The sequence below is a fragment of the Nipponia nippon genome, unplaced genomic scaffold (genome assembly GCF_047370975.1).
Source record: "Nipponia nippon isolate SJK-2023a ecotype South Korea unplaced genomic scaffold, ASM4737097v1 scaffold_4, whole genome shotgun sequence".
NCBI classification, from domain to species: domain Eukaryota; kingdom Metazoa; phylum Chordata; class Aves; order Pelecaniformes; family Threskiornithidae; genus Nipponia; species Nipponia nippon.
Genome location: NW_028262358.1, coordinates 45,612,842 through 45,734,737, shown reverse-complemented (window position 1 = coordinate 45,734,737; position 121,896 = coordinate 45,612,842). Strand labels below are relative to the sequence as shown.

The window sequence follows — 121,896 nt, the reverse complement described above, 5'->3', positions numbered from 1 at the left end:
GCTGTCCCGCCTCAAGCCGCTGCCGGGGCTCCAGCACCCCCACTGCGGGGCCCCGCGCCCCGGCCTCGCGGCCGCCCTCGCCCCGTTTCGTTTCCATTGCGTCGCACGGCATGGCGCTTTAATGTCGCTTCACTTCACCTCGCCCCCCCGCGGCATCCCCGCGTGACGGGCCCGCGCGCGCCGTGACGCCAGCGCGGCGGTGGCGGTTTGGGGGGGGGGGAGGAGGGCGGGGGCGGGGGCGCGCCGCGATTGGCGCGGGGCGGGCGGGGGCGGGGCCGGGCGCCGCTGTTTGGATTTAAACGTTGCAGCGGGAGGGGGCGGGCCCGGCCGGCGGCGGGTCCCGGCGGCGGCGGAGGAGGCGGAGGACGCGGAGGACCGCGGCTCCCGGCCCCGCCATGGTGGTGCCGGCGCGACGCGTGAAGACGGAGTACATGAAGCGGTTCAAGGAGCCCAAGTGGGAGTCGTGCGGCGCCTGCTACCTGGAGCTGCTGCGCTACCGCCTCAGCCGCCGCCTGCTGGAGCAGGCGCACCGGCCCTGGCTGTGGGACGGCTGGGAGCAGGACAGCGGCGGCAGCGGCGGCGGCGGCAGCACCGCCGGGTCGCCCTCGCCACCGGGCGCCGGCAGCCCCGCGGCCGCGCAGGAGGAGGAGGAGGCGGCGGCGCCGAGCGAGGCGGGACGGGCCAGCCCCGGTACGGAGCGGGGGTGATGGCGGCGGGGGGGGGGGGGGGGGGTCCGGTGAGCTCGGGGGCGCAGGCCTGCGGTCTGAGCCCCGGCTCCCCTCCGGCGGGGCCGTGCTGCCGCCTCTGCGGGGGGCGTCAAAGATGGCTCCGTCCGGGCGGCCCCGGAGAGGTGCGGGCTGCCGCTGCGGGCTCCTCGGCGGCGCCCGGACCCCCTTCGCTCGTCGGGGCGGGGGTGCCCGCAGGGGCCCGGCCCGGGCGGTGGCGGAGGGGGGACGGTGGTGGTGCAGGGCCGGCGCCGAGGAAAGCGGGAGTCGGGGTTCGCCTGGGGCGGACGGGAGGCGTGCGAGGCTTCCCGCTGGCCCCCGGCCCAGGGGCGTGGGCAAAGCAGAGCAGCGAGGGCTCGGGGTGAAACCTCTCCTCTCGACACCGAGGCCCGGTGCCTTTCCCAGGCGCTCGCCCTTGCCGAGCGAAGGCAACGAAGTGCCGTTAACCCGGTCCTGGCTAGGCCTGCGGAGAAGCCGCAGCTGCGGCATCGGAGGCGTCTCTTTAAAGAGCCAAGCGTTGGGAACGCTCCCCCTGAGTCACAGCCGCTTATGTAAACTGTTGCCATGGGAGCGGAGCATCTCTGCCGTGATACAAGCAGCGTCTCTGGCAAAAAGCGGTGGCAGTAAGTTGGACTGTGTGCCAGCGACCGGCACTTAACGCGAGTGCTTTCCAGGATCTGCACGCGTAACCTGTCTCAGCCCGACGCTTGGTTTTTAACGCTACCTGAGGTTTGGTCTTGGGTTTGTAGCTGAGTGCAGGTAACTCCATAGCCTTGAGCAGGTGCAGAGCTAATGGTACTTTGCTCTCTTCTAGTGTATCTCACCTTTTGATGTCTCAAGAATTAACTGTGCAGAGTGTGTAGACAGGTAACAACACCATCAAGCTTCCAAAGTTGGTATTTTTTTTTTTACGCTATAGGATATCATCTCTTATAATGAAAGAAAACTTTTATCTGGCAGCCATTCATTGGTGTTTTGCAATGTCTTTTGAATTGGCTGCATATCTGTTGCACAGCAGCAGGGAAGATCCTGGAGAACTGTTCAGTTAAGCCTCGTGCTGCCTGGGGGTTGTTCTGGGGCTAGACCTGCTTGTTTGGAGTGGGGAGACTAATTAATCTGTTTCAATGTCCCTTGGGGCCTGAGCTTACCAGAATTATCTGTATTCTGATATTCAAGGCTAAACCACATTCATTGTCCTTAAGAATACCGTGTTCCACAAAAGCTTTAGCCATGCTGTCCTCTGTTCAAGAGGCCTGCTGCTTCAGAGCATGCTAGTGACCTGGGGTTTTGCAGTGAGCGGTAGTCCTCGTGGCTGGGTGGGCCCGTGGTACCCAGCCCCCCATGGGGGTGCGCACAGCCGCTGGCTGCCAGGGTAACACACGCCACATCTCCAAAGCTGCGCAGTGATGGAAGCGCCCCAGTTACCCAGTACGTAACAAAGTATTAGTGGGTCTAATCTTGCTTTCCTCAAGCAGGCCTTGAGGAAGTTAGACTGGGGAGTACGTGCAGAAGAAGTAAGTATGCAGCATCTTGGTGAGAAGCACTCAGGGACTGCAAAAGAGGAGGGACTGGTTGCATGGGAAAAGGCGATGTGTTCTGATGGGCAGTCTAAAGGCTTGGCTTCCAGCGAGAGGAGGGTGGAAGCTGTTGAAGCTGCACTCAGAACTTGGCACTTCCACCTTTTCTGATGGAGTCTGAACACGTGCCAGTCTTGGGCAGTTGTGGTAGGGACCAGAATTTCATTCTTCTGCTCATTGAGCCAGTGGGGTGGAGCAGGTAGCCTGCTACATTCTCGATGGGACTGGCAGTTGCCAAGGCTTAGAGGCTGCTGGCCAGGGCACTCTGCATGGTCCTTGGCCTGCTCCCTGCTGCTCTCCCTGACTCCTTTCTGTGAAGAGATCTGGCTGGAGTTACTTGGTAGCCTGATTCTGGTAGGGTCAGTTTTGGCAGTAGATAAAACCTTGATAGCTGTGGATATGCTGCTCATGCGGCCACTTTCTGTGGTCAGTGATGGCGTGTGTGACTACCCAGCGCATGCAGAGTTGTGTCCTTGCTTACTGTATCCCAGTGGCAAAGGGACTGTGGGGCAACAGTGGCCTGTCAATCTATGGGGTCTGGGGCAATCGTGCCTCTGTAACTGAGGCAACTTTGCCATGGCTGCTGTAAGGGAATACCTAATGTTCTATTAGGTCCTTGCTATTTTACACTTAAGGGGAGAAAAATCTCTACCTAACATGCATTTCTTTGCCAAGTGGCTTAGGATAAATGTTTTTCTAAGTTCTGCCAGTATTTAAGAGCTTTGCAAGTCCTTAGCAAAAGGGCTGAAAACTCTGCTTAGGCAGCTGGATTAAGTGGAAATTTACTGTGTAGTAGTGTGTGCACTAATATGTAAGCAAGCAACTCATTTGGTATTGGACAATTACAAGGATGTATTTTTCTTTTGCTTAGTTGCTGGCTAATTAAAGCATGCAGAGGAGATAACATAGAAACTACCACTCTGTGAATCTTCCATTATTCAACTGCTTTTTTCTGGAAGAACTTAATTACACTGAAGTGCTGTGGGGGTAGCTGAGTGTGCTCGTGCTGATGACATCTTTTGTCTTCTGACTCTGACATCCACCCACACGCTGCGGCATCCTGGTTGTTACCTGGCTACTGCTGCTTCCCTCTGTTCTGTGGGGACCCTGATCTCTGGCTGAGTGGTACTGACAGTGCTTGTGGCCAAGTATGTTTGGCCAGCACTGATACTGCCTAGTATCTGAGGTAAAGCTGGTTTGTAATGGTGTTTGTGGCCACTGTTGCTTCTTTCCCTCATTAAGATGAGCCTGTAGGCATTTGTAAAGCCATTTGTAAATGCTTCTGGAGTGTGTAGAGAAAGCCGATGTATGCAGCTTGACTTTAAGGTTTAGTGGTGTTGGTCTAAAGTACTACCAAGGTGAACACCTGAGATACAGTGACAAAATGAGATTGTCCTACCTGCTATCTCATGTTTAAGCTGCATCTGAGTGATACGAAGGCGTGCTTGGTGGCAACTTCAGGTTAATTCCTTCTGGCCCTGCACTTGCAGGAACTGTTTGTGGGACTGTTCTGTAGAATGTGCCCAGGCACAGAGGTGTGTTAAACATAATCCAACAAAATCTTGACCTAATCAACTAGTCTAGTTGACACATCCTCAAAACTGTCAACAGAACCCAGTGGGCTGGTAAGTGAAAGACGGGAGGTCTTGGCAGCAGCACTGCTGTCAGACCTGTTGCTTGTGAAATGATACTGCTGCACACACATGCAGGATGAAGGCATCTTTCAATCCTGATTGCAATTTTGCCTTCAGCATTTTTATGCAAGGGTCTTAAATGACAGCAGTGACAAGCTGGTATCAAAGCAGTTGCCACACAGTAGATGGAAAGTGACTGATCTGGATTAGTGCAACTCAGAAGATCAAGTTTCAAACTTGTTCCCTGATTTTGTCTGCCGTGATGTTGCAGGTGTATTTGCTGGCCCAAAACATGGGAAGGAGTAGCTTGTGGTGGGGGAAGAAGGCAACAGTGTCGGTTTAGGGGTTTATAGTACTGTGATTCAAAGTTGCTCCCATTTTTTTTTTGGTTTGAAACAAGCTTTGCTATCAAGCCAAGCCAGTCACTGCTTTCTGAACTCTGCTGCAGATGATGCTTATGTGAATATAATCAACTCTGAACTGCTGTGTTGGTGGTTGCTCCAATACTGCCTCATACAAGATCTGTCTTGAAGCAATGATGTTGCAATGTTTCAGCTGTAGTAACCACTTTCTACACAGCCGTAGTTGGTTCATACCCACAACTGAGTATATGCCCCCTTGGAGACCTGCCCTGTTTGGAGAGGTGTTTGTACTAAAGCAGGAAACTCGGGATTCTGCCCATGGCATTTAAGCACAAAGTGCTTCTCCTGAACCTGAGGAAGCAGCAAACATCTTTATGTAGACATAATACTGTTGATCCCTAGGGCCTGTGGGTCTAATCAGAAGGTTGTTGATACTTCTAATAAGTCAGCAGAGCCTTTGAAACGGGATTCCGGTCTGCCCCGTAGGGCATGCAGTACTGTGGGAAGGAGAGAAGCTCCACTTGAGCTTCTCCTGCTTGAGCCCGGGAGGGGAGCTGTTATGCAGGCTGGGCAATGCAGCAAGGTTAAGTGACCTCTTCTGGGCAGGAGCTTTCAACAGCCATATTGGGTGGGCCTGGCAGCCTTGTTCTGCCTGCTAAGCACTTAATCCCCTCCTGTCCAGTGTGCTCTGCTTAGCATCCGTGATGCAGTTTTAAATGTTCCTAGCTTTTTCCCCTCTCCTGTTTAATCCCTGTAATGCTGCAGCCAGTCAGTTCAGTTTCCTGTGTCTGCTGGAGCTGGCATGCTGCATGGGAAGGAGATGGGTAGGTGTTGCTGGTGGTCGGGCTCCCTGAGCAGCTGGGTCTAACTCCTTCCCTGCTATCAACTGCTGCTTTTCTACCTTCCTGTGAAAAGGGGTGCCTAACGAAATGCCTTGGATACAAACTATAGTTTTAAATAAAAGGCTTAAATAACTGTTAGAGATCTGCCTTGTGCCTTTACCGACCGAGTTCTGTATAAATGCACTGTAGGAGTGAATTCACTGAAATACCTGCTCCAATAGCAGGTGCTCATAAGGTGCTCTAGTACGCTCTGGCATACAGCATTTACTGTAAGACTGTGTGCAGGACTCTGCGTGCCATTTACCCATATGCTTTTATTGCTATTTTGGGACAAGCTGGCTCAATCACTTCTGCACCAGCTGGAACTATGTCCTAGTGAGCAGCATCCCCAGGCATGGCTGTTGCCTTGAAGTAGTATCTTAAAGCTAGAGTATCCATGTAATTGCAGAGTCCTTGCTTTCCTGGTTTTTTTTAAGTCTCTAAATGCCACCTCTGCTGCTCAAGAACTCCGTGTTGCTCCATCCTCCTTTGTAGAGAAGGAAGATGCCATTTTCCTTTGAACAGAGGATGGAACAGCCTCCCAAAATAAAAGCACTCCTGTTTCAGAATTGACAGCAGTATGTCCCCTGTCAGTGTTTTATGTTCTCAAAACAGTGCTTCCTTCTGATAATGGCCTCTCTTACACAGAAGGGGACCTAGCCAGTCCTTTCTTAGGAGTGGGCTGTGTAGAGATGCATGGGTAATATTTTGCAAGGGGATAGCTCTGTGCTGCCTGTTGTGGCTGTGATAAATGAGCTGCCTTGTTAGAGGTGAAGCTGTATGTCCCAGAGCCCAGGACACAATGCAAAGCAGGTCTTACCACATTGAGGTCACTGCTGCTTGCTCTATCCAGCCTTGGCGCTAATGACTGAAACTTTGTGCACCCAATATTTAGATATGTGAAATTCATCTGGCCTTTTTTTTTTTTTTGTTCTCACTCTGTTCTCACTTCTTGCTCCTTTGGCCTTGACTGCTCTTCTTGGTTGTTTTGTGGGGACACTCAACTGAATTCTTAACAAATATTGCGCCAAATACTTTAACACCGCTGGCTACTCTTAACCAAATACTCAGCTGTACTGCAGTACTATCTGTAGCTGAATGCTGCACCTGCACACCTTGGAAGGCGTGTGTGTGTATAGGCTAGCCTGAACAGGGCCCAGCACCAGGGCCTCTCTGCTGGCTGGCAGCAAGTAGAAAATGTGCTGGCAAGACTAACAGCTAGCAAGAGAGAGAGCATGAGGCTCGCCTTATGGGAACGCTGGGGCGTGTGGCAAGTCTTCATGTCTTTACCCTACAAGTGCAAAGTGAGTGCAAGAGTAAATGGATACTTAACTGGATGCTTAACCAGTGTGCCAGGCAGGTAACTTCCATTTCATCAGAGCTGGATGGATGCAGAAATGAAATTAAAGCAGTGTCAGATGAGGCATGTACTTGCTTGACTAGCTAAATCACAGCAATTAGCAAGAATGATTGCTGTTGTGTCATAGGGTTGGCAAACCCTTCTACTTTTAATGAAGACACTTAGGTAAAATTTGTTCTAGTTTTTTGTGGTCAACCTCTCAATCTGTAAGCAAGCTTTACTACTTCTACACCAGCGGAGGAATTCCCTCTGTACACACCAGCATGTACTGGTGGGGGCTGAAAGCGCTGAGACTTGGAACAGAGGTATTTTGCAGCTGGCTCCTAGCACAACCAGAAATAGATGGTGTGACAGCAAACTTGCAAGTTCAGCATGTGTACATCATAGACTTTGAATGTATCACTGTGTGTGTCTACCAGAAGGCAGCACCTAATGCTCAAAGGTAGTAAGTGATTCTCTTCAAGTGTCTAATGGCCTGCTGTGCTGTTAGGTTAATAAAAGGCTTTAGTTGCCTTTTGTATAAAAGGCGTGGTTGGCCTAAAAGTCACAAGAGAATCACAGAATTCTTTAGGTTGGAAAAGACCCTTAAGATCATTGAGTCCAACCATTAACCTAGCACTGCCAGGTCTGCCACTAAGCCATGTCCCTAAGCACCATGTCTACATGTCTTTTCAATACCTCCAGGGATGGGGACTCAACCACTTCCCTGGGCAGCCTGTTCCAGTGCCTGACTGCCCTTTTGGTGAAGAAGTTTTTCCTAATATCCAACCTAAACTTTCCCTGGTGCAACTTGAGGCTGTTTCCTCTTGTCCTGTTGCTTCTTACTTGGGAGAAGAGACCAACCCCCACCTCACTACAGCCCCCTTTCAGGTAGTTGTGGAGAGCAATAAGGTCTCCCCTCAGCCTCCTCTTCTCCAGACCAAACAATCCCAGCTCCCTCAGCTTCTCATAAGTCTCGTGCTCCAGACCCTTCACCAACTTCGTTGCCCTTCTTTGGACACACTCCAGTGCCTCGATGTCCTTCTTGTAGTGAGGGGCCCAAAACTGAACCCAGTACTCGAGGTGTGGCCTCACCAGTGCCGAGTACAGGGGAACCATCACTTCCCTGGTCCTGCTGGCCACACTGTTTCTGATACAAGCCAGGATGCCATTGGCCCTCTTGGCCACCTGGGCACACTGCTGGCTCATATTCAGCTGGCTGTTGACCAACACCCCCAGGTCCCTTTCCTCTGAGCAGCTCTCCAGCCACTCCTCCCCAAGCCTGTAGTGTTGTGTGGGGTGGTTGTGACCCAAGTGCAGGACCCGGCACTGAGCCTTGTTGAACCTCATACAGGTGGCCTTGGCCCATTGATCCAGCCTGTCCAGGTCCCTCTGCAGGGCCTTCCTGCCCTCCAGCAGGTCAACACTCCTGCCCAGCTTGGTGTCGTCTGCAAACTTACTGAGGGTGCACTTGATCCCCTCATCCAGATCACTGATAAAGATATTAGGTTAGTATTAACAGAATAGTTCAAGACCTCTCATCACCAGTCTGTAACACCTCACAGATCTCAAAGGTGAGAAAATTTTTTGGCCATTCTTTTCCAGTCAGTAATTATTATCCGTGGTCATTCACTTGACTATATTTAATGATGTGTTAAAACAGACTTGTTCAAAACAACTTATGACCTTATTGTAAGGCTTACTTACAGCCTTTCTTACTTTACCAGCCTTTCTCTTAGATTTACGAAGTATTACAGTGTTATACCAGATATGGCTTCCTTCATCTGATGTCTAAGACCCAAACTTTTGTATGTGAGAAGTAGTATGCAGGAAACATCAAGAATTGCTAGCTGTGAGGCACCACAAAGAAAGGAAAACTAGTTCCTCCATAGCTCTATAATGCAAGAAGATTGGATCTTAGGGAACAGTTTTTTCCCCTGTGTTTTTATTATTTAATGTCTTAATGCTGATTCAGCCTTCAGTGTTGGTCTACATCTGCAAACTAACAATGATACAGACTTTAAATTCTCCCTCACAAACCCTACTCTACATACTCAATGCCTGGAGGACAAATGCTGGACCCTTCTTACAGAAGGTTTAAAAAGCCTGTGTGGGGGAAATGAGCCTTGGAGAGTATTGCCTATAGAGTGTGGTGCTTTAAATGTAAAACATGCTTCACAGAACGGATAGCAAGGGTGATGTCTATCACTTTGTAAGTCTTTGCTTCATACTCCCCTCTCCTCCATAAACAGAAAACCATAATAAAGATGTATGTATAATCAGGGAGCTTGAAAATGAATCACTTTTTTTCTTTCAGTGGAAGCTTATAATATTAGGTATTTAATATTGCACATACTCTTATCAGACTTCATCTCTGACTGGCTGGCAGCATCTACATGGCGTTCAGCAGCCCATATGTTTGCTGTCTGAAAGATGGAAGCATGAAATAGTGAAGACAGATGATCACTGGAAACAGTCTTTAAAATACTGCCTGGAGCTATCTGTTATCTGTAGCCTCACTAGCGAAAGGCATGTTTAAGTATGTGAAAGCTGATGTACAGAGGGATGGGCTTGGAAATACTGTAGTCACTAAAGAAAGAATGAAGGCATTTAAGCAAGGTATACATCTGTCGCTAAGGAAGTAATGACTTCTTCCGTTTCTAAAAAAAGCACAGCTTCAATGATGTATTAAGAGAGGCTGTGCAAATCAGACATTACTATGTTGTCATTGGGAGCTTAAAGCATAACTTTTTTTTTCTTTAGAGAAAGAAAGAGAAGATCAAGAAAAGCAGCAGAGGGAAGAGCAAGAAAAAACTGTAGAAAACACTTCTGTAAAGGAAGCAGACAAAACCAGCCGTACAGGACGACGTCCAAGTCGAAGTGCCTTGTCCAGTCGTAATGATCGAAGATCAGCCAAAAGCCCTCAAAAGACAGATGCACCAAAGGAGAACAAACATCCATTTGCTCTGTATGGGTGGGGAGAAAGACAGACAGATACTGGAAGCCAGAAAACTCACAATGTCTGCGCTTCTGCTTCCGCGAATGAAGTAAGTAAAAGCTTCTGTTTTGTTAAAGGGCAGTGACTACTTAGTGCCTGGATAAGACATATATCTAATATCTAGGTAAAACTTCTCAGGGATGCCTCTCTTGGAGTGCATGGAGATTCTAGCAATAAATTCTAAAAAAAAAAAAAATTCTAGCAATAAACCTGAAGAGGTTTGACATGTCAAAATCAAATAGCTCTTAACTGTTACTCTGTTTTGAAACTTCTCATGTTTGAGTAATACTTGCAAGTTCTGATTAAAACTTGGCTATCTTGTTTCTGGCTGTTACAGTGCTACCAGCAAAACTGACTGTTTAAATTTATTTCTCCATTCTGAGCTTCATGAAAACAAGAGAAAAGCAGCAGGCAGTTAGCACCAGGCATCCCACAGCAGGCAGGTACATAAACACTGGGGTAGCGCTTGTGCTGTGAAAGAGTGACTTTTCCTGGGGCGCTCCCTAGGAATACGAGCCTCACCGAGAAGGTATGAATGCTTTGCTGCTAAAATGTCTGTCAAGCAGCTTGTTTCAGTGGGTTGCCAGAAGGGAACTTCTTAGAATCATAGAATCGCTGGGGTTGGAAAAGACCCTTAAGATCATCAAGTCCGACCATTAACCTGGCACTGCCAATCCACCACTAAACCATGTCCCTAAGCACCACATCTACCCGTCTTTTAAATACCTCCGGGGTGGGGACTCAACCACTTCTCTGGGCAGCCTGTTCCAATGCTTGACAAAGCATTTTTGCGGACAGCAGAATGGTTTATCAGATGGCTGATGGACTGCAAGTTTGGTGTAAAAATTAGCAAAATAGCACAAACAAAATTAATGGGCAGCACCAGGATTCTGCGGTAGTGGGGTCTGTTTCCTGGCTTAGCAAACACTAAGGTTGGAGTGTTACAACCAACCCATTTCTTTATTTTCTATAACTCTCCTAGGCTGGTAAAACATAATCATTAACGTATCCCTACCAGTGTCTTGTCTTTATCTTAAGACTAATGTAGAGTCTGAATCTATGACCCAAGATATCTGAGGATTAAGGTGGGTGGTGTTCTTGATGTATAAGACAGAGCTGACTTCTGATGGGCTGTTTTGGAAGGCGTTTGAAGCATGGTCCTGTCCTTCCTGGACAGTGCAACCCTTTGAGGGAAATGAGGAACTTGGGCCTTGCAGCTCTTGAAAGAAGCTGCCCTTCCTGATAACGGATACTGTTACTGGATTGGTAAGCTTTGGTCAGTGGTGGAAACAGTTGACCGGTGCTTTATGTTGAAGTCTAATAGAGGTTGATGCCTGACTTGAGCCAAGATATTCATACTTTCTAAGACTTCTAACATTTCTTATGCTAGAAACTCAGTCACAGAACCCCTAAGATCAGGTCTTGAGTTTGGAGTGAATGGGCAGGACACTTGTGAAACACTTCCAGTTATGTAGTGCTTTGTCACTAAGGATGTTTCTTGAAGTGGAAACTGACTACTTACTGCCTGGCTAGGTCACTTTTCTCAAATGTTTGAAAGGTGTTACTTTCCCCTAATTGAGATGGGAGACAGGGTTTTAAATCTGGAGATAGAAGCCAGTAAACACAGAAGCTGGCTCTTAAGATTAGATGTGGGGAAAACAAGATAATTTATTAATATGAAAATGTACGTAGGTGTGCCTGCAGCATGTTCTCGAAGTTAAGTTTTTCAGTCTCTAGTCAGGAGTCTCTAGAGATTTGTCTTACTATTGTGGCTTAGGTTTTAAGGGATGCTTGGGCATATTGAGGGATGTTTAAGAATTTAAATGGTAGAAATAGGAGAATTGAAGTCTTTGTCACAGTAAGACTGAGAAACGCTCAAGATTTTTGGAATCTTTTAATAGTGTGAATTTGAGGCATTAAAAAAATCACAAAAATTTCTGTGCTTCTCTTCTGTTAGTAGTACAAATTAAAGAAGGAAATATAATCTTGCTAGCAAGTCCTGTTTCTTTGGGATGGGTACTGGGACAAATATAAAGGGATCCTCAGCTTTCTTGGGGGGGCGTTCCTAGGCTGTTTTCCTGCTGTAATACTAACTCTGGTCTTTTAGATTCACGAATCTGCTCTACGAGCAAAGAACAGGAGACAAGTGGAGAAAAGGAAGCTTTCTCAGAGGCGAGTGCGATCAGCAGAAGCAGAGAAAGCGTGGCGAATAAAGCCCTCCCCACCAGACAACCCTTGGATGACAGAGTATATGAGATGCTACTCAGCAAGAGCTCGGTGAATTTGGATTCCTTTAGGCATCTTCAAAAGAAGTTACGCATATCAGGACACTGGTGCAAGGAACCAAACTACTTATGCAAGGTTTTTATAGGGAGTTTCCAGCTGTTAAAATATTTGTTACAATATTTTTATCTTGGCTACCTACCTCACAGTGGGGTGTATTGTTGGAGCCATAACATTTGAAGAGGCTTTTAGATATAGCTACCCAGACTTTTAAACAATTCCCCTTTTGGGAATCTTTCTAATGCTTCATTTGACTTGTTTTGGGGTGGGAGGGGGAACCTTAGCATACAGGGAGTCAAAGCAAACACTTTTTTGATCTTGGTTACAAAAAAAATCTGTTGTCCCTTATTTTAAAAGTCCAAGTCATGGGGAGGTGATGTTGGGGAAAGACTTTAAAGGTGTGATGGAGGTGCCTTTGCATTTATAGTACTATTTATTACTTCTACCAAAATAAGTATATTAAGACAGGCAACAGGAAAGCCAGTGGATCTGGTAAACAGCACTAATAAATGTAGATGCTTTAGGCAGGCAAATACCAAGTATTGTCTGTATATAGAAACTTTCAAAAAAACCTTGTTTGATTAGTGAATCTGCTGATGCTAACTTTTATTGCCGATTCTAAGGTCATTAGGATAAACTACTAATTTTCAGGGCAAGAAACAGCTACAGGATTGTTTTGCTGTGTTGCTGTGCCTGTTGTACCAAATAACTGATGTAGACAATCATTATCCGATAGCTGCTGCTCAATAAGCAGTTGCTTGTTCTACCAGTATCAAGTTGTACCACTGTATTAAGCTTGTGGTCACACTTGCTCTATGCTTAATCATGTAAATGCCAGTTTATTGAAGGAGAGGGCTGGCTCCTGTCTAGTGAAGTCTATTTTTAATGCTTAAGAATATCTATGATGCTCAGTGGGGGTCAGAGTGCAATATGCATTCCATTTGGTGGTATTGTACAAGTATACTGTTAAAGGTTTTGAACTTGAAAAAAGTTGTAGATGAAGTCCTGAGAAGCTTTCTGCCTCTCAAAATTGGTGCAGAACTCCCCACTGGGGCAGGGGGGTGAGGGCTAGGGAAAGAAGGAGAGGTAACCTTTAGTAAACAAGAATACATAATGGAGTTTGAACATTCACTTTGTAGGTCCTACTTCTACATAGTAAGATAGTCACTGTTTGTGAGATCCTCAGTGTTCTTTTTTTTCCCTCAAGCTGCTGTAAACTAATTTTTTTTGTTTGATAACTAAGCTTTAGGCAGATTATTGCTGTAGTTGTGAGCTTCAAAGTTTTGTTGAGATGTGTTGTGTGTTAGTTACATATGTTGGTTATCTCAGTTTAACTGTTTTGAAGCTTGTGTTTTACAGACTGGACACCTTCTCACAGGAGGCACACTTGCACTTCTGCAGCAGAAACCTGCACTAGTCTTAGCTTCATTCCACAACCTCAGTGAGTAAGCAGGACTCTAGAATTACTACTGCAACCACAGAGTTACATGCTTAGTGAAAAGTTTGATTGGAAGTGTTACTGAAAGAAAGTAATCATGCAAAGGGACCAAGCACTGCTGCCTCCTAGTGTTAATCATATTACATCAGTAAAGGTTTCATGACTCTCAATTTTAATTTTACTAAGATGTCCTAGAATCCATGAAATTATAATCTGATTTTTACCTGCCTGTTAAGTATAAAGCTATAAAAATACAGACAACTCTCGTTCAGGCTACCTACTAGAGATCTTGCAGCTTTTAAGTCTAGGAATGCGAAGTATGATTAAGTGTGTTTTAAACACAGCAAAGTTACTGTATTCCAACTTTTAAGTAAACGACAGGCTAGAACTTCCTAAAACTTTAAACAGTGCCCAAAACTGAGGCAAACTATTCCAGAGGATGCCTTTATTCCAGATGAGATTCTCTTCCTTTTATGCTCTTTTCCTCTTTAAATAGCTGCTGTAAATATGCTTAAGTTGCTTCTGATGCTGTTTCAATTCAGAAATCCACCCTAGCTTTGAACAACAGTATCAAAGCACTAACTCAGTAGTGTTTAACAGCCTTATTCAGTTAAAAGCTCCGCCTGTTCCTGTTGCCCACAGGCTCTGTAGGCTTTACGTAACTACAGCAGATGGACTGTGCCCTCGGTGCGTTTTGTCGCATGAAACAGTTTCCTTGATTATCTAGGGCAGGACTCATCTTGCCATGCTTTCAAAGACAGCTTCTACAGTTCTCTCTTCCCACTGAGAGTGGAGGCGCCAAGATGACGATGTGCCTGCCTTAAGTACCCATTTTGGGATAAGGTGGATCTCCCATTAGATGTTGGTCTTTCCAATCATTATAGAAGGCTTAAATGTCTTCTGCCTTGGATACTGGGTACCAAACTTAAAACATCTCAAACAGGCTTGTTCAGGTGTTCTACAGAGCATGAGAATCTTCAACAGCATCAAGGCTGCTGTGTACTGAGGAAAAGATCTAGTTCTTATCCTTGTCTGGTCAAGAGCTGTTCCCCACGAAAACAATTTGCTAGAAGATGGCAGTGATGCTAATCGGGTCATGTGAGCCACTGTCATGCTTTTTCAAATGGTCTGTAGCTAAAAATAATCCTGGGTGCTATGTTGGTACTATCTTGGCTTAAGTAATATAATGCCTGAAGTGAGGGGTAAATTATTCTGTAAATCAGGTAGCCTTCCTGCATTTGGGCATTATGTGACTAAAAAAAGGCTAGTAGGCTTTCTTAGACTATGTGAAATAGTATAGTTCTGATCACTGCAAGCTGTGTATGCAAAATATTTGGCATGTGCCAGGCTGAAGTCTGGAAAACTGTTATTTTAGTGTTTTGATGTTAACAAATGGAAAGTCAATTGACTTGGAAAGCGGAACTTTTCAAGTGTAAAAGCTTTAATTGTATTCCATAGATTCCTACAGGAGGTGGCTGTTTTGCATCAAATTGGACTCACTAAAAAATGGAAAACCTAGTGAATGTCACCCTATCCATTAAGGAAGTTCTAAACTTTTTGTCTTGCATGGACTCTTGAATTCAGTTAAGGGATGAACACTTCTCGCTCCTGTTTTAGAAGCAGAACTTTGTAAGAACACAGTAAATACTCAGTTGTCCAAAGTCTTCATTAAAATAACTGTTTATTCCTTTTTGTTTCTGAAAGTACTTAAGCTAAGTGAAACAAGACTTTTACAATGTGTAATGCTGCAATTTAACTATAGTGTTGTGAAGACTAGTGTTTACAATGTAAAACTACATAAGTATGTCCCTGTAAAATACAGTAGCATGCCTGTTCAGTCACTGCTGTCACATCTTTGCAACTATGAATTACAGACTTTTTCACTGGAAGCTAAGATAGTCAAGGTGATAGCTAAACTTTAAGAGCCAAACTTAACAAAACTGAGGGACAGACCTGAATTTTTGGTAAGAATTTTATCCAGGTAGCAAATGCACATTTTAATCAATTTTTTAACATGTAGGGAAGTGTATCTGTTCTCATTTTTTTTTTAATGGTATAATGCAGTGCCACTGAATTATAAAGGCCTCTCTGACTTTTTTTTCTCCTTTACTGCGATAGGGACCAAAAGCTAGCAATCTGAGGGCCTCGTGTGGTAACCTGAATGTTCCAGTTTATTTTCCAGCTCAGTTAGTGCACTCAGCAGCAAAGCCATATATGGAGCCTGACTCAACACCTTGATGGTATCCCCTATAAAATTAGGGGTACAATTGAATGGGAAGCTGCCTCAGCTATTGTTAGCACTGAATTCACTTTAAAAAACTATAGGGAAATACCATCTAAGCTTGAAGCAATATGTGTTTTTTAAAGTTTTTAAACAGTATTTGTTGTTAATGCTTCTGTATTGTCTATATTTAATAGTGTAGTGTCAACTTGTATATGGGAATAAAATGAGTGACACACAGTGCCTTGACTGCTTGTACTTTTTTTTTGGGATCTCAGGTTTTCCATTACAGGGTGCTTCAGTCTCTGCATGCAAACTGTGGCTTCTGCTTGTCCCATATATTCTCTTCTGGAAAGTCAGTGACAGGCTTCTGTAAGGACTAGTGTTGGGTAAAGGGACAGATAAAAGTCCAGCTGAGAGCTGAGCTTGTCTCCTATGTTCTTCCTGTAACTCTCCCACAGATTCTTAATACCCTTTCCCACTGACTGGCCTTTTCTACCGCTAGCAAGGAAAAAATAGAGCCCAAAATATAACAGCTATCTGAAGTGCTATGCATGCTGAAGCTTTAGGGAATCTTAATGTAGAACTTTGGAAAAAGAAGGTAACACGGGGAAAAACCAGGAAGCTCTATCACTAAGAACAAGTATACTCTTCCAAATAGGAAAAGTTAAGCTATTTAAGGATGGCTATGCTGAAGTTCTGTATGCTGCTGGTTTCACGGTAAATGAAGGAAACAAAACTATGTATCTTTACTCTCAGTGGACTTACAGTGTATTTCTTGAGATTTCAATACTAATTCTTTCAGCATATAGAATATAATGCAAATGAGTTACACAGATGAGTAATTGGGGTTTTTTTAATAGCGTTTTTTTTTTTAAGGACTTACGGAAGCTGTGTACTTTTGAGCCACAAGGTACCTAGTTAAATACAAAGAATGGACAAGAGATGGGTCAACTGTGAATTGCCTGATGATAGTCTGGAGAAGTTGTAAGTGCAAATACATTCTGTATTGTCCCCTTGCTTTAGGTTTCTTAAAGCCTTAACTTCTGAAGGCACATTCTCTGAGAGATGTAGGCATATCCATGGCAGGAAAGTTGGTGCACCTTTGCAGCCATAACCTCTTAAGGGCACACAGGAGGGAAGCGATGTGTTGTTCCTCTCTAACAGGGAGTGGTGGCAGCAGCAGCAGCGTTGCAGGTTTGGGGCCCTCACATGCCACAGGCAAAGCTGCTACCAGAGAGTGCAATGAGGGCCCTGCTTCTGGGAAATACATGGAAGCACTCCAGCTTCTTTAGCAGCTGCTGCTGCTTTCCTAGCCCCATGCTGACTATGCAGTGAATTTAGCAGAAGTGTTTTTTCAAGACCATCTAAGGTTTGTCATGTTATGGGCTTCACTTAGCAGGCAAAACTTGCACAAGTAAACAGAATTTGCTGTAAGACACCTAGAAAATCAAGAAAGATTCTTTATTTGGTGCTAGATACAAGCATTAATTAAATAGTGTAGGCCAACAGACTCATTAAAAGGCAAGACATTGGCTTTAATAAGACATTTAAATCTTTTAAAGGTCTGAACAGCTAAAGCTCCACATCTAATAAATCCTAGGTTATAGGTACCCAGTATTATTTCATGTAAAACTCCGAGCCATCTTGCTTTGGTAAAGTACAAATTTTACACTAAAAACATAATCATTTAACCTATTTATCACTTACTGTTTAGGTGAGCTGGGTTTGGTTTGCTGTGTGAACTATAATGCTAAAGCTTAAAATCTGCTCTATAGATACAGGGCTGTTATTGGCATGATGTTTATTTTCAGAAATAAAATGCCCCAGAAGAGAACCAGTGAACAATATAGCTTGCACTGGTGAAAGCTATTGCTTCCAACAGTATTTCCCTCAGGAGTTGCCATTTCAGAAAGTTTCCTTTTAAAAGGTCAGTGAGATGCAGCATAGAAAAGGTGGTGGTACTACAAAACATGCACATTAACCTGGTTGATGTGTATACAGTAAGAGTATATGTTAAAAAAAAGAAGGTAAAATATGTCAAAACTCATTATAATGACACTATTGTTTCCTTCCAGGTAGGAAGGGGACAGCTTAAGACAGTTTGTTACAGAAAGAATAAAACTGTGCTTACTGCTTCTTAACCACAGACACTTGACAAAAATGATCATAAGAACTGAGTGTACAAAAGAGGCCAGTCTTGCATGTAAAGGGAAAAGGAGCAGAAGAAGTATAAGAAATCCCTGCCAAACCCCTAAAATTTCTATTTAAAAGCAACAAAAGTGGTAACAGTCCCCCACTCCTTTCAACTGCTAGTGTAATAATGGAAAGGAGTTTTGATCGACAGCCAGTGCCACTTCAACCATTGTAACAGTGACAGGAGAGACCTTTAGCTTTACTTGTGCTATGTCCCAGCTGATCAATAAGTCCTCAGCTTTCACTTTTGTCAGTGCACCCAGAAACCTGTTTAGATTGTAGTAAGGGGGGGGGGGGGGAACAGACTCCCCAAAATCTCATCTTTTCCCAGCATTCCAGTACTGGTTTGGGGTTTCAGAACCAAGACCTTTCCCTCCCCAACTCTGGCAGAAACACAAGGTGTCTCAGTTAATAACATGCCATTTGGACTGGTGGAGGAGACAACTCCATCCAACAGCTACCTCCCAGGACTTGCTTTTGGTAATTCCTTCCAGTTCTAAGTAGTGGAAGCCAAAACAAATTGAGTGAGGATTAAGACAGGTAAGTTTCTTTGGAGTTCTTTGATGCTGTGGTAAATGCACAAGTTAAGCTGCTTCAAAAATACTTTACACTCTTAGCAGTACTTGGGAATAATCATTATCAGTTATGTAACAAATCCAGTCCTACATATAACAAGATACACAGGAGAGAGAGATAACACAGAAGTCTTTGGACCCAACAGCCTTTTTAAAACTAAACCTAGGCTTTTCAAGTACAAAGCATATTTAATTCCTTGTAATTCAGAGATGACCCAAGGTGTATAGTTTTCAGATAAGCATTCATTTGAACCAAATGTCAGGATGAAGGGAATAGTTTTAAACATAATTCCAATTCCATGAAAGATGGTATGCCTCTGCGTAGCATTCTTGCTTTGTTCTTGTGCTTTAACTGCCCTCTAAATTACAGCATCGGTTTAGTTTTTAAACATGCATTTGCCAAGTGACCCTTAAAAAGATTCATATAGAGAAAATAATAAAGCATGTATGACCTTGGAATTTCAATACTGGGTTATGATCAAATTAATTATTTTGTTTTAATTTGCACTTCCAAGGAGACATCCCATTTCTAGTTATACAAGTGACTAAGTAAAAACGTCACTAGTGATTTCCACCAGTGCAAGTGAAACTGCCCGCCTCAATTGGTTGAACGCAGCTACCTCCAGAAACACGAGCTCGGTTCTGCAGCTCCTTATCTGGCAAAACAAAAGCCTACTGTGATAATTCTCCATAAGCTCATGCCCCTGCCCTAGAATTACAACACACAGAGAAGATGCACAGTTCTGTTCACACATACATTCCACCTTCATGATACCAGTGCTTTACAAAACATCAGGACTAAGAAAAAAATCCAAGTCAGTCAACAGCCATTTGAGAGACTTTAAAGTATTTGTTCTAAACTTTTAAAGTTTGATAAAAGACCTTCAGAAGTTACTTAAGTAACTGTGATAAAATAGGATATGTGAACATCAATAAAAATTCCTTTTCCAACTTGACATATTAGTAAACATAAGTATGGGTCCTAACCATATGTTGAGAACCAGTCATGTCAACAGCTGCTTAGAAGGTGGCAAACTAAGTAGGAAGAAATAAAACAACCTCTCACTGACAGTGCCAGTGGTTATAAACTATTGTGCAACAAACAAACATGACAAAGCCTACCTCAGTTAAATTTGTTTATATGATAAAAAAATAAAATATTAAACCGCTTGTAGTGCAACACTCTATCAGCATACGTAAGTATACCATGCTTTGTAAGTTTACTGTTACATTATTTACAGTATATAGCAATGCTTTAAACTAGAGGTGAAAGAACAAAAATAGGTAATGGAAAATGTTTACATACAGGTATGAGTCTTAATATCGTCCACCGAATTATCAAGTTTGCTTTGCAGACTTTTGTGTCACGTGAACATTCCTGCCCCACAGCACACAGTACACCTTTCTGTCAGCAGTGGTCTGCTCTGTCTGTAGATACTGGAAAGATGTTTCTAAAAACTGCATAGCCTTCAAGCTTTTCTGTTTCTTCAAACACCATTTGCAAAGACAGCTGTAAAATACACAAGAACTCCATCAATTATCTACATCTGATCAATCTGAAAACTCAGCTCCTGAAATAAGATCGATAACTATTCACTCCTGTAGAGCTGTACCAAAGCTGAACTAAATTAATGTCCTTTTCCAGCAGCCTCTTAGTTGAAGGATGACATTTTATAGAAGGAAAACAAGGGAGAAAAGTAGTTCAAGGATTCCTATCCGTTATTTAAAATTCTGAGCTCTAATTGGGAGCTAAGCGTCTGGAATATAGACCAAATATGAGAATGTAGAATTACATGCTGCCTTATTTAACATTCTGTAAAGCTTCTGCTGGTGTGCACTGCTCAAACTGATGAAAAATGAATACAGTAAAAATGATGCAGTAACTATGCCTGCAGTACTTGTTAATTTGATATCGCTGTCCTTGTATTAGAGAAATAAGGATTAATGGTATCAGAATAATTAACTACACAGCAATTCCTTAATTACCCTCACTGAGTGAAGGAGAAAGGACTGTCCTAACAGACAGACACTTACATACTGCAAGGAGTTAAGTAAAATCAGCGAATACTGAGAGGTGTCTTAAGGACAACTGTTTATAAGAAAGACCAACCGCCAGACTGTTCTTCCGAGTAGGTTATGTGACTTTTAGCTCTCTTCCCCTACTACTGCTAAAGGGAAAAATCTGTTCCTCACTTCCTCTGAAGGATGTCTTTGGAAGACAAAAGACTGCATACCCATTCCATAGGCTGCAACAGCCCTAGAAGAGCTACTTTAGATGACAACACTGCTTAAGCAGCAAATACTACTATTCTCTTGTTGACGTTTCTGCTCATAGCAGACAGGAATCAGAACCACTTTGGGCTGGTTTTAGGCGGGGAGGGGGAAGTGGAAGTTTGAAATCCAGTATTATCTTTAATTTTCAAGTCTCAGTCTTTAAATGTCGTATTTTCAGAAAAGACTATATAATACCTTTGGACAAGATACTGCACCATACATTTTGTGAATTCTCATTTCTAGTAATATTTCTCCATGATACAACACAAATGATTTGCCTTCTCTACAGTGCATTAGGTAAGTATTAGGGCAATAATGCATTTCAGGAATACAGAATTTTTCAATGTTTTCCACAGCGTTACTCAGAGTAAGCAAAGATCTATAAATACTTCAGTAAGAGCACTAGCCTTGCTTTTAGTGGGCAGATGGTAGAAGAAAAATCAAAGTATATATATAAAAAAAAAAAAAGCCATTCTACTGTGCATTATTTCACTATATTCTATGTTAATTTACAGGCTAACTGTGAAAAAGCCAAGCGCTCGATACAGCACATTTATGAAATATGGTAATTTACCCAACACCCTGAGATTTTTGTAACCTTACCTTTTGTATGTAAAGTGAGTATTCGGGATTTTGTGTTTTGTTTCTTTAACACCCACATTCTTGAGCACTTTGTGCTTGTGCTCTACGTGGTGATCTCAGCTGTCTCAAGGCAGCATCTCCATACTGAATACCTGAGCCCATTCTTTCAGGATCCAATTCTCCTGATGAGAAACAAAATGGTCACAAGAAGATAGATCACTTGCAAATAATACATTCTAACTTAACTGACAACATTAGATAAAAATGCATAATGATATTCTACTCTAGTTATGGAAAGATCTATTGCAATTCTGTTTACTTTTAAGCAATTCCAAACCCGTATCATTTTCTCCTGTAATTTCAACCATCTGCCCTTAATCATAATGAAAAAGCAGTCTGTCTATGAGTTAAGCTGGTACAAGACATGTATTTGCACTAGCTACTTCTAACAAAGGAAATGTCCAAAATGTTTTCTGTGAACACTGTTAAAAAACACCTGCTTTCAGAGACTAATATGCAAAGAAAGAAGTACTGTAGATACTAAGCCAAACAAAAATGGATCAATCTGACAGCAGGATTCCATAAAGCACTGCCCCCAGAGGAAATTATCTCAGCCTTCCCCACTTCTGGTATCCATTTCTGCCTACTCCATACCCTGTGCCTTCAGAAATGTTCTTATGGCTGTATGGCGGACTGGCCAAGATTAGAAACATTTAGTTTCTTAAAAAAAAAAAAAAAAGAAAGAAAGAATCCCTCTGAATAATTCAGACCACTTATTCAGGTTCATTGCACACATACGCACCCTCTGTAAGTTAACAGATGGCAGCATGTTGAGGGGACCAGTTGATAGCTCGGGGGTAGGGCTGTCATTCAGAAAAGAGCCTGGCTGAACTAGAGGAACAGGCCAGCAGGAACCTCATGAAATTCAGCAGCTACACATGCAGAGCTCTGCACCTGTGATGGAAGGAACAGGCCCAAGCACTGGTACAGGCTGGGGACTGACTAGGTAGATAGCAGCAATTGGTTAGCACTGGGACACGTTGCCTAGAGGGGCTGTGGAACCTCCATTCCTGGAGCATCTCAAAATGTGCCTCGACAAGCCCTGGGCAACTTGCTCTCACTTTGAACCTGAACACGCTTTAAACAGAAGGCTGGACTAGAGACCTCCATAGCTTCTTTCCAGTCTCAATTTCTCTGTGATTCGATGCATGTGTGCTGGCACAAAGAAAACAGTAGCAGCTCACAGAAAACAGGACTTACTTCTGTTGTGGTAATGCCTCTTTGAATCAGTCATGGAACTACAGTATCATAAGAAACTAGCTATACTTTGCTCTTTGGTTTTTTGTTTGTTTGCTTGTTTAAAATGAAAGGTGATATTTGGCATTGATTTGATGCAGTAATCAGGAAATTCCCATGAAAATACCATATTCTTTTCATCTAAAAATTTGTGTTTGGCATTCAAAATGTGTAATTAGAGTCTGAGACAGACTTTTCAATATGGCCAATATTTCAATATGGCCAAACTTTGAAGATATCAAACAACTAGAAGATAAGAGAGGAAAACTGGAATACAAATTAGCTGTAATGACACCTAACACTTAGGAGCCTGTCTCTGATGGAAACCTGCCCACTTGTGCTGAGAAGCTTCTGGTTTATTTCTAGATCTGCAAAAGTAAAACTGGTTTCAACTGAGAGGCAGGAAGGTCACTGCAGAGAAACACAGTTGCTAGGAAACATCCCTGAAATTTTCAGTATTATTGTTCAAATTCTCCTGACTGTATTTCCTGCTACATATGAGAAGCAGCATTAAAAGTTATGTCTGCCCTGATCCTAGGTTTTTATTCGGCATTGCTAAAACTGTCTAATGTCAGGCTTGATGTTTGTAGGGACATAGCAACCCACAGAATGCACAGCCTACACTCAGTTGACTGTTAAGGTAAACACTGTGTAAAAACATCCATAATTCACACCACCTTGCCTTTTAGATATACAGATCTGACTTAAGACATCCATTCCTATTAAAACATATGGGAAGCAGCTATAAACCAAATGGGTTATTTTACCACAATGAAATTTTGGTTCTTTGGGTTAATTCTATTACAGAACTTTGAATGGCGATATTTCCATGTGTACTTTTAGTTTTCAGAAAAAAACCAAAACCAAAAACATTAAAAGAATAAAAATCTCAATTTACCTGATTCAATTTTATTGAGTATTTTTCTTGCACACTGTACAAAGGCCTCTTCAACATTTTCGCCCGTTAGTGCACTTGTTTCCAAGAACATCAGCTCTGCATTTGACATCAGAAAAACAATCTCAAAACAAGTCTGGAATATCTGATATTATAATTCAAAGCATGAAAGCTAGGAACAATAAAAGTTTTCTTAAGGAGAACTACTGTCAAATAGTATGGTCCAGAAAAATTAGTTTTTGATGGCAAAACCACAAAAAACTTCCTCTGAAATGTATACATTAACCCTAGAAACTTGGAATCCAAAGACAATAACCTGGGCTGTGCATGCAAAATAGCGCATGAAACCAAAGAACTTCATACAGTTTCCCATTAATAGAAAGTTATATGCAAAAGGACAGCCAGCCACAGTTGGTAGAAAAGACTATTTAGAATTGATTTATAAAAGCAAAACCAGATTTTATTGATGGGAGGACAGAAGCACGGAAGCTCAGACTGAGACTGGCTTTAGCTGCCACAGAAATGTGTCCTCAGACTGGAAATTCTGAATACTACAGACCAGGTAATAGTCCTATGGATCCATGCCATCCACTGAGCTCAGTTTCCTATGAGTAAAACTCATTGCTTCCAATTGCAGCACACCCCCATCCAACCTTGTCCATAATCTATAGAATCTGTAAGATGCTGAAACCTAGGAAATCGTGCTCTTCATTTCCTCCTCAGCCCTTTGGAGGCAAGGCAATACCTGAAGTTGTATTACATTCCCTAGGGAATATATCTTCGCATAGAAGGTGTTCGTTAAGCAGCAGCTGTGACTGGAAGAGTCATTGTTAATAAGACTTAAATAGTACGTGTAGGTCTCACTGCAGGCGTTGTCCTCTCTCTGTGCCTCATGCACTGACAGAATTCTCTTTTCTGTAGGTATCTGACAAGGTACAGTGGGCAAGGTACTCCCTAACTGCACAAAACCCCCCATTATTTTAAGTATTGAGATCTTTGAATGCTACATGAAGATATCGTACTACTTACCATTTTCTTGTGCAAACCGGGATGCTTCTAAAAAAGTAACTTCACGATCTGCATCAAGATCCTTTTTGTTTCCACACAGAATTATCACAATATTTTGACTTGCTAACATTCTTGCATCCGTCAACCAATTAGTAAGTGCATTGTAGGTTTCCCGGCTATGTAGAAAACAACATCCTTTATTAGAACACACTTATTTCTAGTGAACAGATCACTGAACTAAAGCTCAGAAGGCAAATCTGTATTTGTGGCAAACCACAAATTTTTGCTATTCAGGCAAGTCACCTACATATCTCAATATGCCAGCTATGAACTGGGAAGAGTATCAAGTTCCTTCATGAAACTATTTAAGAGCTTAAAGTTTTTAGAAAGCAAAATTAAATCATCCACAACATATAAATAACAATACACAATTATAAAATACCCTGTTAATGCAAAAAGCTAAAATTTTAAGCACTAATCTAGTTTCAGCCTTTTGTGCATGAAATTTTGGGATAAAAGAATGAGTTCTTGTTTAACATGGAATTCAACTGATACTTAAGTTTCAGGTGGGACTGTAAGAATTTACTACAGTTGTGGAGAATTACCTGCCTGAACTTTCACAGTTGTGTCCAGACAAATAACATCTCAGGCAGTTACCCTGCACACACCATTAGCCATTGTAGTGGTGGTCAAAGATAAAGCCTTCAAGTAGGAAGACTGACAAATGAGTCCAACTCACCTTAAGCACAAAACACAGATTTCAAAGACTGCTCAGAGGAGAAGAGTCCACTCACAGGACAAAAAGCAACAGATCTAGCAAATTATGATTAGCCAACACGAAACTTATCTGCCAAGTACCAGTCAATGGTGGCCAGGAAAAAATGTGGAAATGTGTAATGGTAATTCTATTGGCTGCCTATAATATTAAAATATTAAAAAATGCAGCGATGAACTGAATTTTGGGCTTGTTGTTGAGGAATGTGTAGGTAGAGCGAGCTTCTCCAGAGGCTGACCTGTTATACCAGCATACTATTAAGCAGATTCCACAAATAGGTGTGTACCACCTTGGTTAAAAGTGGCTGAAGTCTGCTCTGTTTCCTTTGCAAGGCTTGCTGAGCCGGTGGTTGCATGTAGTCCATTAGAACAGCTACTGGTGCACCAGTTTCCATGTATTTGTCTAACCCTTTGAGACTGTTTACATTTATGACATTCACAATATCTCATGTAAGCAAGTTCCAAAACTTAAATACACACTAAAACAGAAGTATTTTTTACACTTATTTTCCTTTCTTCCTGCCCATTCTCCATTAGAGGAGAATCATTATGCATTAATTGAGAATCCTGCCCATTATCCATCGGGGGAATCATTCTGCATTAAGTGTATCTCGTAGTCTACAAGCAAAAGAGTTGTAGGTAAGAGCTTTCTTACCTGGTTATATCATAGACAAGCAAAGCACCTGCAGCTCCTCTATAGTAACTCCTTGTTACAGACCTGAAATAGAATTACATATGTACATTTCTGTAATATCTTCATTGTTTCAAATCTGGGTTAATATAACACAATCTGTATTATGAAACAGAATTCTCATTTACATATTTAAAATAAAATGTGTGTTTTAGACAATGTTATCAGCTGTGCACCAGCAGACTATTTACAACTAGACTTTTGACGAAGCAGTTTCACTAAGTATAGCTGTACAGGGATTCTCAAAGTCCATTATGACCTGTGTGCTGCTGACGCTACAATACCATCATACTATATGGCCTGATACAGAACCGGGAGCTGATGGTGGTATCTGTGGCATGAAAACAGCATAATTAACTTATGTTTGAACTCTCAGCAGTGAGGAGAGAATGAGCAATGTAGCTGTAATTGAACAATTTAAGATTCCTTAGGCTGAAGAGGAGGAGGCAAGGAAATCAAAGCAAAGCATCCTTCAAAAGGTAGAGGAAGGAGAAGAAGAAACCTGCTAAGTATGCAGGGGTGTGATCAGCCTTAAAAAGAAAAGAATTACATAGGTTATAAAAAGCAACAGGAAAAAAAGGACCTGCAAGGCTGTGAATACTTTGAACCTGAAAGAGCAGAATTTGCACAAGCCTCTGAAAGTACAGAGCCTCCAAGCTCCTCCGAATCCCAGGGTATCTGGCCAACACACTGAAGAGATCTCATTAATGGAGACTACATAGCACTGCCCAGCTTTACCTAGTCACGGATATATGCAAAGAACTTGTCTAATAGAGGACATTTACCTCGATTGCTGCCCATTACTCAGACTTCTACCACCATACTCATCTTTGTCAACCACTGCCCCCCCTCCCAAAACCAAAGAAACCTCACACACACACACACCCCCTAAAATATAAAAAAACCTGATGTCCTATTTGATGGTGAATGTACTCAGGAATACATTGGATCTTTACTGAGTTTGATCTATGCCTCAGATGTAGGACACAGTTAAAATACAGCATTAAAAGTACATTAGTGGTTCTAAGCTGACAAATACATTGCTTTTTCTTGAAGAGCCTTTCTCCACTTCTGAGAAGTGGAGAAAGGCATGGGCCAAGTGAAGAGATCTCCGTCTTTCTAGAAGTGTATGTAGCCAAGTGAACTTGACAACTAATTTGTTTCCCTCTAATAAAATAATATTATACTATGAAATTGTTCTCACGCAGATTTTGAACAGCTTACAACTTCCTGGCATTTACTTATTCCAACCAATAGAAGGTCTTCTAAACACAGAGTTAAGCACACACAGTTAGTTAAAAAACCTTAACTATCACAGAAAATACCCAAGGAAAGAAGGGCAGAACCTCAGATCCTGCAAGGCAGCATTGCTTTACTGAAATCAATGGATCTATGTTGCCATATCCAAATTGGAAGATCTGGCCTAGTTAATACTATGAACGTAGGCAAACAGTTCCACTGACCAAGAAACTATGCCTACTTATAAGCAGGGATAAATAATACCCAACACCCATAGCAACAACTTCATAACAAACACTTAATAAAATGATTGAAAAGGGTACCTGAATCTCTCTTGTCCTGCTGTATCCCATATCTGCAATTTTACATATTTACCACCAACATTTACGATCTTTGAACCAAATTCCACTCCTATAGTATGATTTGAGTCATCTTTGACTACAAAAAAAAGAAATAAAAACAGGCTTATTTGGAGAATATTTAAAGTGAATAATTATTTTTTACATAATCCAATTTAGGTATAATCAAAACTCCTCAGTGTTCAAATTACGAACTACTTCCTGAACTTCAGATTCAGTGCCACTCTTAAGTCTACTGCCACCATGCAGAAGTAAACAGTCTTACAATTTTTGAACAGCTTATATGATTCAAAATTACTGCTAGAAAGGCCTGCCTCAATCAAATCATTCCCTGTTCACACTAATAAATGTACACTTTTGTACACTTTCTTCCCCCAGTTTGTTTTCTAATACGTTGATGCAATTTAAAATTAAAATTTATGGAAAAGCAGAACACAAAAAGACACAGTCTTGCCCATGAATAAGCAAGAGCTACTTCTTCTTTAAAGTACAAAGTTAAGATACTTGCTTTATGTACACTGCTGATATCACAGATTCTCAGCAATATACAACTGCCCATACTAGAAGCAAGGTCACGGTTCAAGTTCGATCACAGAATCATGCCATCTTCCTTAGTGATTACACATTATTGTCCTAGAGCTATTCCTAGATAAGGTGAATTACTATTCAGCTGAGAAAGCTAACAGTCACCTTAGATTTACAAAGGTTTCCAAATGCATATTATTTTTGTTTAATCATGATGTTAAATGCACTACCCAACAGGAAATTTTCTTTATATCATCTATTCATCTCTAAATAACATTTACAATGGGGTCTCTACTACTATTTATCACAGAACACAGTCCTTGACAAAGAACACAGAGTGTCTATTTACTTAGAAAGAGACTAGATGCTGGGAGATCCGAGTTCTGTCCAACAGGCTTTCTAAATCTACTCAAGCAATTCAACTTTTCTTTCATCTGCTCAGTATTTTTTCTGAAAGACCCAAGTCTCTACTATATATCTAGGGAAGCTTATAGCTGCAAGACATAATTCTCATAAAAAGTAAGTGTATTTTCATCAACATCCTGTTGTATTTATTTGAGAGTAATACAGAATAATGCTTAATATCAGGTTTTTTATTAGAGGCAAACAGTGAGCAGTAAAGATAGACAGCATGGCTCTGACCATAATTCTCAGTCAAAATCCTCATCTATACAAATAAGAGAATTATGGGAACTTCCATACAAAGAATAGATACTCATGTAGGCAGAGCCTTCATCTGGTACAAAGCAATGGAGAACTCTTACTATGCTGACATATACTTACATTTCTTTTCAATAAATTGATGTAGTAAACAGGATTTTCCAGTTCCAGCATTTCCTATGACCAAGAACTTAAACAGGAAATCTGAAGATTGAAAGAAAAAAACAATTGATAAATTTTAGTACGCACTCATGTTTTTGCCACCAGACCAAGTACGCGAGCCAGCTATTCTCTAGTAGCTGTTATTTCAAAGAGAATGGAATACGTGACAAAATTAGCGAAGTAACAATAAATCTGAAGAACAACCTAGTGTATTTAATAGCGATGTTACAAAGTACGAGCTAAGAAAGCTATTTGTTTATGGAGATACAATAATGACAGGAAGAGATGAAAATGGCTGAATTTTAATTCAGTTAAAATAGGCTGAATTACAGGTATATGGTTGCTTTGTATTCCAGCAACCTGTTTTAAGGGTATGTAAGCTATTAACTATAGTCAGTACAAATGCCCTATATGATGATGTCATTTCTTAAAATCTATGGGTTTGTACCTTTAATAATTTTTGGGTTTTTTTATTTTTTATTCACATTAATTTGAACTTCTCTACATTAACTGCTTAATACTCATACTTTGTTTTAATACTTGTAAAGCTGGAACAACTACAATATTTTTCTACAAAGTTTACAGGCAAGAAGTAAATTTTACTTTTTCTGGGATGCCTGCTTTCACATTTCCTCCACATGGTGAATTAAGATACAGGTACTTCTGGCACTTTACCTATTTATGAGCCATTTACGTCAGTGTGCATTAGTAATATATGTATTCAAGACTTATGGTCCATTTGTATTGTTTTAACAGTTACATATAATGCTTTAGTACTACCTCCCCAGATCTGCTTTCAGTTTGGCTAAAGACTGAAGAAAGCTTCTTTGTCTTGCCACTCTCAAATATATACACTCTGATAAACCCTGATTAGAAAGTTTACAATTGTTTCCCCTAATATACAGCCATCAAGGCAACCCTTACAGTTTGTGCAAGAGTCACTATTTATTTTTCTACCAGCAGCAGCTTTTTTCACAGTCATAGAATCATAGAATGGTTTGGGTTTCTCATATGGTAAAAAAAATTCCCACTGCTGAAAAGTCAACAGCAGAACAGAGGGCTATGAATCCTGGGAATGTCCACCATCCTTTGCCTTCACCTGTCTTCCAAATTTTATTCATAATTAGGCAGTGTTTTACTACGGATTTTTGCTTTTTTACATTTTACCTTTGCATGATTTTTCTTCTTTCAAATGTTGTAACAGGCTTGGTATAGATTCTGTATTCTACCCTCCTCAGAAAGAGATTGCTGTTTCTTGCTCACAAATACGACCATTTACACGCTCAAGACATTCTGTTCCAAACTCCTCTCATTCTTCACGCCCCCACCCAGCTGCTCACGCTTTCTGGATGAAAAAAAAATAGTTACAAAAAGGATTCTGCTTCAGGTTGTGAAAATTTTGTGTGTTATCTCCTGTAAAGAAGGGCCCTTCATGTCATCTCAACTGCAAAACACGACGAAGCTGAGAATGCTTCATTCTATCAAATCTTCACTATTAGTATGAAATGTAGATATCATAAATAGCCCCAAAAGTGTTAGGTTAAGAAAAAATTAATCTCTGAAAGAAAGCCAAATTTCTCTTTTTATGGACCACATATCACTAGTTAGCTGCCTCGTGTACCTTTTTGTATATTTAAACTACTGTGGGTGTGTGTAATCTCACTGGTTTTACCACTTTCAGAAAGTTCCTCAAAATGCGACATGTTCTGAGACACAGTCACAATTAAAACAATCTGTTTCTGGTCTCTGCAGTTTTTCCAAAAATAAATCTGAAATCCAGTTAAAGCTGGTTCTCCTATGTATCTGGTGAATGCTGTTTGTCAGATTTTCTTGTTAAAAACGACTACAAAATCCAAGTCTACCTTCCTTTTTTCCATGGAAGACTCATATTATTGATAGCAGTATAACAGCTACTGCCAAACTAAACCAGGAAAAGAATAAACCCAAATCTTTATTCCTACACTAATTTGCTCTGTGATTGTAAGTACTGGTTGTTAAATGTGGTTCATGAAGCCATACTTGTGCAACCCACGAAACCACGCTAAACAGCAAATTTAACACCCTGCTCCGTTCTGTGCAGAGAGGCTGTAGGCCGGGGAGAAACTGAACCAACAGTGTCGCTGTCAGGGACTGATCTGGAAGAGCTTCAGAACAGCACTGTATTTTTCCTGAGGTGCTTTAAGTTGAGGTACTTTATATTTTGCTCTGAAAGCAAGAGTGATATTTGGGGATTTTCTGTTCATGGCTTTAAATTGATAATGTATTCTAGCAGCACTTTATAATAGACTCCCAATTCCTATCAAGAATCTATTGTGCCAGACAACTTTAAAAGGGAATATTTCCTATAAATAAATCACTTATATGCCAATTCAATACCTGCTTACTTAGTAGACAAAAAATATATTCCCCGCTGGCAAAACACCAAACAGGTTTTCTAAGGTGAACCTTGAAACTGCAGTTACAATTCACTTGTTTATAGTATGAAAGTAAGAAAAATGTGTTTTATTCCACTATAGAATGGAAATATCAAAATCTTACAATAAAAAAAATCAAAACCTTTCTGCACCAAAGGAGGCAGCAATGTTTCCAAACACATGTAGATTTGTAGAGTAAATGGCACTTTCAAGTTACATTCACAAACGTAACTGTGCTTCTACCAGGTTAAACTCCAATTTTATGTAAATTGTTCAAAATAGCAAAAGGCTTTTAAGACTTATGTTAACAGTTTATCCACAAGCACTGGATAACACGCTTCAGGAAATACAGAATACTTTGCATATTTAATCAACTGCAAGGAAGGACAAGAAAAGGGATTTGCCAATACCAAAAGTCACAAATATCCATATTTAAGAAGTTTTTAAGTTCACAGCCTAGCATATTAATAAGTAAGATAATACGAGGTAAGAACAGGGAGAACATTTTTCATTTTCTTATTCTGGAACTTCTTTCTTATAACGTCATTCTGTATGATAACAGGAACCACATCAATTACATATTTATAACTTTTTTTATTGCTTGATTTAGGAAATGAAATATCTTCTAATATGTATGTTGAACTGTACAGATGTATCTAAAAATTTAGCACACTTCAGAAACACAGAAACTGAATGAGACTGGACAGATTGCTTCTTTTAGCCCAATTGTAACATTACTGTGTACTCACACTCGGGGAAAAATTTTTCCATCTTCATTCTTTGCAATTTCACCAAATGCAACTCATATTCTACTGTCTGCACTACCACTTAATTGCTCTAGTTTTCCTTTTTGGTGTCCTCTTCCCAGGGGAGTTAAGTCACTTCATTGCATGGCTTTTTTTTTTTTTTTTTTTCTTTCAATTGACAAAGCAGCTCTGAGCTCCAACATTCCAGTTAGCTGCCAAGGCTGTCACCCTAGAGAAGTTTTTCTTTTGAATTCCGTTGTTCCTCCTTCATGGAAGAGCTGAAAAGCAAGATCTTTCAGATGTTACAAACGCTTTCTACCATGCTGGCTACTGAAAAGGTCTAGAAAAGTTGAAGTACTTTGCCTGTAAATAAGATCATCATTATACAGAAAGGATTTAGGAAGAAAACTGAACTCTGCCAAAAGGAAAAAAGAGTTACAAGACATGCAAAGCATAAAGACATGAAAGATAGCATAGCATGGCTGTTTAGGGAAATAAGGCAATATAAAGAATCAGCTTACTCCCCTCTGTGAGCTACATGCATCACCTGATCCCAAACTGGGTAGCGGGTACAGGGAACAAAACTCATTTTCTAGCACAGGTGACAAGGAATAAAACTGTGGCTCCACCCCAAAGATGCACCGGCAGCTAAACTACATGTTTGGGGGGGTGGGGAGGGAGGGGCAGCTGAGGGGAAAGGAGAAGGGAGACAATTGTGGGCTTTGACTCAAGTACCAGCAAAACCAGATGGCTGATGTGGAAACCACCCCCAGACACCCAACCTCCTCCTTTGACTGAAGTTTACTTCAGCAGAAGGAAAAATTGAACAGCTTCCGAGCTACTGCACCTTAGTCTTTAAAATGTAATGAGAATTAAATTGTTTCTTATATGCTTGCTAATACAGAAGAGGGGGGAGGGGGGGGAAGACCAAATTACATCCCCAGTCTCAGTTTGGTCTTCTTCCAACTCCTTGATAAAGAATAGAACTTATATTCACTAATGCTGACCCTTTGGAAACTCTCTCCTTCACGCCATGAAAAAGTCTCTTCTAGTAGTCAGACATCTTCTATTTTGCAGCAGTCTGCATAAGGAAAGAGTGCTCTGAAGCACTGCTACTTGCATATGCTGCCTCTAAATGAGAGAAAAGAGGACCTCCTCTCCCTGCTTACTCCTTTCTCTAGCAATAAGAGTTAACAAGATAAACAGGTCAAACAGATAAACCTGGTTCTATTCCAATTTGCATAATGAATGCTTGAAAGGGGGAAGATCTGCTTCCTTACAAGCAAGAGAGCTATGCCCTCTAAGCAATAAAATCAGATTTGAAATAAACTGAAGGCCAGGGTGACAGAGACGATCAGATAAGTGTGGGGAGGGGGGGAATGGGATGGGGAGAAAAGAATGAATCAAATTGTCCAGGTCAAAAAGGAATATTTTTAAATGGACAGAAAGACTATACATTCTTTGACACTGACAGAGATGGATAAACTCATGTGATCAGACTGGCCGTAGTAGCTACTGGTAGAGAAAACACAGGGAAGTAGGGACTGAAGAGATTTGACTGGAATCTTACATGTCACATTTACTCAAAGGTAGTACAACCTTTCTTCTATCCTTCAACCACTTAAAACCCAAAGGTTGCTTTGCATTTACCTATTACAAGGGTAAGCGATTTTTAAGTCGGTCTGTATTTACCATAACACAAAACTGTGTACATTTTGCACTGGGAAGCAGGAGATGGCATGCATGTGTTGTTACACGGTAACTATCGACAGAGAGGCCACTGCGCCTCAGAAAACTTGAGTTAAATAATTTTCCTGTGAATAAGAGATTTGTTTCCAATGTTACAAGATAAACTTTTTAAAGAATGACCCTCCTCTCCCAACAGCAATAGTAAAATGTTCTTGCTAAACTTAAGTCTCAAAATTCATGGAGTTTTCTTCTATTCATGATTGTTTTGGGTTTGGCACTTTGTAAGGGAAATAAACTGATCACATAGGAAAATGATAAAGAGATTAGAAAGCTAAGAACAGAAGATACACACCCCATGAAACAGATCTACAGGAGAGAAAATATGGATTGCAAACCATGAATTTAGTGCCAAGCCTATGAGAGGCTACAGACCTCGGTTTGGCAAGAGCTAAGAATCACAGCAAGGGACAGAAACAGTTGTTAAGTCTGAGTGAACAGAAAAGGTTCAAAGCAGACAGAATTTGAGACAGAGAAAAGAACTCAGGGAAGAAAAAAAACAGGAAGAGACACGTAAATTAACTGAGGTGGATAATGAAGTATGATAGGCAGAAAGGACACACCAGAGGAAAGGCTCTTTATTTCTCATAGATTGAGAAAAATATTGAAAAAAATACCCCCCCCTTTCAAGGGGAAGAGAAGTTGAAACCTCACAGCAAAATTAAAGTCATACAAAAGTCAGACAGCCAAATGACATTAAAAAAAACCAACCAAACAAACAAAACCTCAACCACTTTCCTGAGCCTATCTGTATGGGATGAAAAAAGCTTGAGGTTACATAAGTAGAATGGGTCATAATTCAGGTGATAAGAAGAAAAATCCAATTTATCAATAAGCATCAACAAGGGCAGTAGCTACAGGGATTCCAGCACTGAGGCGATACAGTGACCACCGATCTCAGTCACCAGGGGGAAACTGCCCTAATACTTCTGTCATCCTTGATCATGATGACACGTAACAGCTGGTCAGAAACAAACCACTCCGTGTTAGGACAGCAGGCACATTAAATCCCACAGAGTTCATCAAGCACAGAAGATCCATGATTTTTTCACATCATACTGTTTACTTTGAACTGTCAATTGGGCTGCTACATATGTGGACAGGACACTGCAAAATTAGATAGTGGTTACTGTTATGGTCAGAGATGGTACAGCCATTGTTAAATTTTATGTTATAACTTAGTTTTTATTCTTCTATCTACTCTAAACCTTGACACTCTTAAGTATTCTAGCTCAGAATTTTTGCAGCTTGTGTATGAATAGAACAAACAATGAAACTCAAAAGAGAAATATACCAAGCAAGAATTAAACAAATAAAAGGAACAGACCACAACAACTGCAAACCTTCAACTTTAAGGGCTCCTTTTCTGGGACATCAAAACAATTGGAAAGTATCAACCGCTACAGTGGGCTTACAATTGCTATTTTGCATCACTGGAACAATGCAAAAAGTGTTGAAAGGTACTTGTTACTGTCATCTATTTAGCTTGCTTACTATTGCAGCATCAGAAGAGGAGAACTGCTGAAATCCTCTCCATCATCTCTGATTGTCTACCCACTCACTTGCTTAGAGACCACCAGTCCCACTGTAAGCATAGCCAAAGTTATCCCAGATCTTGATCACAAGAGTGCAGAGCATGAAGAATTAGTTCCAAGTCACATCTAAATCAACAGAGCACCCCTCTCTGGTTTCTACGTATAAGTTTTACATGTTTCAAGAAAGTATGGAAAAAATAAGCAGGGTCTTGATATGCTGACGTTCGCACTTCAAGGGCTGCCCCACACGCTTGCCTCATTTTGCCCTTTAATTCCGTGCATTTGCTGTACACTGAAGCACTGACCAGCGGTACAAAACGTCTTAAGCACTGATGACCACAGTATTGAAAAGAAACCGACTTACACAGCAGCAACAATCAGGTAAGTTAGCCTACTAGTAAGAACTCCTGATGGGTGTCGCAGTTAGCAGAGTTGTTGTGTCCGATTTTGCTGTAATTATGCAAACTATTCCTTATTTTCAAAACTCCGCTCTAAAAGTAAGAGAATGCAAGTCCAGCTCTGAAGTCTGAACAGCTACTGAAGATAAGTTGTTGCAACAAAACTAGAAAATGACAATTGAAAGGGTTTATCTCAGTATTCCATTCTGCTCTTACTCTCCAACAACCCATCATATGGACTTTGAAAACGTTTACATGTATGACAGCATTTTTATACTGCAAAATATTACAGAAAGGGGAGAAAAAGCAAATTGATTCAAGCAAACAGAATTGTTTCAAGCAAAGTTACAAAGAAGAGAAATGAATACTATTCAGTCGCTTCCCATCTCCCCCACCTAGCCAGCAACACCAGCTCTGCCCGCCTTTTCGGCTCCTCACTTCTCTCTGACGCTGACACACCCCGCCAGTGCCAGCACTCCGGCTTACTCCTTCGGATGTTTCTCCACTAGTAGTAGTTAGACATCCATGCCAACACAGGGACGTAGGAAGATATTCACTGATCTTTTTCCCCTCGCTCGCTCGCTCTCACCATCAGTTCTTTTCGATGCTCGCACACCTAAGACCAGAGGACCGGACCCGCAAACCAACGCCGTCTCCAGTTAAGAGAGGCGTGCGGCTTCTCCCAGGGGACGTGCACCGCAGCTTTCCTTCCGAATTCACTTAGCCGTAACCAGTAGCGCCTAAGCTCCCTCGCCTACATTTCACGCACATTTCGAGCCAACACCTCCGCACCACGGAGGACAACTGCGAACGCTCGCTGCCCTGCCGGCCCGGGCAACGCAGGCGGGGCAGCGCGCTGCGGCGCCCACAGGGACAGGCAACGACAGGCCGTCACGGCAACGGCGGGGAGCCCGCCTGAGCCCGGGGAGCCGCCACGGCCCGCCGCTCCGCGCCTCACGCCGCGCCGCCTCAGCCCCTGCTCCGCCGCCGCCTCCCCACTCAGGAGGTGCCTGCCCGGGCCCGGGCCCGCTCCCCCGGAGGGGAGGAGGAAGAGGAGGGTCCTCCCGCCCCGCCCCGCCCCGCCCCCGGCTCCTACCGTAGGTCTCGGACATGGCAGTCTGCGACATTTCGGGAGCGGCGAGCTCGCCGCCCCCTCCTCCTCCTCCTCCTCCTCCTCCTCCTCCTCCTCCTCCTCCTCCTCCTCCTCCTCCTCCTCCTCCTCCTCCCCCCTTGCCCGGGGACGGCGCTGAGCGGCGGGGACTCGCGGCCCGGCAGAGGCGGGCGGGCGGGCGGCCCGGGAGGGAAGCGAACGAAGCACCGGCGCCGGGCCCGCCTCCGCCCCGGCAGCAACGGCCGCAGCTGCGCACGCGCGCCCAGCCCGCCGCGCCCTCCGCCGGCGGCGGGGAGGGGGGAGCGCGAGCCCCGCCCCGCGGCGCAGCGCGGCGGGAAGGGGCCGTGAGGTGCGGCGGCCGCCGGGCCGGGTCCGCGCCTGCGCGCAGCCTCCGCCAGACGTCCCGGGTGCCGCGCCCCGGCGGCCGCGGTCCGGGCTGGACGGTGGTCGTGCGATGAAGAAGTTGCCCGCCGCTCTCGCAGCTGGGGGCGCTGCCGTCCCGTCCGGCCGCTCGCAGGCCGCCCTCGGGAGGGGTGGTCCCTCGCTTCTGGCACGTGTTAACTGTCCCGAATCTGAGCCGCTTGCTGTTGGCTTTCCTGCCAGTGAGCACGCAAAGCTGGTTTTCCCTGGTGCAGAGCCTCCCTGTGACAGTTCCTCCTGAAAACTCTGTCCCACTGCCCAGCCGCAGTCCTAAAATGTCTGCCTCAGGTTCTTCGAAATCCCCCCTCCGCCCCACACTTGCCAGCGTTTCAGCCAAAGGCTGCAAGCGTTTCAGCCTTTTGCTGCAAATCTTTTTGAGGGACGTGGTATATATAAGCTAACAGGGATTTGGGTGTTTTGTTTTGTTTTGTTTTGTTGTTTTTTTTCAGAACTCCTGACTTCACCATTGCTTTTCTTACTTCCAAGATAAACCCCAAGGAAAGTCAGATTGTTGAATAAACTTTCTGAGTGCAACAGCACTTGATTTATATTATTCTTCCTTTGATGTCTTATTAACTCCGAAGACCCCACCACAACAGCCTGTCCGTCTTTTCCCTCCCCAGGCAACGCTTCCCCTGTGTCCTCCGCATTTGTCTTTCTGCCAGTCCTTTTAAAAATTCCTCTTCTGTTACTTCTGGCTTTTAAATCCCGTTGCTCACAACTTCCCATTCTTTCCACTTCTCCATCGTCTCCCAAGCTGAAGGGAAAACTGCCTCCGCCTGCCCCAGCCGCTTCCTCACCCAGCCTGTTGCTGGTCGAAGGTCGGCTTTTAAGCTCCTACCTCGAATCGGTGAAACAACACAGCACCAAGAACCCCTCAGAGAATCTGCTGATTATTCCTGATGTCGTGGATACATAGAGACTTGCTACACTTTTCAAAGAACCAACTGCTTAATGAGTTCATACTATTAACAGGAATTAGAGGTAACATACACAAGTTCCCAAAGTTATCAGGGCCCTGATGCACAGAGGATATTGAGGTCTAAAATGCCACATGGGAGCATTTCTCTGGGGTATCTGCTCTCCGGGGCACTGGAGGAAGCTGAGGGGTCTTCACCTGAGCTGCATGGATCCCAGTGCATTGCAGACCAGAGCTTTGTGGCTGAAAGCTGTCCTCCAAAATGATATGTCTTGGTGGTAAGGTTGGGCCTTAAAGAAGTTTGGTCTAACATCACCAAATCCCTGATACATGTTGGTTATTTTTGCTAAAAAAAAAAACCCAAACAAACAAACAAAACCAAACCAAAACTGTTAACAAAAAAATCCCCCAAGATTGGTTAACACAGAGGTAGACAGATTTTGCTAGATTACTAAAAATACGTCGTTATGTCAATAACAGAACATGGACATTTAGACGTCTTGCACTGTATAAACAGTACTTTAGGCTAAGAGACAAATTAGTCTTTTCAGATCTTGTTTTTATGTGCATCTTGCAAGATGAGCTTGCCTATGTGGAGGTTATATTTGATAAATATGTCATTGTGCTAACGCCACACTCCTCTGCCTCTAACCACTCTGAATCAGTTTACATGCACATGGCACTAAAATATATTAAAACTGTAAAAGCTATCAGTAATACTGAAGAGGAAGATGGAGGCTGGAAGAACGGTAAAGCAAAGACAGAGGAACATGAGAGATTAATAGGATTGGGTGTTTCTGTATTTCTGCTTTACAGAGGAAATTAGAACAAAGGATAAAATTCTGAAATAATGAAGAAAGATTGCACTAGACTAGCAAGTATATAGCTGATACCTCAGTGATTTGAGAATATAGGGTACTGTATGTTAGTAAGATCATTCTTTCTGATTAGTCAAAAAATAAATAGCTAGAACTGACCTCATCTCTGTCCGTCTTGAGTATGAGGGTGAAGAAAACCAAAAGCCAAATGTTTAATTCATTTTCTGATTTATGGTTTCATCTGCTAGAAACTTCTGAGTCATGTAAAAACAGATATATCATGTCAAATTGTATCTGCAGATCAGACATTGAAATACTATAATTTGTTTTCCACATTAGCTTCACCACAATTATTGTGCCTATAATTGGTTGTGGTTGTGATATTGCTGCCCAGAAGGTCACATTGAGGTTTCTCTAAAAATGCTAATCTAATCTTTTACTAACCAGTGTACCATAACATTAGTGTCTGACACCGTAGGAACGGAAGAGGACCCACGAGATCTCCTCAGAGCCAGGCTCAGGATGGGGTATTCTGTGAAAGCTTTCTTCCAAAATAAAATAACCTGACTTCTAGGACCTTGCGGATTTGGACATGGCTTTTACTGACCTAGCATTGCAAGTGGCCAGATCCTTCCGTTTTCCTTTGCCGTATTGTAGGGGAAAAAAGTTCAGTCTGGAGCTGAAGTTGGGCCGTGTTTTGGATCCACCTTCCCTGTGGGCTGAGGGCTGCTGGTTGGGGCTGGAGTGCAGCTAAGGTGGGGTGGGCTATTACTTGAGAGAGTGGTGGGGCATGTCTTGGTTTGGTCTGAAGGTGGCACTACAAGGCCATACGTGGAAGGCACTACAGTAGCCTGACACTAGACGTGTATTTCCTCTGTTAGTTATGGCTGTGTGGCCTACAGCCCAATCTGAGAGTCTGAGGCAGAACGGGGAACAACGTATTCTGCTGCGCTTTCCTGTTTCTGGTGTGCTGAATATGGAAAGCAAACCACTGCATGTGGAAGCTGCAGGCTTCAGCTGGATTTGAAGCAGCAATGAATTTGGCTCCAGCAACCCAAATGAAATATGAAGACAGGTGGCCCACTGGCTTTATCTGGCCCACTGGCTTTATCTGAAAACAACTGACACCATCTGAACACTGTCATCTTCGGCTTCCGCAGAAGCTGCCCTCAACCTATGAACATGGTTGTCAATGAATGTAATTGCCGTTATGCATGGAAATTTATGGGTTGAATACTTCTAAAATCATGGCCTCATCCCTCAGCTGTTAGCTCAGAGTGATGGGAGGTGGTGAAGAAGGTGACTGCAAAGGTACATCGGTGTTGTAATTGAACTCCTTTATCTTGCCCCGTGGTGAACCTTTTCAAGAATAAGTATGAAGCCCACAAGCTACACTACTCTACTGGCAGCTGGTAATGGCTAGAGTCCGGCATGCTGGATGCTAGCTATCTTCTTTTTCCTTTTATCGTGCTCTCTTCACCAGTAGTAGGGAGAAGGCAGCCACACTGTGCAACCTAGTATTCGTGAAGAATCACCAGAAACTGGGATAAGCTCATTTTAGGATAGCTTTATGCTATACTGCAGAAGTACAAATTTGCCCTAATGTGGGATTGGGTACCATCTCTTTTTGTCTTGCAGAACCCTATATAGCATTTTTAGGTGTTTTGTCCAGGGAAACATATTGATGCACTTTTACTAGCATAGAGGTATCTAGAAGCCCTATATTTAAAAAAGAAATGCATATAATAGAAAAAAAAATTAAAGGAAATCAGACTATAGGCCATAGCTTTCAAAAACAGTTAGTGATTTTATTTTGCAAGAATCATGTAAATAGAGTGAAGGGGCCTAAATACTTATTTCAGCATGTCAAGAGAAGCACAGGAAAATGAAGACAACAGAAATTTGGGACATGTTATAAAAGTACATTACTCACTGACAGTGTCTAGAACACAGACAGGTTTGTGTGACGCTCCCTTGTGTTTTATAAACTTAGCCTCATGGTGTCACCAATTAACTGCTCTGTTGGTGAAATAGTGATAATGGGATGTAATTGACTGCATTTGTTCACTTTTAACAGTAGGGGATGGCTGAGGGTTTGGTATTTTTAATACAGCATACTTGAACTAGAAGATTTGTTAGTAGATTACTCAGTGACGCTCAAGGCCACATGAGTGTTCCCCCTTTCAAGCTCGAAGCGGTTCTCCCTGCTCAGGAGAGCTCACATGTAATGAAAAGGTTGTTCATTTGGGTCCTGTTTCTCAAGCGAATATCCTCCAAGATGCAATATAGCAGTTTTGATTCAATTCCACAGCTTCAGTTGCTTTGAAGGCAGCACCAGGGAGCAATCAAGGCTGGCTTTGGACATGGGTGTGAACCTGCACGGGTCACCCAGATGGCTCAGCAAGCGCTGCCTCTGGCTGGGTCAGTGTGTGAGCTGCATGCTCGAGGAGGAATTTGTCTTGCACATCCCGTGTTACAGATAACCAAGTGGTGGATGCACGATCTCACGCTCGCTATGTGCTTGTCTCCCAGCCAGATGAATTGGGAACTTGTCCAAAATGTACCACGATGCCGGCGCCTTGCTGTGGTGGGGCTGCAAGTAGCAGTGCAGCTGGACCCCGGCCCGTGGAAGTACTCCCATGTCCCTTGTTCAGGTGTAGCCTAAACACACACTGGTCATCTGGGCACCGTCTGTATCAGTGCAGAATGAGAGGCACCTCCGGAGAGGGCTTCAGCCCAGGGATCATCATCATCTGCCTTAGGACAGAATGGATCACCTGCTCTCCATTGGCTCTGTTATAGAGCGAGCCCTATGTAGACTTCAAAAAAGTAACTTTTAGATACCTAAAATTAGGAACTGTCAAACCCCACCCCAGGGGTGCATCTTCCTTTTCTCCAGGCCTTGCTTGCACTGATGGAGGAGGGACAGGGATGAGGTACCAGGCTGGTGGGGAAAACCACTGCATCCCCTGGGCTTGTGCCCTTCGGCTGTCCCCTGCCTTCCTGCCTCCCCAGTGACCCAGTGCTGCCAGCATACTCACAGCAGGCTCTGCCTGCAGCTGCTTTTGGAAGTGGCCAGGAGGTGAGTGCAGTCGGCTGATGGTATATTGTCTTGCAGCTTCTAGGCCTGGTACTGGCAGTTCATCATGACATTGGAATTATAATGGGCAACCTTTTGTTCAGGTTTGGTGACTAAACCCAAATTTTAATATGCTTATCTTCCTCTCTGAGCTGTTACATACTTTTCAACATGCAGTCTGTAGTGACATCCTTGTCTCTGAAAGCCGCTTTCATTAAATAACCTAACCAGACTGTGAAGCTCCTGGGATATATTTGTTTTGTTGCATGCACAGATGCGATGAGAGGGAGACCTGGTGGGACACAGGCTGGCAGTGCTAAGCTGTGCTCAGTGGAGAGAGCTCCCTGACGGCCAAAAGAGTCCTCTGGTCATGAGGTGCTGCGGTTTTCAGCCTGAGTGTTGTTAAAAGGAGCTGCAACTGCATTTAATGCTTTCCTCATATTGCTGTCCCTCCTGAGCGTGGTGATATTATGCCAAATAAGAGGCCAGAGAAGGGCACACTGCACGCCTGTTGTGGCTGTAAGGAGAGCTCAGCAGCTGGAAGAGGCCTGGGAGAAGAGAAGGCAGACATGTGTGAGGGGATGTCTCTAGGGCTGAAATCTTGATGTGGCTTTGCATGAGCCTGGAGATGTGATCTGTGCCAAGATGGTTTGAGAAGACCAGTCTGCAGTGAGTGTTAAGCCTTTCACTGCTAAATATGTGCTAAGTTTCTCTGAAGCCACAGAATATTTCTGTCTTAAAAGCTGCAAGATTAGCATTTTTCAACTTGCTATCATATACTCGTGAAGCATCCCACAAAAGAAAATCTCTTAGTAACTGATCAACTATTAAGGAATCAGACTTTGGATTTTTTTTTTTTTTAGACACACATAAAATTCAGAATATCTGAGGTCTAAAATCGCCTTTTATGCACAATATTTTTGGTGCAAAAGACAAGGAATTCACCTTGCCATTTGCTGGGACAGAGGTGACTGAGCTGCCCCATATGGGTGAGGTGTGCAAGCTTCCTTGTGCTTACAAGGAGGAGCGCTAGACATGTTCAAGAGCACCTGAAGGAAGAATCTGTGCCTAAATATAACAATATCTGTGTAGCAAGTGAATCTCAGTTCCCAAAATGCAATTCTGTCTCTGGCCGTGCACATCATTTTTCATGGCTGTGTTTCTGCCTGGTTCACCTTCACTTGGAGATAACCTTGCAGCTAGTTTTGCCTTGTAGCTATTATTTTCCATAGTATTTTGTGGAAAAGAAAAAGTTTGAAAATACTTGTGGTCTATGAAGAAGCTTCCTTCCTTTTTCTTTTAAATTACATCATCAAACTGACATGTTGATTGAAGTGAATGGGCATGGATTTCCATCCAGCCTAGTGTGCTAGTGACTGAATATTGTTATTAATGGCTTATATAAAATGTGTTTGATGATCTTATCTAGTTTGTGTTGCTGTCACACAAAACCCACACAGATCTGTTATCACCATTTAGAGGAGAGGTTGAAGACAAATGAGGCAGATACGTTTTTCAGCAGAGGTTACAGAATTTTTAAGTCTGTCAGAAGACTCTTTCACAGCCAGCTGAATGTTTTGTTCCTTTTAGTCTTTCAGGTGCATTGTACCTACACCAATGCCTACAACTGGGTACATCAGAGGCACCAGCTCTTCACAATGCCTCTTGCTGCCTGTTACAAATTCCCTTTCTCAGCTGCAAGGGCAGGTACACTCAGCAGCACCTCCTTCTGGTTAAAAGCACGTGTTTAACCCTGATTCTCACATATTAGGGTCCCTTTGGACCACTCTGGCATTGCAAATGTCCCTGAAGCAGGTACCTGGAGTGCAGAATTCAGCTCATAGCTTTTCTGCAGCTGCATACTGACTGGGATCGGGGACGGTGCCTCCCTTCAGCCACGGGCACAGAAATTCAGAACAGATGCTCATTAAGGCATCCCAAAACAGGTACCCTGCCTACATCTACTTGGATGCTTGCACATGTGCCCACCTGTCAGGATGGCACTGGGCCCGTGCTGGTCGGGTCCTCCTTATAGGCGCTGGTGCTGTGCCAGGCAGAGTGTTTGGTACCTGACCTCCGTAACCTGGCAAGTGACCTCCTAACGGCATGGTGGCCTCCTCAGACTGCTAGTACATATGTATCCAAACAACGATTTTTCACTCTTGACCACACTTGTTGACCTCCGCTTCAGCAGAGGAGGAACGAGTGCTCAGGGGCCGTTTGCCAGATACATGGGTTGTCCTGCAGGAGGCAGCTTGGAAGCTCTCGCACCGCTTCACCTTTTAAGGGACAGGGAGCATATGCCAGCAAAGCTCTTGGGCTGTTCCATGGAAGGTCATGCCAATGTCAGTCCATGGCAATAGGAAGAAAATGAGGTTAAAAAAAGTAGGAGAAAATCCTGCTGAGCTCAAAGCATCAATTGAGCACTTCCCTTGCTGAGTGGATGAAGTGTTGCCTGAGAATATAGGATGCTCTTCTGCATAAACAAAAGAACAGAAGAGGTTTTCTGTGCTGGAAGGTAAAGTGAAAAAGAAATGGAACTGAGCAAAATCCTGGCCACAGCTGAAAATATCAGATGCAATTGATTCTCTACAGGAACAACTCATCATCCTTTAAAGCTATATAAATACATATTTGCAGGCTTTTGTCAATTAAGCCATGAAAGCTCTGCTTGTGTGTTGATTTCAATATTGTCTAGATAGACAAAGTCAATTAAAGCAATTTGATGTAACGGAAGCAGTGTAGGTCAGCTTCTTCTGCGAGACCAGAGAGGATAATTTTCTGACACCACTTAGCTAATGGGGTGATGCCCATACTCCGCAGATCACTGACTGTGCTCAAAGTTTTGGCTCAGGATTAAATTTTGCTGCAGCTGAGACACACAATCCCTCTCTAAGTTCCAGAAATCAGATTTAGGTCTGCATAAGGTCCTTAAATATAAAGCCAATGTAAACAGCACAGGACTTAATGGAAATCCTATAAAAGTATAAATCCAGTGGATTTACTTCCTGAAGCAGCAGCGAGAGCTCGTTGTGCAGAAGCTACGATTGATCCAGCATGCCTAACTCTATATTTTGTAATGCATCTTTTTCAGCAGTGTTTAAGCACCTTGTACGTCAAGGAGATTCACACTGATTAAGACAGAAAAGGACTGTTTTCGCTCCCTCCTTTGGGGTCTCGTGCAAGGTTGTTTTGGCTGAGGTTCTAGGCAGCTTCTGCTACATACATTCAAAAAGATAATCTGCATCATGTTCTGAGGGTACATAGTGCAAGCCCGCTCTTGTTTCTCATGGGAGAAGACTCCACAGCCCAGGATGCTTTACACTGTGCTCTTCTTTCAGGGTCTGCACCTTGTGCATGTTTGGGTACGTTTCCTCTGCACAAGGGCTCAGGGTATTTTTGTTAGTAGTAGCAAAAATGGCACTGCTTCTCAGATTGTAAAAGGAGATTTTTTCAGGAGATTTTCCTGCAGCCTGTCAACACTAAAATGATATTAAAAGGCTTGTAACAAGATTTACGATCTTGGGCCTTAGGCTTCTAGTTGTGATCTTCTTCTAATGGGATAATTCAAATGATGCTCATGGTCTACACTGATGGGAGAAAGCCCTGGGTGCAAATAAACAATTTGCAGATACTTAAAAAATTCCAGACACAAACCACACAGAAGTCCAGAGGTAGGAGATCGAAGCTTTCTCTGTTGGAGACATTAACGAAGATAGCACTGGATTATCCTTAGATTAAAAAACAGCCAATTAACACCTCTTGCCTTTGCCAACTTCATTTCTGACCCATCATGTAAAAATTATTACAGAAACCTCAGGGATTCATTAAGACTGAAATATAGAGGTAATTTTCTTTACTGCTATCAGCAAAGCAGTTGTTTACCTGGGTTACCCCAACACAGCCAGGCAGCAGTGTTGTGGTGGGCAGTCTAGAAGTGTCACCCTTAGGAGAGTTTAAAAGAGCCCTCCTCCTAAATATGCTGTTTAGGCCCTGCTTTCTCTTATTTTACATTCTCCCTTCCTAATTAACTTTTAGTCAAGGCAATTAATATATTGTTGCTCTACAAATGGCTTCCACAAAATATAAATCATCACCATATTTTCATATTACCTTGTCTTCATGACTAACCAAAAGGAATTCTAGTAAACTTATGAAACCAGCACATTTCCATTTTCCTTCCTAACTAGGAAAAAGGCTTCCTATAACCTTTCTGGGTAACATACTTACATGCCTACAAGTGAAGTTCACTGACATTAGGCGAACATCTTGCCTCTAAATATTCTCAACCTGTATTTCTGCAAAATTAGAGTATTCCCTCAGGGTTGGGAGAGACCCTCCTGGCTGGACTGATAAAAAGATTACACACTGATAGGCAGCCTTTCTTTGGAAAGAAAGTTTAATACATCTTCAACGTTTAATCTTGTTGCTGACAATTTTGGTCCTGTAATAGCAATCAGATTTTGCTAGTGTCATGTCACTATTAACTTCTGGTACTAGAAAGTTTTCTATTCAATCAATTGTTAATATTGCAAGTTAAATCATAACCGATGCAGCTACAATACATTTAGCGCTTACTAAAATTTTAAATGAAAGCTAACAGTAGTTGCTGAACCTTTCTGTTGGCCTTTGTTGTATTTTAAACAATAAATATCCACATGCTAATTATACCTTTGCTTGGGTGTTTTTCTTTGCCAGTTTTTTGGGGTACATCACACACAGTGGACCAGAATTCTTCTAATTAATTTTTCTGGTAATTGTTTTTCTCCTAGCTTGCGCTGCGCACCTTTTAGTTGTCACTCTAAACCCAGCACGCCTATGGACAAAGTGAAGCTGGATAGCCATGTTTGTATCTTCCTGCTATACACTTTAAGGGAGGCATTGAATTCATCCTCAGTCTAAGAGATGCTGGTTTCAAAATGACCACAAATGTCCGATTGTGCATAAATACCAGCATCTCATGAATCACACATATACAGGTAAAAACTCCAGAATGACACAGACAGGGTCTTCCTGTCCCAACAGTAAGAACCGTGTTTGGATAAAGTGTGAGCGTTGCCAAAATGCAAGTAGTTCTTAAATTATGTGCTGCAACACCATGGCAAGTAATAAAACTGTGTGAGTATAATTATTTTAAAATTATTTAAATAAGTAATAAAATTAGAAAGAGGTCTTTTATTCTTAATTTGTAAAACGTTAGCATGTTATCTTAGCTATTATCAGCTAAGTAAATGATTTATTTCCCTATCCATTTGTATTTGGCTGAATAATTATGCTAATCCCCCTCCATTAGTCAGAAGACGTACTACAAACTGAATCCATTACAAGTTTGTCTTTTGTGGCTGATGCATTTTACACACAGAACTTTGCCTAATGGTTTTCATCTGCATTTTCAAGAAAGGTTCTTCTTAACCATAAATGTATACAACAGGTTCTGCTATCTAAAAACGTTTAAAAATAAGCAAACCCTATAGCTCAAAACTGAGCTAAAATGAGAATTCTATTCAGAGAGCACCCACTGGGTGTCTTGGTGGTTTTGCCTCAAAGGTTTTGTAGGGTTAAAGGGAAACCCGCCCCTCACCACACCATCCTATAATGAGCATCTTCTCCTGCTTCAGGCTTTTTCAAGTATTTCCCAATTTATAGACTCTTAATACATGTTCTTCCTATTTGGCAAAACGTAGGACACCCCTGCCCCTGCCCCAGCTCGCACTGAGAAGTCCCTTGGTGACTTTTTTCTTCACAGGAACCATCGAAATTGATAAACTCAGAGAGGCTGCCCACTGCTTGCTTCAAGTAATCATCACAGAAATCCTTTGGGCTTCAACTTGCAAATCCTTACAACATTCTAAAACAACGTCATTATTAAAAGAAAACTATTTCTTTATTTCATTCCTAACAAATTGTGTAGAATTATAGCCTAATTTCACTGCTAAAGAATAAGCTTGCAGCAGCAATTCAGTCTTTAAAATTTCCACACCACCAGGCCAAGTGCCTATAAATCATAGCTGGTAGGGGCTGGTTGAGACAGCTTCTGGGGAGGCATTCTCCAACTGATACTATTTCAATTAATTAACATTGGAAATATTATCCACAACATTCTTGCTTTTAATAGCCCTAATTGGATACACGTAAGTCTCATGTATTAACAGCTCAGTGAAATTCAATCATTTGTGGACAATTCAGACTTAAAACTACATAAACTAGTAATGTTACAATATCCTTAGCTTTCCAAGCATTCTCCCACAAAAACGTGTCAAAATAAATACTGCTTTGGCTTCCCCAGTTTAGCAGGTGTGCCCAAGTCGGTTTATAGCAACTGCAATTAATTATCTAATTCTCCCTGGACCAATGCCCTGTGCTTGCAGTCATCGGTTTCCTCGCTGTTGTTTTAATAATATGATTAATTTGATCCATCCTTCCAAAAAACAAGGCTCATAGAAAACAGGTAATTTAAACTGGGCTTCCAGTAGTTCCAGACATCTGGCCACTATGGTTGGAATCAGGAATCATCAGCGTCACCCCTGAAGGAAAGTTCCTCGAATGTTCCTAGAACTGCTCCCAAACTTTAGTTCTAGCGATGCCCCGGCTGGGGCCAGAAGCTGCTTTTAAAGGCAAGGCTTGCCTCGTCTCTGAATAAAACACACAGATCTCCCCATGTGGGGGCACATAATTATACATCTCTTCTAACCAACACTTCATTTTCAAAGCTGATTGTCAAATACAGAAATCGTAAATATATCATCATTCAAATAAACCCCCAGTTTAAGTATACCAGTAAACTGAAAAATCTCTAATAACATTACATTTATTAAGAACAAAAACGTTGCTGCATCTATCTCTTATTAAACATAAATGCTTCAAACAGAATGTCCTTCAAAAATCTCCCAGCTCTTGCTTTCTGAAAGGTTTATTGAAACTTACCAAGTTTAAAGATATTTTTTGATCGTACCAAATAAATTATATCTTCATGGGCAAAGAGAGAAAAAAAAAGAGAAAAATGAAATCTAAATGTTATTTCATACAATTTTACTAATTAAAAGGAAGTTGTAAAATTCCTGGGAGCCAAATTTTCTAGCCTTTGTGGAAGCATATATAGCATATATGTCTGTCAAATTCACAAAATGTTTGTATTTAGTTAATGTCAGTAATTCCCCAAAAGCGAGGCTGTGGAAAGCGCATGTAACCCTGGCTGGCCAGCTGCCGAACAGTGGCCAGAAAGCAGGCTCGGAAAAAGCAAAGAAGTAGCAGCTGCCACAGTGAAGGAGAAAAAAAAAAACTTACAAATAACTCAGCAATTGTCTTGGAGCAGCTAAATCTGGAAGTGTTAATTGGTAAAACAAAAGGCTGTGATTTTCTAGTGGGTTATTTTCTGCTGTGCTGTATCAGGGACCTGTTTCTGACCGCCCAGGGAGCACGGCCTTCAGCTTTGGGGACTGAGTGATGCCTTGCTCTCACACGTGCCTGCAAGAGGTGTCACTGGGGGACAACAAGGCCAGCTTTGGGACGCTGGTCGCTCTTGGGCACTGTCAATGATTTGAATAATCCAGGCAGATAATTGGGACAGAGTGCGGATAATTTACACCAAAGCTGAAGAAGAAGAAACACTGTGGCTTGTGACAGATATCTGTTTCAAAGTCTGGGTTTGGGCCAGACAGGCAGCAAGGGCAAGCTTCCCATTTTGGAAAGCTCTTTTCTGGTGGAAGTAGTGTTTTCTTAACCACCGCACACGCAGAGCATCCTACCTGCTAGAAGAACCCAGCACCTTAGTGCATCCTCCACACAGACATCACCCGACATCTGCAGACCTTGCTGGCATCAGGCCACCAGCACCCCCCCGAAATGTGGATGTTTCTGTAGCAGGACCTTTTAAAAAAGAAAGTAACAAGTGATGTCTCATCTTCTGTCTCAGGGGAGAAGATGTTGATCCTTAGAAGATGTTTTTGTAACAGTTCTCATGTGCCTTCTAAATGTTGGTTCTTTGAACGACTACATCTGTTCAGCTGGCACCGTGTAACTGCTCTACCGTTTTTCACCCCAGCTGAAGCTATTGGTCTGTGATAACTTGCTGTTGTGGATACACAGTAATTTTTAATGAAGTTTTTTCCAGTTCCTACTCCATCCCATCTGACTTTTCTGTTGTGGTATGTATTCTTATTTCTCATGCAAAGAAACAGGAATCATCATAGTAGCTTGCAGGAAAAGTCATTTGTCTGAGTAAAATCCACTGCTAACGTAAATGACAGCTACTCACTGGGAGAGGAGATGGATACATTAGGAATGCTATAAATTGTCTATTTCTTCTCTCTTGACCCAACATCTCCTGGGAGGTTTCAGTTATATCAGAGCATAAATTCTTGAGGGGCTTGAGTCACAGGTTTCAGCTTGCTCTCATTCACGGTAATGAGAGTCAAGATCCTTTCCTGCATTGTCTTTGATTCACTGTACCAGCCTTGTGCCTGGATTATATGCCTGACCGTCTGGTTTTCCAAGGCTTGCAGTTCCCACCTCCTGAAGATGAGTGGAGGAGGCTTGGAAAACATTACTGTCCCAAATGTCGCGACAACCTATGAAGACAGACCCAGCCTTGTATTATCCCACCTTCTGGTGATGTAATACAGGGCACAGAGCCAGCTGCAGGAGGAATTTTGCTGTGTGAAGTCACAGAGGCACGAAGCAGCTATGTTTCTTTTTTGCTGAGCGCCTGGGAAGTCAGAGATGCTGAACGGAGATGGGGCAAAGCCAGAAGATGGGCTGACGGACACGTCTCCTGGAGCAGAGCTTGTGCTGGAGTCCTGAGCCCACCCAAAGGCTCTTAGCTTGAGCAGGGGGAGCACAGGGCTGCAGAGCATCCCCTGGGAGCGACTCTTCCTCAGGGCAGAGAGCGATGCCGAAAGCCAGGAAGGGTGTTTGCTCCTCATGGCATGACGCCTTGCACGGCGGAGCTCCAGCTGCAGCTGGGGCCTCAGGGCACTATGGCAGTTGTCAAATAAGGAGTAGGAATCATCATTTCCATATGATATTCAATGCAATGATTCCTCAGGAAGACTTTGCTGTGTCGCGAGAAAGAAAAACCAATGTATCACAGGAGCCCAGGAGGACCCTCTCAGAGAGGTGTGAGTGATGCCCTGGCATTTGCGTCCAGCCACGTTCATCCCCGCCAGTATGGAGCCACTGGACCACATCTGCGCTCAGGTTCACTGGTGCACACTCTCCATTTAGATTCATGTCCAAAAAAATGGGGTTTGACCTCTAACTGCTCCAAAGGGATTTTCTCACATTCTCCCATGGCTCTTACTCATGTTTCTCGTGTTTAGTACGACCACACACTGAAAAAAAGCTCTTTCAGTCACGTAAAACTCCTCGCTCCCCACTCCCTCCCTCCTCCCAGACTATGCTGGGCCACATATTTGGGTAAACTATGTGGAGGGGTTTTCTGTGTTTGCTGTCTGACATTCTCTGACTACAAAATCATGGGTTAATAAAATGTACTTTCTGAATATGTACACGTGCTGCTGACACAGTTGTTGTTTTGGCCAGCGGCCCTTTTCCCATGACAACATTAGGGAGCTGTCTCTCTGGGAGGTGCCTCCTGAACTTTGTTCGCTACCCCTTTACATGTCAAAAGCAGGAATGTTCACTTCTGGGATGACAGGAACGAGCTCTCCTAAAACACAAGCCAGCATAGCTGTGCTGAGCTACGATCTGCATGATGACACACTCTTGTGTAATTTAGGGATAGGACAAATACTTCATTGACCTTTACTCTGATATCTGCTTGTTTATCTGCATTAGATAAACAGCCAATGGCTATATCTCACCCTCAGCAAACAGCAAGTTCTGTCAGCACTGCAAATACCATTTGTTGCTTTATTTTATGGGAAGGAAGGAAGATTACCTTTTTATTACTGCTTTCAGGGATGCCTCACCGCAAGGCCTGCTTTTCTCCGCCCTGGATGTTAGGAGCTTTTATACCCTGGGCTGGATTTTACCCTCTGGCAAAATTCTGCCCCGTACAAGTTCTTGAGCATGTTGCACATTTGATGAGACTGACAGCAGTCAGCTCTAGGCTTAAAGACAGAAATAGCAGATCCTTATCTGAACTTCTATGAACTGGGTGGGGGGGAAGGCACTCTGGTCTGGGTCATAGATGGAGCTTCCAACAAGTTCCAGCTCGGTTTCTATAAGGCTGTCATAGTCCTGCTATAAGAAGAGAGAAAGAGACAGCCCTTGACTAGACCTTTGCAAATTATACCTCCATTATCATCTAAAATGCTAGTATAGCTAGACCTTTGTTTTATTAGTTGCAGGGAGTATAAAGCAAGTTTGTCTTATGCAAGCAGCTTCTCATCCCATCAGCACCAGCCTGGCATGAGAAGGGTGTCTCCTTTTGATTTTCTTGGCTCAGTTAATGTGGTTTATTTCACACTCAGAAGAGCTAGATGCTAGAACTTAGCGGGGGAGAAATTTAATTTCAAGCTTGAACACAGAGTTTGGGATCTGGTTCAGATTTCCAGTTTCCTTTAGCTTGTGCTCAGCACCAGTGACCAGATTACTGGAAGGACCCCTTCTCTCAGTCTTCCCTTATTTATACTTAGGATGAATGTGAGACAGAATCCCAAATGCAAATGTCTCCCAAATTCTGAGACCTAGCTCCAAAATTTTGAGAGCTTTTTTTCTCTAAGAATAAAAAACATCCCTCCAACTTGCGTTTTGGAGAAGTTAAACACCCAGTTTAGCTTGATCTCTAACCTATCACCCTGCCTTGATAGGGTTTCATTTCTCTACTGAGTTCTGTGCAGTCTTTTTTCTGATCACCACTTTGTCTGCATTTTGTGTCTGAGCCAAAGACCACAAAAACCTTACAAGGATGTCTTCATGGACTTCGGGGACAGCTACATTAAGCTACGACATGTGTTTCCCTGTGCCTTCAATCATGGGTTTTGGCGAAGTTGTGAAGAGATTTGGTTCTGTCTTATTGAAAACAAGAAATCCGGGATTTGATTTGAGTCACTCTTCACTTTCTCCTTCCTGTGCTGAAATGTTCGGTAACTTATGGACGTCTTCCTAAGCAGTGTTAACATTTGATCCAGAAACCTTTGGTGACCTGCTGATTGATATACAGCCACAGGCTAAAAAAACCCCACTTTCCCTGGACTCGCTCCAATAGCTTTGATCTAGAAACTGAAGAAATTTGCAAATGTTTTGTAATAGGAAAGAGAAAGATATTTTCCAGAACGTTGAGGAGATATTGTCCAAAATGAACTGTTACACACTAAGGTGGAGATGACATATGAAATAGTAAATACACAGCAAGGCTGAATTACTCATGGAGAAAGGAAATTGGCTGCTTACCTTTGGGAATGGAAATCTGAATGAACCTAAGGGTTTAAAATGAAATAAGTTGGATGGTTTCAGCCCTCTCCCTGGGGTGTGATAATGTCAGCATCACGTCTTGATCTCTTTTGGAAATGCCCTTTCTTTCTCTCCTTTTCCTTCTCCCACAGCATATTGTTGCAGTATTGTTGCTGTCAGCTTGTCATTCTGATGGTGTTTGCTGCTTCTCCCAAACTTAAGGTGAGCAGAATTGCAATTGGGCAAGCATATATGGAGTGCTCCTGCTTGGTATTCAGCGGCAAGGACAGATGGCTACCAAGCGGCTGGTGGGCATAGATTTTCAATACCGGTGCAGTCTGCGCAGATTTATTTTCACAGTCCAGTCTGTAATCCCTAGGTTTCTTGAGACGCTAAATGCAATTCTGAACATTTTCCTGTCATGCTGCGTGCCTGTGTGTGCTCGTTGTTTGCTTGCGTGTGCATGCGTGTGTAGATGCTTGTGTCGGGGAGCCTCCGGGGTGCCAGGACTTTTCTTGTCTTGAAGGGGGGGATCATCACTCTTCTCCTGTCTTCAGAAAACAGGATGGCACTGTGATGAGTTGATAGGGAACTCCTGGTCTGATGTGAGCTTTTTCAACCTCAAAACTGGTATGCAGATTCAAAGAGTACTTGAACTCATCTGTATCTATTGTTCTTCTCTCTTTGCCATGGCTTCTATTTTCTCTTCTTCCTGACAACCCAAACAAACAATGTTTCACTCCCTCTCCTCCCACTTCAGCTTGCACAGTAACAGCTCTCTGGATCTAATTGCTAGCTTAGCTTCCTTCCTCTCCTTGTCTCCTTCCTCTCCTCCCAGCTCAATTTCTGGCTTATTTAATCCGCCTACTACCAGATGTTTCCACTGTGCAAAAGGAACTTCTAGATACCTGCATGGGAGGCCTGTCTCATTGAAGCAGGGAAACCTGTTTGTTGAGGCAAAGGTATTAACTACACCTATATACGCAGCCATATGATTTCAAGCACGGATATCTGCAAATCACCATTCTGGAAGTTAGGTCTTCATTTTGGTTCTGCTTTCTCTGACAATCTACTGTCAAAAAGATAGCAGAGAATGATGGCATCAGACAAGTTTGCTTCTTGCAGAAATCCCTGAAAGCTGTACAGAGGGCACAAGCAACCCTAGCACGGAGGGATGGGAAGGGCAGTTGCATCTATTTCACCTGGGAATTCCACATCTGGCAGGATAATCCAGATTTCTGGGTACTGGAGATGAACAGAATGGCCCAAAGCAGCTACAACGTGTCAGGATTTGTCCCATAATAGAGGCTGAATGTCAAGAAGGATTAACTATTTAGGTAGATAATGAAAACTGTTATGTTTGATAGGGTAATGGGAAATATAAATCACTGTGCTACATGACCTAAGGCAGCTACTAACAGACTAGAGTTTGGAAAAGACTCTCCCCATGGGCAGATGGGCAGATTATTCTTTGGTTTTCCATGGCAGAAATTCTCGTCTCTAGCGCTGAAACATTCGCTACTGGAGGATGTTGTTCCCTGACATTTTAAGCTGGCCTGAGACGGGGCTGCAACAGGCTCCCACCTTCCACCCTTCCTACTTTTCCATGCAGGAGTCTCCATCAAACTGAGAATGAGGGAGTTTTGTCCATGGGGACCCTCTGAAGGGCGAGTGGTGACTGGAGAAGGCAACCCCCCAGGGGCCGAGGCTGTTCCTGGCACCGTTCTGGGAAGCATGTAAGCACCTCCATAACTTAGGGCAGATTTTAAACTCCTCTCTATTCAGCACTGGGATGCTGCTTTGCCCTTGATCCACACCTCCAGACTGTTGACAAAACTTTCAAGCCTGTTTATATATACTTTGAGCCTGGGCTAGTTGCCTAGGTGGGGCTGCTAGGTCTGGACCAGAGCCTGGGTTTTGTTTTATAGAATCATAGAATCATAGAATCGTCAAGGTTGGAAAAGACCCTTAAGATCATCGAGTCCAACTGTCAACCTATCACTGCCAAGTCCATCTATACCATGTCTTCAAGCACCGTATCTATCCATTCTTTAAATACCTCCAGGCATGGAGACTCAACCACTTCCCTGGGCAGCCTGTTCCAATGCTTGACCACCCTTTCGGTGAAGAAGTTTTTCCTAATATCTAACCTAAACCTCCCCTGGTGCAGCTTGGACCTTAATTAGGTCCTTAATCTGCCCTCTCTGCTGCATGCCGTGCAGTTCCCCAGTGCCATCTCATGGCTCCTCCAGGTTTTATTTATCGACACTTGTCCCATTTCACTTTGGATTCCCCACCTGTGTCCTACAAGCCTCTTACCGCTTACCTACAGCTGGCTGGCACTGGGGCACGGCTGCAGTCCCCAGGGCCCGGGGAGCGAGCCGACCAGCGTCAGGAGTCATCCCCGCCGAGTGCTCACAGGAGCCAGAGGAGCACTTCAAGCCTCGGTGCACTCCTTGTGCAACATGTTTGCAGGCTCTGTAGGTGCCAGGCTGTCTCAGAGAGGGTGGAAGAGGGGGATCAAGCAGGTGACTAATCAAGGTGAAGAGAGAATTATGCCTCCTAAAGTGAGCATAAAGTGACGCTGCACCTAGTGTTAAAAGCATGAAGTTAAACACACACTTATGCATTTTGCTGAACTGGGCACCTTACCGTATCCAAATAGGGGCTGATTCTGCAACCCCTGTGTGTGTGAATAACACCCATACGTATATGTATAAGACGAGCAGATACAGACCGACTGGGGGGATGGCAGGAGAGGGTGCTGAGGAAGCTCTAGCCCTTTCCACAAGCCCACTTAATTCAGCCCGTGCATGCACACTCAAACACTGCAACAGGTAGCACACAACTGTGTAGCCTTCTCCATCCTCAGGCCAGGTCCGGCCAGCGCCAGCAGACTTTCCTCGTGCTGGGGAACCACTTAGGTGTCTCACTCGCACTTTTTTGGGTGCTGCGGCATACCAAATCTAAGTACTAGGACTTCTACTTCATCTGCATTAAAACAGGACAAAACTGGTACAAACAAGAAAAAAAAAATCAGAGAGTTTATTGCACCACCCAGAGAAGATAATGGAGAAAATGTTCCTTTCTGTCCTGGTTTATACCTTTCCTTCCCTCTCCGATCACCTTGAAGTGGCACTAGAGTGATTGTGTTGTGAGCTGACTCTGAAAGCTAAACAGGCTGAAAGCTGACTGTCCAAAAAGCGAGAAGTGGTTTGTTTTCAGGCAGGATCATGTGTGAAGAGGGCACCTCAGGCCAGTCCCTAGGTCCTCCTGGGAGGGGAACCTCAGCACCGACTTTGCTGGTAGGGCTGATGCTCCTGTTGCTGCAGTCTGGACGGACCCAGCTCACACTGGAGGCAGATCCCCAAGCTCTGCTCTTCCTAAGGAGTTTGGCTGCTTTGTGCTGAAGTTTTTAGCCAGCAATAGAGACACAAAGAGTCTCAATCCTGCTCTTCAACCTGTAATGTAAACACTGCTAAACATGGGTCAGGTAAAAAAAAAAGTTCTTTTGCAGAAGAGCCAGATAACCAAAGTATTATATACAGAAGCATTCCTATTGACTACAAAAACACAGCGCCCATTTTAGCTCTCTGCTATATATTAAAACCAATAATCATGCCAGAAGTTGCTCATGGGTTGTCTCCCTGATATGGAAGAGAGAAACATCAGTTCTTGCTCAGAAGTAGTAGAAAATAAAGTAGTAAAGCGAGCCCCACTGCAGGGTGTGAAAATGGAGCCTGGAGCCTCTGACCCATCAGGAGCGGAGCAGCTCTCTCTCAGTGTCTGCCTGCAGCTGCCTGGCCGAGTGGGCCTGAAGGGTGTTTCTGCCCTCCTGCCCTTCCTCGAGGGCAATCCAGCTGCGGGGGGCCGCTCTCCTTTGGAGTCACGGCCTCGGCACGCCGGGAGTGTCCATCCATGTTCAGCTTTTCCCCGAAGCCTTTCTGCGGAGTCAGAAAGAAGGATACTCTGGTGCCCCACACCTCAAGAGATGGCAATGTATCCAGCACAACGCAGATACCAATGTGAAACAGCAAATACCAGTATCTGGCTTTATAGCTCATTTTTGCTGGATGCCTAACCTGCAAAGGGAGAGTGCGCGCTGGCTTTGTGTTTGTAAAGCAGTATGGGCATTATTAATGATTTTCAATTAAAAAATAACAACAATAATGTGGACAACAATGCCTCTGGGAGCAAGGCTGCTGTGCCAAATGCTGCCAGGCAAACACCAGGGGAATCTCTACCAAGGGCACTGGGTGGCTGGCCCGGACCGTGCCTCCTTGCTAAGCTGTGAGGTGGCAGTGTTTCAAAATTCAGCTGCAGCACTAGCGCTGCTTAAGCTTTCCACTGTCATCCTCCTACAGGGGAAAGATCATCCGTAATACTCTTCTGTAAAGGGTCATTTGCCTCCTGTTTGTTCTTAGGGTTTATGTAATAAACCCCTTCATGGAGACAGCCTTTAAAATTTACAGGAGCTGATTCTGAGTCTCTGTTTGAAATGCTGCTGTCGTGCTTGGAAGTAAGACACTGGTGCATGAAAATTTTTGGTACAATTTAAGGTGTAAGTTTATACCAGTCTAGTAATATAAGCTAATTTAATGTGAGAAGGCCTCTCCTGTTTTATCTTATGTCAAATTTGGAGGTACTTAAGCTAAGCTAAATAAAGCCACTCTTACGCTGTTATGATTGCTCAGTTGGAAGGCTCTGGGACTATAAAGCATTGATATAATGGGCAACATGTCTTATGATGGCGGTTTTCTCATATCTGCCCACAACCACATTCACAGAGAGACGCTGTAACACATTTCTCTCCAGCATCACCTGATGTGCTCTGTGAGATAGCACTGTGTCGGGCGTCACGGTGGGGGATATATCAGACAACTCTGGTGCAAAGGGACGTGGCTCTGGGTTGTCCCTACGGAGCGTGCTGGCTTGTAGCGTGATTTGCAGGACGGCCCTTGCAATTGCAAGGCAGCACCTCTCTCTCTCTCCCGCTTTGTGACTATACAGGAGAGAGATCAGGGTTGGCAGATCACCTCAGCACAGCCTGACACACGAAGCCCTGCAGCGGGAGACGGGCTGTGTCGTGGGGGCTGTGAACACATGAGCCGCGTCCCCAGCCCCAGGGAGGTGCGAGGCTGGAGTCTACGGCATGGACTTCGGCTGCTGGAACTCAAGTCTGTGCTCAGGGTCCAAAATCCATTACAGGGGCATGCCAGAGCAATACATATGACACAGCATGAAATGAGCAGGAGCCTTAGGTGCTGCAGAACTGGCCCCCACCTGCATGTGATCCTTCATTTTAAAGACCCCAGCATCAGGGATATTTTCCCAAGTAACTTTTATTAAAATAGAAATCGCCAGGTGAGAGGGTCAGAAGATTTTCTGAGTCTGAAGAAATTCTTTGCTGGCTAACTTTAAGAGAAGGAGTTACATAAAGTCTGGATACTTTAAGATCTCTTCTACAAAGGTCTAGGATCACAAATTTGAATCAAGTCTTGCTGTCTGAGAAGGCTGCTTGGCTTGTAAATCAGTCTCTGTTTACAACTGCTGGTGACAGATCCCACGCTATTAAAGATGATGTCATTTCGTAGTGAAGTATCTGTTTTTCCCATGGCAAAGATGGATCTGCCACCCCAGATCAGACTCTTGGCTCATCACATCTTGTTTTCTGCCTCCAGGGATGGACAGTGGATGGTGCTGTAAAAAAAAGCAGTTGTCTCCACTCACTTATACTTCTTTAAAATTCATATATCCCATGAAACGATGCTACCTGCTTGTCTCATCACCTGCACATGCTCAACTAATGCCCTAATCCATTAGATTTGACTACACTTTTAGTGTCTTGCATCATATCAAATCTTGATGACAGTACAAAACATACTGAATCTGTATTTATTCCCCCAGAGCTGTACCACCAAAGATTTAAGTGCCTGATTCCCTGTCGTTCTTCAGTGCATATGCAGGGCTCTCCAATTGCAGCTAGGAGTTTTTATTAGAAGCCTTTATAAAAATCACTTCTGGCCTGATCAGCAAGCATTTTCTAATAAGCAAGAATGGGTGAAAGAAAGAATAGCCACACTTGATTTAGTTGATTGTCAATCACAGCATATTTCGTTCAAAGGAAGCATGCTATTAATGCACACACACAGGCTGTTTATCTATGTATCTATCTACCTGCGGGACCTGACCCAGACCGCCAGCCTCAGACCACTCAGATGGATAGAGCTGATGGGCAGAATATGTATGTTTACTTTATTCATGTGTGCCTGCTTCTGTTTTCAGGTAAACATACATATTCTGTCCCGCAGCGTGCCAACAGCACGCACCCCGCACCTCCATGCCATCCCCCCACTGCTGGGAAGGGCGATGTGGGGCCGCTGGGGAGACTGCGGTTCCTGAAATCCTAGAGTGCTGCTAGATGTTAGGCTGAGCAGCTACAACTTTTGCATACCAAAAATCACCCTTGGAGGATCAAAGAGAAAAGATATTTTTCACTTCTTGGCCTACAGAGTTTAGAGACATTGCTGTTGCACCCACATGCAATCACTGCAAATGGCTGCCTCTGAACAGGCAGTGAAATGCCTAGTTTGTGAGGTGCCTTGATTGATATTGTAAAGTGTCCAAGAATAAAAGCCACAATGGGTCAAAACCTAACTTCAGAGTCAGGCCAAACGCATGGGAGTTGGGAGCTGATCCTTCAATGAAGGATTTACAGTACAGTGTTCTGGCACTGGAAATGGCCCTTAAATATTTGTAGCCACTGTAAGGTCTCTTTCCACTGCCAGACTGGTATAAAGAGGTTTTGGTGTAAATGAGAATTTGGCCCCTGGGAGTTCTGCCTGGGTAAAATAATTTGGATTTGGCCGTGTGTTACTATAAATCTAGGCTTACTGTTGTCCCTCCCTGTACTGAAAACTGATGTTCTAGTTGGTTCTAGCCCTGACTAGTCACTACCCCCGTCACAAAGGGACTTGCAACTAGTGCTGCACATAAAAGACACATGGAATACCTTAGATAACTTTGAAAGAAAGCCCTTTGCTCCAGCAAAGGAGCTGGGTGTCAGTATTTATAGCAGAGAAAACCCAGACCGCAACAAATTGGAAAACAATCTGCAAGTAAAAGAATAAGCAAATTGGAAAAAGGGAAATGGAAGTGGCACTCCAAGGCAAAATCCTTTCAACAAGACAGCTGAGATGAACGCTCAGTGTCTTCTGGATGTAGCCGGCTGATAAAAATATTCACTGCTGAGAAATGTCATTACTCTGAAAAAGGAATAAAGATTAATACTCAGAAATGAGGAAAAGGCTGGAAGTCCCTGGTGACTGAAAGATGAAGAACAGCATCGTTTAGGCTTTGCTCGTTGTTGTTGCTAACTCTCCAGGGAGACCGGGGCTGTGCGCTTTGTAAGCTTTATTGGGACTGCATTGGCATTAATCATGTGCCTGAAGGCAACATGGCATGTTGTTTGGCAAACGATGCTATGTGATATAATGGAAAGGAAGCACTTTTTTTTTTTTTTCCTTTTAATAATGGTCACTGCACATAGACTTGTTTCTGATCTCACTCTGGTTTTATATAGCGATTTCACTGATTTATGCTGGCAGGTAAAGGAAAGCAAAGCCAAGAGTTTAGGGTGGATACATATCCAATCAGTCATCGTTCATCTGAAAGCACTCTGTGAATTGCATTTGGACAACACTAATGATTTTACTAATTGCGAAACTGAAAAATGGAGAAGAAAACAAAATGAAAAAAAATAGTTTTCCTAGATGCCTAGAGAAGAGAAACTTGCTTGTGCCACAGCAAAACAGGGCTTTATTAATCGTTTCCTGTGTTCATGCTTTATAGTATTGGTTTACACCATTATGAAAGGAGATTTGGATTCAAGAGGTCTGTTAGAAAAAAGGAGGCATAATCTAAGTGCTCATGTGAATAGTTTGCTTAGATTTATGGATCTACCCAAGGTATGGCTTAGGATATGGATGTCCCAGGTCATTCCCAACAGGCAGTTTGGAGGCAGCCATCCCATTTTCCTGGAAAAGAGAGTTTAGCCAGGCAGATGTGGGCTGCATTGGGTCACTTGTCCTCAGCGCCAGAGAGAAGTCCTTGATCTATTTGTTTACTAATCTGCATACAGCGCCGCTGACCATAATTTAGGGAAATAGCGCTATCTAAATGGGAGTCACTGAGTTACTTCTGGTGCCGCACTATTGATGTCTTTGCAGAATAAGCTGGGCAGCTCAAGGATAACGCAGGACAAGACTATATTTCAGTGCTGTAAAGGTAGGATGCTGTGGTACAAGCCCAAAGATGGGAGCAGCCTAATTATCCTGAAAATTTAGATTATTTAAGGCTCATTAACACTAACTGAGCAATTCACTGGTATCATTTTTTTATGGATCACAGTCATTGGCATCAGCCAGCAGTTCAACAGGTAACAGCTAAAGGGTAAATGATGTTAGTACAACTGCTCCCAAACTGTGAAGTCCCATGGCTGGAGTTGGACTCCACTGCCTTTTGCCATTGCTGTCCGTCCACCAGCAGCAGGTAATGTGTCTCGGCATACCTCACTCTGGGGAGGAGGCTACGCCCACTGTGGCTGCATTATATGCAGGCTTCTGAATTTTACAGGTATTCCTGTCCTTGATAGTGGACATATTTCTAGCTCACAAGGCAAAGTTCTGCCGGTGCTGGGAAGGGAGAGAGCACAGTCCTCTGCCGTTAGGTACGGTGTCTAACTGCCTTAACCCATTGGAAACAATCTTCTTCTGAGCAGTGGGGTATGATGCATCATACCACCAAGGAAAGAAAATTAAAGGTTCTTGATGATTAGCCAGGGAAGGTGTCACTGAGCCCTGCCCAGAGCACCAGGAGACAGGGCTGGGCCCATTTTCATTGTCCCTGAGGATAACACAATCCCCTTGACATGAAAGACCTAAGCGGAGAGCAAGTTTTGTGCTGGAATGGTGCAGACCAGTGTGTCAGCATCCCCATTTTTCAGCATACCCAAACTTTCAGTGCATCAGGAGCCATGGTTGCTGTACACCAGAGTCGGTTTTGTTGTACTAAGCCTGCTCCCAGCATACAAAAACATCTTTTCATTTTATGTAGCAGCACTGTTGTGCTTCTTTCCAGCACCTCTCTTCCACACAAAATTAATGCTGCATGAAAGTAAGATAATAAAAATGTGAAGTCTGGAGTCCCTCTGGTCCTACAGTATGACCAAAGAAAACTTTGCTGCTGCACTGAGAGGGGTGTTTCTGTCATGTTTTGGGGAACCTTTAAGGAGTTAAAAGGCACGTAGTGGTGACGTCTTTCATGTCGCTCCATCAGACGCCTTGGTTACCAATAGTTCAATAGTGCAGGACTTTTTAAAAGATGGCAATCACAGTGTTAGTGCTGGACGCCTGGGAGGAGTTTGGGCTCCTTGGCATTTTGTCCTTGCCTGTTGCTCTGCCAGGCTTGGCACTCCTCTTTCAGCCTTCTCTCTCTTGGGGAGGACCATCCCCGGGCACGGCTGCCAGCACGGCCGGCTGGGAGGCAGCAGTGGGAGCAACACCAGAGCAGCAAGGGGGAGAACCAGGCTGTCACAGACCAGCACCAGGGAAATCTCAGCAGGTTGAAGGGGAGGCACAGGAGACAAAACCTCAGATTGTGCCTAGATGTTTGATGGGATGATGGAGTCATCTTTTCAACAAATTCAAATAGCTTTGCTCTTCTGAACCAGAGTGACTGTGATGTACAGATTAGAGCTCTCTCAGTTGCTTCACGCAGACAAAAAGGTGTGTGTATATAGCTTCAGCCTTGCCAGATGAAGGCATTTGTTGGGTTTTACTTGATTTGTTGTGTGTGTGTATTTGGTTTTGGGGGGCTTTTTTTAATCTTTTGGGCCATATATTAAAGATTTCCCCCATAAACCACAAGAACTGCAAACTTCCTCCTTGCAAGAAATGAAAGCCCTCATCCTGATACTCACAGGACTCCGAGTGAAAGGGCTTTAAGGGGAAAAAAGAATATTATAAGATTCAGAATTAAATTATGAGCACTGAAAACATTGGAACTGACATCTTTCTCTAGCTCAGTAAATAAGAAACCTCTGCTTGTCTCATCCAAGTGGTATCAGTAAATAGCTGGGAGTCATGAACACTACAGCCTCCTCCTGTGAGTCAGAACACCTATCTGCTAGGCACTTCTCAGCAACATTTGCCTTCTAAACTCTTTCCAAGGAAGCTATTAGCATTGATCTCAACGTACCTTCCAGTACACAGTGGTGATGCTTTTTCTCTAATAGAATTTTATTGTTTGCCTCTTTGCTCACACAGCTTTTCTGCTTTATACACATTTGTCCTAACAGCAAGCTGCAGATGCAACAGAGGGCAGCAGTCAGAAGTTACTCATATATTGCCTTCCTCTTTTCCAGCACTCTCTGGATTTATACTAAGCTGAATGAAACGTAATTTTCTTAATAAATAAATCACTCAGTGCAAGATATGTGGGGAGCAGGAACAAAGGGAGAAAAAGCCCTGTCTGCAAACTTCAGACCATGCTGGCCTAGCGTCTTTCATCATTGCAGAATCATACAGCAACTTCTCAACCCTTTATACACATGCAGGCTTCTGTTCGTGGTTGCAAAGAAAATCCTTTCAAGTGCAAACAGCACATAAACTCCTTGCTGTCTAAGAATATCTCTCAGAGGTGCAAACTGTCTCTGTGCTTACTGCCAGGGTATTAGCTCTGAATCTTAGCACTGACCCATAGCCAGAAGTATGGACATCTCTAATAAGCGCATGCTAGTTGGTCTCCAAGCTCTTTTCAAACAAAACCAAGCAAAGTGGCATATCTATTGGACCCGATACATCCATAGGCCCCGACTGAGGAAAAAAGTGCATGTCTGTGTATGTACTTTCCCAGCTGTGCATTTGTTTTTAGAAGTGCTGAGCATCCATAGGGCAGGGAGGCTTCCCTCCGGGGTATAGCAAAGGGAGGTTGCTCAGAAGGCTTTTGCCTCCACATGAGCACCAGCTGAGTGCAGCGCGCGCTGCAGGCCAGGAGAGAGGGAGCAGCTGTGCCACAGCACGCTGCCCTGTCAGTGTCCCTGTCACCGTCCCAAGCAGGTTCGCAGCACCCCCAGGCCTCCTGGCTGCTCAGTGAGTGTGAGTTGCACTCGCTGGCAAAGTGGTGCACAGGCATCATTTCAGAACAGGGCTTTCCCAGAGCCGCTTTTGGCATTTCCACAGTGTAACTTTCACCATGTGCAGTGGTCAAGCCTGAGAGCATGATTTTGGGAAGAGGATCAATAATGTCTAAAAGGCAAGAAAACAAAACCCTTAGGACAGCTGATTGTCATTCTGCTGATGTGCAATTTCATCCGCCAGTGACAGCAAAATATTGCTCCATGTCACAGCAGGCTTGGAGAAGGTTATGTTCTTACTGCCCCACAGAAAGCAATAATAATATTCCTGATCCTTTTCCTCCAAACAGACCCTGTGTGAATCTGATCAACAACCTGATGCACTGGGACCAGCTGCCTTTTAGGCTAGACCTAAAACTGCATTTTGCCTTTCTGCATGCCTCAAACTCTCCTGCTGCTGGTTGTTGAAAATGAAGGTGAGCCCAGTGTTTCTGGGGTTTTCTCGCAGGCTCTGCACTCATGTCCTAGGCGTTGCTGTGTCCAGACTTCCCATGCTGTTGTTTTAGAGGTTTCCACCTGCCCCTGGTGGGTTAAACAATCTTCTTCTTATCACCCCATCGAGTGTTTGGGATTTCTGATGAAAGAGGGAGCAGCAGTGTCAGTTACTATTATTAGAGTGACATTTCTACATTTACTGACATTTCCTTCGGTTTACCAGCATCCCAGAGCCAAGTCAAACAGCCCCACCTTCTCTTGCCATTCTTGCTGCTGACAGCTCTCCCTGGTTCACCTTGTGGTCATACATTTCCAGGCAGTGCTGTGCTTCAGTTGCGTGCGACAGTCATGCCGTGAGTCCCTGTTAGAGGAGCCAGCCAGCCAGCTCCTCCATCCCAAGCCCAGGCTGTTCTGCCTTCGCGCTCCTCTTTCGCATTACGACTGCGTCCGGCTATGGTTAGACTTTACCCCTGCAACGGGAGGAGCAGCCAGAGGGTGTTTGCACCATCACAGCCAGCCTTCTCAAAACATGCCTCCCTTATCACTCAGCTGGAGGGCGCAGGGTCCCTGGGTGGGATAGTTCAGCAAAGCTGACCTGCGAGATGGTTTAACGAGGTCTGCTTCTCCTTCTCTGCAACACCTGAGACACCAACCTTTTCTCCCATCACAGGGGTGGAAAACTTGCCAGGCTCCACCAGCTGCTTGTCACAGTCTATGCAGCACAACCTGGGTATTTGCACCCTGGCTTCCAGTGACCCAGCTGGGTAAATCTGGTCTGACTGGAAGATGCACTTCTGTTGGCAGCCTGTGACAAAATGGTTTTATAACCTCACCAAAATGTGCTTGCTGCACAGAGGGAGGACTCCCAAATGCCCCAGGTCTGCAGCCTCCAGCTTCCTTCGCCATCATCTGCTCTCATGTTTTTCTTTTCTCGCTATAAATGAGAGTGTAGCCTTTGAAGCTGAATGTAAAAGAATTATTTTCTATTGGATCCTATAGGACTTTTCTGTAGGAGGAACAATAAGGAAATGTACAAAATGTGCTATATCACTTTGATTTATGTTGAAAACACATGTTTTAGTTACAGCTACAGGAACTATAAAAGACAGTCTGAAATACTCTCAAGGCTTCCTTTCTTTCATGAGAAGAAGTGTTTCACAACAAAAATAAAATACATATATTTGCTTGTATTTCATTGTGCGTTTTCTAGAGAAGGGAGGAAGGTAGCATAAAAGACATTGTGCAAGAGAAAGAAAACGTATGCAGATCTGGTTGTTGTCCAGAATTGTGTTTTGTGCCAAATGGAAGGTTATTTTCTCCAAGGCAATACTTTTTAAAATTAAAAATACTGTACTGTAAGAAACTGTAAAAAAATTACAGTCCATATTTGCTTAATTAGCTTCTTTTACTTTTCCCTGTCCTTAAACTATTACTTGAGTCCTTATGGAAAAGTCCTACACAATTGTTAAAAAATCTGTAGAAACCATTAGAAGTGACTCTAATGTTAATAGGTAATACAGAGCAAGATGCATTTAGTATCTTGTAAACCACGCTATCTTCTACCCTGTCATAGAAAGGCACACCTGCAATGAGCATTCAACCTCCACTGAAGCTCACAGAAATGTCTGAGGACTGATGGCAGATTGCTGATCACAACTCAGGAGACCTGTTCTTCCTCTAGGTCTTTTTCTCTAGGTTTTCACCAAGTCCTCATTGTCAGGCTTAAATTCGACTCAGCTGGACTATGGACAGGTTATCTGCAAAAGAAAACAAATCTTTCAGTAGTGTTATACAGCCATTACATCATAAGCAGGATAGATGGACATGGCTGGAGGAGCTGAGCTAAGGGCAAAGCGCAGAAATGGATGATGGATAAGGAGAACATGAGGCAGCAAGCTAAAACGCAAGAGCGAAATGAGGAGTCCAGGAGAACAGTGCTGCCTTGGGCACCTGAGTGCATTTGCCCGCAGAGGGAAACCAACTCCATGCTGGTAATGTAGTGCAGTGATTTGCTTGCAGAGCTAGTCACTCTGTCACGCTAGAAATGGTGCTGAGATGAGGCAGGAGCGATTGACTGATAGTCTCTGTGAATACTGTGCCAGGACCAGGGGTGGGTGCAGCAGCCACAGCATAGTTAGGGATAGGGGGCTGTGCTGTTGTAGCGCTGCCTCTGTAACAAGAGGTCCAGAGCATGCATTGTATGCAGGGTGGGATGAATGTGGGGCAAGGGAGAAAATGCAGTCCCTGCAAAACCACACTGGGACATGCTGTAAAGAGAGGATCATACAGAGCCATACGGACCTCATCATATATGTCAAGATGAAGGAGTGGGGCACCGTTGAGCTTTGCACTGTGAGCAGTGAAATGCAGCTCGCCTCGCGCCCTCCCATATTCAGCAGGGAGGACCTCCAGTGCGGGGAGCTCTGCGGCAGGGCAAGGCCACGTTGTCATGGGCACTCCTTCTCTGCCTTCGTTTCTCCTTCCCTGAAAGAGATGCAAGAGGAAATAAAATGGTGAATGCGAGGGAAACTACTTAGCTGGCAGGAAAACTTGGCCCTTTGGCACAACAAAGATGGAGGTCAGCATTACCGGAGCACAAACACACAGCCAAGTCATTACCGGCCTTTGGCGATATGGTGGTGTGAGCTTCAGATGGGGGCGAGGCAGCCCCATGGGCAAGCCAGGACAAGGGCTTTTCCGTGGCAACTTGCAGGAGGCACGGCTACAGCTGCTGGGGCCAGGGGCACGGCGGTAATCCAGATTCTAGGTGGCAAAGGCCTGGAGGAAAATCTTGGAATGAGAGTGGAGAGGAAAGGTTAGATCCTTAAAACGGTCTGGAAAACAGGCGGGTGTGCTAGCGCGAGGGCTGAGCCCCAGCCGGCCCCGGGGTTTGGGTCTGGCGGCAGCGCGGGCTCTGCTACTTGCGGGAGGGATGTGGAAGGACGGAGAGGGGAGGTGGTGAGGGGGAGGTTCAGGGGTCCAGTGGTGGCCAGGCTGGGTGTCAGCCGGTATCAGCAAGATATCAGATGTCAATGCGAAACTAAGCTACTGGAGGGCCAAGTAAATTTACATTTGGCTAAAATTTAGGGTGGCAGCTTTGCAGCTCCAGGAGTGCAACCAGAAAGCAAAGGGTCCAGGCAGGCTCCCTGTGGCTTCACTGGCAACCACGGGTTTACTTCAAAAGAGGAGGAAGCGGAGGGCTCGGCTGAAGAAAGACAGACGTGTTGGGTGGTGCTGGAGGAGGGTCTCTCGCCCTCCCTGCCGCTACCCGCTCCCGCCCCGGAGCTGGAGTCAGAGCTGCTCCTGGCTGAGTCGGTGCAAGGTGCTCGCTGGTGTCAGGCACAGGGAGTCACCGCTTGGCGCATGACTTCAGCCTACGGGGAAGGAGGGGGGCAGCGGGGGAGCAAGAGCAAACGCGGCTTGAATATTAAGTCAGAGCGACGAACGTGCATTTGCTCTTAATCACAAACACCAGAGCCCCCTCTAAGGCTTTCACTTGAGAAAACCACAAAAAAAGGGACAGGGAAATTTGTATGGCTGCAATTTTACCTTAGGATTTGCCACCATTAACTGGGGTGCAGGCACATAGTCCACCTGCTGCCCGCCACAGGGCAGGCAGAGGATGTGGCTGTGCCACGACTGTGGCATTTTGATGGGGCAGCACAGCATCTTTTCTCACCCACTTACAGGGTCTAGTCACTAAACATCTGGCTTTTCTGCCCAACTGGCAGAAAAGGCTTTGAACGCCCATTGCTCCTGTCTAAAGAGACAGTATTGCTCTTTCTATCTTTAATCTCAGGAAGAAAGGGAACAATTACATGGTCCGAAGTCTTAAATAATAGCCTGTAACTCAGATGGCCTTCTCAGTGGTTGCAGCTAGTGTCACAGCCCTCTAGAAATACCCTCAAAATGCCTCTTATACACCACCAGTCCACTTAGATGAGAAACAGGGCACCCGTTTAATTTTTACATCTCTCTATATAATATTATTTCTTGCATATTTTAAATCAAAGAGCACACAGAAGTCTCAGCTGGTTTCTTCAAAAGGCAACAACACAAAGTAAACGCCAGAAGAAACCCTTGCCAAGATGCTCTGGTATTAGGAAAAGTTCACACCCACCACAGCAACCCCTTCAAGAGTAAGAGGCAGGAGAGCACCCTTCGCTCTCGAGGGGCTGTAGCAGGGGTTAAAAAGAAGTCAATCAATGCACCGAGTTATAAATGGGCTTAGTAGAGGAGCTGTTGAGATCACGCAGGTGAGCCAGTCACAGTAAACTCACTGTCGCAAAAAGGGACTGTCTGCAGAGCAGGACCTTCAGAGGTAACTCATCAATTGGTGCCTGCAGTCGGCTGGTACTCTGCGTGCCTTCCACCGTGGGCTAGTCTGCTTGCTGAGCAGGGATCTGCTCTTTCACATGCCGACACTAGTCATGGGGCAATGGAAGAACTTTTTGCTCTTTAGAGTGGTGCCTATTCTGTCCCTTGCACCCTGATTGCTTTCTGCAGTGATTATATTGCAGCCCTTTGTACTATTTTGAGCACTGTAATAATTTAGAGCCATGGTTAGATCTGGTACCTTGGCCAGGAAATGTTGGATTTTTCCTAATTCAAATTGTACAAATCTTCAAGCCTCCATTTTGCTGTTTGTACATGTGACATCTTTAGTACAGAGGTGCATGCATAAGGAATACATATGTGTACATATGCATCTCTGTGTTCAAACAACCAGCACTTGTATAACGACCGTAAGCAACCACTTAATCTAATGTTGCAAGCTTTCTTTCTGTCTTTCTGTTTCTGTATTAGTGTTCTTTATGTATGCGGCATCTTTGCTGTCAGCCTTCAAAGCCAGGGAATGGTGTCTCCTCCTATCTGCAAAAAAGCACCTACCATGTTTTAGAACCCTGTGCCAATAAATAAATCAAATAACAGCTTGCACCAGAGATCTGGGACTCCACAATTGTTTTTTTTCTTCAAGTGAATGATGTGATGGAGAAAGCTGCTGAGCTTGCAGCTGCGAAGATTGAAGTCCTTTATTTACCCACTGAACAGATAAAACAAGGGTGACAGCGGAGCAAACTTCCCCGCGTTGCCCCATGCGGACTAGCGCAAACCCCTTCCAGCGACAATTCAATCTCCCAGCTCCGTCTTTGGTATTGTGCCAGCTGCGACAGCGGCTTTTTGTGACAGCAGCTTCTTATCACCAAAACTGGCCACGAAAGAGTCTCTCTCCCAAAGGTCAACAAACAGATGTGCATAAAAAGGAAACCTACAAATGTTTGAGTAGTTCCTGATGTTTAATTGTACCCAAGGGTTGCACCGTTGGTGTCAAGCACATGTTCCTTTTCCTATAGCAGCACAAGGGGACCAACTATGCTAGGGCCACGTGCAGCACCCTGACTGACTGAAAGAGGGCAACACGATTTATGTCAGACTGTGCTTATTGAACACATTGACCTGGATGCAACCACCAGCTCAGTAGGCCCTGCCATCACTGTGGCTGTAGCCCGGAGACATCACCTACGTGGACTGCTTGCATCCTCCATGTCTTCCCGAGGAGCCTGCGCCCAGCCAGGTCACGGGAAGGACACGGGGCTTGGCTGTCCCTCTGGCCTGGCCCAGGGCGTCTCTGCCCCGCGGGGTGCAAGCTGGTATGTCAAGCCGTTTTCATAATCTGCAAAGCAGCCATTACTCTCTACACTTAGTTCAGTTAGGAGACGCCTCCTTTGCCCATAATGCTGTTGGTGAAGTAACCTTGCTAAATCCAACAGATACCTGATCCACCTCTCCAGCTTGGCACAGGGTGTCCTTGTCAAGCTCGGGCAGCGTTACGCCTTAATAGCTGGAAGTAAAATGCATGTTTGAGTGTTTCACTGCACAGGGAGGGACTGCCCAGGGAGTTCAGACCTTGTTGCCAGCCAGCGGAGCAATAAAATCAAGGCTAGCAAACAGAAAGGGGGCTGAAAGGGGACAAACTTCTATTGAATAAAAGCATTTTGCAGAGAAAAACGGAATGATTTCAGTGAACTAGATGAAAGGACACGCACATATAACAAAAAAAGAAAATTGTTGGAGAACATTTCTTTCCAGAGGGATGAAATTCTCCTTTTTGCCCTCTGGTGATCAATGGCAAAGCCACAGTGTATTTCGGTGGGAACAGCGAAGCATGCCTGAAGACCTTCCCGGGAGAAAACAATAATCTTTAACAATTTGCAGTGCAGCAGCAGAGAAGGTCACTCACTCTCTGTGTGAGCTGCGGGTAATGTGAGGGTAGGTCAGGTACAGGTCACGGATTTCTGTTCGAACACTTCCAGGAGCCCCTGTACCCTGCGAAACTGGTGGTCAATAACAGCCAAAATATTGTACCTGTTATTCCAGCTCATAGATTCCAGTGAGTAAGTGTGTGTATTGTCTTGCTTCCCTGTCAGCTCTACAGTCTGTTCACCCCAAAGCCTGATTTTGTGGGTTCAGGAAATTTCCCACATTTGAGGTGTATTCCAAACTCACTAGCATCAATAGGATTTTGGGGCTGAATTCAGCTTTGAATTAATGAGCTTTCTGTCACACGTTGCTTCTGGTTCTTCTCTTCCCTTCGTTTTAAAATGCCAGAGAAATCAATAACCAAAGCCAAGTTAACAAAAGATTAAAATTTACCATTCTTGCTGGATTTGCAGCCCTTCTGAGAAGGCTCATTGCAATTGTACTATATCTCCACTGCATAATAACACATCTCACAGCTGCGTATCGTGCTATCTGACTTCGGGACCATATAATGGACTCCATCTTCTCAGGCTTAACAAATTTATTCACAGAAAAAGATAAATCATGTGCAGAATTGCCCCTTTCTGAAATAAAACCCCATAGAAAGAGGATTATGCGTTTCTCTAAAGCTTCTTTTTGGAATGTTGCTCCATATTCGGTTTTGCTAGCAAGCAAGGTAAATTTCACCAATTTGACTGCTGATGACAAATCTTATCTTGCAGCTTTCTACATCTTTAAAAGTGACAGCTTCTCTGTTAACCTAACTCAATTTTCTGCAGTGATTGAACCTTTTTTCATGTAATTCAGTCGCTGGGCTTTTTTAAACATTGGAGCCAGCCATGCCCTTTCTTTGTTTCGAATCCTGTAGGATAAATTGTGCTGCCTCTATGTCCTCATGCTCTTTGGACTCATATTCTTATCCCATATAGAGGCTGGGGTTGTATTCTTCCTTCCCCACATTTTTAATGCACACCTTTTATTGCAGAGTTTTTGTTGTGAAAATCAGACTTCTTCCTTTAAGTAAGAGTGGATGAAGAGGGTGGGGCACATTCATACGAGTGCTCTTGTGCACTTTGGCAGCCCAGCGAGGCTAAGCCCTGCCAGACCCTCAGGGCTCTGACCCCCTGCCCGGGGCTGATCTAGCTGAGCCATCGCGATCAGCCTGGTGCTCCTCCCTGCTGGCACCCGGGCCCACGCTGTCCTTATGGGGCAGCTCCCGACCTTCACACATTGAGGTTATTTGGGGAATTATCTCCATCTATTTTTTTTTTTTTTTTTTAAATAAAAAAGCTGAAATTAAAACCAAATCCTTTAAGACATGCAGAACCATCAACCTTTAACTTAAGAACGTTTATTCTCAAGCAGTAATTCAGTCCCAGTGACCTAAAATGCTATGGCTTACAGCCTTGAAGCCATGGAAATTTCTGTTTGGTTAGTAGCCTAGATCAAATGTGTTTCTGGTGAACCCCTCCCCACCTCCCAGCTGAAGATAGTTTTGTTTCTCGTGAAATAATTCAAGGCTTTTTGATTTTGTTTTATAACCAAAGGCATGGTAACAAAGGGCTGTGCCTGTGCTGGACACTTGTGAAGGACAGTGCTGCAAGGATGTGCAAGCTCCCCTGTGAAATTTCTGGCTCTCAGTGTGAAGAAACAAGGTGTATTTTTAAGTGCAGCCGCCAGTACTTGGCATTTTTGCAGCTCTTTTTACAAGAAGTCGGTCAGCATTGAGCAGGATTGCCTAGGAGACAGAGAGCAGCAGCATTGCTGGGCTGGCTCCGTGTTCCTGGACGGAACTGAACACGCTCAACAAAGAGTGCCTGGCAAGTTTGTTTTCAAGTCTAATGATGAGTAAACATCTCCAACTGCAAATCCTACGAGCTTCTGAACACGGGAACCGAAGCACGGAAGGATATAGCACTTTTTGCACGTCAGGGACTAGCAGAAAAATAAGAAATTTAAGGACTGGTAAAGTCACTGTGCATGTGTCTAGTATGCTTTTCTTTTCTCTGTCAATCTACATGAAGGGATGTTTCAGGCCCCAAACTCTCTTTGGGGCCAATTAGGCAGCAGTAATTTACTTGCTGCCACTGCTGTCACTTTCATTTTGATGCTCTTGTAAATAAATTCCTTAAAAAAAGGGCAGTGATTATTTACCCAAGTCTGAAATTTTTAGAGCTCTTGCTTTATGGCAAAATAATCAAACGTCAAGCTCTGACCTGACTTGGCACTCCACATAGTTATGTACTAAAATATATGTGCTCATATGTAGAATTAAAAACACTTATTAGAGAAGGGGTCCAGGAACCATGCTGGACCCTGGCAAGGTCAGGAAGCTGTGACAAGGGGGGGTGTCTTCTTCTGGAGCTGACAAGTCATTGTCCCTGCTCAATGCTGCAGGAGGACACTGGCCAGAAGGTGCAGTAGATACTGCCAGAAGAAGCCCTTCCTGCCCCTACACTTGCCGAACATGTTTGTTATGGACAACTCCTGCAGATACTGAACACGATAGCAGCCTGTGACTTTGGTATTTGCTTTTCAGGTGGTGAATTTAAAATGAATCCTCTTTCCGTTCTTTTATTGGTGCCAGTTTTCAGAACTGAGGACTCGTGTGAGACAGCTAGGACCATGTTTTCAGTACAGCCTGGGCCAACCATTTGTCATCTCAGATTGCTCTTATTTACTGACATGTCCCCCCCCATCACAGTGGATCCGGGCACTTCACAGCTGTGTCAGTGTGTTCTTCCTGAAAGCACCCAGCGAAATGAAATCTTTTCCATTTTCCAGGGAGGTACTGGGACGAAGCAGTTCTGGATACACAACAGTTGACAGCTATGGGATGCTCACAACCCACTTCCCCATCCCTGTGGCTGCCTGCACCACTGTGCATGCTCTCTGATGTGAGATGCTCCCGCTGGCATCTCCCAGCCACCCCAGCACTCACTTGCGTGCTCCTGCTGTGTTCACATACCTGTGTGGCAAAGTTACCTGTGCTGCAGGGGGAACGAGAAGCGTCAAACGCCAACTCCTAAGCAAGATGCCTAACTACAGTGTCGTCTTTGCACTCCCGAGTCCTGCCTTTGAACACTAATGTTCTCTGAAACCCGGGTCCTTAAGTCCTACGTACAAAACGATGCGCTATCTATGCACCATGAACAGACAGGATGATTAAACAGTGGATAAACTGCATTCATGGTAACACATCATATATAAAGAGCAAAAAGAGAAACCTGTCAGACATAAAAGGAAATACTTCCCAAGTGACTTTTATTAACTGAAAGTGCCAACAAGCTTTTAAACAGAGCGACCTCACTCTGATGCCTTTGCCACAGCCTTTCATGCCAGCCGACATTGTCCTGGAGACATCCTTTAGGTGTCTAGTCATACCATAGGGACACTGGAATTGGGTTATTCAGGATGTTCCCAATTATCTCCATTACTCTTTTTCTCTACCATTAGGGCAGCTCTGGGAGCTCTACAAAAATAGAACCAGAAAAAAAAAAATTGGGAGCAAATTAACCACAGAAGATGCAGCTTTGTCCTTCAAGATGACCAGTTAGAGGTTTCTGTTTTATCATTGCATTTTGATTTGCTTGCATATCTGCTTTGGCTACTTTTCTCATTTGACACACGTCTCATGTTATTGGAGAAGACCTTCTACTCCCTGTGCTGCAGGGGCATTAAAATCTAGGCCTGAAAGTGGGCTCCCTCTCTATTATGAATGTTCCTGGATATGCCACCATGACAATTTTGTAAAGTTTAGGAGTTTATGTAAGGTTTGTCTTTGCCTTTCTGGGATTGGGTAGTGCATATGGTTTATGTCAGCATTTGTAAGGTTATCGCAGAGGTTATCTTGGCTAAATTATAGCCCTTTGTTTATCCACGTGGTTGGGTATGGTGCAAACAGCTGCACTGTCAGTAAAATCTTTCTGCTGCCCTCAACCCTGACCTGGAGGTACCAGACTCTGAGAGGTTACGTGGCTCCATATGAAAGTAGCTTTGAAGGGGCTGTGAATTAAAGCTGACACTTTACCTGAAATACCTGCCCCCAAATTAGCTGTGAAAAATCAGGTAGCCAACAGAAGATGCCAGTACGTCTTTGTCTAGCAGCTCACTGTGGTCAGCGAAGCTTCTCCTTGCCCTAGGAACTCATGTATAACCTGTCCTAAAGATAAGAAAAACTGCAGTTAAAAGGGGATAACTGGAAGCACTCCAAGAGGATTAGGGGGAAAAAGCCATTCTGCAGTGTATGAACATGATCTGGGCCTCTTGACAGCTAGGGACTGCGCTCCACTCCAGCAGTCCTGAAATCATGCTGCCAGGGTCTTTTATTCTCTCGCCACAAAATACCTGCTATCCCTCCCCTTTGTTCTTCTTCTCTGTCCACTCATGAGTGTGAAACAGGAAAGTCCATGCTTGCAAATAACCACATTTAACACCCTCTTCCTTTACATGCATTCTGTCAAGGATGGGGGATTCAATTCTACCTGAGGGAGAATTTCTTTTTGTTCCTGCTTTTTCTCAAATTGTCCTACAATCACCTGCTAGCTGAATTATCAGCTCCTCTTTTCCCAACCCACTGCATATCACCCTGCATTTCATGGGGAGAATTCAGGTTCAGATCCAAAATTTCTGACTCGCTCCTTCACTCTGTTTATGAGGCTTTGTTCTGATCCTGTCTGTGCCAGTGTGCCTCAAGCATAAAATCACTGAAGTAAAGTGGTGCTAATCTGCTGCGCATCCTGAATCTGCATACGTGCGCATGTGCTCGTGTGTACGTATGCCTGAGCACGTGCACGTATGCGTGTAATCTAGCCGAAAAAAGGTTCTAATTAGAGCTAACCAAATACTGGAAGCAATTTTCCTTTGAATAAATTATTCAATACATTTTCTCTTTGTTTATCTCATAAATTATTCAATGAATAGTATTTGAATGGTACTAGAGCTGGTAGGCTACTGCAGAAATGATTAGTCAAATAGCATATTCAGTAAAGAAGATCAACATTTGCTAAATAATGTATTTGGCAAATAATATTCATCCAGCCCTAGTTCTAATTGATCTGAGAAATGCAGACAGCACATGGCACTCATGGATGGCTTGGCAAGTGCTCGGGGAGCTGATCCTTTCTGCTTTTCCTCCTTCTCCCCAATACAAATAAACGTAGAGTTTCCTGTTGGCCTCAATGTGCGAGGCCCAGCTGGGCACCCACCTCACGCATCTGGGTTGCTGGTACACCCCACGCAGGCGTGCACTTTCCCTTCCAAGTCACGGGCAAGGTGACAGCCTCTGGGCGAGTGTCCCACAACTAGAGGTGGATATCCAGACCTCAGTGTGCTGCGGTGGGCTGCCGAAACGAGCCCGGCAGCTTGCAAGCTTGCAGACTCCTTGCTTACTTTCCTGCCTGTAGTTAGTGTCAGGCATGTGGGCAAAAGCTCTACCAACACAGAAGGCTGGCACTTTTCCTGCTACTTTGTCCTCAAATTGTGTGGTGGCAAGACCCATTGTCTTGAACTAGCATAAAAGGAAGAAAAAACAAAAAAAAAACCCTCATTTACTGGACTGGAAAGTTGCAGGCATACAAATAATGTATTGGAAAAGGAGGAGACTCTTCTTTGCTGCAGGAGCTGATTTCAGGGACACGAATTAATACAGTTTTTGTGGTAATTTTATGCCAGACATTATGGAGACATGCTACATCTTTGTTGAATTTTAAGTTTGATTTTTTTGTTTCCTTTCACCATCCTTACTTCTTCCTTTTTATGAAAATAAACCCCAAACAAATCCAAACTCCTCCTTTCCACATGACATTTCTTTCTGTGCAGCCTTTCATCAGAAAAGAACTGTTTTTCTTGGAAATGTCGAGCTAAGCCTTTGAAAAAATTAGATGTCATTGGCTGTGTGAAACGTCTTCCTTCTTTTTCAGAGCCAAACCTCAAGGATATCTTGTTTAGAAACTTCACATCTGCTTTATTTAACAATATCCAGGGCCATACAATTCAAATTAGATTTTTATTGTATTTTGATGGTACTGTTATTAATAGAAAAATACAAGTCATCTAAAAGATCAATGCAGAGTGCCAGACGCTTTGCATAGTCTCTTGTTTCTGAAGTAGGTCCATTGGCTGGGAACTCATTGTGGCTTCCCTTGTCAGGATCTGTCCCATTCTTTCTAACCATTGCACACATATATATGTGCATTTTGAATACACTTACATACACATGGCAGCTCAGCAGCCTGCCAATATGTTTGAAATTCTTTTGACTTTATTTATAAGGAAAGTTAAGAGTGGGAATTTTCAAGGCTAGGCCTTTTCTGTGTTTAGTGTTGCAGAAAAAGGGACATGAGCAGTAGGCAGATGCTTAAGTAGAGAAGTCAACCGAATAAAAACCGCACAGTGATTTCTCAGTCGATAAAGAGGATTTGCCGGATTTTTCTATCTCCATCTGCAGGCAAAGCATTGCCCCCTCACAGTAACCCCAGTCTGGCTCAAGGCTCCTCGGCAGTGTGAGCCAGGCTGGGTTTTGCCATACCTGATGGCGAGGGCTGTGGGCCACCAGTGCCATCGCTGCTGTTCAACCATAAGCCAAACTGCTTTTGGTCTGAAGTCACTGCAGTTACTCATGACGAGAGCAAGCAGAAATGTGGTTTTGCAGCTAAAATTAGGTTGTAATCAATTTTATGCAGCATTAATCACTCTTGTAAATAAGCCCCTCCAGCCACGTTTAAATCAAGCTGTAAGACCTGAACCAGCACAACATAGGCTCCATAAAATCAGTCCGAGATATCCCCCCCATAGTGACTAATTACGTTAATTAATTCAAAGCCTGATTAAACAAAATTATGCTGAAAGAGAATCATCTCTGTGAGTCTTCAGAAATGCTGCTTTTATAAATAAGGAACAAATTGTTTACCGCTGTGGAAATCTGGGGTTTGTACATGCCTTGTTTTTTTTTTTTCATTTCATCTAAAATTTGACTGCCTCATTTCTGATTTCATTACAAAACCTGTGGCCTCCAGGCTTGCCCATCACATGTTGTGGTAATGGTTGGTTTATTCCTGAAATAGCATATAGCTGCCCTGGCCTTTCTTCACAGGAGGGACCAAAGAGAAATTGCTGAAAACCGGGAGCACCAGAGATGACTCTGAGAAAAACCCTCAAGCCTGAAATTCCCCGTGGTTTTGGAAAGCTTGGCTAAGGCATCTTGACTGTTGAGGCTTGGTCATCCAAGCTAAAAATAAACACCCGCATCTATCAGGGATCTACAGAACCATTTTTAACTCGCTCCAGTGGAAATTAAGAAACTTGTTGTTTGGCTGTTGCCAAGGAGGCATCTGCAACGCTCTCCCAGCCCAGGCTAATGCAGCTCTACATTGCTTCCACTTGAAAGTTAGAGAGGCCTCACCGAGACGGCCCGCATGGGAAGCCAGGGGCCAGGCGCACCCCTCAGCGGGGGCTGATTTCTGCAGCCGAAACCGGAGAGAGCGGGGCAGCCTCACAACAGGGGCACGGCTCTCAGGCCTGGCCCCTGCTGCCACCGACGGTTACAGGCCAGAAGGATAAAACTCATGCAGCCGTGGGCCGAAGAGCAAGCAGGCTCGCTGTCAGGGCACTGCGGGCCTGCAGGGGAGCTGCGGGTGAGCCCTGGCCCAGCCCGCCAGCGGCACCGCCATTGCAGCGTGGCTCCCCAGGCCGCTTCGCCACCCCGCCATCCTGCCTGCGGGGAAGCAGTGCGCCTCCCAGGAGGGGTGCCATGATGTTAATTACTGCAATCAACTCTTGTTATAAAAAAATAAAATCGTCTTCCAGGCAGGTTACGCGGCCCCACCCTGCCCATGGCCCAGGAGGCCATCTCAGCCCCTGCCCCAGCGACGCCACAGCAGGAGGTGCGACCAAAAAGGACAGATCTGCGTTTTGAGGTAGACTTAACCATTTTGGACAGTAGAGGTTCAGCCGAGACAAATTAAAATACTGACCTGCGGTGTAAGATTACTCAACATTAAACTACTATAAAATAGTAAACAATATTGTAACTAAATAACAAAATTAATTGAATATTAGTAATCAGTCACTGATGTGGTTTATATCCTCTGTAGTTCTCATGTACATCTATCTCTGTAGTTCTTAGCAGAATCAGTGTTATTTTCAGTCCTGACTCCCTGGGACTGAATACACTCACATTTTAAAACCCAGAAGATGCTAGCAACCTCAAATGCTGGGTCAGAGGCGTGGTGAAAGCAATATGTAAAGTATTCTCTTCTCTCTGGTGTATAACAAGTGGAAAAAGGGGAGAAAGACTGCAAGAAATAGTAACTGAGATGCATGAAATGTAGGAAGCTGCTCAGGGAAGCTACAGATATCAGGAAAAAAAGCAAATTAAGAGCAAAAAAGTTTGCTCTTACAGAAAGAAAAGAGCCTCTGGTGATGGGATGTTGTCGGTGATGGGGAAAGGCAGATGCATTGGATAAATATTTCTGTTTTGCAGTTGGAAACAATTTATATCCTGGTTTTAAATGAGGACAGAAAATACTTTCCATTAGTAAGCAGAGTGACTGTCGAATAAACTTTGAGAGAGAGAAAAATATTTATGTCCATACCTCCAGAGAAGTTATGGGCCAGGGGCTGTAAAGACCCTGGCTGCGGGGATCATGAGCCCACCGGTACTAATGCTGAGCAGTTCCTAGACGACGGAAGGCCCCCGGGAAACTGGGCAAAGGCTAATTTTATGCCGGTAACTCCAAAAAGGGGAGTGGATGTGTTGAGTTTCTTTATGCCAGTTAGCCTGACATCAGTCTGGAGTGAAATAATGGAAAAGCTGATACGTGAATCGGCTGATAAGAACAGAGGAAGGAGGGGAGTGTAATTCATACCACTCAACATGTGGGAAACCCAAATGGGAAAAGTGTACACTTTTAGTGTCCATGCTTTAAAATTCATGTTGAAAAAATTGGAGTGTGGAGAAAGCAGTTACAAAATGATTCACAGGCCAGAGGAAATGTCTTTCAGGGAGAGACTCGGAGGTTAGCTTGTCAGAAAGGAGATGGAATGGTGCCTGAATTAAAATTTATAAGTAACTTCATAGGGATAAAATGGCAGACACTAAAGGGTTACTTAACTCGGCAAAGCAGGACAAAATGAGAAACAATGGCTGTGAATCAAAGCCAAATCAATGCACCTGACAGAAGGCTCACATTTTTAACAGAGAAAATGATTAATGAATGTGATGGATTCTCCATGTTTTGATGGCTCCAGATCAAGACTGAACTGTCTTTTGAATACACAAGCTCTTGGGTTCGGTGCAGGGAAAAGTGGTTAAAATTAAGTGACCTGTGATATATATGCAAGGTGTCAGACCAAATGGTCTGTCTGATAGTCCCTTCTGGCCTTGAACTGTAGGCAATGCAAAACTGAAAGATAAATCTGGTCCTGTATTGTTTTTATAGGTAAGTACCTTAATAGTTTTCTTTTTTATTTCCCGTGGAAATAAAGATGCAGGGGCATGCAGTGTCCCCAGCTGGGTGGGTCACCCCCCGGGGGCAGGAAGGTGTGCGCCGAGGCACCCATCTCACAGCGTGACCCATCGCACGTGCCACCCGCGTGCAGGGGGATCGATCTCTGCAGGCACGGGAGGCCTGACGCCGCATATTTTGCCGGGTTTATATGCACACAGAAGCCCCTTGCCTAAGCTGCCTCCAGGGAGCAATTCGTTGACAAAACACTGAATCCACCCCATAATCCCTGTGGGTCTTCTGGGAAGGAAGGGCAGTAGGGACAGGTTTAAGTTTGATTGAGCTGTCATAGCAGGCTCCTTCGCCCCCAAGTAACTCCTTACCCATTGCAACTTCTCGTCTGGGTATGAAATGGTTTAAAGACACCCTAGAAGTTGCACTGCAGTATAGGAATCTGCCCTTATACCAAGCCAAAAGCATCTCAGAGACCTTGACGCTGTGGGGACCCATTAGGCATTTCTTTTGGCAGTAGAAAAAAGGAAGTGGAAGGAAGAATTACACCCATGCATGTACGCTGTACCAGGCAGAGGGAGAGCAGATGATGCTGGAGGACAGCACAGCCCCAACGGGCCAGCTTCTGACTCGGGCATTTTGCAGTCTGAATGACCCTGCTGATTTGAGCGGAGCTGGAGAAGGCACAGCGTGTAAACGTGGCCCCCCCGGATATCATAGTCGCTCAGGCGTGCAGGTACAGTAATGCTCCGTATCCTGTTGTTACAACAGATAGTGTGTTGTCACGGTTTGCCTACTCCCACCTAACAGACTAAAAAGAAACGCTTTAATGGCCTTTTCAGACATTCTGCACTGCCAAAAAAAATGTTTCACTGCAAACTCATAGGTTGTCTGTTGCACAGCTCTGTGAAATACTTTGCATGGTAAAAAGTGCCTGAGAGGGAAGATTATGTGAAATGAGTATTTGAGCAGAGGTGACTAATCCCTTCAATTGACAGCTGATAGGAGAGGTTAACTGCAAAAAGGTTTGATGTATGTATAGCAAAGTGCTCGGTTCTTTGCAGTTTGCTGTTGCTACTGCAGTTAAAGTAGTACAATTTTCTTTCCTTTGTAATCCTGTGCTCTGTTGTTTGCTCATGTGTGAGACATTTTCTTCAGCCTGAATTCTCTGCCTTTCTGAATCTCTTTAATATCACTTTACAAATTACATTCAGGGCTTCTTTTGGGTACAGTGTAACGAATATTATTTATTACTATTCTACTGTGCTAGGTACTGTACAAACATATATTGAACTAGTAGGAATATTCTTATGACATTTTCTCAGTGATATTCCAGCTACAATGCTAGAGGCAAGAAGCAGATTTTATGGAGAGAAATAACCTTCTCACAGGCTATTTTTCTTATTCTTTCCCCAGCTTCACTCTGTTTTGCACCTCTTGCAGCCATTTGCACCTGACTGAAGAGAAAGTGAAGTAAGTGTAAAATGCCACCCACTTTGCACAGATGGAAATGACTGCATAACGGAGAAGGCGGTGAAGGAATCAGGCCACGGGGAGGGAGGTATCACCCGTGTATAGTTAACCTAAAGAGCTGCACACCAAGATGTGCAGATGTGAAAGTGCTAGCGAAGGCTTCTGGAGGAACAGCTATTGAGACTGCAGGGCTCAATTTGTGCTCATGCAATTACGACCTGTCCCATTTCACCTCTGTGGTACTAGCTTTTACGAGTTTCATAAACTCCCAGCCTGGAAGGGACAACTGTGATTTTGTTATTATTTGACCATGATAGTATTCTTTTTCCCAGCAATTTTGATTCTGAGCATGAAAATTATGTTTGAGGTACACTTTCAGGTTTTGTGTCCTGGAAAGTTTCTCAGTCTTGATCCAAAGATGCAAACTGACCAACTCATGACATTTGCTGGTAACATAATCTGTGATCCTTGTTCTTCAGTGAAAAATCTTTTACTTCACATTGTGATCTTTTCAGTTTCCCAGATTCCGGCAATCAGATTTTGTTAGGTTTTTGTTGGCTTCATTTAAGAATTATCCCCACTGCAATCTGAGGCATTACTGTAGCCTAAATCTAGTGTAATTCAGTAGTAAATCGTGCCTGTGGAGCAAGAAGGGATGTGTCTATCACACTAATATTGTTTTCCTCTGTCATTCACATGCCACTTTAATGTTCCCTTCACGTGTTGTTTAGATATTGCCATATTTTTACAACATCACACTATTAATGCTAGAGGGAAGAATAAGATAGTGCACCCATTTTATAACTTGTTTAATTCTTCATTGAAGAGCTTGACATAATTGGGAATGACTGCAGATCTGTTGTTATAATTAGAATTTGGTCTTTAGCCCTAGGCTTTTCCCCTTCAGGGGGGTTGATTGGAGGCCTGGGAGGCCTCACATCTCAGCATGCTATTTCCTGAAGCCTCTTTCATCCCTGCTGCTAAGTGTATACTGAGTGACTTGGAGGGTAAAGAATGAAGCTGTACAGTCTCTGCAGAAGCAGAGCAAATAAGTGATTTGTGCTGAGGTAGAGACAGACCAAACCAAGCTTTCCACAGGCAGCAGAGCAGCCAGGATTTTCTGTCACAGAGTGGCACTAGCATCTTCTGCTGAACATTGTGGTAAACCTCTGGTTAGGACCTACTGGGCAAAAATGACGGGAACGAGAGAGGGAGGCAAGGAAAGCAGAAAATATTACGAGGAAGACACAGCCTTCTGTGGTCTGCAGGGAGGAGAGCTTTCTGTGTGTGCAAAGGATTTCTCAGACTCATTTTTCTATGGCTGGCCAGAGCAAATCCATGTGGGCCAAAGTGCTGCCAGAATTATCACCAGCGTGTCGGGGTCATCTGCACCTGGACTGCAGGAGGGAAGCAGGGGGAGAAGGCTGTAGCATAGCCATGCTGCCGTCTCCTAGGCACGTTATCAGGAGCATCGCTGCTGCGAGCCACCCGGTTAGTCCCCTCTTATAGGAACAGGGCTTTTTGCACCACGGCTGAACTTGAGAAACCATCTTTTTATAGAGTCTTGTTTTGGGCTGGGAGACGCTGAGGCGAATTCTCAGCTGCTGTAAATTAGCACCGCTGCATGGTCTTCCGTTACGCCAGCTGGGGTCTAGGCCCTTATCAGAGTTTATTTACAGAAATGGGCACAATCTTTGAGAGCAGTCACACTGCTGGAATAGGCAGCGGAGTGACAAGAGATGTGGCTGGAAATGTGTTATGGTCTCTCTGCTGAAGTACACACAGGTGGTGCAGGTATCCATCAGTCATCTCTGAATCCTCAGGTACCTCCACACGCTCTCGTCAGGAACACACAGCTGCAAAACCCATTTGTCCCAGGGACTTCAGTGGGTCCAAATGCTATTATATGTGTGTGCAAAAAGCTCCCCACAGTGTGACATGCATGCCTATGTGCTTTCAACACAGGCTTATGCGCATGTGTGTCCAGTTTCATATACCCGCCCAACCTGGATCTGCAAAGCCTCTCAGCTTCACAGAAGTATAGTTCCATTGAAATTAGAGAGCAGAAGCATTTACAATGGGCTCTCCAGGATGTCTTGATCCAGAAGAAAACTTCTTCAGGCTCTTCTAAATGTTTTCTGGCTGAATACATCACTCTTTCTCTGCTCCTCTCCTTTCCCTCTTGCACAAACACATGCATAACTTTTTGGCGACTTGGCTATAAAAATCCTGCCACCCCTCCCTGGGAAGTCTAGACTCTGCAGAGTTGGAATGTGCCTTATTGATCTGTCAAGCTGTTATATCTGGCCATTAGATTCACGCGTACTCTTCTGAGATTAGCTAAATCGGTCTGCAAACTGTTAATAGGCAATTTCACAGACCCAGCTGTCCAAAGATAACAAGAAAAGTTCAGAAAACAGAGTTTAGGTAACTGATCTGTGACTGCTGAGGGCTTGTAAAGCTTTCAAGTTGGGCTGTGAGTGAAGGCAATTGGTGAGGAGCAGAGGCAACCCAGATCTGTCAGGATATAGTCCTTACACCTATTCTGTTGATTATGTGTCACTCACTGCAATAACCTGGTATTATTTGCTTGACCTTTGTTCTTTGGCCAAAGGCAGGGGGTAAGTCTGGCAGGAACTGTCCGGTACCTCCACATGAAATTGCTGGATAAAGATGCATGAGGAGCTGCAGGGCTGAGCAAAATATCTTCACTTCCTGTGGTGAAGCCTGGAGGCTGAATTTCAGGGAATGACTGACATTTCCAGCAGCTCTCTGGGATCTCTGGGGATCCCTGGAAGCAAAAGTCTGCTGAGCCATATGCTTCTCCAGGAAGCGGCCCAGGTCATGGTCTGTTAAAAAGAGAAGCATTGTCCATTGTGATTACCTACGCTCTCAGCTGCACTTTGGAAACCAGCAGGAGCGAAGATGTCAAACCCGAGCGCTGATGGGGAAACAGATGCCTCTCCCCATTTAAATATGAATTCATGGTCCCTTTGGGAGAGCAATACGTGAATCTCTGAGCAACACATGCATCCAGAGATAGACCCTGAACTAGGATCTTGCTCTCTGCAGAGAGCTCTGAGCAGGACCTCCTGAAGATGGCAAGGAGCAGCAGAAATCCCAGCCTGCCAGGGTTAGGCACCCTGTGAACACCACCAGGCCAGGATGACTGTGGGGCTGCATACAGAGTCAGCAGGCTGTGCCTGTGCTACAGCGCGAAGGTGTGCCCACCTCATGCAGGTGCATGGAGGTTACACATGAACTACCTGGTGGTCACAGCAGCGTGGAGTTCAGTCATAGCCAAGCACCAAAGAGTTTCTGCTTGGGTTTTGCAGCTGGCTTGCAGTCACGCTGCCAGGGATGGGAGTGCCTGAGCTACCTAATTTCACTCCAGCTGAGAATGCATGTACGAAATACAGTGATGCCTTTCAGACATACCCCATTGCATGCCTGGGTGCTGTGGTGCCCATGCTGCTAATTTCTCCTCTGGGGTCAAAAGGGTAGCAAACACCCTTGCTTACGACACAGATTCATAGATCCGAAGAATTTGCCAAGCCTAAACTGAAGTCCAGGGTCACACAGCTCCATCTACCCTTTTATTCTCCAGGGAAGTCTGTTTGCCTCTAACTGTCATTGCCTCTGGAGAGCTGCCACAACATATTTCTTGGCAAGGCTTGGACCTTCCCACCAAAAGGTCATTATCTTTTCGTAAGAATAAAGGGAGGCGCAAAACTCCCTAATTCCTTGGCAAATAAACAGGCCTCCCTCAGATACTTACTCATCATAGGCCAGAAAGGAAGGCAAAGAAAAAGCCATGAAAAATTTTTTGTTCCCCAACTTATAGGACGATTTGGCTCCCAGGTCTACTTTCCTCATCAGCAGAAGCTCACAAGAGTGGCTAAAGCTGAGGGGAAGGTTGTCTTAGTGGCAGGACAGCCTCTACGTTGTCCTGTCTTGTGTATCTTGTTCATGCTCGTGGGGTCAGGCTGACCTCTGCAATTGCCCTTTTAGGTCAAACGGGGAGGTACCATTGGATGTTGGATTTTTTTCCCATTCCCTTTGTAATGTGAGGCCTGGCCAATTTCCAGAGCTCATCTGGGAGTTTTACAGTGGGGACTGAGGACACTGGGGGTACCTGCGATTGCTCCTGCTCTCTTCCCGTGGCACACAAAAGCTGTGGCTTCTTTTGTTCTTTGCTGTTGGTCTCCAGCTTGTTACAGAGCCCCAGAGAGCATTTTGTGGCCATGGGCTGGGAGGTGGGTGCTCGGGAGATGTGTCTGAACTAACTGTCTGCCTGTGGTTGTGGTGAACCAAGCTTGTCCCGGGACCCTTCTAATTACAGCTTTGCTGTCTGGCATGACCCCTGGTGTAATGCAGACCACAGTATTTTACCCAGCAATTTCCAGCAGAAGGAACTAGTCTTCTTTGCTTTAGCAACAATCATACAGAGCCTCAGCATAAGGACTGCAAGTGAGTGCTTCCTTGCACTAAGTATTTTTGCTCCTTCCCTTATTCATTAAGAGGATGAGAAGTGCAGGGTGATGGAGATCAGCCTCTCTCCCACTGCCTGAAAGAAAGCAAGGTAGAAGTGCAGCCCTCCTGGGCAAGAGGAGAAGGCTAGGCTGTGCCAAGGGTTGCAGGGGACTGGTGGGGCTATTCAGTCCTGCTCACCCTAAATATAGTATGTGGGATCCCAGACAGGTTATTTACACCATCATTGCACACACGTCTTCTGGGAACTTGGCGGGCCAGGTGCTGAGGCCCAGTTTTCCCACCTGCTGGGAGCTCTGCAGAGTCACTGACTTCTGCATGGGGCACAGGAGTCTGTGGTAGGTGCTGTAAATTTTGCTCCCACCAGTTCAACTATACTTCCTCCAGCCTCCTCATATCTAGCCTTCCCCAGGAACTGAGGGCTTAGGAACAGGGGCAGGTGAATCCCTGCCAAGCAGAAATCCAGCGAGTGCTATTTAATGCCTGACTATACCCTCCATAGCCTTCCTTCATCCTCTGCCCTTCAGTTCCTGCATCCTGTGAAGACGCGGAGGCTATGCAGGCTGCCCGTCCCACACAGCTCGTCCCCGCACCCCTCTTGCACGTATTGGCAGGATCTGATATCCACCCTCCGGGGGCTTTCCCCTGTGGGCAGCAGAAGGGTAGAGGAGCAGTATGTGGTGGTGTTCAGACAGGAACTGACAACAACAAAATGCAGGGGAATTCAGAATTAGGGGGCTGCAGCTCTGATCTTAACTCTTCCTAGCAGGTGTCACTGCATTAGTTGGAACCTGCTATTTTTAGAGCTGCTTTTTCATGTCCTGTGTTGCTTGAGTTCCAGCCTAGCATTGCCACTGAGAGGTAAGACCACAGGCTGGGGCTGCTGCTGAAAACCAGGAATCGTCCTCAGAGCAGCCATGAACCATATCTTCAGCTAGCGTCCATCACTGACTTGTCACAGTTACACCAGCTGACAGTCTTGCCCAGCAGCCTGGGTCCAAACCCGTGATAAGGGGCTGGATGTTAAGGGCTGCCCAGTTTATGGGAGAGATAGCTGAGACTGCAGCCAGGACTGACTCCTACATGCCCAGGCACTTGGGGCAAGGTGAAGGTGGCAAAGGACACCCTTGTCCCCAGCCAGCTCAGGTCCTGTTGTTGGATGAGGTTTGACTGAACCCAAGGATCAAAACCAGCTGAGTAACATTAGTATAAAATAGTGACTGTGCATGGGAGGATGGGAAACTTTGCCCACTGTTGTGTGAACAGAGGATAGGTAAGAATAGGGAGAAAGAACGGTAGAGAAAGGCTGAATACTATTTTTCAGATTTGACCCCTCAGATGTCTTTGTGTGACTCCAGCTGTCTTTGCTGGGAGTGATAAGTGTGTTTTTGTGAGAAAAAATTGCATCATTATGCATCATCTAAAATAGCCTAAAGTAAAGGCTGGTAAAAGCTTACCATTGTCCAGATAAACAATAAAAAGCCCAGGTGGATTGAAGAGAGATATGTATTTATACAGATTTGAGGATGGGGCCTTATTCTGCAGAAGCAAGTTCTGTTCCCACTTAGCCCAAAGGTATTTGGGAGTCAGTGTGTTATTCCACATATCTGCTTTTGTGAGAACAGGTAATTTCACTATCTGCCCTCTCAGTGAAGGTGCTGGAGACATGGTGATCAGTTCTTCTCTCCCTCATGGTGGTTTCTGTCATCTCCATTGGAGGTGGAGATATCAATGCCACTGACACAGTCTGAGAACCAAGGGCACACTGGCTTACCTACACAGCTTTGATCAGGCAAGATTTGTGGAAAGCAGTTAATCTTGGGACTTGCTAGACCAGCTGGTGAGAAAGTGTGAGACAAGACACTTTGGAGATGAGAGCCTGACCCCCTGCCAGCACCTCATTGCTCTTACAGGGACCTGGATGCTCCATGGACCCTACACCTCCACTCCTGCGTCAGCAGAAAGGATGACCAGACATGCGGCCAGATGTACCTGCTCTATCTGGTTCCACTTGGACTCTGTCTCCATGTGTGTGGCCCCTGGTGGTCAGGAAACTGTGCTCCTCATTCCCTCCACGGACATCTGCATTGCCTCTTATAGGACCACTGCCTAGCAAAAGCCCTCCAGAAAACGGAGATGCCAAAATAGAGAGGCGTGCACCCTTGTGCTGCCAAAGTGCAAATGGCATCCTAGTGCCACACTGTATTTTTGCTGATTTCCTTTCTGGAGTGGTTGCAGATGCTGGAAAACAGAAAGATGCTCTCTTTGGGGAGCTGCCTACAGATGTCTGACAAAACAACCGCTGGGAAGCAGAGTGGGAGGCAGGATGCCGTGCAATCAACCCTTGATACCAGCCCACAGTGCACCTAGACATAAACACTAGATGTATCCTCTGGTTAATTCAACAAAAACACTATTGTGTGCTCACATGTGATCCACATCAAATCCAGGAGAGCTCGCGGGGCACAGATCTGGAATTAATAATTGTGGATCCCCCACCTTGGAAGATTGCATAATAGTGGTAGCTTGGGGGACCCTGACAGCTTTGGGAAATCATTGTGTGATAAGGATTAGGTATAATTAAATGACACTAGATTTATTAATTAAATGGCTGTGTTCATGTGATACTTTCACTGCTTTGGGGCAGGATTTTCAAAAGTGCTCAGCCTTGCCCTAACTCTGCTCTCACAAAAGGTAGTCTGAAGTTGTTCCAGCACCTTCAAACACAGCAAAAGCATTTTGAGAACTTACCTTCAGTCTGAAACCCTTTAGCTGCTATGATGAGAAAATGCAATGGACCTTGGATCCCAATGCAACTCATGGGATATTTGCAGCTGCTCAGGCTCTATCTGCTCTTCCTACATGAAGCAAAGTCAGCTTTGGGGCACAGCTAGCCAGGAGAGCCCTAGGAAACAGCAGAGGTGTATGGGAGGATGGAGGTTTCTGTAGCTGGGGTGCTCCCCAAGGAGCCAGTGCTCCAGCAAGGGGGCATGGGAGGGACGCTCCAGCTTTAAGATGTGCTGCATGAAAAGTGTGCCAGGGTGTGTATGACATTAAAGATCTCTTCATGCCTGCATCCTGTCCCTCTTCCAGTTTGCTTAATCCTGTCCTGCTTTTTCAAAATGTCACCTGCCGTCTCAGTCAATGCACAATCCTTCCTCACTTCCTATCCCAAATTGTTCCAGAGCTTTGCTATCCCCCAGTAAAGTGACACTGCCGTTCATCCCAAAGATGTGGAGGACCTTTCTTCCCTATCATTTCTTCCATGAGCAAAAGGTCAAAGCTATCACTTCTGTGCCTGGGTAGGAGGGACAGCTGTGAGTTGAGTCATCGTACGGCACAGGGTGTCCTATAGATCCGCTATTGTCTCGGGAGGGCAGCGAAATCCAGCCCAGCAACCTCGGGCCTGATGCAGCTTTTCCAGTGGCGTTGATATTTAAGACAAGTGATTATTATTTCAGAAAAGAGGAGGTGATTTCTACTCCCTCTGTGTATCAGGAAGGCTGACATTAAAAAGCCAGAGGTGACTGATGATTGTTCCTGAACTGGGAGCGGTCTTTCAAAATTACAGCTGAATTATTCTCTGCCCTGCCTGCCATGTCGTGGCACCCCATTGAATTCACTTCTTTCCAGGGTCGAATCTAGCCTGACAGCCTTCCCACAAAGGCTATGGAGAAAACAGATCTGCCCTTTTTTTTTAAGACTCTCTCACAACATAGGATCTTGATGAAGTTAACAGCTGGCAAATGCAGAACGTGGAAAAGGAAATACTGCTTCAGGCAGCGCTGTCATTGTAACCCTTGGAATTCAGGGCTGCAGGAGTCTCTTGCAGCTAGCTGTTTTTTCAGAGACAGCAGCGCAACAAATGCGACAGTCGGTAACAAAAGCTCAGAGAGGAAGGCAAGAGCCAGCAGGGGACAGGGAGGAATTACTTTCAAGCATGGCACTGAGTGACTGATTCGGCAGGTTATCTTTTCCTAGAGTATTCAGGAATCCTCTGTGAATGGAAGGCAACATAAAATTGTCAATTTATAGTTTTGTATTATGTATCTGGTCAAAACTCAGAGAATTTGGCTCTCTGGAGCCAAAAAGAGAAAACGGGCCGATTTCTGATCCTTTTTATATTCTGATAGAGATTTCCATCACACATGCAAATAATTCTACAGGGTCACACCCTCTGACAATCTATGTCCTCATACTTTGGGTTATATCAGCTAAACATGCAGCTTTTTTATTTTTGCCTGCTTCCCTAATGAAGCAAGGCTTAGGTGATTGCATTTTTCTCCATGTATTTGTCTCTTGAACTTCCCCCCTTCCCACAAGAAACTTTGAGCCCATTGACTAACGTAGCCAAATTTGACATAGGGGTAGAGATCAAAAAGGCATTAACATTCCTACAAGTTTTGTGGAAACTGATGGTTCTTCAGAAGGCACTGGGTATCTTATGGCATGCTTAAAATCGGTGCCTCTGCTGAAGAAAAAGCTGCAGTGTGATTTCAATGTTATCTGTTCAGTTCTGCCTGCTGAGTGGATGTGATCGGGGTCCGTCCAGTCACCATGTGGCGTTGGGATCAACCAAAGCACATGTTGCCCCATGGCCTCTCAGTGGTTGGGGGACACGCAAGGTGCTGCAGAGGGGCTTGGACTCGGGTGCGTGAGTGTGGAGGGGGAATGGAAGCATTCTGGAGGTGGGAAAGATCAAAGAGAACCTGACAGAGGGGTCCAGAGGTTACTGCAGTGAAAAAGCATGGTCACAAGGCATTGATCTATAAGAAACCAGATTATGTCAGTTCTGCTGCTCTCAAAGCAACTTGCTTTGTTTTGTGGGTAACACAGCCCACAGAAAAATGTTCCCTCCACAGAGTAGTTGGTTTGTTTCCTAACATGTACACGACTCTTGATACCAAAGGGACATTTGTATGAGTACCATAATCTTTGTCCTTTGCAGGGTTGTATTTAATCACAAAGACCTGATGGAAACGGCAGGTGTGTGAAATGAATGGGACACCATTTTGGCACACTGATAATTTAAGCTGCTATTGCTTCTGCCTGTTTGAGTGCCATTCTGACATACAGTTTAGTTCTGATTTTCAACTGTTACCTTGGGTCAGTGGTTGTTGCCTACACACAAAGTAGGCAGGAGGCATTGGCTTTCTGAGTCGGGAACATTTTGTGTTCACCATAGGCAGATGCAAATAATAGGTCACAGCAGGCTGAGGGCAGAATCAGGTCTGATATCTTTAATAAATACATGATTGCCGTTTTGCAGGAGGCATCACACGGTGTTATACCAAGAACAAGAAATGTTCATTAAGTGGCCAACACCTTAGGTCAGCTATTTGTTGGAACTCAGTCACCAAACTCAGTTCTTCTCTCTTGAGAAAGGGGAGAGTTGGGCATTTCCAGAAGTGCTTCAGGATCACTAATCTCACTGGGATATGTGCATAACTGAGTGACCAGCTTGGAGGTCTTGGAAGGCAAGTACTTTGTAGGTACATGGGAAGCCCCAGCTCACTTGGGCTGTGCTGTTTCTCAGAAATTGCAGAAGAGGTTGAACTTGCAAGCTTAAAGAAAGGATGTTTCAGTTGTTGCTCTCACTGCAAAATCCACATGTGAATACTTCATATTTCTTAAAGGCTATTTCTTGGCTAAAAATGGAGAACTGAGTTGGATTTTGGATGCGCCACTGTCATGTAACACAGTGGGGCACAGAGGAAGGCTAGTTAGTCCATGTGCATGGCACAGCACAGTACAGTGGTCGGGGTCATGGGAGCAGTGTACTCCAGTGATCTTCCAGTTTGTTATACTTTGCTTTACAACAGGACTAATTTGCTCCAAGTGCAGGTCTGCACTGGCATAACCATACTGCTTGCTGAGGGACCTGGTGTGGCTTTCCTGAGAGCGTGCGAGGGAGGGAGGGGAGGAATAAGGCAGCTCTTCCAGCCCTTAAGCTGTCACTGTATACTGTGGATTGCACCACTTGTCTGAAAGACAACAAAAAGTAATACACACAGCACTTAACTGCCTGAAACACGGCTTGCGTTGAGTGCTCTGCTGTGCACCATAGCAGCATGAGTCACCAGGTAGCCTGTAATTGTATAAAATTTAGTTTTTTGTAGGAACCAGATAGAAATGGGTAATTATTCACAGAAGGTGGTCATAATTGCCTTTGCTAACAAGTAAGGGCAGAAACTGTTGCCTCTAGCCCCACTTTAAAAGGACAAAGCAAAGAGCAGTTGGCAGGAGGAAGAGGTGGAGCCTGCCAGAGGAATTTCCCATAAAGAAGAAGTGTTGGTATTTGACAGGGTAATTGAATGCTTAGAGGAACAGACTGAGTTGAAAATATGTTTTCTTTTGTGTGGCTCAGGAAGGCCCATCTTTGAAAACAGGAGAACAGGCAGGATGGAGGACTGGCAGGAGCTGGCCCAGGGATATGGTGTAGCCAAAGCTCTCATTTGGATTTTGGGTGCCACCGCTTCCTGAGGGGCTGAGATGTCCACCCGGAGCTCCCTGGCAAAGATGTCCATGGCTCAGAACAGGTGCCTTTTTATATCTTGATTATGAAATAAAACAAACATTGATGACCCTTTGCAAAATGTTCCCTCCTAGCCTGCCTCCATTACGTCCCATCCAATAGTCTTTGTTTTGAGTGGCTTAGTGTCTTTGAATCCCAGTCACGTTGAGCAATGAGATGTTCTGAGTCTTTTCCTTCGTATGGCCTCCCAAGGGCCTTGCAATGCAGTGTGCAGCCACCCTGATTGTTAGTAGAGCACAGAGTGAAAGAAACACGTGTGAAGAGGAGAAGGGAAGTTTTGCACGTCTGAAGGACATGGAGCTGGCAGAGGTGGCCTCCCTTGGGCCATCTGGGGAGTGGTGGAGCTGGCCTCCTCGGGACACTTCTGTTCCCTTCAGGCAAGAAGGAAAGTTTTGCATTTGAAGCTCCCCATAACAGGGTGGTTTTAAATCATGGTCTTGCCCCACTCCTTGCTCCCTTCCTCTCTCGGTAGCCCCTCATCTCGTGTCTTGTGGATTAAGGGATATCACTAAGTCCTCTTCCTGGCATTTAGATAAAGTGTCCCAAATTTGTCTCTTTGCAGCAGGTCTTTCAAATGTTCCATCGCCTCATAGCTCAGGCAGTGCAGGGTATTTACATAAAGGCTCCACTAGCCTTGGAGAGCGGTTATATCTTGCCAACCTGCATTTGTTTTGAATTTTGCGGGGGCGGGGGGAGGACGGTATTGTCAAACCATTAATTATCACAAAGTTAATGGCTTTGGATCTAGAGGCCACAGGCTTAAATTTCTGGGAATGGGATTAACTGCAGACTATCACATGAGGATACTGTGGCAATCTGGTTGAGGCATAAGAAAAGCAATCCTATTAGCCTGAATTGCCAATAGGGATCAAAGCTCTCTTCCCTCTTACACAAATGCCTTGGAAGCAAACTGATCACTGTCCAGATCTATCAGACCATGAAACTAGATTAGCAAACTGGTGCCTCTGTGGCCAAATGACAGAACAGCTGAGGGGCTGCTGTACATGCAGGAAGAGAGAGGGAGGAGAGGTTATGTAAATATGTGGCAAATAACTCACTTTATAGAATATAATTAGATAAGACTGAGGTGCAGCAACACTACCAGCTGAATGCAAACTCTCTCTCCACTGTAGCAAAGGACACATTCAATGTCATGGCCAAGAGAACCACCTCAGGAATGAACAGCATTCAAAAATTTGTCTTCACAGCTACAGGCCTGTGTACAGTGCTGGGGCACTTTCTTTTAGTGTACAAGGAGCAGAATGTAAGCCCTTTCCTGCCAGGTATGTACCATACGCACTTTGAAACAGCTGGCTTCTTAGTAGAGTTTGGGAAATAAACCGAGCTGGAGAGAGGAGAAAGAATGGTGACTGATGGGTTATATGAGTTGTACGGTTGGTGCTAGCCACATCATTGATATGACTCCATAGTGGTCTGAATTATTGTTAGAGCTACGGGAGCAGGGCTTTCTGGTGCTAGATTGCTGCCCAAGAAAAACAAGCCATCGACTCTGTGCCAACAAATGTTCTGGTTTAATCCCATACACCCTGAAGGATGCTTCAAGCCGATAGCTGGCTGGTGGCTTATGTGGAAGAAATGATGACTTGCATCCCCTTGGAGGCGGACAGGTATCTAGCATTCAGCTGTCCTGCCCCTGAATTAACACTGATTTACAGAAAAGCCGAAACCAAAATTTAGTCCTGTGGCATATTAATCATATTGTAAGGGGCCAGAGCCCTGTGTGTCCTCTCAGATGAAAAGGCTGGAGCAAACTGTCCTGCTGGCTCCCCGCCTCCTGGGATTGCAATTGCAGTAGGTCATAGGCTTAGCAAGGGGCAAGGACCGAACAGACTTCAACAGTCAGCTAGCTCCACTTTGCTCCCTCTGTGGGTCAGGCTGGGTCTAGAAATGTGGCCTAGTTAATGAAGTAACACAGCCAAGTAATACAGCTGACATTTTTTGCTAACTCTCCAAGTTGGCAGGTAGTGTTTGGGTAGCTATGTATAATTAGCCAAGTAATATGAAATTCTTTTGTTGGGTAGATGCTCTGAGGTTAAAATTGACCTTGCCCAGGTTGTATTGATAAGTAGGATATTCCTGGTGAATATGAGCAGAGCAATCACAAGAGGTCCATACTTCACTCTGCAAGGCAGAATTTTGCCCTGTGCTCCTTATTATTCCTTCTTGCAAATTTACCATAAACCACAGATTCTGATAAAAAATTTAGCTCTTCTCCTTATCCTTTCAAATGTACTGTCTGCATTGAAGCTTGCAGAATGTACCTTAAGCTGGGTGAAAAGTCTTCAATAGTTTTAGTCCCTTAAATCAGCTGAGCAGTGTGATTGGCAGATCACAGGCATTTCTCCTTGGCAAGACAGTTTGCTTACTTGATAATTCACCAGAGCTGGAATTTCCTTCCCTTCCATGTCGCGCCCACAGCCCAACCTTGCAGCCACAGCATGTGCCTTTAGCAAAGGGAACTTTGCTCCTCATTTTGCTTCTGCCTTTTGATGTTTCTTATTGTGAGCCAAGAATATGAACTCTTCGGTACACACAGAAATGAGGAAGGCACTCGGAGAAAACTATGCAGAAAAGTCAGCGGCCAAGACAACCACGTGTAGAATTACTAGTCACTACCCTCTACAGAACAACCACAGCCAACATAGTATTTATTGATTACATCTTATATGTCAAGTCCCTAAGTAGTATTAGTGAGATTTTCCAGCACAGCAGTTATTAGCCCATCTTTCTTTCTCTCTCCTTTTTTGTTTTGATTTGTTTCTGATCTAATCCTGATTTGAAGTAAGCCTTATTCACAGCTCTGGCAGCAATTCCTGCCCACAAGATCTGGGAAATTCACACTGTAATCTCGATATGGATTTGCCATTGATGGTTTTGCCTTAAAGTGGATCTGAATTGGAACCCAAAATTTGAATGCCGCATTACTCTGGGTAAATGCAGGTTCTGATTTTAATGCTAATCCAAATCTGTATTTCAGGACTTGACAAGAAAAAACAGTAGTAGTAAATAGTATCTGAAACAGCAGGAACAATAACAACATCAATAAAAGCAATAAAAACAATCATATCCATGCATTAGAGCTCCTATGCTCAAAAAGAACGCATTTATGAGTGCTTTTAAACTCTACATACGGAGATCTTTCATCTACAATGGTAGTGCGTACATTTTTGGTGTGCAACACAGCAACAGCAGGATTCCATCACAATCTTGGGGGGGGGAAGCAAAAAATAACATCAAATAGTGTCACATTTGAAACAGAGGGTAACATTCAGGCAACGTATAATTAACCCAGCTGGAATTTGGTCAGGATGTCCAGGTTAACACCTCATCCAGTTAGTGGGCTCTGTAGTAAATTGTTGAATATTGTTGTTTAAAAGTCAAATAATTTACTGAGCTCTTTTCATGTGTGGAATATACAAGAAGGTCAACTGCCTTTTTAACATCTGGTAGCAGATCCCTGGTGATTTACCTGCATGCTGGCGATTGTAGATAGCCAAGTGATGGATGACTTTGCTAGAAAGCTCTTTCTGTTAACTCATACAAGCCCACAAGGAGCCTGATAACTCTGCTTTGTGGAAACATTAAAGGCTTTATCTGCAGCTTGTGTAGACTGACAAAGCACCGTAGATGTCAGTGGGACTCTGCTGATTTATACCTGCTTTGGATATATGTCTAAATCAGAAGGCATTCGTTACTCGTGCTTGAAAAAAATGGGAAAGTAAGAAAAATAGAAAGTATTTTTACTAATTAATTACTTATTAGAAAATATTTTACTCTGACTTTCAAATTACCTTTCAAATCAAATCTAGGATTTGTGCACAGCCTGGATGGGAAGAAGCCTGGATGGGAAGAAGCCTGGATGGGAAGAAGCCTGGATGGGACAATGCCACGCTTCCCCTAATTGCTTTGCTGCCTGACACTGGTGGCTGTAGGAAAGCCAACAGGAGAATTACAGAAACGGCAAGCAGTGTAGTAGACGGTCTTAAGGAGGATCAGAAAACTGATTAGGGGCTAAATCTTCCCTCAGCCTAATGAACCATGCACAGGGGAGAGTGCCTGCATCTCCCTATCCCTTTCTGGCTTCCTACAGCTCATGTCAGTTTAAGCACAGCCAAACCACACCAATTCTGCTGATCCTGTAGAGCTGACCTTCCTCTCTTAGAGAGGCATCTCTTTGATCAGCCTGTCTGTACTCTGAGAAACTCTGAGTGCTTTGCACTGACTGACAAAAACTAGTTTTCAGTCTTGCTGGCAAGAGGAAGCTAATATGGTTAGGGAAAAGCAAGGTGAGTTCACGCTGTTTTCTGCCTTATCAGCAAAGCTGTCAGTCTGCGGTCACAGCGTTGCAGCTGCTGGAAACCGAAGAGGCGGGAAGGGCATAGCACTGCTTCATTTCTTCCCTCTCCCCAGGTTGAATTTGTAGGGCTGTCAATTAGAAAATTCATCTTATGGCTTGAAACTTTTGCTTCAGTTTCATCCCGGACTTTAACAGGCCCGGTGCTCAGCTGGGCATCTCCACTGGGGCTGACTTGGAGGCAGTGTGGAGAGGATGAGTGTCAGAGATACCAAGGGCAGTCGTTTCATAGCACGGTCTCCCTCCAGATTGCTCTTGGTTTCCACAGATCTCCAGATCAGCGGGGGATGCTCTCCCTCCACTGATTTACTGTCCTGGCAGATACCGTGCGGAGCACAATCTATGCTGTACGTTGCAACGAGGCTAACGGCGGCTGAATGAGGGTAATGTTTGCAGTCAGGACTTTCCTTTACAAACACTGAATCATGCTGTTGTGAAACAGGACGGAGTGATGAATGACTCACTGTTGGCAGCACACACTGCCCTATCAGTAGGCTCTGTTCAGGAGAAGGGGGGCTGGTGTTTGATATCATCCCTGCGCTCCCAGCTCCCAGCATGCTAATGAGTAACGCACACTGTGGCCTGTATTGATCTGTGATTTGCTTATTCACAAGGCTCTGCACAAAGACACCCAGATTGCTGCAAGTCCTGTTATTCACCAACACAAAGATGTTGCTTTGGGGATGTTTAAAAACATCTCTCTTGCTTGGCCGTCATGTTTTCAGCTTGGATCCATCTTTTTATTTAGGGCTTTTTTTTCAGAGCGAATGCTTTGCGGCAATAAAATGCAGAACTTCATTAGGAAGGGACAGAAGGAGCATGCCTAGAAGATTCAAAGAAATGATAGTAAGACATAGACCCTTGGGCCAGTGGTTCAAAGTCCGCCCCTGCTGGTTATGAGATAAGGGACACATCCCCTTTTTGGGTGCGAGTGATTATATCATATGACCCAATGCAGAGGCTGGAGCGGACCTGCCTGTTGGTACAGTGCTGGAAATGGATACATTCCCTCAAGAAAGGGAGAGGGAATGTTGTCCTCAGTGAAAGGGTATGGAGCTGCTTGTTCTGCAGACTGTTTCTAAGCTGTGGCACAGAGTCACTTCCCAAAGACTCCCTTCAGGATGTGGGGAAAGGGTCTGCATCCCAGGATACCCAGGGTTGAGAACGGTATTACAGCAAGTCTCCATACTTAACCTGAGACGATCAATATCACTACTGCCTAAACCAGCACTGCAGCCATTTTTTACTGAGACTCTTAGCACAAGTCCCAGAAAGTTTATAGACTGATCTGTCTTTTCAAGATGAAAGAAGGTGTTCACAGATCACCAGTGAGGCATAGAGAAGGTTGGCCTGCCCCTGCCAGCTGTCTGGGATTAAACAGGAGACTTCAGTCACCAGTTGCTGCTGCTGGGTCTGTAAGCACCAGATCCCAAGCTCACTGCAAGACTCCCACTAACTTAAGCAGGCTACAAATCAGGCTGTGAATAAGCACCATGTTCACTCAAAAAGACTGAGTGGAATTTAAAAGATGGGAGATAGCATCTCTTCCCAGGACAGGGCAGGAGCAGACAGCCTGGTTCCCCTCGCAGACGCGTCCTGCACTAATAAGGGTTCAGTACTCGCACCAAGGCCGGGCAAGGAGAACACGCAGGAGTACCTTTATGCAATGACAGAGGTCGGAGTGTGGTTGCAGACCAAGCTCTACGGACATGACAGTCCTGTCTCTCCATTAAATAGCTGCAAGTTAGTTTAAGAGGGACAAGCCCTGTTTTTCAACAAATAAGGTAGATGATAGATAAATTAATCAAGCAGAAGACATATGCATCCAAGCTCTGAAGCAGTTTTTTCTGATGACAGTCACCTCCCAGTGAATCTCAGACATGTGATGGTATGAGTATGGGCTACACTACAGTTAAGGCTGAGTGAACAACATGATTTCAAAAGTAATTGGGAAAGGGAGCGTGGAAATTGAATGAAGCCCAGAAATATGTTCTGAATCCCTGCCCCAATCGTGCTGCAGGAGGAACTCGCCATTGCTGTAAATCAAAATGCATGTTTAAAACCTTTTAATAGTTTCTGCAGAGCGTTCTCCTGGGGCCCAAGATGGCTGTTGATAGCCAAGAATGCATTACACTGAAGCATCACAGGTCCTGGAAAATCCTATCAAATTTTATGGAAAACGATAACATTCCTGCAAGCTTAATGAACCGTCATTTCAAGGTTCTTAGGAGCAGTACGCCCACTACTGAAATGTATGGATGGTGCACGCAACCTTGCAGAAGAGATAAAACCCTCTAACAGTCCTGTGGTGTTAGCCAGGCTAAACACCATCTCATCTCCAACAACCACGCACCAATAATCACTCCTAACATGGTCCTATAAGTAGTCCAAGTCTTTACAGAAACCTACTGGTTTCAGCCCCAGTCTGCCCTGTAGGGCTTTCCTGCAAGGCTTTATGGCTTTACTAATAAGGTAGACCCCAGATTAACCCCCATTCTCAGATTTTTCTTTTAAAAAGGCCCCGCAATCGGCTTGAGAAGGCAGGCAGCAAAATAATGACTAGCTCGAAACCTCCACCCTGCACAGAGGTCTCTGCCCAAACCACGGGCTCGTTTGTTTTCCTCGGGAGCCTGCAGGCTCTGGGAAGGGGAGCTTTGGCACAGAGCTGTTTTGGGAAGAGGAGAGTGTGGGTGTGAAGCCAGCCGGCTCAGGAGGAGAAGTGTGGAGCGGGTGCAGAACCACACAAAGGCGGACGCCTGAGCAAGCACAGTGTGTGGCCCTGGGAAAAGCCCAGAGACAGGGGGCTTTTGGGTGGGGGGCTTGGCCAAAACAGTGGGGGAAGTTGGGAACAGAGAAACCCTCTCCTGTGGCTTGACTCCTGCTGTATCACACAGGAGTTTGTCTCTCCTTTGTAAATAAACAAAGCTGCTTTCAAAAAACTACCTAAGCCCTGCACTGACTTTTCTTCCTGACTGGAACAACCTACAGGATTGTGAATTTTAGATAGCACCATGGGTGGAAGAGGAACAGCAGGGCTTCCTGCAGACAGACAACCTAGCAGTACAGGTGAAGGCACATATTTAAAGGGATCTGCAGCAGAAGTGAGCAGAAGAGATGGAGGTGAGAGGGGGCAATATTCAGTAGGATTCAGGAGATCTTCTCCCTTCATGAAGAAATGGTGTCTGATCTAGATAAATTCAAGTAGGACGTTTCCCAGTTTCAATTCCTGACTGTAAGTACAGGCAAATTCTTATGCTGCCTCATTTTCTTCTGTGTGTGCACCACATTAATGGGGAAGTGTTTGTGTTTCTTTAAGCAGTTAGGCAGTGGGTTACCACTAGCTTCCTTAATCCAGGTACCTTGTTATCTTAATTAAAAACCAAAATCAGCTTTGATCTCCTACAACTTCATTGCATAACCAGTTTCATTGTACTATTGTTTAAGCTCAGTTAACTTTCCATGATGAAAAGAATTTGTATTTCACACTGGGCAGGAAATCCTACTTAAACGTTTCCTGGTTTTGATCTCCTAAAAGGGAATTAAATTATGTTCCTACTTCAAAAAATGCATGGCAAACACATTACTGAGTCACTAGACTTGCCATACCATGAGCCAGCCATGAGCAAGCTGGACACAGGGAGGCTGAAGTTGCTCTGTTCTCTTGCTTTACATGCAAAAAGGGCTCTGGAGATGGCTTGAAGCTGGATTTTGACCCCCTTTTGTTGCAGTCCTTGCTGGCTGTCCAGTCTGGCCCCTCACATCAGCTAGAGGCAAGTTGAAGCAACCCTTTTTCCTTTTGCACCCTACTTCCTTGTGCTGGGAACACAAGCACGGCTAGCAGCAAGAAGTCCCGTCACAAGGTGGGGTCCAGGAGACTGTGACCACCCCTTTCTTCTTCCTGGCAAAAGAAGTCTCGGCAGGGCTCTTTTGACTGCGTTGGTGGCTGTAACACAGAAGATGTTGGGAACTACCAGGCTGGAGCAGCCCAAGGGCTGTGTCAGTTTCTGCATCCCCTGCTCTTCCTCCGAGGGCAGCTCTGGTGCTGTGCCCTACCTGCACTCACCCTCCTCAGCGCTGGTGCGACCGGGGGCTGTGCCGCAGAGCTCTGATCTGACCAGGCAGGTTTTCTCAGTGCCTTGCCTGAAGGGGCAGAGCACCAGCCTCGGCTGGCTGCCATGCCATGGTGGCACAGCCGGGCTCCTGCCAGAGAGCAACCAAAATCTGTGTTAAGCTGATCTGCTGCTTTCCCCAGGAGACTGAAGGGAGCGAGTGAGTTTGCTCCTGATGACCCAGAAAAAAGCTTTCTAGGTTGCTGAGTGGCATTGTACATCATTTAAGAACAATTCTCTTTGCCCTGCTCTCCAAACACGCTCCAGACTGTATCCCAGAACTTATGTTTCATTTTGGATGGGATCTGGGGAGATTTACTTGTTGCCAGGTAGTTGCACTCGCAGCATGGCAAAGTCCCGTAAATGAAATAGGACTAACATTTTCTCACTATGTGTACAATATAAATCCAAGGAACGGGCTGCCACATAAAGCACTCAGCTGCCTGTATCAGACAGCAGAGGGGATTGAATTGCTTTAATTCTCTTCCCTCTTTGCCCTGAGGCAGGTGAGGACCAGCTTTTTTGACTCTGGGAGAAGCCCCTGGTTTCCTGCCGCTGCCTAGCAAGAGCTTTTGGCATTTGTGGGGGTGACCCAGGCACCCCCGGTGCCGGGGGAAGGGAAGCTGAGCTCTCAGGGTCTGAAGTGTTCTTGCTTCTCATCTTACCACTCAAAGGAAGCAGGAAAGAAAACGGTGACACATTTTCCCCACCAGTTGCCCTACAAAAAAACAGAGTTATCTGCTTAAACGGTTACAGAGTGGCTGGAGTTTGCAACGGGTTGTCTGCAAGTTAATCCTCTGTGTCTCCACCGATAGATGTCACGGGAGTTTACAAGAAGCCAGAAAGAGGCAACGGGTAAAATCTAGCCACTTAAAATGAAAGTCAAACAAATACCTGTTTTGACTGTTGTACTTTTACAGGGTTTGCTTCCGTTATACCCTCCCTTGTTTAGTATGTGATAATCTTTGCCTGCTGTTCCCCTCCTCTTTCACCTCATCAGGAGCTTGACCCTCACAACTTTCTCCAAAAGGACTCTTCCTTGTGTGCATAGATTTTATTCTCTCTTTCTTCCCTGCAAAACCTCCCATTTTCATGCTGGTTTACATGCAGTTAGGATAGCAATGCTCCTGAAGTAGCTCTGGCATGTCAGTGCCCTCGGAGATGCTCTGGATTTCACTGCAGGCCTCCTGAGATGCATTAGTGCATGGCTGAGCTTTAGTGGGTTAATGAAGCCCAAGCCCCATTTATGGAGCAAGTTCTTCCCCAGATCACTGCCTGATAATGCAGGCTGTTTGACATCGGGGCAATTAATTGGTGATAACAAGGGGCCAGCAGTGCCTCGGGCGACCCTGGGCTAGTCCAAGCCACGGACTAGTCCTGTCTTAGCCCTCATTTTGGCTGGTTTGGCCTGCTGTCTGCCTTCCTCTAATGAGACCCTGCAAGTCCTGAGACCCTGTGCAATTGCCCTGAGTGCTCATCCTTGAAACCAGCCCTAAGCACAATTCAGGGTAGAGCTGGGCCCTTACGGGCAACTGTTTCCCTTCTGTGATGAACTCAGATGATGTGCCTGCATGTTTTAATCCCGTGAGAGCAGTACAGTCCAGCACGCCTGCAAGAGTGAATTTTTGGCTAAACAGGGCAGGAAAAACAAGAGCATATACAGCAATTATGTCTGCCTATACAGCCTACGCAAATGCTATGGGCCAGCTGGACAAGGTTGCATGCAAATAAGAAATATAGAGAGTTATCTACCTGGCTCGCAGACTTAGACAAGTATCTGCACGTACGAGTTCATGTGCATGCAGCAGACTGAGTCCAAGCCAAACATGAATTATTCCACTAACTCCAATGGGACAAGATTTGTTTGTGCAGTTTCAGAGGCCGGTCTGAAAACTTGGAAAGAATATTTTCCAGGCATTTGACCAGTTTCTGGGTAATCTGAAAAATGGTATCTTTTACAGACAATTATATAGCTATAGACACACTCTCGCATACATACATACATGCATTTGATTGATAGCTTTTTGCTTGCTTTTTTAGTCGTCCTACTCCAATACTACTCTAATTGTAAATGTACCCTGGAATGTGAGGATTAAGGAAAGTTAACCTGAGTTTTTCAGAGAAGAGTTTTTGGGCCACAAAATGAGTAGGAGGGTTTTTGGGGAAGGGAGGACCTATTTTGCTTCCTACATATACTTAGTGTCAGCAGTCTTTATTTCTACTTAACTGTAAAGGAAATAGCAAGGAGGGAAGTGCCTTGCATTTTTTTAAGTCTGTTATTAAAATATAACAGAAATCAGACAAAAGTTTGCTTTGCGACCCACTGAAAGATCTGTGTCTTTTGGACTGCTGTTGGCATGAAAAAGTAATTTCTCCCATATGGTTGGGGTAACTCCATTGTGCTAGGGCTCCTGAAGTGGCAGCTCACATTCCTTATGTTTGTTTTCTTGTGGGATGGCAAATCGCCCAGCTCCCGAAGGCAGCTCGCCGCGGCACTGTCACCTGGGGGCTGGAGCGTGTGGCTGTTGCCAGTAGCTCTCCTGTTGCCACCTGCACGGCGGATTGAAAGAGCATCCTTGCTGCTTGGAGGACGCAAGGCGGGCGTCCTCTCTTCTCACAAAGCTCCTGTGGCCTTGGGTTGGCAACGCGTGTGTGCCTGGGTGGGACGCCTTCTGTGTTGTGGGTGTCGGGCTTTTTGTCCCCACCCTAATCCGGCTTGCTGGTGCTCTCGGCTAATGGAAAACAGCAGAGGTCCTTTGAAGCAAGGCAGAATTTCATCAGTAAGGCAGCTGCCCTCCCAAGGTAATATGTGGTAATATCCTAGCCATCGAAGCGTCCACGTGCATGCCTGGTTTACCTTTCTCACCTCGCCTCCGGTTATCAAAGAAAACAGGACGTGACAGTAGAGCGCACTCCTGTTGGAAATAGCAGGGCAAAATCAAGGCTTCTGGAGACAGCTCCTCAAAAGGGAGATTTGAAAGAGCTTCTACGCTCCCTTCCAGATGCTGTTATCTCTGACTCACCACATGGAAATGCAAGATGCCATCGGAAAGAATCCTTCCTTCTTTCCATGCGTTGCTTTCTTGTTTGTTTCTATGTAAATGGGGTTAGGTTAGAGGGCCGGGTAACAGAGGGCGTCCCTGCACCGTGTCCCCACCTCCTCTTGCCCAAGTCTGAGGAAAGGGTAAATACAGCTCCTCACTCATCCTGCTATTTATGTGTTAGAGCTAACGCACTCATCTTGACTGGAAAGCTGAGATATTAAAAAATTGATTGTAGGAGGAAAGCACGGCTTAATGGATTGACCAGCGACTTACAGGTCAGGCGTTGAACTCCAGCTGTGATTACTCATGACTGACAGTTACCATCATCTGACACGGCTTTTGGGAGCCGAAAAAGCCCCGCTGGACACAGCAACACCTGGGGCCGGGGCGGCTCCGGGGCGGCTCCTGTCCCACTCCATGGGACAGTCTGCAGGCCTGAGCACTGCTCTGTCTGACTGACGAGCCACAGCCAGAGCCCACCAAAGCTGAACATCAGTGCACGTCGGTTGTTTGAGCTAAAGCAGCAAAAGCAGGAAAGGCGGAGGCTATAAGAAATAGCTTAAAAAACAGAAGTAATGGAGCTTACTGGGGTTTTAATTAAGAAAAATCAGTAAATATATTGGGTGAGTTTGAATCAATTAAAATACTGGGGAGGGTGCTTTCATTTCCCCTTCACTTTTATGTTTATTTCCCTCTTCTTTCTTTCTTCAGCTCCATCTGGCAGAGTGGAAAAATGAGTGACACAAGGAGAAAAAGAAAGCACAAAGGATGCAAAATCAGAATTTTTTAAGGGGAGAAAATACCTAAAAGCTGGGGAGAGGGGAATTACCCAGAAATTCCTGTTTTAAAATAAGCACCATTTGTTATGGAAAAAAAAAAAAAAAGAAAAAGAAAAAAACATAACAAATAGTTGCAGCCACAAAATGAGATAGCAGAGCTGTGGTGGTTTGGCTTTGCTTAATGCCTTTTGCGCCCAGAAGCACATTCTTGGGGGAGAAAAGGAGGAATGCTTGGCCCAGAGGTACTGGAGCCTACCTGGGGAAGTCAGAGCTGGTGGGTGGACAGTCACTGGATTAACGTGCAGTCGTGAACACTCAGTCTTTCGTCCTTGCACCAAGGGCTTTGAACGTGCACTCAGCAAGACTACAGCAACTCATGGGATGCTGTTCTTGCCGCAGTGTCACAATATAAGCACCGATTTTCAGGCAGTATTTGCAGGTGAGTGATGGGGTAGGTCCGTGACCCCTCTCCTGAGAGGTGACGCAAGTAGTGCTATGTGCCTGCACCCACTTGGAGGACAGAGAGGATTTGGTGACCTCCTCCGGGCAGAATGACAGATAACCTCCTTCAGCGCGAGGAGAGCCACCGCTAAGTCTCTCTGTCACAGTATGCCATCGAGCCCCTGGCAGCCCATCCTGCTGATAGCAAAGCTAAACAACGGCCAGTTCATTACTGTAGCAAAAGCATCCTACAAAAGCTAGAGCAAAATAAATTAAAGCATTAGGTCTCATTTTCTACAGCATTAGTGCTATGATGAATGTGAAATCTAATCCCTACTGGCATCACTGGTACCAAAGAAGGCAGTGTTGTGTGTTAAGAGGGTGTTGTCAGAGCCCCTCAGGAATTGTATGCAGTGATCAGAAAATCCCGTGTCTCTTTCCCCCTCCTCACCAGCTGTCTCTGCTTACAGGAGGTCACCTCATTTCCCATCGGTGATGGACCAGAAGTACGATGGCAGGTGTATACTGAAGAAGCAAGCAAAGATTCTTATTCAGAATTATTTTGGGAGTGAGCAGTTACTTGAAAGCAGAGAGAGAAGCTCGCGTTAGAATAGCTGCTCCCAGAACAGCCACTCTGCCCAGATGGATTTATAACAGCCACTTTAACCAGTGCCAGGAAGACATTGAACTTCTAATGAATCATTTTTCCACAGCTGTGAATGGGTTAGGATGAACTTCAGGTATGCACATTTTTTTTTTTTTTGTGATATAACAACCACAGCAAAGCCTTGAACCCCTCCAGTTTTACCCACAGGGAGTGGCTATGCCCATCTGTCTTGGACAGATTTACTTGAAACTTTCTGTATTCTGCACAGGAAAGGCTAAGAGATGTTATCTGGAAGAGCACCGGGTTTGGGTTTTCTGTCTCTGCACACCCCCACACCCAAATTCAACTCTGGTGTAAGGAAAAGCATTGCCATTGACAAGGGGTACTGGCACTGGACAGCTTCAAGCGGATGTAAACCTGCAGGACTGCACATGCCACTGAAGCTAACGACCAAGCATGCTGCATATACCAAAGCCTTCTTGCAATTCTTTTTTCTACCTATAATTTCGCCCATATATACGTGTACATGGGCTCTCTGTGGCTCCAGTTCTTCCCCTGTCTCTGTGCCTTTCCCCACATGCTTCCTTCAGCTAAAAGTTACCCTTTTCTCCATGTCAAGGAGAAACTTGTCCCAAGGTGCACCCCAATTTCCTCTATCTCTTTACTTCCCTCTTTTGAGCCTTTCTCATTTTTATTCCTCTTTTCTCATTTTTCTTTTCTTTCTCCTTCAGGGAGACAAAGTTTCAGGCAACACTTGATTTGATGGGTGCTGTCTGGGATGTGTAGGCCACCATCACCCGATAGCTGTGGAGATGGCTGTGCCTGTTTCCTCTTACGTCTCTGTATACCCACTGGGCTTTGCTAATTCTCACCAGAACCAATGTGGGGGATAGAACAGCCCCTGAAACTTTGGAAGCAGTGTGTCAAATTGTGTCGAAGCTGTGCTTTAATATCCAAACAGCACTGCCTAACTGAGCGCAATGTTTTGCCAACTCTGACAAGTAGACCTTTATAGCAGCAAAAATTGCACAGCTTTTGCTGAAGCTAGGAGGTCTCTTTTCACGTCAGGCCTTCTTGCCATGTGCTCAAAGAAATGAGAACAGGCAAACTGGCTTAGATAAAGCAAGAACCACTTTTAAACTGCCACTGAAGCTTTATTGTGGCCCAAAGATTTTTTCCAATTAGCTTTGGAAAAGCCGCTGTTAACTTTCCTTGCTTTTTCTGGTTTCATACACCTGCGGCTTTGCTGTGCATCCTGAAGGATAAGGATCGAACTGTCAGCAACAGGGCGCTGCTTGTTATAGTTCAGGCCTGCCCAGCACAGGTGGGGAGGAAACCTTTCGATAGAGGCACTTTTTTGGTATAGTACTTGTGCCTGTGGTTTAGATTTTGGGCTTGGGGGCAACCTTCTGGGTGGAGCTACCAGACTTTCTGGGGTCGCTGGAGTGGTGCACACCAGGGACTGAAGACCGTCAGCACTAGCAAGTAAGGATGAAGAGGTAATCTTCGCCTCCCTGTTTCTGCCCTGGTTTGCCCATATTTCATGGCCTATCTCCTTCTGATCTATACATTCCTGGTAGCATACCTCGCTGAAAAAGTATACCTTTGTTTGTTTTGTGCTGCACTTTTGAGGAGGATCCTCCTTACTTACCGAGAGCAGCCTGGCAGAGGGGAGGCACACGCTGTGCTTTCCCTGCCACCCGCTTGGGCCCTTCCTGGGTTTCTGCCATCGCCCAGAAGCAAAGGGCACGCTTTGCTCTGCCAGCACGGGGGCCAGGCTGCTGGCAGCCAGAGCCGGCGGCCGAAGACGAGGCGTCACACCGTCCCAGTGACTGTAAATACGCCATGCATCTTTTTATTGTTGTGTTGTAATCACAATGTTCCTTTAATGTACTTTGTTTAACTGGATGATTTCGGTGCTAAAAATAAATGGATCTTGCTGTTTCCAGGACAACCGCTATCCCAACGACTTATCTCGGCGCCTCTCCCCTGTCAAAAGGATGTTCTAAACAGAGCTGCCATGAATATTAAAAATGAAGCATGCACACAATAAAGCATTCCCTGGGAAGAGCCCCATGTTTTAATGCTATACGTTATGCTAATAGGACAGTTGCCTCTCAGAGAGGTGCTTAATTCAAAGGCCGCACAGTGTGGGATCAGATTGCAAGTAAGCAGGAATGTAATGTGTGTTTCTTTCTTCTTCTTTTTTTTTTTTTTTTTTTTATTCAATCTCTTTCTGGTGGTTGGAGTGGCTCACTAGGCAGCACTTTCTGCCTCTGGGCCAGAAATCCATAAACTGAAACCTTGCACATGTGTCCTCAGCTCACACAGTGGGATGGCTGCAGGGGGACGGAGGGTTGCTGCCTGGCAGGTGGCAGCCGGTGGCAGGGGACAGCGGTGGCAGGGGACAGCGGTGGCAGAGGACAGCGGTGGCAGGGGACAGCCTGGCTGCCTCTGTGAGCGCTGGAGTGCTGGTGCCTCTTACAGTGAGCCGGGGAAGAGACAGCTTGCCACAAACGATGCTGGGTTTTTCTGAAACCTTGGCTGAGTGAAATTCAGCCGCTCTTCCCGACCGGAGCAGAGATGGATTGCTCATTTGGAGGAGTCAAGGAGATTTAAAAACCCTCCTAGGAAGGAAATGGTTGCATTAATAGATGTCTGCATTCCTCCAGCTTTTTATTCCCTATCCCCCTTTTTTTTCCTCCTTCCCTCTCAACCAAAGAAGCGACTTTAAGAAAAAAATCAGAAGAATCCTTAGGAAATCAAAGGGTTAATTTTTAACCTCTGTAACTGGACAAAAATGAGGAGATAATTTAGCCAGTAGGATTGTTTTTCCAGTACAGGTTGAGCAGAGGCTCAGAGCAGTAGTGTTCTCACAAGAGCTGGTGAGACCCACGTCCAGCTCATGTGTTTTGAGTGAAGCAATGAGTTCGCTATTAAACAAACTGATTCCACGATTACAAAGACATGTTTAGTGTTACTGATGCAGTATAGCAAGGTCTTGTACAAAGACAACAACCTCACCAAAAGCAGCCTCACTTCCTCTAATAGTATTTACTGAAAGACAATATTAAATGAATTTAATTGCCCAATTATTTCTGTCTCTGCAGTTAGATTTGTAACAAAACTTTCTCTTTAATTGAAGGCACCTTTATGTACTAATTGGCATGAGTGCAGTGAGCAAGACCCTCAGATGTTATAAACTGGCTTGGTTTCAGTGTCCAGAAGTTAATTTTAATCAGATGATGATCAGGCCCGTTGTTAGGAGACCTTCTGAAAGCCGTTGGTTGTTTATGAGAGCTGACAGCAAATGTAACTGTTCAACCCTTATGCACTGAACCTAGAAATTTTCAAGGTGACTGGCTTGGCTGCAGAACAGCTGCCATTTTGTGAAGTTGGTACAGAAGGCTTCAGAAAATAAGTGGATCCTGAGCTCCCACTGAGGCTTATTGTCTACTTCTTAACATTTTGTTGTTCTTATTTTTTTCTCTCACAACTGATTCTGACTTCCTATAGATATTTAATTTTCTTTATGAAAATAATATAGCAGAAATATTTCAGACCCCCTTTGGTCTGAAAATTTGGATCTGTGACTCTCATACAAACAAAGAGACTGGCTTTTCCTGATGTATTTCAGCACTTGAATTTCTAGCCCCAGCCAGAGCTCAAAAAGCCAAGATACGTGAAAAATAATGTTACCTGGATGCTTTAAAATCTCAGAAATGCCTCTATTGTAGTGGTGTTTGGAGCATAAAATTCCAGGGAGGTGCAAAGTCCTCTGGAGGTAATGCATATCTCACCTCACTGAAAATATCTTATCTTGGCAGGTTGTGTCATGGCAGAGTAAATAATGCTGAAATGCAATAAAGAATCTGGAGACTGGATCGGTCTTCAATATGGAAGATCTGTATCACACCACTATTCCCACCTATCTGCATTGCTGCGTTAGAGGGTAATTCTTCCGAAAGCCTCAGAAATGCATGTCTGGGGACCCCAAAAGAGGCAGTTCTGGGGAGAGGGTCTCGAGGGGAGATGGTTGATACAGCCCAGGCTGAGAGGGAGCTCACCTCCACTCTCCAAAATGCTATTCCAGGTGGTTTGGGGAGAGGGGGGATAAGGGAGGGAGAGGTATTGACATGTTGTGGGTGACGATGGTAGGAGGGTACAACTCTGTGGGCACAAAACTGTTTTTTAACATGCAGGCAAAAATTTCTGCTGCCATTTCCATTGCTTTCAGTGAACTTCTGTCATCTCAAAATAAGGGGGAGTTTGACCCTCTGGTTCTACTGCAGCAGCACACCATGGCAAAAAGAGGTATGCGCACATGCACACACACACACATGCACACGTATACAAGTATATATGAATATTTCTATATGCGTACAGAGGGAGTCCCAGCAAGGCTGTGAGATCCAGTCAGCTTCATGAGGGACCAAGCAAGTGAGAAAAAAGAAGGAAGGAGAAGATGGAGGAGGAGACAACATTACAGCTCATTCTGCCCCTTCTGCCCCTTCCCAGGATTCAGACAGACTCGAGGCAGCCCATGTTCCCCCCTCACTGAGCGAACGCCTTGTTCCCTCAGCTGAGGTATTAATAAAGCCAGCTTGCTTTTTCGGAATTAAGGAGAAAAAAGCAGATGTTGAGCCGAACTGACAGCCCTTCAGGAAGTCCTAAAATCCCCCAAAATTTTTTAAAGAGGAAACAAGGTTTGCAATTAGTGAACTACAGCAGGTTAAACAGTCCAATTGCTATTAATGCAATTATAGTCAAGGTTGTGATAGCTCTAGTGTCTTCTTGAAAACTTAGGCCTCCATTTCATTAAGCCATTCAGTGCTTTTTTAATACTGCTTTTAGCATTTAGCAAAAGGAGACATAAATTGTGGATCGAAAATCCTGCAGAGATGGCCCATATACTGGAGCGTGAGTGTACATGTGTCTGGGGTGGGACTAGAAGGTGTTTGAGGAACCTTTTGGTATGTCCTGGAGAGCACATAGCATGGTGAAACAGAGCAGCAGCTTCAGCAAAGTCACTGTAGCGACTCTGCTGGGAAAATCAGTGCTTACACATAGATGCTGGGTTACTGCACCTGACAGGAGTAGTGTATAACAACAAGAATATGAGGCTACCTTAATGTAGCTTGTGCTGCAAGAATGCACGTTGTCCCTCTGCACCTCCCATATGGCAGACACTTCAAAAGTCCAGTGATTTAACCGGTTCCACTGTTTCCATCTAAATTCCCCTTCTCAAGAGTAAGGGGTGACCCTTTGAATCTTTCAGCTGCAAACAGCAAAGAGCAAATTGGTGTCCGCCTCATGCTGCAGCCCTACCCTCTACCCAGGCAGCACTTTGAGTCCTTTCCATCCAGCCACCTGTTTCCACAAAACCCATAGGAACTTAAGCTCTCTATGACCTGGGTAAAGCTGGGCTCAAGTGAACCTATGGGTTCGACGCTTACAGGCAGAAAGACAGATGGACAGAAAATGGTGAGCTTTGCCATCAATTGCAAGAACTATTGGCATACAACAGCCTTATTTCTCAGCCTTTGCCAGCAAGTATTAGGGTGATTTGCTCATTGTGATGCTTAGGCCAGGCCCACCAGCCATTACTTCCTCACGCCCACTGTTCTTTACAGAAAAATAAGCTCAGAGAAGCACTCTCAATGGATGGCTAATATTTGGGCCTAGGGCTCCAGTGCATTTGGGGTTTGGATCCTGGCTGTGTTGTTGACATGATTTATGGTGTTTGCTGTTCAGTTTGAAATGCCAAAGACATCCATCAAGCTGTCCAAAGATGCCATTCCATCCTTTTCTCTCTCCAAAGCACGTCTGAAGAGGTATTTTTGGCTGCTAAGTGCACCAACCAACACACCGCTTATCTAAAAAAACAGGGACTCCATACACAAAAAAGAGGATCATTGAGATCACAGCACATACATCATAAACAGTAGGCTGTCTTTCTTACAAAACGCAAAAGAAACTCCACATACACTTATTTTGTTTTATTAATCGCAGTTGCATTTTGTAATGACACTTTTCCTGTAGGGAGTTCAATCCTTTTTTAATATCTCTACTCGTGCAACATTTTATCTTGGTGCAGTCAGTCAGATAGGTAGAACAAATAATTGATTTTTTTTTCTTTCTATTTTGACTAGTAAGTAAAGACATAAATGGACAAAATCATCATTGAAATAGAGAGACAAACAGTATTTCCCAAGCTAAGTGCCAAGAGAAGCTAGCACATCTGCATTTCAAGCATGTCAGGGAAATTACTGTGGAAGGACTGCTCTAATTCTCATTCCTGTGAAAGGGCAAAATGGAAAATGCTGTTTTGCTATTCACATGCATCACCTAGCACAGCAGGATCTTGGTCCTCACTTAGAGATTCTCAAAGGCTACCAAGCAAATAAATATTCTTTGCCATTTCTATTCATTTTTGTGAAACATCTTTCATCCAAAGGCTTTCAAGGGCTACATCCAAACTGTGTAGCAGAAGCATCCTACAAGGAGGGTGCTCCAGGTGTCCAGTGCCTCGAACATCTGGACTGGGAGGTGGACAAAATGTGGAGCAGCTATCTAACTGACGTGTTTCAGATAGGTGCCTGTGGTGAGGGGTGGTCTGACCGACCTGGCTGCTCCTGTTGTGGCTGTCTAGCCGGGAACGGCAGATGTGAGGAGTGTGCTTTCTGTGTGCTGCTGCAGATCTTGTCGCCCAGAAATGATCTGAGGTCATGACTCTGCCCCTTATACTTCTGACTTAGATTTGGTCTTGATTTGGCCAATTTTCAAATCCAGAACAGCACCGCTGATGAAAAGACTTTCTAGGGACAAAATTCCTCAGGTTTGACTATAAGTGTGGTGTGCAGTATGGCATAAGTATATATAGACACCCCCAAACACCTCCAGATACAGCATAGTACTTGCTGTAAGATTAAAGTGGCCACTTGCTAACAAAAGGTTGGTATCACATTGCTAATGAAAAGCCATTTTTTCTTCCAAAGTTGCAAAGCACAGAAACCATAATGAAGCATAATGAAAGCATAATGAAATTGGAAGCTGCACATTTGAAATGCCCAGGCTTTTTGTCCCCTACGTGGCGGCTACCTGGCCATTCTGCCTTAGAAGCCAGCACTGTAAACTTCCCAACAGAAGTTTAAACTTCACAACAGAAATCGAGTTATACTCAGCCAGGCAGGATAACGTAGCCACGACAGCACAGCCGTGTGACCACAACAACATTGAGTGGTGAGGGGGAGCATTCCCTTTCCTCCTGCTCCCTGGGCATGAGCGGGATGTGGATGTGGGTACCTGATGCTCCCACAGGGCCGGCAATGCTGGAGGAGGGCCATGGGGAGCAGGAGCTGAGAGTCACGCTGAAGACACGCAGGCCCTTAATGGTGTGGTTGGGGAGCGGAGCCAGGAGCTAACAGTGTGTTAAAGACCTGGCATGCTCCTGGTATGCTTGGTCCTGGAGCTGGGAAACCAGAGTGTTCACTCAGGCTGTCGTCACAGCCTACGGAGAAGTAGTGAGGTGAGGTAATGGGAACATCGAGAAAAACCATCCTTCAGAAACGGCTTAAAAATATGCCCTGAGATCACATGAGAGTCCCTCAGCCTTGCCTGAAAGCCTGGGCTTCCCTTCTGAGGAACATTTATGGGTTCACATCCAGGGCTGTGGTGGTGATGCCCTATTGCACGTGCTGTCTCTACATTAAAAGGGAGACATGAAGGGGAAGGCGAGTGGTGTGCTTTGTCATTCCAAGGGACGTGTAAGATTTTGCTTACTCACAAGTGTCTCAGATGAAAATGAAGGGTATAGACATGCCTGTGGTATGTTCAGGCCTATTGGCAATCGATTTGGGAAAGTGCATGTTTCCAGATGTCTGCAAGTTCTGGTATGTCTGCTGTAAACCGAAGGTACGATAGTGGATGAGGTGTCTGCTCCTAATGCATTTTTCCTACTTGTACCGTGCCAGGATGCTTTACTAGCTTTAATCACCACTAGGTAGAAAGCAGGTGATTGAAGTCTTGTAACTTTATTGGTTTGCCTGAAATTGAAAGAAAAGAAAATGTAGCAGATTAAAACCATTTAATCTGAAGCGAAGTGAAGGGGGCAAGTTAGCGAAAGAAAGGCAGTTGTTTAAAGGTGTGAAAGTGCTGAAGAGAGCCAAGTTACAAGGGGTTATCCATAGATGTGGCCAAGTTAAACAAGACAAGCTGGTGACTCAGCGAAGCCCCACCTCCAGTGTCATTCATAACCCCTCCCGTCCCTGGACAGCCACGGCAGCTTTGATTGTGTCCTGTTTAACTTGGCCTTTGGATGACAAACTCTTCCAAAAGTTGGCTCTTTAGGTAAGTATCACACCTGAAAACATCTGACCCTCTTTCGTAGATGCAAAATACTCTTTTATTTGATTTCTTTGTGCTGCCAGCCTGCATCATTAGGTTTGGGTTGGTCCTACCAGAGGCAGTCGTGTTTCTCACTGGCAGAAGGCGGTAGATCCAGCGGTGACTAAACTGCCAGACAGACTTGGAGAAAATAACTTAGAAGTCCCAAAGGGTTCATCTCCTCCTTTGTAGCCTGCGGGCTTTAGCTGGAATTTGGAAGAGAGTGGCAGAAGATTACCCAAAAAACACATGGGGGAGTCCAATTGCAGAACTGACATCCAGACACCAAGCCCTTGCAGCTCAAGTGTCGGCTGATATCCTTGGAGAAGGTTGTTTTGCAATGTTTTGGTGGCTGTGTAGAACAAGTAGTGTTGAATGTCATCAGCATCTAAGAAGTTGTTTTCCTCCACAAAATTACATGATGAAAATGAAGCTATTTCATTTTCAGTGAGATTTTCCATCAATTTTATGGGGAGAGATTGTATTAAAAACAAACCAAAAAGGTTTGTTCAGCAGGAGCTCAGCACCAGCATGATGCTACTCCCAGAGCTCACAGAGTCCTGCTTTCAGCTTCACCAATTTTTTAACTGAGCCGAGAAAAACAAAGATGAACTTCAGAGTAGCAAGCCTGAAACTTGCATCCGATGTTGCCATTTTGGGAACAGTCTATCACCTCCCTAGGGTGGCTGCTCAGGCTCCTGGATATCCATACCTGAGGAAAATCCACTAGCACCTCAGACCAAGGGTGCTGAGCACAGCTCTTGGCACTGGTGGTAGGGGGGACCACGCCACTCCACCACCACTAAAAGCACGGTTGGAGCACAGTTGACTGTGACCTTGTTGCTGCAGCTCGGTGGTATCTGTCAGGTAGGTACTAACTTAGCATGTAAGTTGTCTTAGCCCTCTGCTACATGTCTTAATTCAAATTGCCATGGCAGTGAGAGGAATAATCTTTGATCCACCTGGATCCTGGGTCTAGAAACACCCACTGGCTTGATTTATATCAGCATGGTGGCAGGGCCCAGGGGTGCTTGGGGTGACCTCCAAGGCAGCCCTGCCTGCTGAAGGCAAGTCCCATGCAGGCTCCTGCTCCTTCCTCTGCCCTCATGAGGACAACCGTGGGCTGAAAGGTGACTTAGGATCTCCCCATGCAAGATACTTCTTCCTTAGGGGTCTGATGTAGCCTTCCCATCCAGAGCCAGGTGCAAGCAATCCCCTTTGCTCTGGGACAAGGGGAGCGCAGGAGCTAAGAGCCACCACTGCAGAAATGCACCAGTCGGTGAATCACCACCAGTCACCTCTCAACACGCTTGTGGAGTGAGAAATAATGGCAGCCCCCATGCAGCCCCATTCTTCAACAGGGGCCAAGAGATTGCTTGCACATAACGCTGTCATTTTGGGAGGGCTGTCCTCTATCGTGGTAGTGGCAGGCAGTGTCCATCCTGGCTTGCAGCTAAATCTGCAAAGGGTGACATCATGCAGGAGGCGCTTCGAGGTGCAGCGCACCGGCAGCACGTGGGATTAAGCTGATTACTTGAGGAGCAGTGGGAGCAGTGGCGAAGCCCCCGAGGCTGAGTCGATAAGGTGAAGAATACATTCCCCGGTAATAAATGGAAAGCCCTCGGCCACCTTCGGCTTGGTGTCACGGAGCTCCATGCTGGAAGCAGCACAACAGTGAGACAAACTACAGCCACCCCAAGGGCTCTGTCAGAGCCTGCAGAGCCCAGTCTGGAGGCTGCCATCTCCCTGCCCTGGAGCAACCTGGTATTTCTGCTAGGAGCAGACAGCCATAGAAAGCACATGAAAACCCAGGACCAATGCTGGGGGCTGTGGAGGAAGCAGTTGCCCCAGGCTGAGCCACCTTTGCTGGGTGCGAGGTGGGAAGGGTGTGAATGCCCCTGGTCCTGGCCTGAACCCCAGCTTGCCTGCCTTGGTTCCTAGTTTGGGCTGTACCCTGTGTGCAACTCCCTTCTTCTACCCTTCTCCCATGATGATTTCCAGATCCCTCTTTCTGCTGCTTATCAGCATAGATGCCGCTCTTGGCTGGGAGGTCCCATCTACTGCAGGGTGTTCCTGTGGCCAGAAAGCTTGAGGACAGTGTTTCCCTGCAGCCCTTCCCCTGTGTCACCTTCAGATCCCCCAGGCCACACAATTTTCAGAGTCAGGGTGCTCAAGAGCCCACTGAGGACCAAGGAGGGGCGAGAGCTCAGCTGCTCTGGAAAACAAGTCCCCGCACCACCCATGCCGGCGGCCGCCCTTCGGCAGAGGAGGGACCCATGCTGCGCTGCGGGGGGGCCTGGCGTGGGCACGGGAATGAAAGGACAGCAATATCTCAGGCAGTCTGGGAGGCAGCAGTCCAAAATCCCAAGAATCAACCCAAAGGAAAACAGGCAAATAAAAAACCATTGCTTTGGCTTCAGCCAGGAACCCAGGACAGTAAACAGAGGAGGCTGGAAAGCCAATGTATTCTGCCCTGGGGGAATCGGCTTTATTTGAGCCAAAGAGGGAAGAAATGCATGTAAAGTAAAGAGCAAAGATGAAAGCCATATATCCCAAGCACAGACTGTCACGGACATGATTGGCAGTTTACATATTACATTTTATAGCATTCCTCTTTCCCTGCCTCCATATTTTCTTTCTCCCCATCTCTCTGCTGACAGCTCATATGCACGCCTTGCTCTGTACAAATAAGCGCTCTGCTCCTCCCTCGCATCCTGCTCAGCCTTTGAGCCAGGCCTTCCCCGGGTTCACACTCCACCCCAGCACCCCGGCTGCATGTGGAAGAGACGGCAGGTCAAGGTCTGAGTTGTCACAAGTCCACCGAAAAGATTTCCTGTCATGTGCAAAAAAAACCCCTCAGCCCCTCTCCTCTGGCTTATTTGCTTTTTATTGAATCCGGTCAAATCATGATTTCCCCCTCCTCTTTCTTTTCAATAAACAATCAGCCCCGTGTCGACTTGATTACGAGCTGCTGATGCAGCATTGTTGAATCCAAGCCCTGAGTGTATGTTTTGGCAAAAACAGTGCTATTTTCAGCTAGGAGTACGAGGTGGCTTGCCAAGAGGCTCAGCTTTCTCAGCGGACCCGAGGTGGGTTGGAGGCAGGGCTCCCGCTGGCTGCCGGGGCGGCAGGACCAGGGCCCAGGTCGGCACGGCTCAGCACCAGCACTGCTGGCAGGGTGCACAGCACCTGGCTGCCCCTCCCATTGCCTGCGCCTCCGCTTTGCTTTCCTCTCCCCAGGTAATGGACTAACCCGGCGGAGAGGTGTCTAGAAAAAGCTGCCTTTTCTTGAGCAGGGCCATGCTGAGAATCTGAGGCTCCTTTGGTCCTGATAGTTAAAACTACCTTGTTTTAAAAAAATACTGATGCGGTTTTGCAGCCTGTAAGTACGAACAGACCATGTTATGAATGCTTGTGTGTATTGACACGCCTCTCCAAAACAAGTGTTGCACGTAATTGAGAAAACCCTCCAAAGTTTTGCTAATTGGAAAATTACTGTTTCTGCAGGACATCACAAGGGCTGTGGTCCTTCCATGTTAGGAGCTGAACTGACCCAGAGCAGGGTCTCAGCAGGATCAGACACACCGAGCGGGGGGAGCGCAAGGAAACCATGTGCCAGTTCTGGCCGCTCTGAGGGCAACCGCTCAGCACGTCAGCTCCCGAGGAGGTTTGCTTCGCCTTCCTGCAATGCATAGAGCCCTTTCACCCCTGTGGCTAGTGTATGTTCCTGGTGCAGGAGCTCTGAGAGCCCTGAGCTGTGGGGTGGCCGAGGGGCAGAGCTTTACACTAGCACCATGCCAGGGCAGGTGCCCTTCAAGTAGTTGGCTTTTTTACATTTGGACAACACAGCCTTCATGTCATCCCTGTATTTAAAGGGTATTTATTTCTTTCCAGAGCAACAGGGTATCCCTATCCCCATTCTCCTCTTGGGCCACTTGTGCTTTTGGTGTCTATTTTTCCTCTGGTTGCTTTTTGATGCTCTGTTCCCCATGGATTCAGTGGGCATGGGGGCCAGGTGTGTGAAACGCAACAATGGAGGCACAGACACACAAATTTACTGGACCGCAATTTGGGCAAAGTGACTTCCCACTTCTCCCATGACAGCCCTCTCACAGAAGTGTCTTTTCCTCACGTGGAATGAAAAACTTGCTCCCTAATATGTTGATAACACGCGGGATTTGCAAACCGGCTGTCTGTACCATTCTTTTTGCTTTCTAACCAAATCCCCTTTTTTTTTCCCAAAGCGATGCTATAGGGACAGGCACCTGGGGCGGTTTGCAGCGGGCAGGGCTGGCAGCTGGAAGATGTGGGCAATGGCAGATTCCACAGCGGAGCTGTGCAGGGGTGGCCGTGCACGCGTGTGCCTGCATGTGTGCACCCGGCTACACCAGAGACCGCCTGTGCCTGTGCCTGCATCTCCTCTCGCTGAATTCCAGAGGCGTTACGTGTCCCGCGGAGAGGAGGAACTATTTATGCCACAGGCATAAATAAATCCACCGAGCATTTGCAATAACACAGGTTGCTCAGGGCCTGAGGTCAATCCCGCTCTGGCCAGGGACAAAAGCTCCCGCTGCCTTTGGTGGGAGCTGGGTGGGGACCTCGGCATAGTGATGCTGCAGGGAGGGACGCGAGGGGAGCATGGCGTGGTGCTGTGGGGCTGCTCCTTGTGAGCCCCGCAGGCCCTCAGCAGCCCAGGACAGGGTAAGCTCTCAGCAGCGCTGGGGACAGCCATGCTGGGTGCAGGGGGAGGCACGTGACGGAAAGTGTCAGCACAGACTGCAACCCCCTTACGTTCCGTAGCAAACATCCTCCTGCACCCTCTTGCAGGCCTGATTCACGCAGGAGAGAGGCATTACCTTCCCTGGCACACTTGTGCTTGAGGACAGACTGGCAGAGATCGGCATCCTGACACAAGCCTGATGGAGCTCGTTTTTTGGCCACTCTCCCCTTGCGTCTCACCCGTAGCTCAGAGCCCAGCAGAACACCCACCTCCCAGAGGTGCCAGCTGGGACGAGGACCCCCATGACCCATGGGGTGCTACCCCACCTCCCGAGAGATCATAGAATCATAGAATCGTTAAGGTTGGAAAAGACCCTTAAGATCATCGAGTCCAATTGTTAACCTAACACTGCCAAGTCCATCTATACCATGTCCTCGAGCACCACATCTATCCGTCCTTTAAATACCTCTAGGGATGGAGACTCAACCACTTCCCTGGGCAGCCTGTTTCAATGCTTGACCACCCTTTCGGTGAAGAAGTTTTTCCTAATATCTAACCTAAACCTCCCCTGGCGCAGCTTGAGGCCGTTTCCTCTCGTCCTATCACTTGTTACTAGGGAGAAGAGACCGACCCCCACCTCACTACAACCTCCTTTCAGGTAGTTGTAGAGAGCAATAAGGTCTCCCCTCAGCCTCCTCTTCTCCAGGCTAAACAACCCCAGCTCCCTCAGCCGCTCCTCCTAAGACTTGTGCTCTAGACCCTTCACCAGCTTCGTTGCCCTTCTTTGACACGCTCCAGCGCCTCGATGTCCTTCTTGTAGTGAGGGGCCCAAAACTGAACACAGTACTCGAGGTGCGGCCTCACCAGTGCTGAGTACAGGGGCACCATCACCTCCCTGGTCCTGCTGGCCACACTGTTCCTGATACAAGCCAGGATGCCATTGGCCCTCTTGGCCACCTGAGCACACTGCTGGCTCATGTTCAGGCGGCTGTCAACCAACACCACCCGGTCCTTTTCTGCCAGGCAGCTCTCCAGCCACTCCTCCCCCAGCCTGTAGCGTTGCATGGGGTTGTTGTGACCAAAGTGCAGGATCTCGCACCTCTGCCCTGCTCGCGACATCGAGGGCAGCAGCCAGGCTGCCTTGCTTTGCTGGGCACTTCCCGGGGTATCTTTGGTCAGTCATCAGCTCCTCAAGGACAAGCGGCTTTGCCTACATGACAGCAGCAGGATGACTCGCCTTCAGCATGGACGTGCAGATCAGCCTGCTGCCCCAGCTGCCTCCCCACAATGGGAGCTTGTTCTGACGCCGCCTCGGCCTTGCTTCGTTCAGCGTACTGCCATCGTCACACCGCAACGGTACTGCGGTGACTAAGGTTTCAAGGCGGTTTCAACTGAGCTGTAGTTTTCCATCCTGTGGATGCAACTCTTAATAACACGAGCTCACTTATTTGTATGATTCAAGTTCCGATTTTAAATATAGATCTGGGTACGATAGCTTGCAAGGAACGCTTTAATTCACTGAATGCTGTCTCTTTTCCTCTTGCAGATTATTTTTAATAAACGTCTCTTTCTTATTATGCAGCACTGAATGCTGTTTCCATCTGTTTCCCTCTGCTGCTTGACTTTACATACCTGTGTTCCTTGGGTACACAGAAGATGTCTGTCATCTCCTTATTAGGTGATAGGATGTGTTATTTGCTAGTGACTGCTGGCACAATCCACGGGGCAGTATTTCTGCCTCCTGATCGCACAAGAAGCTTGAGCCAGTGCACGTTTGTACCCGGCTGAGACAAACACACCGGCACCTCTTCTTGTGTGCAAGCTTGGCTCAGTGGAAAGCAGTGGCTTATTGGTTCACGGGAGACATGCAGAGCAATTATGATCACTACCAAAATGAATTTTTAAAAAATACAGTTAGTACATATTTAAAACCATACATTGTTTTCCTATATTTTAAAGTATGGGTATGGCACTGCTGCTTTTAGCATGTGCCACAGGATGCCACCAAGCAACACCTGCACCAAGCTGACGTGACTTGGTAGCTGGCATCTTCCTTTAGAAATACATCCCTGGTGCCGTTTACTTGTTGACCTTTAGATACACGTAATGTAAGTATGCAACAGCTGAGCTACAGTCAGTGGAGGGAAACAGGCATTTCTGTGCACAGGTGACCTCGAGCACCTGTAACATTAGGCAGGTGAATCGCGCTGTACTGGTGCCTCCTTCTCTCTCTTGACTCTGAAGGGATCCCTGGGGTCAAACTCAGACATAACATTGCCAATCTGAAAATGTGAGTGAAGTGATTTTATTCCTGGTCTTTCCTGGAAGACTTTGAGGACCACAAACCTGTGACA

At 45.0% G+C, this 121,896-nt stretch overlaps 2 protein-coding genes and 2 long non-coding RNA genes across 4 annotated transcripts; 2 read left to right on the top strand and 2 right to left on the bottom strand.

Annotated features, from left to right (window-relative positions):
* The first annotated feature begins 323 nt into the window (after positions 1–323).
* Positions 324–15,699, top strand: CCSAP (centriole, cilia and spindle associated protein). Its single transcript, XM_087774685.1, has 3 exons — positions 324–690; positions 9,282–9,565; positions 11,624–15,699. Exons 1-3 carry the CDS (start codon positions 396–398, stop codon positions 11,795–11,797), a joined length of 753 nt encoding a protein of 250 aa, XP_087630811.1. The 5' UTR covers positions 324–395; the 3' UTR covers positions 11,798–15,699.
* A 1,204-nt stretch (positions 15,700–16,903) lies between these two features.
* Positions 16,904–36,705, bottom strand: RAB4A (RAB4A, member RAS oncogene family). Its single transcript, XM_087774687.1, has 8 exons — positions 36,630–36,705; positions 28,656–28,736; positions 27,312–27,426; positions 25,714–25,776; positions 24,306–24,460; positions 23,280–23,375; positions 21,107–21,267; positions 16,904–19,739 (listed from the first exon to the last, which is right to left on the bottom strand). The coding sequence occupies exons 1-7, from the start codon at positions 36,658–36,660 to the stop codon at positions 21,152–21,154; spliced, it is 657 nt and encodes a 218-aa protein (XP_087630813.1). The 5' UTR covers positions 36,661–36,705; the 3' UTR covers positions 16,904–19,739; positions 21,107–21,151.
* Positions 36,706–40,664: 3,959 nt separating this feature from the next.
* On the bottom strand, positions 40,665–53,994 carry LOC148053285 (uncharacterized). The gene is made up of 3 exons (XR_015708401.1): positions 53,236–53,994; positions 49,626–50,933; positions 40,665–42,428 (listed from the first exon to the last, which is right to left on the bottom strand). It is a non-coding gene; the product is annotated as an uncharacterized LOC148053285 (long non-coding RNA).
* Positions 53,995–81,173: 27,179 nt separating this feature from the next.
* Positions 81,174–96,991, top strand: LOC148053284 (uncharacterized). Its single transcript, XR_015708816.1, has 3 exons — positions 81,174–81,319; positions 82,000–82,056; positions 96,913–96,991. It is a non-coding gene; the product is annotated as an uncharacterized LOC148053284 (long non-coding RNA).
* Positions 96,992–121,896: the final 24,905 nt, after the last annotated feature.

Excerpts from the sequence above, each read along its gene's own strand:
- CCSAP (XM_087774685.1), top strand. The coding sequence starts at position 396 with ATGGTGGTGCCGGCGCGACGCGTGAAGACGGAGTACATGAAGCGGTTC. Across the intron at positions 691-9,281 it reads GGCGGGACGGGCCAGCCCCG|AGAAAGAAAGAGAAGATCAA; the intron begins GTACGGAGCGGG and ends TTTTTTCTTTAG. Across the intron at positions 9,566-11,623 it reads CTTCTGCTTCCGCGAATGAA|ATTCACGAATCTGCTCTACG; the intron begins GTAAGTAAAAGC and ends CTGGTCTTTTAG.
- RAB4A (XM_087774687.1), bottom strand. The coding sequence starts at position 36,660 with ATGTCGCAGACTGCCATGTCCGAGACCTACG. Across the intron at positions 25,777-27,311 it reads GCAGGACAAGAGAGATTCAG|GTCTGTAACAAGGAGTTACT; the intron begins GTACCCTTTTCA and ends ATTCTATTTCAG. Across the intron at positions 21,268-23,279 it reads ACTCAATAAAATTGAATCAG|GAGAATTGGATCCTGAAAGA; the intron begins GTAAATTGAGAT and ends GTTTCTCATCAG.